General features: G+C 52.4%; 3 protein-coding genes across 11 annotated transcripts; 1 reads left to right on the top strand and 2 right to left on the bottom strand.

Moving 5' to 3' along the window:
* Window positions 1-4,709: 4,709 nt before the first annotated feature.
* Window positions 4,710-12,752, top strand: Slc48a1 (solute carrier family 48 member 1). Of its 2 annotated transcripts, none has more exons than XM_060388713.1 (3): window positions 4,710-4,968; window positions 10,911-11,025; window positions 11,586-11,798. In XM_060388713.1, the coding sequence occupies exons 1-3, from the start codon at window positions 4,833-4,835 to the stop codon at window positions 11,686-11,688; spliced, it is 354 nt and encodes a 117-aa protein (XP_060244696.1). In that variant the 5' UTR covers window positions 4,710-4,832; the 3' UTR covers window positions 11,689-11,798. The 2 variants fall into 2 exon arrangements, with proteins under 2 accessions (XP_060244696.1, XP_021488500.1); XM_021632825.2 differs by having other exon boundaries at window positions 4,725-4,968; window positions 10,911-11,078; window positions 11,586-12,752.
* Window positions 12,082-49,722, bottom strand: Hdac7 (histone deacetylase 7). Of its 8 annotated transcripts, none has more exons than XM_060388707.1 (25): window positions 49,703-49,722; window positions 30,649-30,839; window positions 30,463-30,553; window positions 30,042-30,153; window positions 29,427-29,542; window positions 28,912-29,037; window positions 28,474-28,565; window positions 28,175-28,285; window positions 27,863-28,043; window positions 27,490-27,686; window positions 27,100-27,294; window positions 26,267-26,468; window positions 23,774-23,907; window positions 23,518-23,638; window positions 23,328-23,377; window positions 21,981-22,088; window positions 20,931-20,986; window positions 20,735-20,822; window positions 19,482-19,601; window positions 19,197-19,294; window positions 17,760-17,878; window positions 16,982-17,115; window positions 16,680-16,764; window positions 14,839-14,974; window positions 12,082-14,654 (listed from the first exon to the last, which is right to left on the bottom strand). In XM_060388707.1, exons 2-25 carry the CDS (start codon window positions 30,790-30,792, stop codon window positions 14,609-14,611), a joined length of 2,862 nt encoding a protein of 953 aa, XP_060244690.1. In that variant the 5' UTR covers window positions 30,793-30,839; window positions 49,703-49,722; the 3' UTR covers window positions 12,082-14,608. The 8 variants fall into 8 exon arrangements, with proteins under 8 accessions (XP_060244690.1, XP_060244691.1, XP_021488491.2 ...); XM_060388708.1 differs by having other exon boundaries at window positions 27,100-27,273; window positions 49,703-49,721; XM_021632816.2 differs by lacking the exon at window positions 49,703-49,722 and adding an exon at window positions 49,234-49,416.
* Window positions 49,723-72,470: 22,748 nt separating this feature from the next.
* On the bottom strand, window positions 72,471-121,531 carry Vdr (vitamin D receptor). The gene is made up of 10 exons (XM_060388706.1): window positions 121,440-121,531; window positions 103,066-103,139; window positions 100,129-100,410; window positions 92,208-92,338; window positions 85,963-86,147; window positions 85,648-85,756; window positions 82,899-83,067; window positions 76,656-76,807; window positions 76,338-76,454; window positions 72,471-75,178 (listed from the first exon to the last, which is right to left on the bottom strand). The coding sequence occupies exons 3-10, from the start codon at window positions 100,344-100,346 to the stop codon at window positions 74,919-74,921; spliced, it is 1,341 nt and encodes a 446-aa protein (XP_060244689.1). The 5' UTR covers window positions 100,347-100,410; window positions 103,066-103,139; window positions 121,440-121,531; the 3' UTR covers window positions 72,471-74,918.
* Window positions 121,532-130,249: the final 8,718 nt, after the last annotated feature.

The following is a 130,249-nucleotide window of genomic DNA, read 5'->3' as shown; positions in this document are numbered from 1 at the left end:
ACACGAGGATCTTTTTATTACAAGCTATAGCTTGGGCTCGCACTCTCACCACCACAGCTGTTGAGAGTAGAGTGCCTCGTGCTCAGGGTAGGTGGTTGATTTAAAGATTCCAGTCCCTTCAAGCATGCCCAACGCAGGGGAATTCCTGCCTGGCAAGTGTCTATTGGTTGAAACATAAAAGGGGATGTTGCATTTTGATCTGATTGGCTGTAGGGAGGCCCCAAAACCATTAACAGCTTGGCTTCCCTTGTTAGGCTGTCCCAGGGGAGGGGGGTCATCTGGGCTGGTTCCTAGCAACTGTATCTCTAGTGGGCAGGAAAAGAATGCAGTATGGCTGGTTCCTCCCCCCAGGTGGCTGGACACGTCTCTACCTGTCTAGCCTTAGTTCAGATTATGCTTTAAACTTTAATTCAATAACCCAAAAAACTAATTTTTAATTCTTTGGTCTTTCAATAGGAGAGAATTCAGGACATGTAGGAGATTTTTATTATGAGTCTTACCTCAAAAAGGCATGTGCTGTTTCTGCCTGCAAGTCATTGCTCAAGAATCCATGGTATTGATTCAACTCAGGTGCATCTTCCCAGAGGGTCAGGATAGAAGAGCCTCAGTGGGCCTGGCAATATGCCTTTACCCAAGCCAGCTGCAATGATTGCCTTTATTTATAAAGGAAAACATTTAATTAGGGCTGGTTTACAGGTTCAGAGGTTCAGTCCATTAACATCACAGCGGGAAACATGGCGGCATGCAGGCAGACACAGTGCTGGAGATAGAGCTGAGCTCTACATCTTGATCCAGAGGAACAGAAGTCTAAGTGCCACCCAGGGCCTGGCTTGCTCATCATGGCTCACACTGATTTCTTACAGAACCCAGAACCACCAGTCCAGGTTCGGCCCCACCCACAATGGGCTGGGTCCTCTGTCATCAATCAAGAAAATGCCCTACACCTGGATCTTTTCTTTTTCCAAGACAGGGTGTCTTGGTGTAGTCCTGGATCTCGATCTGTACACAAGGCTGGTCTTGAACTTGGAGAGCTGCCTGCCTCTGCTTCCTGATTGCTGGGATTAAAGATGTGTGCCACCACTACCCAGCCTTATCTTTCAGAAACATTTTCTCAACTGAGTGTCCCTCTAGCTGTGACAAGTTGACATAAAACTAGCCAGCACACCACTAAAAATAGCCATGCAAGTATTTTCCCTCCACAACAAGTTTTTTGGGGGGCTGGAGAGATGGCTCAGGAGTTACGAGCACTCTCTGTTCTTCCTAAAGGTCTTGAGTTCAATTCTCAGCAACTGCATGGTGGCTCACTACCATCTATAATTAGATCTGGTGCCCTCTTCTGGTGTGCAGGCACACAATGCAGGCAGAATAACGTATAAATAATAAATAAATTAAATCTAAAAAAATTTTTATAATCTAGATATGACAGTCTAACTTATCTCTTCAAGTCACATATGGCTCATGTCATGTGGCCTTTTTTAACATTGACAATAGACAGTTCTGCCATAGCATTAATAACTTGCTGCATTACTGTACTGAGCTCCTTAACCTCTGAGTGTTTATGACAGGCCTGGGACGGGTCATCATTTCCTCTAGATGCATGGAACAACAGGAGTCCTGAGGGTTTCAAGCTGTGCTGTCTAAAATTGTGACCACTTACCCATATGAAGCTATTTTAATTAAAATGAGACATAAGTAAAAACTCAGCTCAGTGACCAAACTAGCCTTATACCCATCATGCAAAGGCCATGTGTGACTAGGGCCCACGTTGCATAGCACAGATAGAGACTGTTTTCTTAGTGGCTGAAAGTTTATTTTAGGTAGCCTTCAGCTGTTAGGAGGCTGGCCTGTGACCTGTGAGGTGTGACTCTACCAGCCTCCAGCCCTTTCAACAGCTCCCTGCTTTCCCCACGTTTTCCTGGATACACGTACATTTCAGCCAAGCCTTGTCTCCTTTGTATCGCTGGGGCCCTAGGAGGTTGTTACATCATCATCCTTGTCATTTTCCTGCACAACCCCACTCCCCACACAAGCTACTCAACATGCTCCGGGCCTTATGTGCTCTTCTTTTCCATCCACCATGTGAATGCAAGAACACCTAACTTTTTAGGTTAAAATGACTTAAAATCTCTAGAATCAGGTCCCTCTTTCCCTTCAGTCTCCGCCTGATCCAGCCCTTGCAAGGGCGGCATTCAGCTACCACTAATTACACTTTCTGGCTTTTACTGAGAACTCATGGTGTGCCAGGAAGTCGGCCAAACGTCCAACTGCTCCTCAGAATTTTTGGAAGTGGGCAAGGTGGCTGTCTCCATTTTACAGACACAGTAAGCACTGTGCTGAAGTGGGAAGGCCATGTCCCCTGATCTCTGTGCTTCTTGATTTCCCCAGGCAGTGCCCCCCATCACGACACCGCCAGGGGATATGTCTAGAACACAGTCACTCCGGGCTGTGAGGAAGAGGGAGGTAGGAGCTGCAAGGTCCTGCAGTATAGTCCTTCCAAGCTCAAAACCCACCACTCCCTCTCAAATCCAACAGTGCAGCTTAAAAACAAAAAATTGGTCACCAGTTCCAGAACATTCAGCTATGCATGATTCCCTCAAGTCTGGCTTCAAGCATATTGCTTCCAATGCCTAGGGTATTTGGCCTGAGGCTATCTACGGCAGTGCTCCGGACCTCAGGGTTCTTTTCCTCGGATGACTGGCATTTCAATCTCCACATGCCACCCAAAAGATGGTTGGAATGAACTTGTACATCAGAATCATCCCCTGTTAAAAATACACTCCAAGCCAGGTGTGGTGGTTCTTTAGCCCCGTCAAGGCCGGAGGATCTTGACTTTGAAGCCAGCCTCAGCTACAAAGCATTGCCAAACCCAGCCTCAGCTGCCCGGCGAGACCTTGTCTCAAAATTCAAAAGGAACCCAAACCAACCAACCAAAACACACAAAAACCACTTCAACATTAAAATTTGAAAAAGCAAGAGTGGCCCCAGGATTAATACGGATATTTGTAAAGATGTTCCCACTCCCCTCAGATTATTTCAAGGGCAGGTAACTGCTCTACACCCCTTAGACAGTTTGTGTCATCCTTGGTTGGTATTTAATGCTTGCCTCAGTCATCCACAGCCATCTGTCCAAGAGACGTTTACTAAGGGGGCTTGGGTTCCTGACTCGCAGCTAGGTGTCGGTGTTGGTGAAACCGGCACCCTCGATGCTCCCGGAGCTGATATTCTAGAAGGGTGAGTCGGGCAGAGCAACAGACCTCAAGATGTCTACATCTGGAGTCCCTGCAAGCTCCGAGTGCCTTACCTGATGAGTTTTGCTGAAGGAAGGGAGTTGAGGATCTTGAGGTGATGGTGGTGGTGGTGGGGTTATCCTGGATTACTGTGCTCCTTATGGGAGAAAGAGGGAGGAAGGGGCCTGGAGGGGTCTCAGCCTGTCTGGAAGCGGCAGTGGCAGGCAAACAGCTGCTCCTACAGCCTCCCTGCGGAGGCAGCCCTGGAGTCGCCTCGCTCTTTAGAGCAAGGACGCTTCTATTTGGATCCGGAAGCTTGACTCTTGGACTATAATACATTTCTGTTGCTTCAGACATTTGTAGCAGTTGTTACCCTAGCGAGGGGAAAGGAGTGCAAGGAACACACGGTACTTAGGCTGTGGTCGATGGCAGTGTGGCTGGCTCTGCCACAGGACTCTGGGTCCTGGAGTGCAGAAGCCGGCTTCTGCTTTGACTTCCCCTGTCAGCCCTCCAGACTTAGGGAGCTGAGCAAGTGGGAACACGGCACAGTTCTGCCGTGGATACACTGCAGAGGCTGGGACAAGCTCGCAAGGAATTGTGGGGTGAGGATAGTGAAAATGAGAGGGAAGCAGCCAGTGAGAAGAAGGTGTTGGGGGCTACAAGGTTGTGTGGGGTGTGGTGCGTATAACTCTTGAGAGGGAACCCAGTGGTTGGTAGTATGGGTAGAAAGAATCCTTTTCTTTATTGTTTTTGGAGACAGGGTTTCTCTGTGTAGCCCTGGCTGGCCTGGAACTCACAGCGATCCACCTGCCTCTGACTAGTGAGTGCTGGGATTTAAAGGCGAGCGCCACCAGTACCTGGCTCTGGCTGGTAGAAAGAATTAATATATTAATTGATTGTATGTTGTATTATTTTAGATTTTCAATTTTTTTTTCTTCTTTAATTTTGGAGGACTCAGGGAACCAAAGCAGTTCCCCAGGCTGTGTGTGTCCTGAAACAGTCTCTGTGTGCCTTAGCCACTTCCTAAGTGCCAGGATTACAGGTGGGTGCCATCAACCACACCTAGCTAGTTTCTATTATATTAATTAGAAATTTCATGTGCGTTTGAGTTTCTTTATTCAAAATTTAATCCCGGAACTCAGGAGGAAGAGCCAGGTGGGTCTCCACGAGTCCCAAGCCACCCTGGTCTACATATGGAATTCCAAGACAGCCAAGGCTACATAGAGAGACCCTATCTCTCTCGCTCTCTTTTTTTTTTTTTTTTTTTTTTTTAATTAAGAAGCAGTCCTTGCAGCTGGCTCGGGTAAAGACCTATTTCCAGGCCCGCCAAGGACCCGCCAGGTAGCTGGACGGAGTCTGGGGATGAGCTCAGAACCCTGCCGTTCCCCCAGGGGTCGCCGGCCTAGGCCAAGCCGCGGTTGTGCGGGTCACGTGTGCGTCCCGAGCGGCCTCCGGCCGGGGAGGGCGCTGTGCCGCCGGCACCGGGGGCGGGCTGGGGGCGGAGCGCCGGGCGCCAGCGGCTCAGGCTCCGGCTCGGGCTGGGGCTGGGGCTCCAGCTCGGGCCCTGCACCTGCGAGTCGGCGGCGCTGCTCCTCCGCTGCCCCCATGGCCCCGTCCCGGCGGCAGCTCGGCCTCCGCGCCGCCTACTCCGGCTTCGGTTCGGTGTCCGGCTTCTCCATCTTCTTCGTCTGGACGCTGGTCTACCGCCAGCCGGGCACTGCGGCAATGGGGGGTCTCGCAGGTATCCCGGGGGATCGCGGGGCGATCGGGGCGCGCGGGGATGGGGGACGCTGTCAGCTGCTGCGCGCGGCGGCTGGGGCGGCGCTGCCTCGGGGCGGGAAGGTTGTTTACCCCGAAGAGGACAGTGGCAGCGCAGGCCCGGGTTGCTGGGCATTGCCAGGGCCTCTGGGACCCGATGCCCAACGAACGCGGCGCGACCTAGGGGGCCTGCCGACAGCTCGGCTCTGTCGTTCGTTCGTCCAGCTCCGCCGCGCCGTGGCTGTCGCGTCCTAGCCCCCTGTTGATGTACCCTCCGCCCAGTGGCCACTACAGCGTCCTCTGCGCGCCCACCCCCCTGGCCACCCTCGCTCCTGCAACACACACGCTGTTCCTGCGGGATTCCCGCGTCTCTTACAATAAGTGGGGGTTCGTGGGGAAACCCATCAACCAGCCCCTTCCAGCCCCAGAGGCCCTCAGCGGAGACCAGGTCTGTGCCCTGGAGGCTCTGTTACTGGACAATTCCTTTGCACCCGCGTCCACCTGCTCTGGTTGGAACCAGTGTGGATCTGCTAATCACTGAGGTAACAGGAGGTGGTCACAGCGTACCTGTACCTTGGTCACGCTGTTTAATCTCTCCATGTGAAGGGCAAATGTAATTTTTGGCATAATTTAATACTTTATGCTGCGCTGAGCAATCTACTCCCTGATCTTTATTGTTGTCCTCTGAAGGAGGCATTATTGTGCCCATTTTACAGTTAGAAAAAAAAATCGAGGCTTAGGGTGCAAAAATAATTTGTCTGGGATTACAACAGCCAGGCTCCCAAAATGGCTCAGCCTTGAAAGCCTGGCCGACCTGATCTCCACAGAACTCAGAAGGATTCAGATTAAGCATACTAAAGATACTAAAAGTCTTACTAAGAAAATTAACCCGAGCTGGGCTCAGTGGCACACGCCTATAATCCCAGCACTTGGGAGGCAGGGGCAGGTGGATCTCTGTGAGTTCAAGGCCAGCCTGGTCTACAAATCAGGATAGCCAGGGCTACACAGAGAAACGCTGTCTCAGAAAAAAGAAGACGAAGAAGAAAAAAATTAAATTGTACACCTGAAATAATTTGTATGGGGACAGTGTGTGTAAAGATAACACTTTGATATACAGAGATCTTATTCTAGGACTGAAATCTTTGGCCAAAAGATGTACAAATGGAATAACTAAAAAGAATTCATGCGGTGAAGAGTGGCGGTGGTGCACGCCTTTAGTCCCAGTACTTGAGAGGCAGAGGCACGTGGATCTCTGAGTTCAAGGCCAGCCTGGTCTGCAGAGTGAGTTCCAGAATAGCCAAGGCTACACAGAGAAACCCTTTCTGGAAGACTAAAAACAACAACATAACTAATGCATGTTGCCACTGCCTGAGAGCCATCCTGGAGAGGGAGCCACAGGTGGGCCTCCTGCCTTATCAGCGGGCATGCCAGGCTCCTAAACCTAAGCCATGCCAAGCGAGGCACTGGGCTCACCAAGAACGTTCAGTTTGCCGCCCCGGCTGGGAGTTCTCCAGCCTGAATGGTGGCCCTCCTGGACAGCCAGCGCTGCTAGCCAGTTCGTGTATAGCGCCTTTCCCCTCTACTGGCCTCTTCCACACTTCCTATTGGAGGGCACTGCCAGGGCCTGTGGCTGGATGTTGAGGCTTGAGATGAACTCTCGGGTTGCAGGAAGAAGGAAGGGCTCCCTGGGATCAGCTGACTGTGTTGAGTAAGACATGGGACTGGAGGTTATCAGTCCCTAGCTGTGTGAGGCACAGCTCCAGCTTCCCTTCTGCGAGGAGACAAGGCTGACTCCCCTCCAGGTGGTCAGTGCTGTGTGCTACTCTCCCCAGCTTTGTGTCTAGCAGTTTATTGCCTGGAGGTGGTGGAGGCGCAAGCCTTTAATCCCAGCCCTCTGGAGGCAGAGGCTGGCTGATCGCTGAGTTTGAGGCCAGCCTAGTCTACAGAACAGCCACCAAACAAACAGACAGCAGAGAAAGGGTTCCAGCCCCCACTCCAGGAGGCCCCTCCCTCTGACCCATTCTATGCCTGTTCTTTCCTTGCCGGCCTGGCCTGGCCAGAGGCAGGCTGGCTGTGAAGCTGCCGTCAGGGATGGCGCTTACTTGGCAGCAGTTAGCTGGACCAGGAACGCAAATCTCCCAGCTAGCCTGGACTTTGGCAACCAGAGGTGGTTGTGGAGGAGCCAAAACTGCTTGGTGATAGTGGCTGGTAGGTGAAGAGTTACCAAGCCACGGTCACACTGGTCACACTCTCTCCCCACCCAGCACGGGTTGCAGCAGGGGGTCCGAGGCCAGTCACCCTTCTTCCTCTTCTGGGGTGGAATGTCAGCAGGTTTCTGACTTTTGAGCATTCCGCTTCTGACTCAGCATTTTGCAACCCAGAAATTGCTGAGTCACTGAGGTCCATCTCGGTGGGGTTCTTGCTGTGTTGGTCAGTTGTGGCCGTTGGGTACGCTGGCTGCTGGAGCACTTAGGGTGAGGACTCATGCTTATCCTGGCGGGAATCTGGGAGGAAGTGACTTTGCAAAAAGGCAGTAGTCCAAAAAAAAAATAAAAAATATGGGTTCACCGGAGAGGCCTCATTGGAACCCCACTCTGGCTCTCCACTGAGAGCCCCAGCTAACACACTTGCCCTGTGTCCAGAAAACCATGGAAGGTGGAACACTTGTTCCCTCACATCCAAACAACTGTATTCTTCACAGCTGAGCTTTGATCCAGAGGACTCTGGCCGCCCGCCCTGGGTCTCCTTTGTCCTCAGAGCAGAGCCACAGGTCTGCCTGTATTTACTCCATAGTCTCCCTTTGCTGTCTCCTAGCTCCTCATCTGGCCCAGTGGCTGGAAGTGCTTTCCCTAACCAAGCCTGTGAACCCAGAGGGTAGGCAGGTCTAGCCTCAGCGTAGGTAGAGTGGAGCCAGGCTAAGGTTAGCTTGCTCCTGTAGACAGGCAGGGCTGGGGACTTGTCCATACTGCCCGTGTTATTAGACCAGGCACCCTGGACCCTTGAGTATCCTAGGAAAGGGAACAGAAACATAGGGTAGAATTGCTTCCTACAGGAGTATAGGAGAGGGCCAGGAAGGGACCTCGGTGACCACTTGTGGATGAAGCATCTCTCCAAGGGGGACTAGGGTGGGAGGAGGCCTCCAGCCTTAGCATGTTTGCCTAGAGGAGGCTGGAGTACAGGGCTGGAGCTGGGTTCAGGGGAAGCACCTTGAGCCACCCTCTTCCTTCTCTTCCTGCTCAGCACTTCTGGGCTAATGGTGGGGGAGTGAGCATTTGGGGGAACCCCTAGGTCATGCTGGTGGTCTGAGACATCTTTATACTTCCTAGTTCAGCATTTTCTAACCCCGAAATTGCTTAGTCACAGAGGAGCTGCTCTGACTGTCTTTTCCCTCCTAAGCTGGCTTCCAGAATCTTCAAGTGGGACAGGAGCTCAGCACTCAGTTTCTGCACCCACTGTGTGAGGAGAGAGGACAAGTCACGGGAAGGAACTGGATTGTCCCCAAAATGCTCAGTGACAAAAGCCCTTTAAGAAACTGTGCAGCCCGCCTGCAATCCCAGCACTCAGGAGGCAGTGGCAGGCAGATCTCTGTGAGTTTGAGGCCAATCTGGTATACAAAGCAAGTCCAGGACATCCAGGACCACACAGAGAAACCCTAACTCAAAAACAAAAAGGAAAGAAAGGAAGGAAGGAAAGAAAGAAAGAAAAGGAAAGAAACCATGTGCATTTCCTTAGGGTAAAGCACGCCATGTTTGCAGTGCCCTGTGTTTAGGGGTGCCCTCAACACCTTAATAAGAGAAACCAGCTAAGTCTCTGCAGGTGGAAACTTGAAGAGGGACAGGGAAACATCCTTGGATGTTGCTGGAAAAAAAAAAAACAGCTCATGAAGGGTGAAGCCGAGATTAGTATTTGGGCTTCCTCTGGCTCTTGAGGCTTCCTACTGAGATCGAGATGGAGGCCTGTTTTCACCCACTCAGAACTCAGAGGTAATGGGAACCCATTCCAAGGAGGAAGCCTGAGGGCCAGCTCAGGCTGAACCGAAAGGATGGTGATGGCAGAAGGTGGGTGGGTGTCAGATTAGTAGGTGGGGAAAGCAGGGTAAGGTGGGTGGGTTGGTGGGCTCATGCCCACCCAAGAAGGAGCCCCGGATTTCTTGCTTGTCCAGACCGGCAGAACCTCAGGGCTCGTCCTTTTTCACATTTGGCAGCACCAAGGCACCAGGACACAACGGTGCCTTGTCCTAAGCCTCCTGGTTTGTGTTATCCCAGTTTGGTTTTTGCCCTGATTGTGATAATTAAGCTAGTCATCATAGCCCCGTGATAACTAGATTTCTCTGCTTGCCACCCCCACTCCATGCCTCATAACTTAAAAAAAAAAGTTTAAAACATTTCAGGCATGTCAAGAGGAGAAGCAATTTAAAAAACATCTGTACTCCTTTCCCAGCCTAAGAAATATGATGCCTGGAGGCTGTCTAAGGGTCCCTCTGCTTCTCTGTATCCCTGCTACAACCTCCTTCACAGCCAGACAGATGTCTGTCCCTCTGAGAGGTCACAGCACTTGTGCTGTATGCAGCTGATGGTTTGAAGGGGCTCTCATCTCCTGGATGCAGCAGTGTGAGAGGCCTGCCTGCAACCCATCCATGGCTGTCCTGAGAGCTTACAGCTGGCAGTCTTTCTGCCCTCATTCTTCCTTTGCCTGGGCCCACAGCCTTCTCTAGGTCCTTGCCAACGGCACTGGTATTTGTTCCTTTTTTTTTTTTTTTTGAACTGCACTAGCAGGCAGCGCCTGGCACTGAGGGTTGTATTGTATTCTATTGTATTGACTGAGAGCAGCTGGCATCCAAGGAGATGTGCCTGCCAGGCCCAGAGGGCATGCCCAGAAGGGTTTGGGATGCTAGCCTGCCCTTTGCCATACACTGGAAGAATGGTAGGAGGCCTAGACCAAAGCATGTAGGCCACGTGGGTGCCAGGTGGCCCTGGGGGCCTCATGACAGGGCTTCCTGTTTCTGCAAGACCAGTGCAGAGTTCAGAACAGCCCCTGATGCCGAAGAGCTCGGCTACAGGAGCCAGAGGGTGTGGTCCCGAGGACCAGACAGAGGAGGACTGTGGGAGTGGGCATTCTTTGCCACCTCTGTGGCACTAGGAAATGGACACTAGGAAATCTATATGTAAAATTCTCAGTCAAACAAATCCTTTTTACGTGGATTCTGTGTATGGACATGTGCCTCATTAGATACTGCAAATGAGAACATTTAACATAGTTGGGTTGTTTTTGTTGTTTTGTTTTCAAGACAGGGTCTCTCTGTGTAGCCCTGGCTGTCCTGGAACTTTCTCTGTAGGCCAGGCTGACCTCCAACTCAGAGATCCACCTGCCTTTAAGCCCAAGGGCTGGGATTAAAGTGTGTACCACCACAGCCTAGCTAACAGTATTTTCAACCTGGATGTGGTGGTGCTTGCCTTTAATCCCAGCCCTTGGGAGGCAGAGGCAGTTTGAGGCCAGCCTGGTCTGCAGAACTAGTTCCAGGACAGCCAAGGCTACACACAAAAAAATCCATTCTCAAAACACCAAAAGGAAAAAAACAAACAAAAAAAACAGCCCTTGTTTCTTGCAAAAGAAGTAGAAGAGGAGGAGGAAGAAGAAAGGAAAAGTTGGTGAAAATACAAATTACAAAGACCGGCGTGGTTTTGTTCTCCACAGATCGCTTTAATGCCTGGCTCTCTGGAGGGCAGCTACATTCTCATGCTTCCATGTTCAAGTGGTAACATAACATCTCATGGATAGCACGTCACTGTCATGAGGGCCAGTCTCAGGACAGTGTCATCATTAGGGTAGAGCTGGCCTAGTGGACTTCAAGGGCCCTAGTGTGGAGCCCCCGGGCTAGAGGCCAGGTGACGGGCCAGGCCCTGCTGACTGAGTCTGTCCCCGCAGGTGTCCTGGCTCTGTGGGTGTTGGTGACTCACGTGATGTACATGCAGGATTACTGGAGGACCTGGCTCAAAGGGCTGCGTGGCTTCTTCTTCGTGGGTGTTCTCTTCTCAGCCGGGTCCGTCTCTGCCTTCTGCACCTTCCTGACGCTGGCCATCACCCAGCACCAGAGTGAGGACCCTCCAGGGAGAGGAGGAAGGGAGAGGGCCTGGGGGTAGGGAGCCCCGGGGAATATACTTTCTGCAAGGGCTGCATGGATCACTTGACCTCCCCTGCTGGGGTTCCCTACTGTTCCTGCCTCCTCCAGGTATATGGATTCCAGGCTGTTCTGAAGTGTTGGGGGCAGCAACATCCAGAGTTGGGGGGTGGGGGGGAGTACTTTCACCTCTGCCTCACCCCAGGAGGGCAGCACCCCCTGGTGGTTGTGGTAAGAAATAGCCGAGGCTGTCCCCTGTCTGACGTAGCTTGGGAGTGAGTGGCCTGGTTGCATGACACAAAGCTGAGCGGGTGGCACAGACCTGCTGGCCAACTCTGACCTCCTTCCATGCCCCCAGCTTTGTGACTGCAGCTGCAGGGGTACCCTAAGCCTGTGCCACCTGCTGGTCCCGGCCTTGTGGCTGCTGTGGTGCTGTGGGCCAATCTCGCAAGTGACCACCTGGCTCCTCCTCTTCCTTGCAGGTCTCAAAGACCCGACCAGCTACTACCTCTCCTGCGTCTGGAGCTTCATCTCCTTCAAGTGGGCCTTCCTGCTCAGCCTCTACGCCCACCGCTACCGGGCTGACTTCGCGGACATCAGCATCCTCAGTGATTTCTGACCCCGGGGATGAGGTCACTATGGCCTGGGGGTCCTCAGGACCTGTCACCAAGTGAGCCTGCCCCAAACCCTGGGGCCTCCAGAACCTTGGCAGAGTATATACAGCAGGGCCAGTTCACTTTCCCAGAAAGCTGTCTGGTCCCCTTTTTGGGGGAGACATAAGGGTACTACCAGTCTGTCCATTAGCCTGACTAGAGGGCAGCTTAGAGCTTTCCAAATGGATCTATTTTCTTAGCACTCTGAGGAATCTTTGTAAGTAGGGTCATTACAATGAGCTCCAGGCATCAGGGGGCAGGATTGTGAGGTCTGGACCTGTGGCTAGTGGCAGAGGCTATGACAGGCTTCCTTTTTGCCCCAGACTTCATTGAAGCTGGGGGCGGAGCACCTGGGAAGGCTGGGTCAGGTAAGGAATCTCTCATAGAGATCTCCAAATCCCATCCCAGCTCTCCCACCCTATTGTCCTCAAGGGTCAGGTGGCCAAATTCATGAGTCCCTGGAGAATGGACAACTGGCTCTTTGCCCAAGCAGCAGAGCTGAGCAGAATCCAGTGTGTCATCCTACCTCCCCATGCAAAATCTGTTTCCCATGAGGGTGCTAGAGCCGGGCAACCATTCCTGTGTATCACACACACACATGTGACCACGTAGACCAGAGGCTAGACTTGAGGACCACAGGAAACACACCCTAGAAGGGCTTTGGGATGGGGGCAACCTGGTGGGGGCTAGAGGGAACTCTCCATCTGTACTCCTGAGTCTTTGCACTCCACTTGCCCCCTCACTGCACAAGACCTCCCTGACCACAAGGACCTTCTCCCTGCACCAGACCCCTGCTTTGACTTCTCACCGTCTCTCTCCTGAAGGAACTCTTTTGAGTGGACATGGGCCCAAGGCCTTACCTAAGCGGAGAGGGAGGGCAGGGGTTGCCACATTCAGCCTTTTAGGTTGTCATTTTGCACGTCTATTTCCCCACCTGGGTCCTGCCTTACCCGTGTCACTGTCACTTTAGCAGAAATACAGCGGCCATTTTTATCAGCCTCAGGGTGTTTCTCTGGGGGCGAGGGTCTTGGGGGGGGGACAAGAGTGGGCAAGGTGGGGTCTCCAGCCATCTGATTATCTCCTTAATGTAAGCTTGGGGCTAACAGGTAGTCCATTCCATCTCTGATTCCTCTTGAGCTAGTGGGAGACCACTATCTCAGGTCTCCTCTGCTCTCCCAGCCTTGTCCCAGCCAAGGCTGAAATGCCCACAGCCTCAGCATCCCCTACAGATCCCACCTCCCCCCGCCCCCAGGCCAAGGTCGATGGGAAAGGGAATCTTTTCTTCTACCCCAGCCAGACTGCACGGGGATCCAGGGTTCATGGTGACCAGGATAGGCAGACTCAGAACCAGAAAGGCAGGAACCGACACCTCCCTCTGCGCACGCTGGGTGCGACGTGTCCTGGCCTGTTGCCTCACCCGCCCTTCATGGCACATGCTTAAAACATCACGGTGCTTCCGAGCAGGGAAGGCCCAGACACCACGTCTACTTCTGGAGCCGTTTACTGAGAGATGCTCCTACCTATACAGGAGGCAATGACTTTACTGGCCTCCTAGGCAGTGCTTAAGCCCAGGCGCACCTGCTTCATGACCTTCTTGGCGAACTAAGTCCCTGAACCCCACAGGACCCGGTCTGTAGGACTCAGCCACATTCATCTCCTTTTTCACCTGGGTTGGTAAGCGTGAAAAAGAGTGGTTCCTTCCTGCATGCAGTAGCCACGAACGGGAAAGGGACCAGAGGGTCTGAGCTAGGCCCAAGCCTTTCCTCAGCCCATTGCAGGGTGTCCGGCGCACACACCACCCCAGATGTCCCACCAACATCCAGGAGGCGTTCTCACAAGGACTTTAAAGCAAATAAAACATATATTGTTCAGAAGGTTTTTTTTTTTCATTTTTTTTCTTTTTTATAAAAACATGCATACATACACAAGGTATGTTGGGTTCTGGAGAAGACACACACTCCCCCCCCACACACGCACACACACACCTGCGCACACACACATACACACAAATACTCTTCCTTGGACCCAGGCCAAGACCTCAGAAGCCTTGAGGACTTCTGGGGTGGCCTCCCCTTCTCCATGTCTGTCTACTCTCCCACCTTATCCTCCCTCAGTTAAGCTAGTCCTGCATGGGGCAGAGCTGAAGGTGGGGGAACCCCAGAAATAGAAGGCTCAAACTGGGGCCAGTGCCCAGGCATCCCTGGGACTGTGTTGTGCTTTTGAAGGGAGATGAAGGTTTGGCACCATTGGGACAGGAAGCACAGAGAGCATCTGTCTGCTGCACCAGGGCACTGAGATGGTTCCTCACAGGGTGGCCTCTGGTGGGACAGTGACCAGACGGGAGGCCTGCTCGTGCACAGGGAGAGCACAGCTCAGAGTGGCTCTCAGGGCCTAGTGCTACCACAAAGGCATCTGAGGAAGCAGGTGGGAGGAAACTCTCCTGATCTCAGGAATAGGGGGCCCTTGGCTCCTCCCACTCCTCTAGCCCTCCAGAACCCGGCAAGGGCCGCCCAGGCTGAGGCCAAGTTAGAAATAGTGGTTATGGGTGGGCCCACTTCAGCCAGTCCTCCTTTGTGCGGTCCTGAGGGATGGAGGCCACAGCTAGGGGCCTGGACAGCAGAGGGCCGGGTCTGCTCTAGAAGACCCCAGACCCAGCCTGCCTCCTCACAGAGTCCTCCCTGGTCCCCATCCCATGCCCGGTGGCCTTCTCAAGTTCCTTGGGGTAGCGGTCAGGGTAGGCTGCGTTCTGGACCTGACTACCTGCCCAGAGGATCTCTGCAGACCCAGGAGCAGGGCTGACAACAGAGGTGAGGAGAGCCATGTCTGATGGGCAGGTGATGTGTTCTGAAACCCTAGAGATTCATGGGTTCTTCCTCTTCTACCAGCTGTTCCGGTGGCCTGGGAGGGGAACAAAGGCAGGATGCTAGAAGGCTGTCGGGCCCTTCGGCTTGAGTGGAGTTTCCCTCACAGCTCCACTCTAAAGGCTTGAGGCACGTTAGTTGTGTGAGGGTCTGGGGTCTTCAAGTTGGGAGGATCCAAGGGGATTAGGAGGCCATGGGCCTCGCTGGGGCTCTGGCATTACCTGTCTTCAGCCAGGATGCCCACGGAGAGGGATGCCAGTGCCGTCACGGCTTCCACTTCTGCATCAGCCCCTGGCATCCTGGGCAGCCAAGAGTCTGGACAGGAGGCCAAGCGCTGCATGCAGCCCCAGTATTTCCCTAGGACAAGACCCTGGGTCAGTTGCAGGAAGACAAGCTGTTTGAGTTGTACTCTGGACCGATACCACGGCTGGGGGCTCTGGCGCAGAGCCCAAGAATAGCGTTCAGCTCCCCTTCCTGCCCTCACCTCTCAGTCAAACACCCTTCCTAGTCAACTCTTCCCTACAGCCCTGGGGAACACAGCAGATTCAACATGGCTCTGAGGCCATCTCCACAGATGACCAAACGTCTTTCCCATCCTCTCTGGCTAAAATTCCACTCGAGAGGGTTGGGGAGACGGAAGGGCCAACAGAACACTGGCTGCTCTTCCAGAGGACCTGGGCTTGACTCTCAGCTTCTACACGGTAGCTCACCACCATCGGAAACTTTGGATTCAGAGATCTGATGCCCCCTTCTGGCCTATATGGGTAGCGCATGTGCATGTTCCTGGACATACATGCACAAAATACCCCTATAACATAAAAAGATAATTAAGAAAGTAAATAAAACCGGGTTTGTTGGCACACACCTTTAATCCTAGCACTTGGGAGGCTGAGGCAGTTGGATTACTGAGTTCAAGACCAGCCTGGTCTAGTTAATGAGTTCCAGGGCAGCCAGGGCTACGAAGAAAGAGCTTGCCTCAAAAAAACCAAAAACAAACAAGTAAATAAGAGGCCACTCCACAGGTGTATGGATATCCCAAAAGCACCAGGAGGGTTCTCTTGTCCCACATCTGGCTTACCTCAAGGTTTGCTCACATAGCCCCATGCCTTGGCTTTCTGGGGCACAGGGTTCCCCTCATGTGGCCTCCACAGTGCTTGGTCTACCCCTAGGAGCCAGGCATGGAAATGAATGCCTGTAATTCCAGCTCACAGAGGTAGGGGGAGCACAAGCTGGAAAACAGCCTGAACCACACAGGAGATGCTGTATCAAACAAAACTAAACAACTGAAGAGCTAAGGCTGTAGGTCAGCAGTTGACTAAGTTCAATTACCGTACCGAGGAAAGGGGTGGGGTCATAGGAGGTAAGAAAACACAGCATCAAGAAGGGCCAAGCATCCCCACAGCTGCTCTGCACCGCCACCTCTGGTCTGTGGGAACACTCGCCATCCTGTTACTCTGAGACAGTGATGGGTATGGACCCGCTCAGGGCAGAACCTGGCCCATCAGCTCTATCTGTGGCTTGGTCTCTGTTTCCCAAACCACACCTGAATACCGGGAATCTACTTATTGCCATATCCTAGCAGAGATTCTGGACCCTCACAGGAAGTGCTCAGCAGATACCCAGTTGAAGCTCAATCTTTAACATGTTTTCCATCAGTGGGCTCTTCAAAATGGTTCTACTGTGAGACCCAGGCAGGCCCTCCCCACAGCTTTCCAGCTGCTGTGACCAGCACTGAAGAGTTTAAACCAGGCCTCTTTAGCAAACAAGGCCTGAGTGTTGTTGTCAGCCTGGCCCCTGGCCACTGGCCCCTGATCCAAGACTATAGCCAGAGATGGGAGGGCCTGCCCTGCCATAAGGAAGCCACTGTCTGTGCTGGGTCCACCACTCATGGGGGTATGGCCACCATTACCCCTAGCGTAGTTCCTGGGAATCCTATCTTAGACTGGCAGTGTGTCCCTGACCTAGCTGGCACTGGACTCTCTGAGACCCTTACCCCTGGGATGGTGGGCCCTTGAGGCTCTCCCAAGTTTGGACCCAGCAAGTGTCCTGGGGAAGAACTTACTTTGCACCCTGATCACAGCTTCCAGAGAGCGGATGGCATTGAGGTTGGGTTTCTGCTTCCAGCCTTCTTCCGAGAGGGGATCCACCTACAGAAACATTCCATCAGGGACCCCAGGGACCTGCACAAACACGGGCTGCCAGCTCTCTGAGGTCAGAAGACGATGGCCCTAGACCTGACCTGGGAAGGTGCCTACTATGCCATCCTGTTCCAGCCCTACCTCTTCCCATCTCATCTTTGTCCTGGAGCTGCAGGAGCCAGGCTCATTGGCCCCGTGGAAGAAGAGCTGCCCACAGGGGGCTTACCTTGTTGCCCAGAAGAGCTGCCACACAGGCCTCAGAGGCATCACAGATGGCTTTGAGGTCATGGCCACCCTCTAAGGCCAACACCACTGCGCCTCCTGCCAAGTTCATTAGCTGCTGTGTCATGTACCCAAAACCTAGATGGATGAGGTGAGAGAAAGAGGAGGGGGCTGGAGGAGAGGCAGACCATTCCCTACCTCTGTCACTTCCTTGCTTGCATCTTCCTGTACAGGCATTGTCTTAAAGACGAGAGCCCCATGCAAAGCCCATTCACATGCTTCTAAACTCTTGAGAACTTAAGGGTCTTCTTACATGCAAGGTCCCACAGCTAGCAGGTGGCCGGGACTGAGACTCGGACCCCAGCATCACCTCCAGCCCAAGTCTCTCTCACTGGGCCACAACTATCTCTTTGTCCCCAAACCTTGTGGCATAGTGACTACACTGACAGATTTGTTCTGGGAACTCTGATCTAACTTCCTCTCTCTGAGGCAGCGAACAGCCCAGACTGGAAGCCTGGATTTTACAACTGGGCTTCCATCTGGCAGATCTAAGTCTCCAGGGGTCTGACCTGTGGAGATCTGGCCTGGTCCTGAGGAGGAGGCCAGTGCTGGGCTGGGCTGGGCTGACCCAGGGGAGTCCAGGGCCTGAAGTTCTACTCCAGACCTTACATGTGGCCCTGGATGGTGGCCACTGCTTCCTGCCCCCCTCCCCTCATTTTGGCAGTGCATTCCTGTCCCCACAAAGCCTGGCTCTTGTTCCCCACATCTGGGGGGCCCCTTACATTTGGCAGAAACATGGTAGCCACCCAGTGGGGCTGGGTGACCCTCCGCAGCATCAAACCCAGCAGACACCAGGACCAGGTCTGGAGCAAACTCCCGGGCAATGGGCATCACCACTATCCTGAAGATGCAAGGAGAGGCATGGTCAACAAACGGAGTGGGCCAGCCCACACTAGCTCCCCCTGCCGACTTCGCTGAGGGCACCTGCCCCCAGGACACCAAGACACACTGTGTCCTAATGGGACTAGGAGAAGCTCTGCTCTCCTCACCCGGGCTGGGGCTTGGCTATGCCAGCCTCAGGATTCAGCCACGCAGAGAATTTAACCAGAGGCAGAACGGGGGCAAAGCTGACAGTGACGAGATGAATGAAGGATGTGCGTGAGAGTGGTCACGGTGTGTGACTCGCCAAGCCAGCTGCACGGGGCTTGCTCTGGTCACTAAGCCTCAGGGACTGAAAACACTCAGCACTCTGGCTGGAGATGAGCACGCTGTGTTTCTGCCTGAGAACAAACCAGCACGACTGGACCCTTTGAGGTCCCGGGTTGCCAATCTTCATCTTACCCCGCCTGCCCCTAACCCAGCATCGTTGGCTACTTTGACACTTAAGCTCGGCTCGGAACAGACACCGGAAGTCCCACTCAGGGCCCCTGCAGAACTCAATCTCATGGAGAAAAGGACTTCCAGATCTAACTCTAGGGTTCCGTTTTCCTAAACAGACCTAGGGGCCTGGAATGAAGGAGACAAGGACGGCTTACAACATCCGGAGGTCTTTCCACGGCAGTTTCTAAGGTAAACCCATCCCTCCATGAGGACAGCATTTAAGGACACCAAGCCTCTCGCCGGGGACCCGTCTCCTCCAGGAAGCCTTCTTTGACTAAATGTTTTTTTTTTTTTTGTTGTTGCTTTGTTTTGTTTTGACTAAATGTTTTGCTCTCCCCAAATATCCTTAGGATGTGCAACTCTGACTTTCTCATTCTTGCTCCCCCCCAACCCCCATGTTTGGTTTTTCAAGACAGAGTTTCTCTGGGTCACCCCAGCTGTCCTGGAACCCGCTTTGTGGCCTCGAACTCACAGAGATCAGCCTGCTTCTGTCTCCCTGGTGTGTGCCACCACATCCGGCTGTGTCTCATTTTTTTTTTAAGAATTTATTTAATTTTTATGTGCATTAATGTGAAGGTGTCAGATCCCCTGGAGTTGGCATTACAGACAGTTGTGAGTTGCCATGTGGGTGCTGGGAACTGAACCTGGGTCCTTTGGAAGAACAGACAGTGCTCTTAACCACTAAGCCATCTCTCCAGCCCCATTTTCAGCCTACAGTGTCTGGTAAACAAGTGGGAACAAACTAGCAACCCAACTGACAGCTGCCATCCCAGGGCTGTGGGAAAGGGAGGAGGGCACAGTCCTGGTGGACTGGCCCCTTGAGACTCTAGGGTACTTACCTGAAGGCAGCCAGGTACTCGGGGTCCCCCATGGGTGGATCCAGGCCCCCGGCCCAAGCCACATTGATGTTGAAGCCTTCACCACTGCCAGTGCCCACCTGAAAAACAAGATGCAAGGAAGACGTGAGGAGAACAGAGGCCCAATCCCCCCCAGCTTCTTCACTTCCAGGGTGGAAGCTGGAGCTCGGGAAGGGTGAGCCGTTTGCGCAGGATCACAGAAGAAGGGGTCAGAGAGAGTCCAAGAAAGCCAGCGGGCTGGAAGCCGCTGGCCCGGCATGTGGTTACCTCATCCACAGCCCCACTGCCCGGGAAGAAGTTTCCATCGTCATGGCGATGCAGCGAAATGTACAGCACACTGGGGTCCTGGTAGAACGTCTGCTGTGTGCCGTTGCCATGGTGAACATCCTGCACGACACAGCGAGCAGTTGATTAGGGAAAGTCCAGAAGCAGAAAGACGGAGGTTCTGGAGGGCACGCTTCAGGGTCAGTGGCTGCACTGAGCACCGGGACTCTAGAGCGCTGGGGTCAGGAAACTACAGTTTCTAGGGTCACAGGACTGAGTACCCCCAAGAAATCTGCTGTCTGGCAGTGATCCCCCAACTCCACATGGAAAGACTCTTCCTATCTGTGACAGGGTCTCACTATGTAGGCTTGGCTAGCCTGAGACTCACTATGTAGACCAGGCTGGCACTCATGGAGACTTACTTGCCTCTGCCACCCAAGTACTGAGATTAAAGGCTTGTGCCAGCACACCCAGCAAAGACCATCTTTATATAGGCGCAAGTGTGCACGTGTGTGTGTGTGTGTGTGTGTGAGTCCTGCATGAATCGACTCTTCCCACTGTGTCTTGCACAGCCATGAGGCAGTGTACGTGGTCAGTGAACAAGCTCAGACGGAGCCAGACCCAGTCCCGGTCCCAGTCCTCTAGGACGTGCTGGGCTCTGCCCTGGACTCACAAGACCACACATAGGTTCCACTGTGACAAACTCCCCCACTGTTCTCAATGTCTGCTTAGAAATGTCCCTTTCCCGTCTGTCCGTGCAGAGGAGACACGGCCCCGTGGTTAGACGCATGTACTTCAGAACTAACGGGCCCAGGACTCCAGTCTCGCTCTCACGTCCCATGAGGTGAGCATCAGATAATAATCTGTAGGCGCTTTCCTCGTCTGTGAAATGGGCTGTCGTCAGGAGCAGAGAACTGCCAGTGTCTAGAGGTGGCTAATGGCATACCAATGCCGTCAGACATAGTAACATAATGCCCTTACGTTACTATGTAGAGGGGAAATGGCTTGCTCTGCCGTAAAGAAGCCGATGGAGCTTAAAGACAGCACAGGAACTCCTGTCCCCCCGGAAGAAGCTTATGCAGAGGCCTCCCACCTCTTCTGGGCCTCTTGGGAGTTCTAATGTGGGTGCTGCATCCACCCAAATATTCTTAAGGTAGAGGTGAATGCCAAACCCAGACATGGAGGCGAATCTCAAGGGCAGGCTCAGGGTTCTGCCAGCAGGCCTGGGTCTGATGACCACAGGAACCAGGACCTACCCAGTCAACAATGAGGATCTTGCTGGCCTTGCCTTGCTGTTGGAGCTGTCGGCAGGCGATGGCCACGGAGTTGAAGAAGCAAAAGCCCCTGGAGGAGGGAGAAGAGGGTCCTGCCAGCCCATCCCCGTACTCCTCTGCCTACAGGAGGGCTCCGGAGGCCTGCCCCCACCATACCGCATGCCCCCCCATGCCTTACATGGCTGTAGAGTGGTCTGCATGGTGTCCCGGGGGCCGTACCACAGCAAAGCCGTTCTGCAAGGGGGGGAGAGCACTGCTCAGTCCAACAGCCATCTCTCAATCCACGTCTGCCTGAGCCTGCTTCTCACCCCCGTCCCTTCCTCTGAGGAGTAAAAGGCATGAGCGCCAGCACACCCCTCTGAGGGGTCCGGACCTCTGCCTCTATGTTGCTGCTATGGCTTTTAGCTGCACTTGAACGGAGTACCCCAACCTGGTAGGTGCTGGCTGTCATCACGTTGACAGCTATTGACGATTAGATAAAACTGCATGCCTGGCCCCGTGCCACGTACTTCCTACAGGCTGCATTTTCTCCTCCCACAAACATTATCATCACCCTCAGTGCGCAGATGAGGGGGCCAACCGAGGTGAACTAACCACCCAAGTCACGTGGCTGCCAACGGTAGAGCGGGGACTTTAAGGTCAGGGAGAATGGTGAGGGTGGCCGAGCCCTTCTGCTACCGAGGGCACAGTGCCTGCTTTGGGCTCTGAGCTCTCACACAATGGGGCTGGCTGCTTTAGGCAAATCATCACAAGGCACCTATGCTAGAGCACTGAGCACAACCCCAACTGAGCACTGGCTGCTCTTCCAGAGGCTCTGAGTTCAATTCCCAACAACCACATGGTGGCTCACTACCATCTGTAATGGATCTGTTTCCTCCTCCTGGCTGCATGAAGACAGGGCACTCATCTACATGACATAAATAAATAAATCTTTAAAAAGAGAAAAAGGCCGTGATGCACCTACAGCCACAAAACAGGTCTTAAGTGACCTCAGATGGTCAGGACCGTCAAAGACAACAGCACCCCAGTGCCCAGTGGCTTGATTTCCTAAGTGTCGTGAACCTAGGGGTCAAATCTCACCTTGCTTCCAGGCCTGATTTCCCTTTCAAAACCTTGTAGCCACATCCACAAGGAACGAGGTGTCTAAAGCTTGGCACCAGGAAGGAACCTCCTCCATCACCCCGGCACCACCTCTGTAGCTTACCAGCCTTTAATCTAAACTTCCTACCTTCAGCTCCCGGGAGGCTACTTTGAAGGCAAGGTCGGTGACACTGCCTGCTGCCCAGCGGGCTGCATTGGAGGAATGTAACTCGTTCCAGACGGTGTCGGTGTCTACCTGTAGGGGCCGGGGTCGGGGACCGCGTCATCCTTTGCTTCCCATAGGAGCCAGGGTTCCAGCGAGGCAGTACCCACCCCATGGCCAGGACCCCAGGGGCAGGGAGCTGGGCAGACAAAGCTGCCTCCCCAGTGCCCCACCGCCCAAAGGCAAGGCCTCCTGTGCCCCCAGTCCCAGCAGGACTTCTTCCCAGCGTAAGTCCCAGCACCAGCTCGTGTGTGGCCAGCACGCGGCCTCCCCAGTCAGGGGAGGGGGCATGGCGTTACCTGGGCGGGATTGGGGCATGGGCCGGGAGGGGTTTTAAGCCCCAGCTGCCTCTGCTCAGGCCCTGCGGGATGGTCGGAGCTGGAGGGGCCGTCTGCACCACTGTCTTCCACTCGGGCCCCCTAGCCCAGGCTGGGAGGCCCCCCAAACCCAGTCCCTGGGCCTCAAGGCTAGGGAGGGGCCGGGGGGGCAAGATGGGGAGATGGGAAGGGCGAGGCGGACCGAGAGAGGCGAGCAAGGCAGAAAGAGTCGCAAGAGGCTGGAGAGAGAGAGAGAGGACAGAGAGGGAGAGGAGGGAGGAGAAAACAGAAGCAACAACAGTTGGAAAAACTAGAAAGTGGCAAGAAATGGGGGAGTTGTGAACAGGGCATCGAATGGCTCCCCCAGCAGCCCCTGTGACAGCTCCCTCGTGCCCTCCTGTTCTCAGCCTCCATCTCACTCCCACACACCTTGCCTTACACCATAACGGGGACCTTTCTGAGGCAAGGAGGGCCATGCCAGAGGCAGCAGAAGACCCCACCAGCAGCTGAGTGAGAGAGGTGAGCAAAGCTGGAGGGCTGGAAGCCTGTGGCCCAGGTAGGGAAGTCCTAAATCTCTAAGGAGGGACCCCACAGCCCCACGCTAGGCAGTTCGTGGCCTGGAGGTCAAGGCGGGTACACCTCGAGTGCCTGAGAGAGGCCCACTCCTGGGCAGGCGGAGCTGCCAACTCGTGGGAATGGCCACACCTTGACCACCGGGGGGGTCGTGCAAAGGGGCACAGTCTCACGCCCCAATGTGACCCCACCTTGAGCCTCACTCAACACCTACTTATCAGGACAGGGAGACACCTATCGGCATAATGGGAAAGGCCCTGCCCTACCCAGAGTGGCAGAACCACAAGTCACAAGTGGCAGGGAGGTGGGAGTGGCCAAGAGAACCCAACGGAAGGCTGAAAGCCCTTGGCAGGGCCCGCTTGAGAGCTCTGCGCATACTTACCCCAACCCCGCCACAGGGTAGCATCACAAATGTCCGCTGCGCTAGAAGTCCTGTGGGGAGAGGCCAGGTCACGTGAGGGAGGAACACGGGAGTCGTAAGAGGAGTAAGTACGGAGGCAGAGGCAATAAAGGGAGATCCGGGCAAGCTCGGGGTGATTCAGGGCCGGACATCATCTGTCTCCCTCCCCTACCTGTCAGCTTCCCGTTATCCAGTTTGAGTCGGCTGAGTGGGTTGGTGCCATAGAGAAGCACATGCCTTTCACAGTGGACTGATTGCAGCTCCTCTAGGGAAGCCTTTCGGCCTCGGAGACACTGAGGAAGGGCACACGGAGCTCCTAAACTTTCCTCCCCCCCCACCCCTCTGCCACCACCAGACTGCCCACTCTGTCATCTCTTGTTGACCCTAAGGCCTCTCAGAACTTCCCTTGCACAGCCCCACCTCCTCACCTCACACTGGCTGCGGAGACCCCGCTCCTGCAGGCGGGACCAGATGCTCTGGATGCGGCCTGCATGCTCAGGGTGCTTGCTGTTGTCTCCACAGGAACACTGGTGCTTCAGCATCACGGAGTCATAGACCAGCCCTGCAAGAAGCAGAGGTCAGGGCTGGGATGCCAGGGAGACTGCCGCCATGGCTACAGATGGAGAAGAGCCCACACCTCCAGAGCCAGGCCTGCACATGTCCCCGGCTGCATTCCCTTTGCAGCTCTTCTGTGGAGAGCTAGCCCTGCTTCCCTCTGCACATGCCTAAATGTCTCAGACTGCCTGATGTACACACCAGGGCAGCACCCCCCTACTCACACCTACTGTGCATGGCCTTGTTGGTACTCTTACTCCTCACAAGGCCCTACGCATCTCCTATGCCCTTGAGAGTTCATGCCCTAAACCTAGAGAGAGTTAACACAGGACATCTCCCTCTGGGTGTCACAAACTCAGAAGCTCCAACACAGAGAGGAAAAAACAATTCCAGGGAAACGTAAAGACTGAGAGAGTTGGGACTGGAGAGATGGCTCAGAGGTTAAGAGCACTGACTGCTCTTCCAGAGGTCCTGAGCTCAGTTCCCAGCAACCACACAGTGGCTCACAACCATCTATACTGAGATCTGGTGCCCTCTTCTGGCATACAGGTGTACATACAGACAAAACATTGTATACATAATAAATAAATAAACCTAAAAAAGAAAAAAGACTGGGAGAGGGATACCCAGAGTCACTGGCCTCCCAACCGCACATGGGAAACACTCAGAAAACTATTTTACCTTGTAAATAATAAGCAAATAGCATGAAACTATTTACATAGTACCTACATTGTATTAGATATCAAAATCCAAATAGAAGTGATTTAAATATATGGAAAGATGTGCATAGGTTAAACAAAAACATCATGCCTTTTTCACATGAAGAACTGGAGCATCTGTGGCTTTGGTACCTTTATAAGGTGAGCTTGGGGTACCAGAAGCAACCCTCTAAGGTATTAAGGAACTGCCTGTCAGCCTGCCCCAAGGGAAGTCTCCAGAAACAGGCCCTGTACACACACTCAGTGTCTACACATCTCAGGACACCAAGGACTTTCAAAATGCCATTTTGCCCAGGAATGCCACTCCTGAAGAGTGACCCTACAGAGATAATCCCAGATAGAAGTAAAGACTTAAACATAAGAAAATTAAGGACCAGGTATGGTGGTGCACACTTTTAACCCCAGTGCTTGAGAGGCAGAGACAGGTGGATTTCTGTGAGTTCCACGCCAGCCAGAACTTCCTAGTGAGTCTATCTCAAAAACAAACAAACAAACAAAGTTAGCACTAAAGCTTGGTGATGGTGGTGTGTGCCTTTGATCCCAGTACTTGGGAGGCAGAGGCAGGTAGATCTCTGTGAGTTTGGGGCCAGCTTAGTCTACAGAGGGAGTTTCAGTACAGTCAGGGCTACACAGAAAAACCCTGTCTTGAAGGGGGGGGGGAGTTTGGGGAGAACAAAAATTAAAACTAAAAATGTTCAAATGTCCAACTAATAATTAAAATTGACATTGAGCTGGGCATGGTGATTTACACCTGAAATCTTAGCACTTGGGAATCTAAGAGAAAAACTGCTACCAGTTCAAAGCTAGCCTCAGAGGGACAACCTGTCTCAAAAGCTAAAAAGAAATAAAACTATGATAAAATATAAGAATCTCAGTTTTAGGGATTCGTGGTAAGATTTTTTTATAATATGCTGGCTGAGAAAGCAGAATGCAGAGCTGGTAGTAGCTTGGAAACAAAACAGCTGCCTATCACAAGCAGGAATCTAAGTTCAAGCCTAGCACCATTTAAAAAAAAATTAAAAGGGACTCGCCAGGCATGGCGGCACATGCCTTTAACAGCACTCGGGAGGCAGAGGCAGCAGATCGCTGTGAGTTTGAGGCCAGCCTGGTCTACAAAGAGAGTCCAGGACAGCCAAGGCTACACAGAGAAACCCTGTCTCCAAAAACAAAAAACAAAACAAAAAATTAAAAAGGACTCAGTTAAGCTGACACGTTTGTGACATCAGACAGGTACGATGGCTGACTGAAACCTGGAACGAGGTACAGCAGAGTTTAGGGCAGTAAGATAACTTAGTGACTTCTTATTATTATTACTATATTTTTCCTGCATGTCTCAAAATGTGCAAAATACTTTTCTATGAGCACAGCAATCATGAGTAATGTTCTTGTTTTTAAAGGGCTGGTCATGTTAGGAGACTGAAATTCCTGTCCTGGCCTGACTGCCAGTTTTGTCGATTAACCGTAAACCAGTCCCTGTCAGCTTAGGTTTCCTGAGTCCTCATGTTCTCGCCTGCTTCGTGGGTACCATGGAGCTCACAGGAGATTAAGGTGTGGCCTCCGGAACTCTCTTGAAAGGCATTTCACAGACACGGACTCATGCCCTAGCCACTTCCTCATGCCTCCCCGCCAGTCCCTCGCTGATCTTACCTGTGGCAGGCGTCTCTGAGCTGTTGAGAACTTGGGTCTGAGAGGTGGGCTCTGGGCTCAGCAGGGAGATGGGGGCCGCTGGGGAAGACTGAGTTCTGGACAGGGGCCGGTGTCCAACCTGGGCCAGAGGTAGCAGCACAGAGTCCCTGGGGCTTCCCTGGGAGAGCCGCCCAGCGAGACGCTGCTGCTCCCAGAGGGACACCTGCGAGAAAACACGGACACAGCCTCCGGTTTCTTAGACTGGCCACTTGCTCTTACCCGAGGTCTAGGGACCCTCCGGGTAGGCTCCTTTTCCAGGGCTATTCCAGATGTGAGCCTGGCTTATCTAGTCTCTGAGCTCCCTGAAAACCAGCACCCAGCCTAGTGACCGGATTTCGCAAGAACGCCTTAGGCCTCGAGCCTGCTCTGACTGGGATCGCCTCTCCCAGGACTGCCGGAGACACTAAACACAAGTGGACTGCCACCACCAAGCGCTGCCGGTGGAATCCCGTTTCCCAGTTCGTAAGGTCCCGAGCCCATGACTTTGGAGAAAGGGTCTCTGCTGGGGCTATCTTTACCAAGGGGATGTGATTAGGTAAGCTCTTCCCTGGAAAGGTTTGCTGCCCTCATAAAAAGGACCTATGAGCACAGGCCTGCAGACACGCCTTCCTTCACAGCTCTCAGGACACACCCCGCCCAGCCTCACCCAACACACACACACACACAAACACAAACGCACTAATGCACACTCAAGGTGTGGACCTTGACTTCCTATCTCCTTCCCTTCCCCATCCTATGCCAAGCCCTGAGCCTTCTGACTAAACTCTCTTCAGCATCCTCGGGCACAGCCATACCTGTTGGTGCTGCTGCAGAGAAACGGGGCCTCTGCCCTCAGAAGGCACGTGGCCTGACTCCCTGCGTTCCAGGCCGTCATTCACCACAGGGGCCGCTCCCCCGCCATCTGTCTCGAGGTCCTCAGCCGAGGGTATCTGCCGCAGTCGAGGCTTTTCACTGGGCTTGGCAGGCCTCTGGGGAGGGGAGATGGCTGGCTGAGAAGTGGGACAGAGAGAAGGGCAGGTGGCAGGCAATGGGTTGGATAAGGCTGCATTCATCCTGCTGGCTCTCCAGCAGCCACTTGTCTTGCCCTTCAGGCCTCTCCTCCTCGTTCGTGTCCTTCCTTCAGTCCACTGGGGCTCAGTCAGTCAGGCATGCCCTCAGCACCTCCCCCGTCTGGTTCCCCTCACCTTGATCAGCTGGACATGAGGTTTGAGCCGATCCTGGCGTGGCTGCAGGGGGCCCAGCAGAGGGGAGGCGGTGGCGCTGGGGGGCAGGGGTTCTGAGCGGGTCCGGTTAAGTGGCCGGTGGAGGCCTGACCCGGAGAGCCGATCGGTGGTCAGTAAGGGCTGGGCAAAGTGGAAGGGCAAGGGCCCAAGCCCAGGCACTGGAAAACATAGGATGATGTAAGGAAGGAAGGAACCCTGGGAGCCATAGAGAGGAGGCAGGGCTTGGTGAGGAGTTACAGACAGTGAGGGACTGGAGGGTGGGTCGTTCCCAGGGCTTGGCCCCTTGGCAAGGTGCAGAAATCCCAGCCATCCTGGGAAAAGTATCAAGACTCACCAGTCCACAGTGGGGCATGAGAGACCGAGGGATCCAGCAGGAGAATGGGCTGCAGGCGAGAGGGTAAGGTGCCAGCAGCCTCTGGCTCTAGGCCATGGTGCAGGAAGAGGGGAGTATGGGGGTTCCCCAGGACTGGACCCCGGGGGCCCAAGGTTGAATGGGTCCTGCGGTCACCATCAGCCTGAAAGAAAGGCAGAAACTCAGAGCTTGAGAGGATCCCAGGCGAGAAAGGAAAAAAAGTGAGGCAATAGTCACAGGCAGAAAAGAGGCTGGAGAAGCTCGGAGCGGGGGCAGGGTGCCCCAGCCACTCACCCTGGCAGGGGCAGGCAGCCCCAGCGTGATTGCGGGCAGCAAGGACACTGTCGGCAAAGCGAACGGGGCCAGAGAGGTCTCCTGCAGCCGCAGCCGCTGGCCCAAGAGCGCCTGCCATGGGGAGCGGGGTGACGGGTCACCAGTCCTGGAACTCTACCTCCGGTATGCCGTCCCCAGAACACCCAACAGGCCCTGCTAGGGACTGCCCAGACCCTGAAGCCTCAGGCCAGGCCACTCACTGGGAAAAGACCGAGACTCAGAACTGACCCAGGAGAGAACAGTCCCCAGCAAGGCCTTACCTCCGAGCCCAGGGCAGGGTTGGGGCCATGCTCGCTGTCATTGGGGGAGCTGCACCCCGACGCAGGCGTGCTGCTGCTACTGGGGGAGGAATCTGAGGGGAGAGGAAAAAGGAAGGCACAGTCAGGTCAGGAGTGGGTGGTCCTGGGCAAGATCCCCAGTCACGGCTCCTTCCCCGCTGGCATGTATTTCTGCTTTCTCCCCAGAGGGACAGAAAGCTGGTGGACCAGCGCTGGCCCACAGAAGCTGATTTTCATGGTAAATGTTAACCCAGCAGGCTGAGGTTTCAGTCTCAGCTCGACCTCTGGCAGGCAGGTGTGTGGGGCACTCAGCAGTCCCGCGTGGGAACTTCCACCTGGGTGGAAGGTGGCCTGAAGGAGGGGCAACACCGTGGATGGGGACAGCGACTCCCAGGCCCATCTGGTCCATCTGGCTCCTACCTCCAAGAGTCTCTGCAGGCCTCCTCCGAAGGCTGGGCGGGGCACTCTCCTTCCTGAGCAGGGGATTCTTGCGCCTCTCCAGGGATTTCTTGGGCTTATAGCGCAGCTTCAGGTTGGGCTCAGACACTGCGGAGGAGCTGGGGTCACTCCACCCCTATGCCAGCGACCCCTCCCTTCTCCACCTTTTTTTCTTTTTGATACAGGGTCTCAGTATGTGGACCAAGATGGTCTCGATCTCACAGAGTTCCACCTGTCTTTGCCTACTGAGTGCTGGGACTAACGGCATGCACTACCAAGCCGGACCTCTTCCCTCCCAACCACCTCTAGGTTACAGAGGGAAAAGGCAAAACCGAAACCAAAAAACAACAAAACCCCCCTAAAAGCTAGTGTGCCAACTGTCCCAGCTTTCCCTCACCCCCACACTCCTGAACTAGATCTAAGGACCTTTACCTAATCTAATGCCCTCAGAGTTACCTAATTTAACCCCCTCAGAGGTCTCCATGTGCCTGGCTCACCTGTTTTACGCAGGGGAAAGTGCTCCGGGGGTTCAGGGGGCAGGCTGGGAACAGGAGGCAGAAAGCTGCTAAGCACGGTGCGGGCAGCGCCTTCGGTGTCCAGGGGCTCAAGAGCTCTGCAAGGCGAGCGTCAAGGCTACTTCAGGGGCCCAGGGTGCCCAAAGGCCCTGAAATCTCACTCTGCACAGGTGCCTCCCTGAGCACACCTGCCAGGAAAGCAGCCACCCACAGAGCTGGGCAGTGTGGAGCCGGCATGACAGGAGCCATCTCCAGGTGGCAGTAGTGGGTCACCCATGCTAAGGAAGATGTTTGCTCTGAGCATAAAACTCAGGCCTTGGAGCCTAGGACGCCCTGCAGACTCAGTGTAGGAGCCTTTTCTAGGAACCAGGACTTCTGGGTATGTGAGGGGCCTCAGATGAGATGTAGGGAGAAAACCGAAGGGGAGAGGAAGGCAGGTACTGGTTGAGGGGGACTTCGGGAACTATGTTTAAGCACAAAGTAAGAAGCAGGTGATCGGTGCAGGGGAGGAGAGGGGCCGTACGCACATACGCTCACTCACAGATGAGCATGTAGAGAAGAGGGGGCACAGAGAGGACCCAAGGGGTGGTGAGCTACCTGTAGGGGATACTGGGGCTGCTGGGATGGACCATCCTCTCAAGGGCCGCCTGCTGTTTCTTCAGGATCACCTCAGCCAGCTTTTGTTTGACCACACTGCTGGCTACAGCACCTGCAGAGGCAGAGAACCAGGAAGGCTGGTGGCAACGGGTGAAGAGGAAGCCTCCTGGGCACATTCGCTGCCCACTGCCCAGGCCACACTTTCAGTACAGGGTGTCTCAGGGACCCCTTGGGCAAGAGAGCTAGCCAAGCCTGAGGCCCCGCCCCTCCTGTGCATCCTCTAGGCACTCCCATACCCACCTCTGCTCACATGCAGAACCAGGTAAGCAGAGGGCATCCTCCACTCCTCCCCCCACAGACCTACGGTAGACTGACCCTGTACACCCAGGCAGAAACGAGGGGAGACAAGCCCCACCCTTACTTCGCTTGCTCTTGTCTTTATTGAGGAGTTGCCGAAGCTCTTGTTCCTGCTGTCCCCCCTGCAGCTCCGGCACTGGTGGGTCCATGGAGAGCTGTGGACAGAGCTGGCAGCTCAGGAAGGGCAGGAGCAAAGGACGGAGCTATGGTCTAGGGAGGCTGGGGTGTGCCCGGGGAGTTCTGTTTTTACCCTCATGGGCTCAGCTGAGTGCTGCTGCTGTTGGAGGCCTGCTAGGAAGAGGTGGCGGTGCAGGCGCTGGGGGTTCGGCAGGGCCAGCAGCGCAGGCTCCGGTGGGGGCTCCACGGGGGGCCGCTGGCCCACTCGCAGGTCCATGGGCTGGGGCTGAGAGCCTGGTGTGTCTGGCTGGAGGGCAGGGCAGCCTGGGGACACACAGCAGAGTCAGCTGGAAGACTAGCCTGCAGGAACTTCGTCACAGACTACTGAACCCTCTGGGGCTGATTCACATCAGTCAAAACACCCTCAGGGGGGCCTTTTCCTCGTAAGCCAAACGGAGAGCTACAGGTGGACACTGGCCTGTGTTCCACCTGTGGGAAAGGAGGTCCACAGAGTACAGACGCAGTCCCTTCCGACTGCCGATCGCTAGAGCCGAGCCATCTGACAGTAAAGCACGGTGTCTCCCCTCTACGGCGCATCTCCACTGGCTTGGGGCTAAGGTCATAGGGTTTCACGACAGTGACACCCATAGTGATGCAGTTCTAGGCTCTATATCCCGCTGGCCTTTGTCCTTCTGGGATGAGGTCGGCCTGCCTCAGGGTGGTAAACAGGCCCACTCTGCTCAGCCGCTAATCCCACAGCCCTCCCTGACCCTCAGCTGCCACTCTCTTGTTCCCATGTCTGTACCATTCTGGTCCTGGGATCCAGAAATAGTGCTAGAGCTCACTATCAGCCCTGGTTAGGCACCTAGGGCCTACTGAACCCCGTTCTCAGGGCAGGCCCCTCAGCTCACCAGGCCCATGAGCTTGTGGTACAGACCCCTGCTTCCCATTCGGGCCAGCTGTAGGCCTGGTTGGCGGGGGCAGCAGGCTCAGCTGCCTCTTCTCCAGTGTCCTCTGCACCCACGCCAGGAGCACCTTGCCAAGGCCGTGGGTGCAGGAGCTATTTATAGCTCACCAGCAGACCAGCGAGTGTGCCAGCACAGCCAGCTGGCCAGGATGGGCTGAGCAGCCGGGAGGGGGAGCTGTTGGGGGGGGTCCTAGGGAAGGGGAGGGATGAGAATGCGAGAGAGGGGGAGACTCCCCACAGAGGCCTTCTTCAGGCACCTCCTCCTCACAGAGTAGCCACACCTATCCCTGGGATCTGGCCCTGATGAGAAGATCCCCTGCAAAGCACCAATGGGAAAGTTCAGAAATGTAGCCTGTGGCCTGATGCAACCATAGGAGCCATAACCTTAACTTCTGTGGTGCGTGCGTGAGTGTGATAAAACTTACTCAACTCCCAGTCCACCTGCCCTGGATGATAATTATTGCTACCTGTTGCCCTAGATGAGGTGAGTGAGGCCCCAGTGTGAGGGGGACTGCCTAGAGCCACCCAGCAAGGCGCAGAGAGGGGGGGATGGGGTCCTGAGCTGTTAAGGCCACGGCTCTATTCTCCCGCCAACCCTCAGGAAATCACCTCCCTTGGAATGAGCTCCCAGCGGGCAAGAAAAGAGCTTGTGGGACGCTGTCCCTGAGGGGTGTCACTCCAATCCTGCCTGTGAAATGGGCATGAGAGAGGAGTCCAGCCAGGCCTGCTGTGGCCCTCCCCGGCATTTGAGAGAATGACTGCATCCAGACGCCACCCACAGTAAACGGTGCCTAGATCCCAGGCCCTCAGCCCGGGTCACGTGGCTACCCAAGAAATCATTCCAGTAGAGAATGGGCCTCCAACGGCAACATATTCCCAACCCATGGGAGGTTTCAGTCTTCCCTAGCTCTGGTGTCCTGGCTGCCTGAGGTCACTCCCTTGACGACGCAGGGCTTTGAAGAAGTGAGGCCTGTACCTTCATACCGGAGGCCTGTAGCTTCAGTCACAACAAGCTGGGAGCGGCCGCCTAACAGCCACCACCAGCCTTCCCTCAGCATTACCACCACCGGTGCAAAGGGACGCCGGGAACAGAGGAGGGACTCTGTTCAGAACTTCAGGAATGCCTGTTTAGGGTTTCATAGGGCAGCCCCCCAACAAGGTACAGGTCCGGCAGAAGTTCTCTGGAGAAGCCTCCTTCAGACACTTGCCCGTGAACACCCACCTCAACTTGGTCTCCATCTGAACAGAGACCCACTCAGACAGTGCCTTCATCCCATAGCAAACCCCGCATATTTCATCTCCCTGGTCTTCGGCTCACTATGTCTCCGGTCAGGACAGTCCTCACCTCTCCATTCCCACACTCTACCTACTGCTCAAAGCCCAGCCTGACGAAGGCCAGGCTGCAGCACGCCTTTCCTCCTCAACTCCACATCGGCTGCTCACAGCATTGCAAGCAGTCCAATAACAGTACCAGGCCTGGGTTAAGCTCCAAAGGCTGGGCTTAGGTTTGCCTTTGCTCGTCATCCCAGGACCTAGAACACTACCTGGTATAAGGTAGTCACTCAATAAACTCGGAACCATGGGGGGGAATCTTGCTATCTCTGCTCAGTGGCCTAGGCTGGAGCTTCACGGGGATGAGGTTCATTGAGGATTTAGGGTGATACAATAAAGTCACAAGCCAGGTTTCTCTTATTTAGCGGAGGCCCCGTGTTGCTACCATCCCCTCACCCCCTGCTTTGTGTGTCCTGTCTCCCCCAAGCTTTGGGACAGCTGAACCAAGACAAAGATTCCCTGACTTTCTGGTTCCCTCTGCTATGTGGAATGTCTCCACACTCAGCAAGTCCTCAGTATCCACTGGGAGCTGAGGCCAGGGATGCCTCCGGCCTCCATCCTAGACCCGGCTCCATGGATACATTCTAAATCTGCGCAGCAACAGGAAGTCAGTCCTCCGCTGCAGCCCAGTCTCCAGGAAGAGTGTGTGACAGTGGAGAAGGCCCAGGCCACTGGGAGGGCCCAGGAGAAAGTTATCTCACCAATGAGAGACTTTTCCTCCCTGCAGGGCTCATGAGGAGTGAGGACAGAGTGAGAAGAACACAGCTTACCTGGTATCTGACTAGGGCCTGAGGATAAAGGATAAACACTAGATTCCTCCTTTTCCTTGTGCTATACCCTACTCCGCATCCTGGCTTTCCCTTCCCTGCTGTACTTCCCAGCAATGTGCCTTCCCTGGAACCCCCATCTTCCAACTCTCTGGCCCAGCTCACTCCCTATTTCTTCAAACTCTCAGGCCTCAGCTTTCTCAGGTTGTTTCTATCCCTTATGCCCCACCAACCAGTCTCTCCCAGGCCTGATGTTTACCTGTGCCAGGGAGACTGGGGCAGTGGACACCCAGGCTTACCTGGGTTCCATCTGCAGAAAGAAGAGAGGTGAAGGTGTGTCGGGGGGGGGGGGGCTACTGGCCCTGCCACTCCAGGCTGGTGGAGTGGGATCTCCAGCTCCCTCTTCTGCAGCCAGCTACCGAGTGACTCAGCTACTCAAGCGACCGACGACGAGGACTTAAGGAGGCCCCAGCTCACCCGACAATGCCCTCAGCCCTCCCTGATGTGGTCAGATACCATCTTCCCTGGGCAGCCAAAGCATGCTCCCAACAGCCTGAGGGGGAAAAATCAGGCTGGGAGGCGTGGTGGGGCCAGCAGGGGACGGGGGCGGGGGGGGGGGGACAGGCCTAGAGAAGCATACAGGAAATGTCAGGGAACAGGAATGGTCTGCACAGTGGGAAGGAGCTGGGCTGTGGCTGCAGGTCGGGAGAGATCTGGTAAGAGCTCTGAAATGGTGAAGATACACACTCCAAGGACCTCAGTGTAGGGCCCTCTCCTCCCCATTCTGTGTCCTGACACCTTGATTGTCCAAGAAAAGAAACCCACTAAGAGGCCTCAAGCCTCTTTCTGAGGTAACCAGAGCTAGAAATCTTTTCCATGGAAAATAGTCCACAAAACTACCATAGGACCCCAGGCTGGTTGGCAGCAGAAAGAGCAAGGCAAGTGTGGAAGGGGGAGTAGCTGTGCGTTCTCACAATACCTGTCCACAGTGAACACACCCTCCAGCCATTCCAGCTCAGGAACGAGGGACAGAAGGCCCTCCCAGGAAGGTCAAGGAACCTTCGGTCTTTCTGCAGGCAGCGGTTAGTGGATATGCTTCCTCAGACCAGACCACGTGCAGAAGGTTGCCCCAGGGGCCTGTGGGACACTGGCGCCCATGGCTCAGTACCAGTCCTGGGTGGACACGCTGCCCTACCTATTAGTTCAACCAGCGTTGGCAGTCTGCCCAAGGCCACACTGGCACGGTGTTCATCTGAGCTGCTCTCCTCACCTCTCATGTACTCACAGTGTCCCCACACCTCTGCATATCATTAATTATGGTATGGGTGGCAGTGTTTACCAGCCATTATCATCTGCAGTAACACTTTCTAAGGCACACGGTCGATCCTTTCGGTAACTGATGAATCACACACAATGATCTCACGACTTCCTGCCTAAGACACGAATATTTCTCAAGGTTTGTGATCCCCAGGGAATACCTACTCCAGAAACAGCCTCCTCTTCTCAGGAACATTCACATTCTGGACCCCTTCTTCTGTGGGCCCTGACCCTGAGAGGTTTCTGGACTGACTCTTTCTTTTTTTTTTTTTTTTTTTTTGAGACAAGGTTTCTCTGTACAACAGCCCTGGCTGTCCTGGAACCAGCTTTGTAGACCAGGCTGACCTCGAGACCTACCTCCTCCTGCCTCCTGAGTGCTGTGATCAAAGGCGTGCCCCACACCTGGACTGACTCTTAGTAAGCTGCCTGTATAACAGTTAATTTTGGTTGTCAATCTGACCCAACCCAGGAAGAGGTCACCTCAAACGAAGAACTACCGCGGTCAGGCAGGCCCATGGACCTGTGTGGCAGGTGGTTCCCTGCCTTCCCTCAAGGATGGACGAACTCTGACATGGAAGTGTGAGCCTAATAAACCCTTTCCTCCCCGAAAGCTGCTTTCGGTCCTGGTGTTTATCAGAGCAGCAGAAACCAAACTTGGATACTCTGCCAGGCCCAGAGCTCCCAGCATCCTGGCAATCTGCGTGCACTTCCCCTCTGACCTTGCCTTCACAGTAAGACCCTCCCTGCCTCATACCCCTGCTAACCACAGGTCTGGGCACCACGCACTGAGGACAGGAGAAAAATAACCTCGGGCCTTGTGGTTTGTTGCGCCGGCTGGAAGGGGTGGTTTGTGGCGGTGACCTATGACATAAACTCTGTTCAGACAGCCACATGGATGTGTGTGCATGCATACTGCCAAAGAGGCCAAATCCAGAAGCACTTTCTCGATAGAGCCCTTTACTCCCTCGCTCCCTGCGAATAGTTCTCTGCGTGAAGAGGGACGGTACCTCATGGTGCCTTGAGGAGGAGGGTTGAGCTGAAAAGAATATCCTGTATCTCCATTCCGGCCTGAATTTGGGGATCCCTCCTTCTCAGTGACCTCACTACCTTTCTCAGAGGGTGGCAATCATGTGGGTCAAACCACATGAAAAACAAGGGAGAATTGACCTGCAGGACTGACACCACTATCCAGGACTGAACCTCTTCACACGGCTCTTGGTTGGGTTTGGGTGCTTTCCTCAGGAGCCTGGATAAACCCCCCCCCCCCCCCCTTTACACCTATTTTGGAAGCAACTGCAGTCAGGCTTAAGCAATTCAGTCAGTGGGAGGATGTACCAAGCTTCCCTTCTGAACCAGAGCATCTAATTCCACAGGGAACCAAGAGCCTCAGATCTCCTGCTTCTGTAGGTACATCACAGCTCTTACCAAATCTCAGACTAGACCTGAACACCGTGGGGGCCCACCCTGGGGGCCCTGGACAAGCTGAGTTTCTGGGCTTGCCATCACTGCCCCAGGCCCCAGCTTTGACCTCATCTTTCCCACAAGGTGATGAGAAACCTGAGCCCAGGTTACTCCCAGCTCCCTGGTCCCCAGATTTAAGCTAGAAAGAAAGCTCCAGGAAGGCTCAGGTGCAAGGGGAAAGCAGATGGCTGTACGAGGCCAAGGTCTTGGGCTCCAGGCTGAGCCCTCTCCACCCCAGGTTGCAGCCTCAGAGTCTCTAGCTGCGATACAGGAGGAAAGCAAAGCCCGACTCCTTGTGAGGACTGGCAGAGGAGAGAAGAGGGTCCCAGGAGAGTCCAAGAATAAAACAAGGAGAAGGAACATCACGGCTGTCAGGCCTCTAAGGCCTGTGAGAGCCATGGAAAGAGGCCTCTTCTTCCAGGTATCTGACTGAGCTCCTGGAGGATCAGAAGCCACTCAGGCCAGTCCCCTCACGGCAGAGGGAGGTGTGAGGAGGTGCTAGCTCATAACCAGCAGGAGTCTAAGCAGACCACTGTGAGTGGTGATTCCAAATGCAGGTGCTGACACCTCCAGAGGCCACCCAGCTGGAGGCTGAAGAGCCTGACAGATAATGAGGCCTGTTTCCTGCTTCAAACAGCCCTCACCTGTAATCCGAGGCTGAGGCACGGGGATCAATCCTCTGAGGTCTGACTGGGCCCCTAGCTAGCCTCAAACTAAAAGAATATACACTTCTAGGAGTAAAGTGTGCCTGGCTTTGAAATACCTTTTAGGGGCTCGGGGACTAGCTCGGCTGGCAATGTGCTTGCAGTGTAAGCATGATGATCCAAGCTGAATTTCCAGCACCCACATAAAAACTTGGGAAAAGGGGCTGATGGAAAGGCTCCATGTATAAGAGCACTGGCTGCTCTTCCAGAGGACCTGGGTTCAAATCTCAGCACCCACATGGCAGCTTACAACTGCCTGTAACTGTTATGGGGGATCAAAACCGTCTTCTGACCTCTGCAGACATTGTATGCACATGGTACACAGACATACGTGCAAGCCAAACATTCATACGCATAAAATAGAACAAAAAAGAAATTTAAAAGCCAGCTGGATATACTGGTACAAGTTAGCAATTCAGCACTAGGGAGGCAGAGATAAGCGTCACTGGCCAGACAGTTTGGACTAACTGCCGCCCCAAGTCCTAGCGAGAGACCCTGTCTCAAAACAACAAGATGGATGTCTTTTGAGAAATGACACCCGAGGTTGGCCTCTGGCCTCCACACACATAAACACTCACATGCCCACATATGTACACACACGAGTACATACGCACCAACATATACACCCGTGTACACACAATTTAAAAAATGTGCTCCTACTTTATGTTATAACCTAAACAATTTTTCATAAATACATACTACCTGTAGTTACTAAAAAAATTCAGTGTGGGCTGGAGTGGTGGCTCAGCTGTCAAGAGCACTAGCTGCTCCTCTAGAGGACCTGGGTTCAATTCCCAGCAACCACATGGCAGCTCACAACTGGCGGTAACTCTGGTTCTAAGGAATATGCATAAGCATGCACGCAAAACACCCATACATAAAATAAAATAAATAAATCTTTAAAAAATCCAAAGAGCCGAAAAAAAAGTATGACAGAGCATAAGTTTCTCACCCACTCACTCCAGACTCCTTAAAATTGTTCCTGGAATCAGACCTTTTGAACAGTTCCTCGAACCCCCGCCCCCTCCAAAACTTCATGTTCTTAGCTTTGAACTGTTTCTTGCTCAGGCTTATGCAGAGCCCAGGGGACAGAGAGCGGGCTCCCAAAAGAAGCCTGTGAAGGGAGTGAGGATCTGTAGCCTTAAGGACTTTGGCTAGGTCACGTGGGGAGAGCATGATCCACGGTGGTACCCAGTAGGGCTTCAATGGGAAGAGAGGCCAGCTGCCATCAACCATGCACCATCACAGCTTCCTAATATTCCTGTGTGCCCCGAACCCGGAAGAACCTCATTCTGACACTAGGAATCCGGACCTGGTCCTAGCACACCCTCCCTCCTCGACCACGAGCATCCACCTTTGTATGTCCCCAGCTCCATCACTCCTCCCCACCCTTCCCAACAGCACAGGCTTCCTGTTCCCGTCCACCCAAACTACTGTGCGCTAGGAGTACTTGCTCCAAGCGCCTGTCACATGCTCATGTACCCAATGCTTGTAACAAGCCCCAGGAGGCTACTGTTTTTATCTCTATATGGACACATAGACTAAGACCCAGCAGCACAAATAACCCGAGGTCAGGGGCTGGAGAGATGGCTCAGCAGTTAAGAACACTTACTGCTCTTGCAGAGGACACAGGTTCGGTTCCCAGCACCCACACGGCAGCTCACCACCATCTATAACACCAGTTCCAGGGGATCCCATGCCTCCTCTGACCTCCCTGGTTCCTGTACACACACTGTGCACATACATACACTCAGGCACATACATGTAGCATAAGATTAATAATAAAAAAAAACAAAAAAAAAAAAAACAACCGCTTGAGGTCACACAGCATGATGGCTCTAGAATCCTGCTCTCAGCTAACACACACCTTGAGGCCAGCCAGCACGCAGCAAACCTACAGTAAAGAAAGCTCTTCAGAGCAGGCCAGAGGCTATCCTGACCCTATGCAGCAGGCCGGAGGCCAGAGGCAGTCTCATTTACCCGTGGATACCCATGAAAGACAGCCCAAAAAGTCTCCTGCAGTAACTGGACTTGGTAAACAATAAGACTGTTTGCCACAGGTTTAGGGGCTCAGAGGGGCATCTGCTCAGTGGCAGATGGGACCCTGGGGGGGGGTCTTGACCCACAGGTTGAGAACCACTGATCTAGATGCTCTCTCAAGCCCTCCCCTAGACTCTCTTTCACAGGAGCCCCCAAACAAGCTGCACAGGTTCTCTGCAGGTGCAGGCTCAGCGGGCAGGTAGACAGCTTGGGATGTGCGCCTACACCGTTAAAGGGCTGGGGTCGGCTGCAAAGGGACAAGAGACAGAGCTCGCTGGCAAGGCAGCTGGACACCCAGAGGTAAGAGGTTTGGAAGTGCAGGCTTCAGGCCGCCTCCTGCCCGAAGGCCCCTTCCCCTCCACCTCTGGGTGGCTGAAGCTCTAGGGCAGTTATTTTTAGCTCTTGACACCTGGGTATTTTGCAGCCACAGGATGTCCGGTTTGGAGTCTCTTTCTGGGAATCCCACATGCCGCTGTTGTAAACAGCCCCACACAGTGGTAACCCGAGCCAGGACCCAGCCTTCCCCAACTCCCCCCAACCCCCCGTTTAAAATTAATCAAACAGGAAGTAGATGTAACCATGGCAGTAGCGGATCAAGCTTCTCAAGAGTGGCAAAGTGTCCCCTCTGGCTCTCTGTCACTTACCCAGCTCCTCTGGTGGCCTCACGGATTTTGAGGCGGGGGTCCCAGGTCATTCATGCAAGAGCATGGCTCTTGCCTCTCTCTGCTAAAGAACAGCCGGACCCTGTGGCCTCTGTCACCTCCTGCGGCCTCTCCAACTGCTCCTTAGCCTTTCTGAACTCGCTTCTGTGGAAAAAGCTACCTCCCCCAGGTGACTCCCTGGGCCTGCCATCACTCCCTGGCCTGCTCTGCACTGCCCTGTCCACCTAAAGAATTCCTGAGCAGACAGGCTTTAAAGGCTGTCCAAATGGCCCTGGCATTTCTAAACATTGACAGCCCAGAGGCACTTAAAGTCTATATTCACCCATAACTCCCTTGTTCCAGCAGCTCTGATCTTACTGGAAGTTCACTACAAACCTAGCCACTATCCTTTTCTATCACAGGGAAAACATCCTAAGCAGGCAAGATCTGAGGCCCCATCTGTAATGTGGGGGCTACGAGCTTAGGGCTTGTCTCTCTCCTTCCTGGTGCCCACTTGGCCCAGCAGCCAATCCCAGCCAGCCTTTCTCAACTGCTTGCCCCAACAGGAAGCAGAGTCACCACCCCAATGCTGCTTCTGGGGGCGGTGTCTTCACCCCCTTGAGGGTTGCTACTGGGTTGGGCCTACCTGTGCACCCCACTCTTCCTAGCTCGGAAGCTCTGCCTCTCCCAGGGGCTGGTGTATCTGGGGAGGTAAGTCCCTTCCTTCGCAGCTTCCACCTGATCCACCCCAAGGTCTCCCGGCCTGTTCCTGAGGTGGCGGGGAAAGCTCCCAGCTACGTACAGTGTTATTCTAAACATTAGTGAATAACATTAATAACGTCCAGCAAGCGTGCGCTAATGCTGACCATGTAGTCCTCTACAGCCTTATGAAGCTGGTGCTGCTACAAAGGAAACCGGGGCCTGACGAGGTTAAGAAACACGCAAAAGGGCAGTGTGGCTTGGCCTTAGACCGTTTGTCTAACACGAGAGAGGCCCTCGGCTTATCCCCAGTGCCACAAGAGAGGAGAAAAGAGAAAGGAGAAAGAGCAAGAGCGAGGGGACGGGAGGGCAAAGGAGGAGAGGGGGAAGGAGGGAGCGAGGGAGGGAGAAAAGAAACTTGCCTAAGCTCATGATCAGTACATTGGCATGGGCACCTCCTAATAGGTGAAGTGAGGCCACCAACAACACACAGAACAGTAGAGTGACCCCCAGCACTGGCACGCTTCCACAAAGCATGAGCTACTCCGTCCAAAACACACCAAATAACAAAACACGCTGAGTCCCTTGCATGCCTCTGTCTCCAGGAGGCTCGTCTCCACTTCCTTATCCATCTTATATTTCCCCAGTTTCTTGATTGTGCATTTCATCGTTTTATTGGCTCCTTCCAGCAGGGTATAACTAAATAAGCAGACCTCCCAGGGCTGCCTTGGAGGCTCGCAGGCTGTGAGAGCACTCTGGAATTGTCAAGCCCCATAGAGAACGCCAGTTGCATAACCAGAGCAAGTCACCCTCAGACTGGTACTCAGAATAAACTCCCTTGGAAGGACACAGCCTCTCCCCTGGGTAGACCTTGGGCAGGTGGAAGAGCAGAGGCACCCACCAGTGCAGAGAGGGGCACCCACATTCAGAACAGCCAAGAAGCCCTAAGTTTGGGGAAGGAGGAAGGCACTGGCCACAGACCCCATCCACTCCCTACCCTAGGGGTGGGCGCCCAGTACAGACCAAGCAAATGGGAGGCATCTGGAGTCTTTGAATAGCAACAAGCTATGAATGCTGGCACTGAGATACCACATTAATATTAATGACAGCAGATACCCCAAACGTCCCCAGATCCAGTCATGCCATCGTAGCCTCCTCTTTGCCTGTTATTTCTGGGGAAATGGCAGAAGTCTATCAGGCAGAATCTCTCTGGGTGATTCCATCCCCTTCTGCAGCCAGGGCCGCCCTGGACACTTACCAAGGATCTCCCCAGACCACAAATCCAGCTACGGTGCTCACACAGCCTTCAGGGAATTCAACGGCCAGATGCAAGGTCCTGAGCAACTGGTTTGAACAAAGCAACAGCAAGGATGATTTCTAGCCAAATGGGGACTGGATAAGATGATTGTCCTGCACAGGAAGGTAGAGGCCGCTGACTGAAAGAGACAGCGTGCGTACTGCAATTTCATTTTAGCAAAAAAAAAAAAGAAAAAAAAAAAAAGACAGCCCTTTTAAGGGGCACAAGGGAAACTGGGACGGCATGTGCCCGAGGGTCCAGGGTCCCTCTCATGGTAGGACTCTGCAGAGCATGCTACTTTCCACTAATGCTACTGCCCTGTACTGTCTGCTTCTGCTGTTACCTTTGCAGTAACAATTCACTGTACAGACAAGACGCAAGTGCGTACCCCAGGAGCAAAGTCAACACATGAGAACTAGGCCACAGGGCTTTCAAGGACTCCACATCTTCCTGGACCCCAGCATCCTGAGGGAGCCCATGTTATCTGCATGCTAGGGCCTTCTGCCTCTTGTGACTCAGAGTGAGAGCCTAGCCCAGGCTAGGCAGAGCCAGGCCTTACTTAATGAATGCCTGTCAGCTGAATAATGATATTTCCTGAAAGCAATGCCTCATGTCTCTTCCAGGCCCAGGGCACTGGGAATACTGCTGATGTCACCGACCTGCCCACCCCTCCTCTGCTTCACCCTCCTCTTCAGGGCTGCCAGGGAGGAGCTAAAAGAAAGGTCACCAGCAGCAGATGTTGGCAAGGTATTCCACATAGGAAGCCATCAGGGGCCATCTATCCAGGATGGCACGGCAGTCTCTTTGACAAACCAGCTGGCTATGAGGCCTGGGGTTCCCCTCACCCCGCTTCTCTGGGAAGGGAGTGAACAAGAGAAGCGGGGGTCCCACCCTGTGACTGCTGGCTACAGACTTCTGCTGTTCCAGGCCCACAGGGGTGGAGGAATCTAGAGCAGGGAATTTGGCCTGTTTTTTTCTGTGAACTGGGGCTGGGCCCGGTTCTGTCATGTCTCCAACATTCTCCATTCCTGACCTTCAAAAATATGAACAATAATATCAATAATAAGGATGAGTATTCAGTGCTCACTGGTTTCCTACTAGGCATGACATAAGTCACTCACACCATCTCCTCTAATCCCTATAGCAACCCTGCGAAATTGAAAATATTATTATTTCCACATTAGTGAGGAAGAAACTGCGTCCCAGGGAAGAAAGTGCCCAGGCTCGGCTTGTTGTTGAAGAAGAGAGATTAAGCCCAGATCAACCATTCTCTCCTCTTGTCCCTATCGGAACTGGCCCTTGCTGGGTTCTGCCACCGGCACTGGGCATGTGAACTAACATCTGGAGGATGCTTTAGACTCCAACGAGAGAGTTTACACTCCCCGATGAGGATGACGCTGGAAAAGCCAGGAGAAAACAAACTTTGAGGCCTCACACCAGTCCCCACGGCTACTCCACTAGCGTTCAAACCCTGGTCTTCCCCATTTTACACAGCCTTTCTGGCCCAGAGCCGTATCTCTTTGAGCCCTGGGCTCCCTGCGTGCAGCCCTGCAGAGTGGCGGAGTGAGGGTGCTGCCTCACCAACTCTTCATGGTGACTCACTCCGGGACCCAGGGGAAGCACAGCCCCGTTTGCCGCGCCTCCAGCTCCCCGCCTCCACATTTGCTAACCGAAACCCGAGCAGCTATTTTTAACCCTCCAGCTCCCCCTTGCCTGGGGCTCCCCCCTTCGCCCCCACCCCCCTTGCCCCAACCCGGTGGCACCAGTCTGTCATTCTGAGAGCACTTCTACAACCTGAAGGCCCCGGAGGGCGCAGCGGATGCCCCGGACGTGCAGGTTTGTGGGGCAAGCAAAACAAGTCGGTTACAGCCCAAGTCTCCGAATTCCCCCACCCCGACTCTTTCCGAACCTGTACCTCCCAGCCTGCCCCGCTCCTGCCTGCCATCCCGAAGGCTGCAGAAGGGGAATCCGACTTCTGGGCCGAGGGCTACCGGAGGAAAGAGGAGTGGGCGCCTTGGACCCAGCTCCGCAGGGAGCCAAGCGGAAGGCAAGGGCAATGGGAGCTCTCTGGTTATTTCCAGCTTATGAAGCTGAGGGTTTCGGACCGCCACGGTTTCCCATCCCAGCATGGCAATATGAGAAGAGAAGTGGCCTGGGGATAGTGTGGGAACACCGAGTCCCATCTGCCTCCTGCACTTTCCGACCCCCAATAAGAGCCTGCCACTGAGGCAGGGAAAGGCTAGCAGGCAGGGGCCTAGAGATGAAAGCACTGGAGGGGCCTGCAGGGAGGGAGAGGGAAGCAGTTCTCCTCTCTTCCTTCAAGGCTCCTCCGGTCCTCAGGGGCTGCACTGTCTTGTGCCAGCTGCCAGTGGGAAACTCTGGGTCTCCCAGGAAAAACCCTCTACTGAGGAGAGGAAGAAGAAGTCTGAAGGCTGCTGGCAGAGAGCAGGGAAGTTATGCCCAAATTGCTGGGGTGAAGGTTAACCTCCTTAGAGGGGGGTGTAGGGGCAGGCCTGCAGGTGGACCCAAGAGGGAACTTCCTTCAGACGGAAGTAGAGCAGGTGGCTTGAGCCAGACCCCTCTGCCCCTCTGGTCTGAGAGACATTCAGCTTGGGGAGCAAATATAAGGGCACAGAAAGAGAGCCCCGAAGCTCTCTGGCCTGAGCCCCGCTGGGCAGCTTCTTATGAGCCCTGCCCACCTCAGGCCCCTACCCTTATTTCTGGTTCTGTTATCTCCCAGGACCCCAGTGTTCTCGGAGCCTCGATCCACTCTCTCTCCCTGGTGACCCTGAGTTAGATAAATAAATCCCAGTGGCCACAGAGGCAGCCAGCTACACCCAGAGGGGAGGGACCTGGCACAGTGGTTCCCCCAGGTTGAAAAGGTAGGAAGGGAAAGAGCCAGGAAGGAAGTAGAGCAGGAGGGTTAGGAATGGGCGGTGCTTGGGAGCGCCTGACAGAGCCTGCCATGTTCTTAACTTTAATCTGAGCCCTATTTGGCCGTCCCTGCTTCTCTGTCCCTCGGGTCAACCCGTGGTGGCAGTGGTAGGGGTGGGGGTGGGTGTGCATGAGGGAATAAGATTCTGCAGTCCCCCAGACTGGCAGTCCAGTTCCAACCCTCAGTGAGAGCTCAGTCCAGATCGCATCCGTCACCTGTATCCGGGGACTCACTTCTAGTCTGGGGAGAAAAGGTGTCGGTGTCCCTCAGACCTCCTGTGGCCACTCTGTCTAAGGAAGTCCCACTATGCTGCTAACCCAGTTCGTGTCCTTCGGAGAACTAATCACCAGGTATAAAATTATTCATCTCCTCATTCCTGCCCATGCTTTCTTGTTCTCCAGGAGAGCAGGAGCACCCTGAGGTCAAGCGTGTACCTCTGTGCCCACCGCACATCTGTATCTAATGCATGCCACAGAGCTCGGCACGTCTGTAACAAACGGATGAACTGCTTGCTGAGTGACCAGCTTGGCAAACGGGGTTCCCTGGCTGCCAGTGTGGTTCTTGAGGGTTCCGAGGTCTTCCCACACAGAAGAAAGGAAGGTAACAAGAACAAAGCCAGAAAGGTTGGAACGCCAAAGGATAAGTCAGTGCCACTCTGAGGCAGCATCTACGGCAGCCGGCCCTACAGGGTCCCCTTCACCACACCCACCGGGTGTGAGTGTACACACAGGTACCCACACCGAATCCTGGACCTGTCTTGGAAGCGTGCATTGTGTCTGAATTCTTTCTCTACATAGCCCCGTGACCTCAGACCACACACCTTCTGCAGGTCTGTCTCCTCCACAGAAATAAACAAAGAGGTTGACACAGGTTTGGGCACCAGAATCAGTCACCATGCAAGTGAGAAGGCAGGTTCCTCTCCTGACTCCAGCCACCATGCAAGTGAGAAGGCAGGTCCCTCTCCTGACTCCCGCAGACTCCGACAGGCAGTGGGAATGGGGCCTGATAATATTCTTTGTACTTTCCTCACAGGGTCCTGAAGCAACTGGGCCAGTAACTAGCATTTAAAGATGATGGACAGGATGCCAGACATGGCAGCACATGCCTGAGGCAGAGGCAGGCTGATCTCTGTAAGTTCGAGACCAACCTGCTCTACAGACTGAGTTCCAGGACAGCCAGGGCTAGACAGAGAAACCCTGTCTTGAAAAAAAAAAGGACAATGCACTTTACACACATCTGGACACCTGTGAAAAGCAGCTCCTACATAGGTACACTTGCTCTGAAACTATCCGTAGGCTCTATACACCTCACACAGAACCATAACTTACAAAGGTGCCCATGACACAGAAGACACACATCTGTGCCACATGTGTGCACAGCCCCAAACACTCTACAGGGCCAGCACATGGATCACAGATTGCCACAGAACCACCACATCGATATACACAGCCCTGGGCAAACACAAGACGCCCACCACATACCCAGTGCGCACACACATATCGCATGGAGGCGCACGCTAAACAGATGCTAGCCTGAATTTATTTTGCCTCTGGGAACAAGCCCAGAACCAAGGGAGCTACGCTGTGCTGATGAAAACATCCCTCCTGCCTCTGCCCCCACCCCAACCCCTGTCCTCCACTACCCCTTGAATAACTGGAGGAGAGCAGTGGAGAAAAAGATGGGATACGAGGAAGCAGAGGCAGAGGAAGGGGCTACACTTGGTGTCTAAATCTGCTTGGAGCCTTCCCCAAGCCCAGCCTACCCCTCTCCCCCTGCCCCTTGCGCACCAGGAGATAGTATGGGGCTTCCACTCAGCCCGCTAGTCAGTGCTTGGTCAGGCCACTTGTCTGGATTCCCAGGCCCTGGTCCTACAGAGCTGAAAGGGTTGGGGAGTAGCGAGATGTGGGGGCTCCCAGCGTGCGGGCCACTAAGGAAAGGGCTGTCTGGAGCACCTTCCTGCAGCCTAAGGCCTAAGGCCCCCATGGAACGTTACCACAGAAACAGGGAAAATATTGTAAGTAAGACAATACCCGGCGGGGTCACCTGCTCCCCAGGCTTCCTGCTGTGTTACCCACCCCCCATCTCATGGCACTCACAGCCTTCTCCAGCCTCAACCTGGGCCTCCCGGTCCAGCCGGCGCTCTCCTTCCTGCCTCCCTTGGATTAGGGAAGCAGCCTCAAGCAAAAGCTCTGCCCTTCTGTGATTCCAAACAACATCAGGGATGGCCCGGTGGGCCCCCCACTCCTAGTCCCTGCCACCACCCCCCAACACAGGAAATCAAGGCTTCCTGCCCCAGAGGAAGCGCCACATCTAATGAACAAATCCAACATATACAAGTGCACAGTCGTGGAGCTGGTGGGGCCTCCGGGGGGGATGCCTTGGAGTCATGCATACCCTGCGCTCCTCTGGAGGCTCCAGACCACAGCTGATGAAGAAAGAGCTTGGGCAGGGATAGGCACTGGCAGAGGCACAGGGTCTGGCTGGAGCCATTCCCTGGCTGGGTGACCCTGGGCCCTGCATTAGTAGCTTACCTTCCTCTCTGGGCTCGGTGAACTTTAAAACTACCAGTTCTTAAAGAAAGGCCAGGGGGAAAGAAGGCAAAAGAGACGTGATGGCTTTCAAAGGTTGCCATCTTCCCGGTCCTAGGAAGCATGCCTACAGCTGCAAAAGGGTCCTCGTTCCCCATCACTGAGCCACCAGGCGTTCTAGGTGAGATCCATTATCCCGGAGGCAAGGACCTAGTATTCTCTACCTGTCCCTGCTTCCTACTGAACACTGGTTATTTGTGGTCAGTCCATCCGGTTCTGAGCTCTGCAAAGCGGACTCAGAGTCCCTCCACGCCACCTCCTGCGATGTCAACTGTGGGAAAAGCGAGCTTAAGTGAGGTGACCAGCGTCAAAGAGAAACCTTCTCTGCTGCAAAGCTCAGCTTCTGCCCCTCATAGGAAGAGAGAAGAGAGAGACCCAGCCATGGGGCTGAACTGAGCGACGGGGTTCAGGTGCACACGGTTTCCAACCTTCCCGAAGCCCAGCTCTGAGCTCCTAGCTTGGGACTACAGAGAGGGGGACAAGGATCAGCCCCGGCGGGTTCTGGACCTGGTCCAATCTCAGTTATCTGGATACCACACAGTGGAACTGCTCTGTGCCTCAGTTTCCCTCAGGAGGGACTGTAAAGATGAAAATTACTTAGTTACTGAGGGGAGATGTCAGGGAAATAGAGAGCAAGGAGGTGGGAGTGAATGGATGGTTTGCAGCAGCTGGAGAAGACGTTGGGAAGACTTGTGAGGGTTGGCAGGGAGGGGAGGGGAGTGTGGCAGCCTACTGGGTCCTCTTGGGAAGAAATGGGTCACCTAAGTACAAGTTAGAGGGTAGAAACCAACCAAAGTCACGGTCTCCAATGGCTGGGCAAAGAATCTGAGCGAAGTCTCCTAAGACTAGGTAAGTCTGGAGCACGGGTTCCTGATTCCAGATGTTGAGCTCCCATCAGGGCCACCGAGGGCCAATGTCCTATTATCACCCTAAAAATTTGGCAGGCAGAGCTGGGCCTCAGGCAGATGCTGAGTTGGGATGTGGGAAGGGATAGTTTGCAGCAAGCCAACCAGCGCCAGATGCAGGAGGCTTTTGGAAATGCTGGACAGCCAGCAAGGACAGTTCAGGGCTCAATGGCCAGCCCCAGGTCGGCCCCAAACCGGCAGCCAGCGGGAAGGAAGTGGGCCGCATTCGGTGACCTGCAGGACCCAGTTTTCTCTTCCAATTTACTGGCGGAGTAATTGTAGTGGAAAGACAGCTCAGCTGCCAGATTTGCCCGGGTTCTCATACGTCTCAGCACTAACAGACCTGGGGCTGGGGGGCGGGGGGCGAACACACATTCAGCTCCCTACAGCTCAGTACTCAGCCTGCAACCCCCAATTTCCCATACCCTTAAGGGCACTAGCCCTCACAGTTCAACTGGGCACAGGTGTCTGTCTCTCCCCTCTGATGGGTGATCAAGGATAAGGGGGTGATGCTCAGAGCAATCTCCCAGCCCAGTGTCCCTCGAGGGGACGTTTGCCCCAGCCACGGGATCTGAGTAGGGCCCTGCCCGGCTCCACGAGATGGGGGCGCTGATGTCCAGCCCCACAAGTCCGGCCTCAGTTCAGTGGGTCCTACCCTTTACCCTCCCGCTTCCAAACCTTCCGCCCCGGAGCACCGCCCCCTCCCCGGGCCTCGGCGGCCGGCCGTGCCTCCGGGATCTCGGGCAGGAGGGTGACGGGACGCCCAGCCCTTGCACAGGCGGCCCCGGGCCTCCCGCTGCCTCCCCGGGGCCTGTCGCTGCCCGGGAGCGGGCGGATGTGGGCGCCCCGCAGGAGGCCGGAGTCGTCCGGCCCCGGAACCAGCCCGGGCGGCGAGAGGGCTACAGCTGGGCCGAGCGGGCGCGGTCGAGGACGCACGGAGGACCCGGCCAGCCGGACCGGCCGGAGACCCAGCCGCATCCGCAGCAGCCGGAGCCCGGGCGGGCGGCGCAGGGTGCCGCGCGCAGGGCGGGGCGGGCGGGGCGGGGGTGGCCGCCCGGTACTCACCCGCGCCGGGGCTGTGCATCCAGGGGCCGGGGCCCTCAGAGCCGGGGGCTCATGGCGGGCGGGGGGCCGGGGCGCCGGCCTCACATCCCCCCCGGTCGCCGGAGGCTGCAGAGCGACTGTGAGACGGCGAGAGGAAGGGAGGGGGCCGGGAGGGGGAGGGCCCTGGCAGCCTGGCCGGCCGGGTAGGATGACAATGGAAGGAAATGCTTTATCTGAGTCTGAGAGCGGGCCAAGGGGGAGGGGAGGGAGGGGGCCGGCGCTCGCGGCCCTGGGACACACCACCCCGGCAGGCTTTGCTCAGCCGCACTCGGGCTGGCGGCAGGCACCGATCGCGGAGGGGCGCGGCGCACCGCCCCGGAGGCAGCGCCGAACCCGGAACGCGGGACGCGGCCGGACCCGCGCGCGGCCGCCGAGCCCCAGCCGCGGCGCGGCGCTGCACCCCGCGCACAATTCCCGGAAACCCAGATACCTGAGAGCGTGCACCCGTGCCTACACAGCGTACACGAGCTTGCATCCATGTTTACACAGGCCGGGGTGATTTACACCTCAGGGGAGGACTCCCGAGCACACATCTACGCACATAGGAAGTCCACGCGGAGAGAGCCTACACGTAGGGAGAGCAGGACACGCTTGGAGTCCCGAGCAGGGAATCCCAGACGGACACCCCCGCCCCATCCTAACCCTCACACACACAAGCGGGACTCGCTTCAGGAAAACTTCAGGATCTGATTTGAATCACTGCCCAGTCCAACCCCAGTGGCACCCCCCGCCCCCCAATGTCTGCTGAGGGGAGCAGAAGGGTCCAGCCTGTTCCTATTAAAAGGAAAAAAAAAGGGGGGGTGGTGGTGCAGTTTTTGGAACTTTTCTTTTTTAAAAAGAAATTCCTCAAGGGATTTCCTTCCATCCTCTCCTCTTCCTCTTCCACTCCTCTCCCTCCACAATGACCCTCCTTTGCACCCCCCCCACGCTGGTCCCTATGAGTCAAACTTCAGCAATGTGCCCAGTGTCCCCCCAGTGCATTACAGCGGATCACAGAAATGTTCCAGTCTGTGAGTCGGAATGCAGACGCCTCCAGCCCTCCCTCAGCTAATAAACTCAGCCGAGGACTGGCTTTGCACGGTAGCCCTCCCTGCCTCTCCCCCAGTCTCCTCTTAGATGGTGGTGGTGGCGAGGTCAGATTCAAGGGTCAGGGGCTGAGGACCCTCCCACTGTGCTTCCTGGCCTGGCCTATCAGCCCTGTTGCCTCCAGCAATCTGCAAGGTCAGAAAACTGGGAAGGGAAGAGGTCATCCACCAGGAACGCTGGGCTCCACTGCTGGTGGGGTGCTGGCCGCTGAAAAGCAGCTTCCTTCTGACCCCAGTCTACTCCCTGAGTCCTAGGAACGCCAAGAATCTTTAGAAAGGGAAACTGAGGCAGACCTAGAGATGTGCTATCATGGAAGCCAGAGTCTTGGGTGGCCTAGAGGGACGGTCAGTCACCAGGCTGCTGATGAGCAGCCTCAGTCACAGGTTTGGTCTCTTGATCCTCCCTTGATTTTCAGCCGCTAAGTTTAACCCCTTTGTACCCGTTAATGTGTGCCACAGCACCCACGGCCTGGTTCAGTGGGTACCACTCACATCCCTGCCCATCGCTTCCTGGCACCTTGCTCAGCGGTAGTTACTGTTCCTACTACTTCAGCCAGCTCTGTCTGCTAATTGTTCCCCATCATACTTACCCACTTCCCTGCCTTGGCCCAAGATGCCCTCTACAAGGTAAGTGCCCTCTGTGCCCTTTCTCCTGTTGTTGAAATCCCTTCGCTTCTCAATACCGCCTCCTTTGAAGTGTTTGAGATTCCCTCAGCCCGAAGGATTTTCCTCTTCCTTGAAGGACTCCTCCACAGCCGCCCTGAGGTTCTTCTCCACACACTGGCCCACCTAGTCTATCAGTCTTGATCTCTTCTTTCTCACAAGCATTCAAGAAGAGAGACCTAGCTTGAGTGCAGCACCTCCGCCATGGCTGCGTTTCCCACAGTGCTTTGCACAGAATTCAGACTCTGTGAGTTCTTCTTTGAATCCTGACAGATAGTCACCGCCTTCGGGGATGGTCCCGAATACAACTTCTGTCCAAGGATTTACCCGCTCTGAGTCTGCAAGACACCTGCTCATCTCCTGAGCCGTCTTAACAAACAAGATCACCAATTTCCAGATCCTTCTTTGGGGCCTGTAGCTTCAGAGAAACCATTGTTTACACAAGACCCCCAATCTCTCTCGTTATTTCTCTCCTCCTGTAACTGTACACTGACCCCGCATACCTGTCTTCCTTTCCTACAGCTGTTTCTGTGCTGAATTTGAGCCTTTGCTCATTTCCACAGGCGTAGCATTCATGTATTTCTTTTTAATCCAGCCACGGATTTCTGAATGAGTGGAATAAAGATGTGTAACCACTTCTCCATGCTCACAGCACCCAACCTGTGGCTTTCTGCGCACACCAGGACTCGCTACCCCTAAATCATAAGCAGAGAGGAAGACACCTGTGCATCATCTGTCTGGGAGGCTGAACCAGACCTCTCCTTCTGCTGACAGATAGACCTCTGACTCCAATAGCCCGGCCTCACCCACAGTGGATTCCCAAGCCAGTTTCTAAGCCCTGTGTTCCCTAATGGCATCTGTTAGCCTCCAGGAACCCCTAGAGATAAAAGAAAAATGCAGGCTACCTCCTTCTTGCTATGGTGGTTACCATGGGAGGTTTCTAAAGAGCTCTTGAGTCCAGACTTCTCCCAGCCTGCTGAGCTGAACACGAGCTATAAGAGCCTGGCCCTGAGCCTAGCGGTGGAGGAGCACGCCTTTAATTCCAGCAGAGATAGGTGGACACCTGTGAGTTCAACATCAGCCTGGTCTACACAGCTAGTTTCAGGACAGCCAGGGTAACACTGAGAAACTCTTGTCTCGAAAAAAAAAAAATCCCCCCAAATCAAACAAACAAAAAAACAAAGGGAGGGGGAGAGAAGGTAGGGAGACTGGTTCCAAAGGCTCTGCCTTAGGTTCTTCGAAGTTTTACCGGGGTCTCTGGACAACCAACATCCTGCAGACATCCCTTTCTGTTTTTACCTAGGGCCTACAGTCCTTTTCTTCCTCCCTTTCCTGCCTCGGAAAGCTACCTTTTACCAAGTATTTACCAAATAACCCGATTCTAGCCTTTGGACAAATACCAGATTATTTTTCTTTTTTCAATTTTTTTAAAGATTTGTTTATTTTATATTATGCATGTGAGTGTTTGGTCTGCATGCATAAATGCATACTACATGCATGCTTGGTGTTCAAAGAGGGCAGCAGAGGTTGTCTGCTGTCCTAGAACTGGGGGGGGGGGAGGGATGTCAGAGCTGCAGGATCTACCAGTGGTTGTGAGCTGCCATGTGGGTGTCGGGAACTGAACCCAGGCCCTCCGAGAGGACAGCAAGCGCTCTTAACCACTGAGCCATCTCTCCAGCTGCCAGATCGTAACAATCCTTGTTATGCTCATAAACGGAGTATAGCCCATTAGGGTGAAGAAACCTGACCAAAGCTGCTCAAAGTCACAGGCCATTTGCTGATTCAATAAATACTACTGCGAGCCTCCTTAAGGCCGGGGGTTCAAAGCTGCAGAAAGGTATGGAGTCTATTGGGGCGTTAGGGACCACCCTCTATGCTGACTGGAGCTACAAGTCTTCCCCTAATCAGCACTTACTCTCAGGCATGCCTCACAAAGCCCACCGGAGTGTGCTCATTCTCCAAGGCCCCCAGGGGACCTCAGGGGACAGCACTGCATGGAATTGGGTTGAGCCTAGGATCAAATACCAACTATTTTTAGACTTTCAGATTAACAGGGGAGATTAAGTCCTCAACTCCAAATAAAGGGTTTCCTGGTACGAGAAATAAGAAGTAGAAGGAACAGGTGGATGACTTGATGTGCAGGCACAAGGACGAGAGTTCGAATCCCCACAACCCATGTAAAAGCTGGCAGGTGTGGCTGCCTGTAATCCTAGCACTCTGGAAGCAGAGACAGGATTCTGGGAGGGGGGGCATTTAGCTAGCTAGCTAGCTCTGGGTTCAACAAGGGTCTCTGCCTCAGTAAATACAAGTAAAAAGCAATTAAGGAAGAGATTCATGGCAACTTCAGACCAACACATGCACCTACACACATATGCAAACACCAAACACACACACAAACACCAAGCAGATACACACATACACATGTGCACACCCAAAATAGAATAAAAGTAATAAGGGGCCAGAGATTCAGTAGCTAAGAGTGCTCAGTGTTCTTGCAGAGGTTCAGTCCCCAGAACCCGCTCAGGTGGAGCACAACTATCTGTAAGTGCAGGTCGAGGGGTTCAGACACCCTCTTTTGGCCTCTGCAGGTACTCTACACAAATCATACACACACACACACACACACACACACACACACACACACGCATGTAAATAAAAACAAATCTCAAAGAAAATAAATAAATAAAAATAAGTAATTATTTAAATAAATAATTCTCAAAGGGAAAACGCCCAGTACAGTGGCTCACACCTTTGATTCCAGCACTAGGGAGGCAGAGGCAGACGGATCAACGAATCGAGTTCCGGGACAGCCACGGCCACACAGAGAAACCCTGTCTTCAAAACCAAACAAGAAAAAAAAATAGACAGGAAGGAAGGAAGGAAGGAAGGAAGGAAGGAAGGAAGGAAGGAAAGAAAGGGAAGGAGGAAAGCGGGGAGAAAGGAGACTAATTTAGGTTTTACTGAGCAACTTCTTGGGTGTACCCTGAGTTGTTCAGGGCCTTTTCACTTATATCTCACGATCACACCATTGTTTAGTGAGCAAACTATAGTTCAGAAAGAGGGAACGATTTGCTCAGCACCACAGAGCCCGCGAGTGACAGGATCCCAGCACATCTGGTACAGAGCCTGTGTAATTTCCCCAGCAGGCCCGAACAGCAGAGAAGCCATGGCAGGGTCTCACGCGCTGGTGTGGCGTGGGTACCTGAGGTTTCTGGCGCTCACTGTACCTCACTCCAGATAACCAGCTTCCCGCCTCAGTGAAGCCAGCCACGTGGACTCATCTTTGTCCTCCATCTTTCTTTCTCTGCTACATTGCACAGGGAGGATCAACAGGCTGTGTGAATATTCTGGGTAAAGCTGGGCTTGTGGCTTTGGGGTGCAAGCACGCAGGCAGACCCCACTCTATGAGTTCAAGGTCAGAGACAAGAAGTGTTACATGTTTCTAGGCTAGAGTTGAGTGGGTGGATTAGACACTGAAGCCACAGCTACCAGTCCAGATAGCTCAGGCTGGGAGGGCTAAGGACCGTGGGGAATGGGACAGGCTGAGAGCTACCCAGGTCTCTTCCCTCATCCCCTTCACCCCCTCCAGAATCAACAAAGGTGATGTGGTTTCTCTTGTGGTCTGTTGCCCTAGACACCTGCAGCTCTGAACATGTGTGTGTGTGTGTGTGTGTGTGTGTGTGTGCCAGCAATGTGGTGGGGAGACACAGGGAGAAAGCGCTGGGACAGGATGGGGAGGGGCAGGAAGCCAGGGACAGTCTCTTCAGCCCCTGATGTGAAGACAAAATGAATGCAAACGTTGGCAGAGGCCACCCCTTGACAACCCCAACAAGGAGCATAAGGAAAGAGGGAAACACTGTGCATATTACAATCCTAGGCCGAGAGGGGGGGAATTTAAGTTCCAGGTCAGCTCAGCCATGAACTTCTTGGGTGCTGTCTAAGTCTCAATTTCCTGCTCTACAAAACAGCTAGATCTTGGCTACCCACTTCACACAGCTTGTCAGAAATCACATGAATAATGTATGCAAACGTTCATACCACTGACTTGTAATTTGTGTCTTTGGGTGGCTGGACAGTACCAGCATAAGCTTTAGAATCTGTGTTGCCATAGTGTATGAGCTAGTATAATTGTTTACTGTAGTTCCTGGATAAATCACACACACACACACACACACACACACACACACACACTGGAATGTGGACAGAAAGAACATTAAATATAAAAACAAAAACACAATGTGTTGAGGAAACCAAACAAACATCGCATGCTTGAGAACCTCTCACAAAGCCAGCTATTTGAAATCGCTCTTGGTCTACATGATCTTGGTTCAGTCACAGCCTTTTTGGCCTCAGTTTCCCCCTCTCCAGGATGAGTGGGTTGCTTTGGATCATTGTTCCTTTTCTCTGGATCTGAAGTCATTTTCAGATCCTATTATCCCAAGTGTTAATGAGTGCGTGGCAGAAAGGAGAGGCTTCAGGCATGAGGAGATCAGAACTGAAAGCAGCCTGGATAAAGGAAGCAAGTCCTGAGCCGTGCTGGGTTTTGACAGAGCCCAGAAGTGTGAATCAGTGCAGGAGAGCAGGGAGGAGGGGGGAGGGGACATTCCAGGTAGGGAGAATGGCATGTGCAAGGGCGAGGCTAGGAAGCTGAGGGTGGCAAACAGATTAGTGAGGCTCAAGAATGAGGTTGGCAAGGGCTGGAGGGAGCCTGGGGAGGAAGTCGGGAAGGGGCAGTCCCCGGGCCGAGCAGCTAAGCTGGGAAAGTGGGGGAGGAAGGTGGGTGGGGGAAGAGACTCGCAGCCCAGAAATTGGTGCCAAAGAGCATCTAGCCAAACTCCAGTCACCCCTGCCAAGAGGACCCACCCACCAAGAAGGCCCTTCCCACCCCTCCCTGCTCTGCTCTCCCAACCCCACCCCTGGCACCCCCAAGGTGAGCCAGGACCCCTGAAGCCAGGGCCTCCTTCACCAAGAAACAGATGGGGCACCACCCCACCCTCAGGACAATAATGCGGCAATAAAATAATAATCATGGCTAAGAATGATGACAAAATAAATTGTCTCCTGCCCGCCCTCTGATCAAATAAGTCCCAGAACAACAAAACTTCATGGTATGACTATTCTACTTACTAGAATCTGCTTCTTTGAACTACACGAGATTTATAAGGTCACCTAATATACAAAGTCCTCTGACCGGACGACCTCAAAGCTATGGAATACTCCTAGTCCCCCTTGTATACTCTGAAACTCTCAGGCCTTTGGAAGGTATGCTTCCCTTTGGGGTTCCTTGCAGACAAGGAAACTGAGGCCCGAGGGGATACACCTTGCCAGCGGCGACATGGTTAAGGAGCAGTGGGGCAGGCAGCTCCTCCTGCTCCTCCTGCTCCTCCTGCCTTCTAGGTCAGTACTCCTTCCCCAGGGCAGCGGCCCAGTGCCAGCGGTGATTACGGTCAGGGAGGCAGCCACTGGGCCATACTCTAATCAGGAGAAGAAATTCATCTGAGTTGCAAAATGCCTTTCTGCATCCAGTTTGCAATTACTCGCTCCAATGGGCCCCTACAGGGACACTGCGGTCCACCCACCAGCCGGCTTGACACTGGCCTTGCGGTATCTCCCGGTATGACCCTCTGCTCTCATGGCTGCATTAGCTGGAGAAGGAGCCCGTTCTGGACAGATGTCCTTTTTGTGGGTCATGGCCTCAGAATGGTCAGAGGAGAGGAGAGAAGGTCTTGGCCAGTTGGGGCCCTCTCTTTCCTCCCCTAGAAGTGTCTTCTAAATTGAATCTGAGTTGCGTTTGGATGCGTCAGTGGAGCGAAGGCAGCAAGGAGACCATGGAGTTAAAGGTCAGAGGGAAATGGAGTTGATGATGACCAAGCTGGGATGAAAATAAAGGTGTCCATGCTAAGCTCTTATGACACCTCATCCAAGCAGAGCCCCCCCCCCACTCCTCTTCATCTCTTTACAGAAAAACCTACCGCTGCATACTTCAGGATACCCCTCGTAGAGGCAGGATAAGCTACCGTGGAGGAAGCCACCATAACCTGGAGAGAACACAGTACGGTCTAGGACAAGAACCTGGAGCTCAGAGGAATGCCCAACAAGGGACACCAACAGCATGGGCTCTAGAGCAGGTGGTGACTTACAGAGACCTCAGCTCTCCCAGGGGAAAGGGCTCCACCAGGAGATCATCAGGCCATTGTGGGTTGGATCAGAGCAAGGATTCTGTTTTCACTTGCTCCTGGGGCCTTGGTTATTGGAGGGAGGCTTCACAGTGAGTCCCTGCCCTGCCAGATCCCCTTCTGCTGGGCCCAGGGGTCAGGGTAAGAGAACAGCAGGAGAGGCTTCATATTGGCAGAACCTCTCCCCTTTAGGAGCCCTGTGGCCACAGCTCCAGAGTGTTCCCTGAGCGTTTGAAGACATGTCGAGGGATGCAAGGACTAGAGGTATTTCAGTGTGGCTAAGAGTAAAGATTTGGAGTCTGTCTCTTCCCCTATGTAAGGCATATTGTTTAACCTGGAGGAGGCTTGGCTCCCTGTCTGCAGACCGGGGCCAACAGTGCTGCCATATTAGGGCTGCGGGGAGGCCTTGGAGATCAGGACGTGCAGTGCTGAGCGCAGTGCCTGGTGCATGTTGTGTTCTGCTAGGGCTGGAGTGTGGGTGCCAGCACCAGGAACAGAAGACAGCCTCCTGTCTCTTCTGTCTCCCTCCTCTGTGTCTCCCCACAAACCCTGTCTCAGATGAGGACTGACCTAATTTTTGCAAGTGAATCAAGTTGGGTGTGTAGGGTCCTTACTCCAACACCCTTCTGAGGCACACAGGGTTCCCTAGCAGGGTTAGGGAAACAGAAAAATGGGTGTAGCATTTCTGACCCTCCTGAGATACTCAGGGATTCTCTTGGCCTTGAGGGGAGAGCCTGGGACAAACTCAGGGGACACCACGTGAACCACAGAAGGGGCCTGGTCTCTTGTCCAAAATGTGGCACTGCACATCTGGAGTGGCACTGCACATCTGGAGTGATCTGCACATCTGCACATCTGGGTGTATCCCTGGGGCAATGGCCACAGCTGCTGACATTTGAGGGAGGAGAGGGCCGGTTCCTCAGCAGGGCCTAGGGGGCTATAAATAACCAGCTCAGAGGGCCAAGGGAACCAGGTTGACCTTTGGGGGGCAGGAGCTACAGGCAGTGTCCCCCTCCCACTTGGGTCTAGAGCCAGAGTTTTAGCAAAACAGGAAGAGGCAGTGGCAGTTGCTGGGAAAGGAGGAGTGGCGTCCCTTCCCCCACTTGCCTGGAGCCTTAGGATCCCAGCCAGGACCTGGGAGAGGTGGAGTCAGCTAAACTGGAGGGAGGGGCAGGCGTCGCAGGCCATGGGCCTAGTCCCTGCCCTCCTCAGCTGGGCACAGGAATGAGGAGAACTGGCAGAGAAGGGCAGCCTGTGCCCTGCCCCGCCTCCTTCTCTTCCCTATCTCTTCCCCACCAGCGGATGAGAAGGTTAGGCACGGAGCACAAAATGTGCCTAAGACCCAAGTCATGTGCTAGGAGGCCCAGGGTTAAGGTGAGCTCTCTTGCATCTCCATCCTCAACCAGCTTGTAGGAAGGCTGAGCCTGAGTCCCAGTGGGTGAGAAGGGGCACTCCAGACAGGAAGAAAGACAACCTCTTTCTGTTGTAGAAAGGAGGCTGATGAGGGGCAGAGGCTGGTCCGAGAGGAATGGCGGAAAACTGACCTGAGAGCTGTGAGGTCCTTTGAGCTATACACAGCACAGACTCCGGGAGGCTAGGCCCCTGCTCTGAAGCAAGAGGGGCTTGAAGCACTTTTCCAGGAAATGTGTCGCTCTGCTTTGTGTAGGGGAGAGTCTGCAGGCATCTCTCCTGCAGTGGCTGCTTCGCCTGGACCTTGGTACCCACATCTACTGGGGTTGTCACTGGCTCCTCGGCCTTTAGCCGAGGTGTTCCCCCTGCTGGACAGTCTAGACCAGGACCATCCAACGGAAGCTGAGTAAGGGCAGCACATGCAACTTTACATATCCCAGTTGCCATGTCAACAAATTCAGAAGTAGATGATTACTTAAATAGTATATTTACTTAATACCTGGGGAACATCATTTCAGGTAACCAGAAGGGGAAATTGTTGTCCTCTTTTGTTCATACCAAGTCCTTGAAATCCCCCGGTATGTGTTTCACTTGCAGCACATTTCCGTTCTGACTGGCCGCTGTGGCCGCAGCTCCTGTAAGGATAGCACAGGTTCATGACTGTGAGCTAAGCCCTTTGTCCCTTTTTAGTAGAAAGCCAGGAGTAGCCAGCAAGGTCTGTGTCACAGGTGGATTTGCCTCAGGAGAGTGGGTGCTCATCTGGCTTTCAAGCGTGTGTCTCTAGACCCAAAATTGGTTCTAACAGATAGGTAGGCAGGGAGACTGAGTCACACAGAAGCTGGCATTCTCCTCCCCTTCCCAGGCCTCTTCCTCTGGGCTGAAGATTGGTAGGATCTCACTTCCTCTTTAAGAACACTAGCCTGGGGCTGGAGAGATGGCTCATCCATTAAGAGCTCTCACTGCACCTGCTGCTTTTCCAGAAGACCCTGGTTTGGTTTTCAGCACCCACAGGACAGCTAGCAACCACCTTAACTCTAGGTCCGGGGAACCCAATGTCCTTTTCCTAACCTCACATGCACCAGGCACTTACTTATACACAGGAAAACTAATTTTAAAGAATCTTTAAAGAGGAATAGTAGCCTCTACTTCCTTTTCCCCCATCTCCAAACAATCCAAAGCCAAAGGCATTCAGGGGAATTAGGGAAGGGGGGTGGGTGGAAGGCAAATTTGTAGGGAAATGAAGAATCAAGCTAAGGACAGGTTTGAGGTGCTGGCAAGGCAACCAGAAGACATGGAGGGGACAGTCATTCTCTGGAGCTCAGAAGGAGAGAGTGAATAAAGCAGTGGGCCGAAGAATGGCAGCTGGGGGAGGCTGAGAGGAACAGGCAGAAACAGGAATAAAGCAAGTAGTGCCTGGTCAGCATCCCGGGGAGGGTGTGTGTGGGGGAGAATGCACATGAGAGATTTGCAGTCACTCAGCTGACAGCTTTTAAAACCTTTCCCACAGAGAGAGTGCCCACATTGATAGGCAGCCCCAAAGCACTAGCAGACTGAAGTTCAAAGCACAGAAAGTAGACTCCCCAGGCAAAGAGGAAACACAAAGTTAGGGGGATGCTCAGCTCAAGGGCGCACAAAATAGTGCCAACCAAGCGGAGAAGGCAGGTGCCGTTTCAAACACCGAGAAAGGTGGCAGGCGCCCGCTGTCAGCGGTGGCAGAGTGCTTTTGAAGTCAGCTTGGCAGTAGAGGGTGAGATCTAGGAGATGTTTTTACCCCTTTGCTGAGCTACCCCACCCAAGCGTACTCTAAACCAAACATGTATACTCAAAAGCTAGGGATGGAGGCAGAATTTGAGCACAGTGACGTTCCCTGTCAAACTGTAACACGGAAAAATCAGAGAATTTTTGAATTTGAATACACAATTGGAAAATGATGAAGTAAAGCGTGGTATTTCCACTCAGTAGAAAATTATGAAGCTGTTAAAAAAAAAAAAAAAGACGTTCATGAATGTGATATGGCATCATGGGAGAATAAGGGGCTGTGCGTGGCCTGTGATGGAAACTGTGTAAGAACATAGGAGCAGAGGGAGGGGTGAAGAGGACATATTCTGAGCTGGACATGGTTGGTGGAGACCTGTAATGTTAGCACTGAGGAGGCTGTGTCAGGACAGTTCCACATTCAAGGCCAGCCTTGGTTACATGGAGAGACTGTCTGAAATGGAGAAAGAGAATAAATGTTAATTAACTAATAGGAAACATTCACAGTAGTTAATGGCTGTGGGGAAATCTGAGTGTGCATGGTTTTCTTATCAGTTAATGCCTGAAGGGCTGTGGAAGCAGGATGAAAGCCCGAACGAGAGGTTATGGGTTCATTCATCCAGAAAGTCTGTTTCTTCAGCCGAATCCTCATGTCCTAGCACTGTGGATGCCAGCTTCACTCTCCTGATGGCAGAAAGCCCACAGCAAGGGGGACCGGGCCAGGACTCACCCAGATTCCCTGCCTGGGTGCTCTGACCATAGGCAGAAAATGGACCGCCACTGTCCCCTCTACTGCTACTGAGGACAAGACCGTGGACTGAGCTGAGAGGAACAGGGCAGAGGGCCCCCAGAGCAGGTCCTGAGGAAGGGTGTGTCATGTGTCCGCAGTAGTAGCGGCAGCAAGATGAGGGAAGGGTTGGGGGATTCACAGGGAGAGGAGGGGGTGTGAGGGCTGCAGTGGAGGGGAGGGGCGGGCGGGCTGGTTGTGGTTGACCACCTGCTGTTTCACCTCACCCTGAAGGTGACAGGAGATGTGTGTGAGCCATCCCCTCACTCTTCCCCACAGGAACCCTACCTGGGCCCCCACCTACAGACACCATCCGGCCTGAGAAACCCTGGGTTCCTCCCTGTTCACCCGCCTTCTTACGACAGACACGTTGGGGCCTTGAAATAACACATCTTCATTTTCGCCATTATTTCCACATCATTTGCCTATGATTCATTTGTTGTCAAGAGGCATTCAAACCTCCAACCTCCAGCTCCCAGGCACCCACTAGTCCCTGTCCCCTCTCGCTATGTCCCAGTGCTCTCCTCCCTGCAGTGTCTTGCCAGTGCCAACACTCCCACGGAAGCCCCTCTTCCCGCATGCAGGCAAGGTCTGCACTGCGGGACAGGCTGAAGAGGCTGAGGCCGCTCCAGGTTGCAGTCACCTAACTTCCCTGCCCAAGGCTCTGGCCTCCACCCGGGTCTCAGGTACCTCCAGCCTTTGAGCTTGAGACGGCCTCACGGATGCAGGAAGTTCTGGGAAAGGGACAAAACATGGCTTTCCTTAGAAGCAGAAACCCCAGGCCCCCTCCCAGCTCCAGAGGCTGAGGTGTCTGAGAGTCCCCGCCCCCTCACTTTATCTGGCTGCTTTTCCTTCATACTTCAAGGCCCGGGCTGAGGCCCCTTCCCCATCATTGTTTCCAGTGTACGCAGGGCACTCATTTCCCTGCCCTGTGCACATGCTGAGCACGCCGAGTCTCACACACCGTCCTTTCCCGCCAGGGCTTTGAGCCTCCTGGATCCTCTCTAGGGCTATGGAAGCATGAGAAGCTAGAAGGGGTAGAACAGCCAGGGGAGGAGGAGGGTGAGGGGTGAGGAGAGGTGGGGGAGCGGGTCGGCTGAGGGGAGAGAGTGTGGTTGGGTTATCTGATGTGGGAGCCAGGTGTTCAGGGTTCCAGGGTGGAGGAAGAGCCTCCTGAGACCCTGCAGGAGCAACTGAAGGAGGCAGAGGCGAGGACGCTGGAGTGCAGAAGAGGACAGCTCTTGGATAACTCCTGTCAGGGACCCCTGCCATCCTGGTCCTTGGTCTCCCAGACACCGAGATGCCCCCTTCCTCCCCAGCTTCTTCACCTCCCAGAGAGACAGTCAGCCTGTTCTCACTAAATGCGGCCAAGGGAGGGGGTGACCGTGGAGCGTGTGGCAGTGGGGACAGGGTCTAGCCTTATCCTGAATCAGAGCAGTTGGAGACAGTTGCCCGTCTGTCATCTCAGTCGGGGGTTATGGGTGGAGAAGGCTTTGCGGGAGGAGATAATGGCCCTGAGATAACAGTGCCCAGGGTTACATCCCTCTCTGCTGAGCCCTCTACCACCGGGTCCTCTGGCCTCTGTGGAGGCTGTTCCTGCTCAGCCCTGATTCTGGGGGGCACGTGGCATGGCACTGGCTGGGTCCAGCTTCCAGGTCTGATAGAGTATCCACCTAGGGTGTTAGAGGGTGGAACTTGGGAGCTTCAGCTCCTGCCTCCTCCAAGCCTGGTTTGGGGGAGGCGCTTGTGGGAGCTGGTTGGAAGGAAGACACAACTGCTCAGAGAGGAGCAAGCGTCCCTGGAGAGCGAGGAAAACAGCACAATAAAGGCTGACCTTTCTCAAGCACGTACTGACAGACCAGGCACAGCTCTCAGCCATTTAGTCATCGCAGAACCTTTCTTCAGAGAACAATCACTCTTTACAGAGGAGACAGAGACCGTGCCCTGAGTACAGGTGGGGCTGTATGCTTTTCTGCTGCCGTAGACAAAGCCCGACCAGGCATCATGCCACAATGCTTCCCTATGGTGTCTTTATAAACACTCTGTGTTGCCATTCGCAGGTGAGGAAACTCAGGCGCAGACAGCCCAGGCCATTTCCCCCCCAGGTTACTTAGATGCTACCAAGATAACCACCTCTTTTATTTTTTTAATTGTTATTATCATTGTTATTGTTCTGGTGTATTTGAGACAGGGTCTCATTGTAGCCTTGGCTGTCCTGAGGCTCAATATGTAGACACCTTGGCTGGGAACTCACAGTGATCCACCTGCCTCTGCCTCTCTGGTTCTGGGATTTATTTGTGTTGGGGTGGAAGAGAGTGGTTGGCCGCAGGTGTGTGTATGTGTGTGTGTGCATGCGTGAGCAGGCGTGTGCAAGTATGGCAGCATACAACTTATGAGAGTCTGTTCTCTCTTCTTCTACCATGTAGGTCCCAGGGACATGGAGGTCACCAGTCTTCATGGCCATTTTGCTGGCCTAGCCAGGAAGACCAACTCTTGCAGCCTATGCCCTTATTCACGAATTGGCTTTTCTGACCCAGCCTGGGGAGACAGGTGGAGAGGGGGGTGATAAGAAAACAGTGCTCATCTGCCTAAGTGGTCCGCATGGCCCAGTACCATGCTGAGTCTACTGCAGGAAGAGCTGTAGTGGGAATTTACCAAGTAAACCAGCGAACAACCAAATGAACAATGACTGCCGATCTTCCAGGGCAAAGGATTGCACAGGTGTTGTACATCCGTGTCCTCCAAGATTAAAACATTCCATCCTGCAGGGAGTTTCTCAAGCAGAAAAGTAAACAACAACAGCAACCACAAAGTAGCTTCAGGAAGTCCCTGAAACTGACTAGACTCACTAGGCCCCTCCCTGCCAGGGCACAAAGATGACTCTCGGACAAGAAAGGCTATCAGGAAGAGTCAGTAACCGTCAAGAGCTGCTTGGAAAAGATTAGACCAACTGAGGCACCTTTAAAGGACCCTCTCTAACTTGTAAGACAGCCTGTAGGCTGTACCACGCGCCCCAGATTCCCAGCTTTGTGAGCTGTCACCCACGCTAGGGTGGGCTTTGGTGATATGGTTGTCTTTGAGCTGTTTCTGCTCCTGCAAGTAAATCCCTCACTCATATTCCTGTGAGTAACTCCAATAAAACTCATTGGTTCACCAAGCTGGACTTTGATGGGATCTGTACTTTTGTCTGTTGTGGGCTGAGTAGACGGTGTGAGGCATCTGCCAAGAAAAGTTCTGTGACACAACAGTAGGGGTCACTAACACCCTGACTGCCACCCTCTTCAGTTTCTGCTCCAGCGCCTCAAGCCCTTCTCTGTAGACACAGCAGAAAGCAGGGAGTCCCTCAGGGTGGGGTTCCTATCAGGGAGGAAGTGGAGCTGGCTTCTCCCCATCTCTCTCTCTCTCTTTTTTTTATCATTTCCCCTCACTCCCTTTTTATCACCCAGGGCTGATTCAGAATCCACTCCCTTGTGCCGCTATGACTCCTGGGTGAGAGAGGGCACTTGCACTGATGTCTGCAGGACGGGGGTGGGGCAAACACAAAGGACACCGGCCTCTCATGCTGGCCCAGTGGCCTTCAGCGCCCAGACCTCGGCAGAACAGGCGCTGGGGTCTCCGATCAGGATCTCTTGTGTAGCTATGCTAGAAGACAGTGGGAGAAATGGCAGCCAGGGCAGAGCACCACTGCTCCTCCGCCCAGTCACCTTAGGTGTTCCCAGATGGCTGCAGGAATTTCAGTGACGTGGGTTTGGGTAAGGGCGGTGTGGGCCCTGCAGAGTCCTGGGAGTGAGTACCAGTGAAGAGGGAAGAAAGGAGAAATCTTTTCCTCCAAAGAGGAAGTAAGGGCTGTCCAGATGGCCATTCCCCTCTGGAATATGGATGGCGAATAAAAGCACTGCCCAGAGCTGCGGGGGCTCCCTGGATTACCCTCCGTCTTCCTTTGCTCAGTTTAGGACCTAGGAGGCTGTGCCTGTCTTCCTGGAGTCCAGCTCAGAGGCAATTTGCAGCTTGGAAGTTGATACTTGATTTTCCCCTTCTTCAGGGTCCTGACCCTGGACTCAGATCTGGTCTAATTCTGCCGGTATCTGTATAGACTTGGGGTGTAGCGGTGGGGCCCAGAGAGCAGTGACAAGCTCCCCACATTCCTGCAGAGGATCTAACCTTTCCAAACATTCTCCTTACCCACTCTTTCCTCACCAGTGCTGTCTTCAACACTGAACCAAAGGAGTTCCCAACGAGCATACCAGGGCTGACCTGCAGGAGGGTTAGCCTTGGCTCCTTCGACATCCACCTAAGTTTTGGAAGATTCGAGGCCTGGAAAGGTATCATGAATATTAGATGGGGCTGGAGAGCTAGCTTAGGCTTTATGGAGAGGCAGCTGGCCTGTGGGCTTTCAAGCCACATGGTCTTAACTCTTCAGTTTCCAAGTTCAAGGGAAGGACTTATGTTCCATGAACATTTTCATTTCATTTTCTTGCAGGAACCCCAGTAAAATGTTTGTTTGTTGGTCGGTTGGTTGGTTGGTTGTTTTGAGAAAGTCTCTTCATTCAAAGCTCTGGCTGGCCTAGTCCTTGGAGTACTCCTGCCCTTGCTCCTGGAACACTGGAATTACAGACCTGTGGCATGAAATTATTTTTATTTTGTAATTTCTGGCTGAGGACCAAACTCAAGACCTCTACCATGGAGCCAAATACAGCTTTTTAAACTTCATGTTTATTGTGAGAAATAGCTGTTCCCAAGAAGTGGGCGGCTCTTGTGTTACATCCATCCGTCTGCTGGATCCATTCAGCTGGATCTATGGAAGCCCCGCCTTGTTCCAGTCTGGAAAGCAAGCTTGAAGCAGCCACCATACTTTCTTCTATAGTGCAGTGAAAGTGTGATTTTACCCAAATGGGCAGGTGGGTCAAGGCAGGAGCACTGGATAGCAAGGGTCAGAGGAGAATCTGGAAAAGCTGTGAAGTCTGAGCTGGAGATTCAAAGGCAAAAGGAGGTTTGTTTGTGTTTAAGATTTATTGATTATGTATACAGCATTCTGCCTGCATGTACGCCCGCAGGCCAGAAGAGAGAGCCAGACCTCACTGTAGATGGTTATGAGCCACCATGTGGTTGCTAGGAATTGAACTCAGGACCTCTGGAAGAATAGACCATGCTCTTAACCTCTGAGCCAACTCTCCACACTAAAAGGAACTTGTCTTATTGGGAAACCATAAGGGTAAAGAACAAGAAGGGCTCTTTGGGTGGGGGGTCAGGGTGAAGAAGGCATACAGCACGGGCCCCAAAGTCTAGTCTCAGGGCCTTTGTGGGTCTTGGAGAGTCTGCAACCACAACTGATTTTGTAATAACACTTCCAAAACACTATTTGCCTTTTTATTCCTATTCCTAAATATACAACGCCTCCCCTCCCCCAGAGAGGCTTCCATGATGACGTGGATTCATACTAGGTTGAAAACAGAAGCTGACAAAGGGTCCTGCTGCTTCGGTTAGGTCCAGCATTAAAGAGCTTTGGAAAACAGTGTTCTTTGTCACTTAACTTGTGCTGCTCGGAAGAACGGTCATTTAAATAACAATTGCTTAATATTGCTGTCCAATAGATTCACTTTATTGTATTTAGAAAGTTAATGATATGTACTTTAAATTTCTCAGTTTTGATTTCTAATGTCATAAATATTGGTAGATTTTTATTTTTTGAGACAGCCTCTCACATAGCTCAGGTTGGCCTTGAACTCCTGATTCTTCTGCTTCCATCTCCTAAGAATCCCAGCCCTAAACCATCACACCGGCAGCTAGATATAATGGATATAAGTGAAAGTCCTTAGGGCTCCTTCTTATGAGGCAAGGGAGTCCTCTGGCTAAGCAGCCCAGACCTGCTGGACTGCTGGACCGGCAGGCTCTGCCAGGCACACGTAGAGAAGCTGCGACCTGTGGGACCAAGCGGTGCTTCAAATTTCAACACTGCACAGGGACACAAGGACCCTGGAGAGGTGGAGGTGGGGTTCACACCATACTCTGAGATATGTGAGTGTGAAAAAGTGGTGCAACCATAGCCAACCAGCCAGATCCGATTCTTGAATCCTGCGCCAGTCTCCTCTCTCTGAGCATGTGCTCCTGTTCACCTCAGTCATGGGTGAACGTGTCATGAAGTCAGGAAATAGGGGATGCTGGTTTTTTTTTTTTTTTTTTTCTTTTTTCTTTTTTCTTTTTTGTTGGGGGGATGAAGTTGGAAAAGAAAGGCCGCAGCTGGAAGAGGTTGGGGACTTAGATTCCTTCTCCAGACCCCAACAGCCTGGCTTGGTTGGGTTCAATTTAGCTCATTAAGTGGCTCACCTGCCCTCTGGTGGCCAGATGGCCCAATGTCACCTTCTTCAGATGCTGCTAATTAAGGCTGAGCTCTGATGAGGCCACAATCATCAGTCTGGGGACAATCAAGTGACCAAAGAAGAACCAGTGATCAGAGCATGGGAGCATTGTCACCTAGTTGGTGCACATTTGTTTGACCACCCTGTGGCCCACCAGTGATGCTGGCAGGCCTTTATGCTTGATGGCTTCATGCCAGGCACTGTGGCGAATTCTCTCTCTCTCTTTTTTGGATGAATTCTTTACACAGGTTGCAGCATCTCAACAGTAACCTGTCAAGGTCGGTACTGTTACTGTTGCCAGTTTATAGAGGAAGAAGCCAAGGCTCAACCTCAGGACTGGGTGTAGTTTCCACCCTGAACTGTTACACTGTGGCTTCCACTGCTACTGTCTTCAGTGGTCTGTGGGTCTGTGCTTATAAACTTTAGAAAAAAACATGCAGTGAATCCTACCTGTGGCCCCGAGCTTCTCTCATTCTCATCACAGGCGGGTTCAGAGGTTACAAGTACAAGATCTTGACCTTAGGAGGCTCCAGTTTGAGGTGTCCAGTGTGCTGGGGTAAGGGGATGGGGATACTATTAGGTGTCCTTAGTAGCCGGACCTTGGGGCCTTGCTATAGGGTAGTGACGCCCCCTAGTGGTGGAGCTCAGGCTGAGTCTCCGCTGAGATTTCTCTGCTGAGAAGAGGCTGAAGGAGGTATCTCCTTCCCTGGGACCACAAGGAAGCAGCCGGGATACTTCTGTCTTCTCTTCAAGCCCCAGAAGCCCTACGGGAAAAGGTCCTGTCTGGGAAAGATAAAACGAAAAGAAATATACTCTACTCCTACCAGCCTTTGGCATATCTCAAGGTCGTGTCAAGGTCAGCCCTGATTCTGGGGACAGCCCTTACCTAATGGCTCATTGGTGTAAAAGCAGAAAATCCACCTTTCTTAATTTGAGGTCAAAGGCCAGCCCAACCCCAGGCTCCCCTCGAGAGGCGTTGGGACCTTCACGGGGATGTTTTTCAGCCCAGCTTCTCCCTCTGTCTCGTGCTACACCAACAAGCTACCTTTTAGGGTCTGGCCTTCAAGCTACCTTTTAGGGTCTATATCCCTTGAACCTCACTCAGAGTGCGACCCTGTATCTGACATGCATGTGTACGGAGACTCGGAGCAGCTGTCTGGAGCAGCGCGCCCCATGCCTCTCTCCCACTACACTGAGTTTGACATTAGTCTGTACCGTATAGTAAGGTCCAGCCTGTGCGAGATGGCAGGACTCCATCTCTAATAAGACACTAGGGGAGACTGCTTGCGGTAGACCATCCCTGCCCAGTGGGACACTGTCCCTAATGGTAGCTCTGAGGCCGCTGAGCACTGGAGACTCTGAGAGCTGCAGTTTTTCAAGTTGGAGGGTGGAATATTTTGGTTTTCTTTTCTTTTCTTTTTTTTTTTTTTTCATAGTTATGAGACTGTTTTTTGAAATGTATACTAGAAATGCCTTTGTTTGGTTGTTTTGTTTGTCTGTTTTGCTGTGTGTGTCAGGGTCTCACTTTGTAGAACAGGCTGGCCTTGAACCCACAGAGATCTTCTTGCTTCTGCCTTCCGAGTACTGGGGTTAAAAGCATGCACCACCACACGTGGCCTTTGGTTTGATTTTTGTGTGTATGTGTGAATTTCTTGATTTTTTTTTTTAAAATTAACTTTTTGTTTGTTTGGTTTGGTTTTTGGTTTTACAAGACAGAGTGTTTCTGTGTAGCCTTGACTGTCCTGGAGCTTGCTCTGTAGACCAGGCTGGCTTCAAACTCCTACTTCTTCCCAAGTGCTGGGATTAAAGGCATGCACTACCACCACCCACCTTAGTTTAACCTTCTGTTGATTCTTCATGAATTTCATATCATACACTCCAATCCCACTCATCATCTGATCCTTCATATCCACCCTCCATGCTTGCAACCTCCCCAGCCAAAGAAAACAAACAAACAAAACACTAGAACAAACAAAATCTCACCGTGGAAGCTTCAGTGTGTCACGGTATATCCTACAGTCTACCCTTCTGTCTACACAACTTTACTTGCAAATGTTCATTGGTGTGGTTCAAGGCCTTTGGCTTCTACTACACCATCAATGCTGGATTCTCACCGGATCTCCTCTTGGATACCCTGCTGTTGCCCTGGGTCATGGAGATCCTGCAGCTTTGGATCTACAGAGATGGTGGTTCCTTCATGAACTCCAGCATTTCATATATGAGGTAGACGTTGGGGCGGGTGTTGGTGTAATGCTCTTGTGAAATGTACACAATTTACCCTTGTTCATTCAAATGCTGATTTCTCTACCCCACTCTCTGGTTTCAATCCGGACATTGCATTGTGATACTTTTTCTAAGCATCACCTGTCTCAACTTTGTATAAACATGCCAAAATAAAACAACCAGCCACAATGGTGAGCAGTAGAGAGGAAGGAGTAGGTGGGAGAGGAGAGGAGCCAGAGGACGGGAAAGAGAGGGGAGAAAGGCAGAAGAGAGCTGGGAGAGAGGAGCTAGTGGAGATCTTGGAACGACATAGAGAGATGGACTGGACCTAATATATCACTAAAAGCAAGCATAATGTGGGAAATCTAAATGTTAGGAAACTATGAGGGCTTGGAGGTTTAGGATGGACTAACTATTGGCCAGCATTGTGATATAGGTTAAGTAAATAAATCCCAGTCTCTCTGTGGTGTTTTGGGTATATAGCTGTTTAGGACTAACAGCAGCATTACTAAAAGATAATTAATAGTAAATTTTAACAGCAACCTACAACAGGTAGGTCCAGAGCCCTGGATCTGGGCCTGGGTGGAAGCTGAGTTTGTCAGCCTACTGACAAACTGCACCCACACCTCCAGGGCCAACTCTCTGCTTTGCCCAGGCGAGGGGTGAGGACAGCTCTCTCGCTCTCATGACCTGGGTGGAAGGGCCAGCTCCACTGTGCTGCCCAGGTAAGGTGTGGGACCGCTCTCCTGAGTGCTGCTCAGGCTGCTGAGGTGAGGGGCGGGGTCAGCTGACACAGGCATCGAGGGGAGGGGCCAGCTCAGCACTGTGCTGGAACATCAACAAGGCCTTAGGTGGCAGCCCAGACTAGAAACATCTTCATGGCCTTTGGTGGCAACAAGGGCCTGGGACATCAACACAGACCCTAGCAGTAGGACCACGGACTTGGATATGGCCGCTGGTGGCAGCATGGGCCTAGCTGTCACCATGGCTTCAGGTGGCAGCATGGGATACTCAGATCAGTATGTCTCCTTGCGTCAGCATGGTCCTCAGACATCCACATGGTCTCAGGGGGCAGCCCAGACCGCAGACATCCACATGGCCTTTGGTGGTAACTCAGACCACGGACATCAACACATACCTCAGCTGCAGAAGGACCATGGACCCAGCCATGCCCCTCAGTGGCAGCCCAGGCTAGAATATCACCATGGCCTCAGATGGCAGCACAGGCCCTTCAGATCAATTTGGCCCCTGGTGCAGGTAAGGCCTCCGGCCATCAACATGGCAGCCCAGACCACTGACATCTGCATGGCCCTTGGTGGCAGCTTGGGCGACAGACATTCAGTATAGAACCCAGCTTCTGCTGCGGTAGGGCCACAGACCCAGACAGGGCCCTTGCTGGCAGCAGGGGCCTGGACCTCACCACAGCTTCTGGTGGTTGAGCAGGCTCCTAATCTCCACCTGTTCCTAATCACCATTGCATCTCCAGTTCTGCCTCTCTCCACAGCACAGAAACCACTGGGCTTCACTCTCTCCTCCCTCTTTCCATTGTGTATTCCATCTTCCCCTTCTTTCCCTCACATACTCGCTCATCGCAGTGGTACCCACATGCAGCCAGGATGGGTGCTTTGGTGTCTTCCTTTAATTTGATTTTAATGATTTTAAGTTTAAATGATTCATAGGGGCGGATAGGGATGCATGGCTTTAATCCCAGCACTCAGGAGGCAGAGGCAGGCAGATTTCTGAGTTCAAGAACAGCCTGTTCCACCGAGTGAGTTCCAGGACGGCCAGGGCTACACAGAGAAACCCTGTCTTGAAAAACCAAAGCAACAACAAGATTATGTGGTTCAACAGTGCAGGTAGAGAACAAAAGAAAGGTTTGGTGTGTGAAAACTCAGAATCGCTTTGCTCTGGTTTTCATATGCTCCCTAGATGGTGTGTGTTCCTGCATCATGTGTGAAGCCACTAAGCACCTGTGGAGTCGCTTCCCACTTTCACATCCCACAGTGACGGGCCTGACTCAGGCAGCTCTGGGTTTCTGTCTCTAAGTCGGCTTGTTTTTAATGCCGAAGCCCCCAGCCTGGTCTCCAGTTCCTCTACAGACATCTCATTCCACCGGGACATCTTAGCTTGTTGCCTGAAAACTTCTCAGACGTTTCTGCAAATTAAAGTAAGTCACATCCCCAGGTTTCTGAACCAACTTTAAAAAAAAATACACAAGCGGGGCGTGACAGTGCTCTTTGCAATTCTCAGTCCTGAGTCTTTGGTTGGGAATTCTTGCTTGCTATGTCTATCTTACTCCTCTGGGCCCTTAGGGAGTCATATTTGTGCACAGGGGTCACTGTTGGCCTAGCAGATGTCTCTAGTGAAAGAGGAGTCACCTGGTTTCCAGTCTTGATGTTCATTGGCAAGTGCCACACCTGATGAAGCCCGACGCATTAGGCCAAATACTTTTCGCTGGCAGAACACTCTGTGGTCCAGCACCTCCACTCTCCCCATCGCGGAACGGAAACCTCCCTCCTTAGGGGGGTAGCAAGACTGCCTATCATTTGTCACACCTCTTAGCTCTCTAGGGGGCAGTAGAACATTACAATTAATTAAAGACTTCCGGAAAGACAGCTGTCCAGGTCTAAAGGAAGGCCACCTCTCACTCACCACCAGTGTAGCTTTGGGCAACTAGGCCCCTCCACCACATGGGGACAGCAATGGCGCATCCTTCACGGGAACCTTATAAAGATCAAGCAAGTGGTTTTCATGAGGAGTTTATTTACAGCGGTATTTGTCACAGAGTAAGTGCTGTGTAAGTATGAGCTGCTTTATTACCATAGGCAAAGCTTTTTCATTGGTTTATTTGACAAGCTCCTGGAAAAACATTTTTTTTTTCTCTTTGGAAATCTCTTGGGAAGCTCATCAGAGCCTTCTACTGATGCTTGATGTCCAACCTCACCAGATTTCTCTCTCCCCACCACCTTAGTTGGCCTAGTTTGGACCAGGCTTTCTTCCACTTGGCAGCAGGGGGAGTCTCCTATCTCATGAAATCCTGCTGGCTTTTCATGGTGGTGTCCGTTTCCCTTCTGGTCTAATAATACGCCTCAGAAGTGTGAGCTCTTTCAAGGCCCACCTTTGTACATCCAGAATAAACAAACGAGACAACGCCCTTCCCTCTCAGTTCAGCTTCTTGGATGCAATTGGCCCCGTTGTCTTTTTCTCCCAGCTTCTGACCCCCTCTGGGCTCTGCCTCAGTGGTGGTGGGCCCTTGGGCTAAGTAAACTGATAGTCTCTGGAGGCACTGATATCCAGGGCCTCCTTACATCCTGGCTCAGCTACCAGAGCAGTGGAAACAGGCCCAAGACCGTAAGCTGAAATTTTCTCCAGGCCTGGGGCTATTTCTCATTGTAAGAGCCTGGGTAATCCACGCTCTCCTCTAATGTCAGGTTCTCATTATCAGGGGGTTGAACTAGCTTAGCAGTTCAAACGTTCCCTTCCGTTGAATAATAAGCTGGATCAATGTGTCCTGCAGTTGAAATCAAAGGTCTCTCTCTATTTCTTTGTGCAGTAACAATAGTCATCAATGTATAGTGTTTACACACACACACACACACACACACACACCAATTCTGAATCAGGCACTACCACCCTCAGCGTTAGAACACAGTACAAGGTGCGGTCTAATTCTGAAAACAACTCTGATCTAATGAATTTAAAACGAAGCCTTCTGTAGGCCATTCTGCAATACGGGAATGAGGCTTTCAGATGTTTTTCCATTTGAATTCTGGGAAACATGGGGCCAGGTGGACGCCAATGGTCCTTGCAAGGTTACATCTGTTTTCAGGGGATGAAAAATGTGGATAGAAGGACACAGCTGGGGCTCACAGGGCCATGTTCCCACTGACCTCAGCACGCTATTGGTGCATGCAATAAGGCTGTGTCCCCCAAATTAAGCATTCATTTGAAGGACATTCTGTGAGTCCCCCTATGAAAAAACCCTTTCTGTAAGGGTCCCCCACACCCACAACCCATAATCAGCAAGGGGTTTATCTGGGGTAAGTGAGATTGTGGTTTCAAGGCCCTGGGCTGGGCTGCTACAGAGGAAGAGATGGAGTTTGAAGCTATGTACCTAGCATCACCTGCCCACTTCACAGGCCTCTGTTGACAGGTGGGGGTGGTGGAGAAGCTGAGATGGCTTCTGACCAAATTGTGAGGCCCTGGGAGGCCAAAGCAAAAGGGCTTTCCAGGATAGGTGGTAAGGCACTGGCAGGGTAAGGGGTGAAGACAGAGCTGGGGGTGTTCTGAAAGTTGGGGACAATTTGGTCCTGACACATCTGCGGGTGAGGGGAGAGGTCCCAATAGCTACAGGCTTCGGAACCCTCGGCTAGGCGGCAAGGACAGATGGGCCTCCGTTCACTGCCCTGCTGGGAGGCTGGCTTTCTCCGTTCTTCATTGCTTGGGCCCTGGATTCCCTGGTTCTGGGGACAGGAAAGAAACCCAGTGTGCCAGCGGTACTGGCCCTGTGGATGACCATGGCAGAATCTCAGGGAACTGCAGGGCTAGGCGAGTTCTTCTTGGTTAGTGTGGTAGTGTATTTGGTCATCTTGGCAGTGAATGAGTTTAGAGTATAATAGCAAAGGAAGGAGACCCCACAGCGACCTCTACCCTGGGACAGAATAGCACAGACTGGTGGCAGGATGAGATGGGGCCCAGGGTGTGTGTGGGGGGGATTGTGGGTAGGTTGTGTACCCTTTGTAGGCGGGGGTAGGATTTCCCAGCAGGCTCTGGGCAGGTAGGGCTAGAATTGGGGGAGGTACAGGTACCTATCCCTGAGGAATGGGCACATCTCTCCTGCCTGCCTCCCTTGACACAAGCAGCAGCCCCTTGTGGTGGGGGCATCCCTGGACCCGTCTCTGCCTTCAGCCTCTGCCCTCTACCCCCACTTGAGTTTCTTTGTCAAATAAGCAGCAGGGCTCTCATAGCAGAGGTCTCAAGGGACAGGCAGGACCTGTGGTCTGCAGGAGAGGGAGAGCTGGTGTCAGGCTGGGCAGGAGAAAGGATGGGCCAGACAGACACGGGCAACGGCAGAGGGAGGACTGAACTCCGGAAGGGGAAGGAGGCACTGCTGAGCTGCAATCAGCCCAGGGCCTGGGCACAGGGCCCTGGAGGAGAGGCCCCACCCAGGCACCACCTCGGGCCACCCTGGTCAGGAGATCTCATTGCCGAACACCTCCAGCACGAGGGGCGTGAGCTTCATGCTATTCTCCGGCTGGAAGGAGAGGGAGCGGTACTGTTTGGAGTGTTCCTCGTTGAGGCTTCGAAGGTCAGCCAGCTTCTGGATCATCTTGGCGTAGAGCTGGTGGCTGCCTGGCGGTGGGTGGCGGCAGCGGATATAGGTCTGCAGAGTGTTGGATAGGCGGTCCTGGATGGCTTCCACCAGCTTGGGGTCCTGTACCCCAGGCCGGTCTGCGTCACGGGAGATGGAGGAAGACACAGGAATGCTGTTTCACACTATCCATCCACACAGGCACCCCAAGTCAGCATCCCCCCCCGATGACACCCCTGCATTTGGGACCAAGTCCTTTCATGGGCTCGTCTGGTCCAGTCTCCCCTCGCCTCCCTCCTTCTGTCTCTAGGTTCTGTCCTCGCTTTGCTATTCAGGTCCTTCGTACTCAGCAGATCTCCCTGTTGCCTGGACATCAGCTCTTGTCTCTTTCGCTGCCTGACTGATTACCAGGGAACAGACTCAGAGCCCTTCCTGAAGAGGGCAGCTCCTGACATCCTCCATGCCCCAGGGCGACATCAGGATGGCTCCTGTATTATCCTGCCATCTTCACACTCAATTCTCTCGTCACACTGCAAATGACTTGATACCAGCATTCGTCTCCCCACTAACCTTCATGGGAGAGAAATCTGTCCCATGTTCTGTGACTCCCTCTCCCCACTGTCCGGCCATAGTAGCTGCTCAGTAAATCATTCCTGAGTGTGTGACTGAGTGAGGGCATGCCAGCCGGGCAGCAGGAGGGAAACTTATGCCTACCCTTTGGGCCTTCCACCTTGGCACCCCTGGGCACAGGCCCACTAGTTTGTCCCCTGTAGACATATGGTCCAGGCTGAGTTAGGGCCAAGTCCTTTGGGGTTTATCACCAATATAGCATCTCCAAGACTACAACAACTTCCTTCCCAGTCTCTTCCCCCCATTGGGTCACAGCCCACAGCCTCCAAAGTCAACCCAAGCAGAAGCAGCCATTATTCTCCAGGGGTTTGTGGCCTGCCTCCGAAGAACCTCAGATGACTGGGAAGTTCACCTGAGGCCACACGAGAATCTAAGACTGGCAGCACCCAAGTTCTATATATGGTTTGTGGAACCCTGTTCGTCTGGTTTCTCAAAGTGCTATGATGAATCACCTCGGCCTCCGTGAGACAAAGCCACATGTGTTGAGTGACCCCTCCACACGCCACACGGCCTGTGCAAGCCCAGCAAAGTGAGCACTTCCTTATCGGCCTCTCTTGTTCGTTCGCTTCTCTCCCAGAAAATCCTGCTGTCTCTGAACAGGCCTTTGTCTCGTATGGTCAGTCCCCGGCATGTCCCAGGTTTCCCACTCCCTCCCTCTAGGCTCCGTACCTGGAGAGACGATGCAGATGGCCATGAGCAGGACGTGTTCTTCCTCATGGAGGTCCAGCTTTTTCAGCCCCACCTGGAACTTTATGAGGGGCTCAATCAGCTCCAGGGTGTGCCCAGCTGTGAGAGAGAAGAGCCAGGGTGAGGGCCGAGGCATCCACCCTACCTGAAACCACCCCTGGGCACTACCCCTTCCCTTCTCTGTCTTTGCTGTTGCCCAGGTCCCCCGCCCAAGTGCCTGGTCACAGCCCCAGGAGTCCAGAAGCAGGAGAGAGCCAGAGTCTGGGAGCTGGGGAAAGGAGAGGTGAAGCCCAGCCGCACCTTTGGTGACATCGGTGACATCATACTTGTAGTCCTGGCTGCCACAGTCCCAGGACATGTCATCCATGGTGAAGGACTGATTGGAGCGTAGCATGATAACCTCGATGGCGCTTGACTTAAGCAGCACAATCTGGTCGTCAGACGTGAGGTCCCTGGTGGGGAAGGCAGGGAGGGAGAGGTCGGTCAGGGAACTGGTAAAAACCTTCAAGTCACAGGCACCTGTGACCTGTCATCAAGGCATTCCAGCCTGGCTGGAAGGTAAAAGAGTGTGTCTGGATAGGGGAGAACTCAAGGCGGGTCCAGTGGCTCTATGGCTGATAGCTGAAGCTACGGTGGACAGGGAGGGGCAGCCAAAGGAAGCTCCGTCAACGCCTCCTGTGTGGGCTTCTCCTCCTCCAGGTGTCCAGCCCTCCTCAGCAGCAGCCTTAGCCAACTCTGTCTCCAGGACACATCAAGCCCTTGACCTCACTCCTGCTCCCGCTAAGGCTGCTCCGGCCAAGAGCTCCATCGTTTTGTTTTGGTTGTATGTGTAGGTGTGGAGGCCAGAGGTGGATGTCCAGTTTTTCTACTGAAGGTCTTGTTTGGAGGCAGGGTCTCTTGCTGAATCCAGAGCTGGCTGCTGAGCTGGCACTGGGGTTATACATGTGTCCTACCACATGTGACTTTTGGGTGGGCGCTGTGGACTCAGATGGGTGTCTGAGCTCAGTCCCTCACGCTTGCACATCATGCACTCGATCTACTGAGCCGGCTCCACAGCTGCGGAGGTTTGAATGAGAACCCGTAGGCTCATATATTTGAATGCTTAGACACTAGGGAGTGGAGTTGTTTGGGAAGGATTAGGGGGTGTGGCCTTGCCGGAGAAAGTGTGGTCTTGTTGGAGAAAGTGTGTCACTGGGGGTGGACTTTGAGGTCTTAAAGAGCCCAAACCAGGCTCAGTGGTTCACTGGCTGCCTGCTGCTTGTGGATCAGGATGCAAAGCTCTCAGTTACTGCTGCAGCGCCATGCTTGTCTGCTTCCTGTCATGGTGATCATTGACTCATGCCCTGAAACTGTAAGCAAGTCACAGTTAAACGCAAGAGTTGCCTTGACCACGGAGTCTGTTCATAGCAAGAGAAACACTAAGACAATGTCCCTCTCCATGGTTTGTGCAACAGCCTCCTACTTGGAAACCCGGAGACTCAAGCCTCTCATTCATCTTCCCTGTTGCTGCTACAGGGCAATGTTATTCTTGTGCCCAAGATCCTCCTTGGGATCAAACACTGCAGGATCAAGCCCAGACTCCACAGTTTGGCTCTGGTTGGTCTTTCCAGGCCTCTTTCCCATTACAAAGGCCACCACGCCTCCATGGTTGCAACACAGGGCCACTCTGCATCCAAATGCTCTGCACTCCCACACACCAGGCCTTTGAAGACGCACAGTTTCAGTGAGGAACAGCTCTTTCTTTTAACCTTATTTTTACATTATTTCTCTTGTGTGCACGTGGAGGTGTGCATGAGCCGTGGTGGTCAAAGGGCAACTTGGGAGTCTCTTCCCTCCTTTTACCATGTGGGTCCCCTCCGGGGTTGAACTGAGGTTTCTCTTTTGTACCATCTCACCAGGTTCAGAAACACCTTCTTTGAATGCTGCATGACACCTTTCTGGTCCTCAAACCACTGTGATCTCCTGTGGAGTTCTCTGCCCCCAGCAGCCTGGCTGAATCGGCAGGCTCCGTTCTCTCTCCGGCACCAGGGTATCTCGATGGTGCTCAGCTTTGACTCTTCCCTTCTTGTACCTGCCTCTGCGTCTGCTGGTTTTGTGCTCTGGATCCTGGGGTTCTCTGCAGCCCAGGGTGGCTGGAGTTCCCGCTGCCTTCTGGGAGCTGGGATTACCACTCCCAGCTCCAGCTTCTGTTTGTAAGCTACCTGGGAGCCAACACCACCTCTTAATTGCCTTATTGTTTCCCAGAGAATGATCACTGAGCCCCAGGTACAAGAGGATCAATAAACATGTTGATGTGACTTGCGCTGTTCTGAGCAAGAGAAGGGCTTGTCTGAGCAATGGCAGGGAAAAGCAGGTTGATAGGCCAGCTTGCTTCTGGCTTTCCCTCCTTTTCCTTTCCTGACTGTCTAGACTCCCCTGTAGGAGTCTTCCGCAGACAGGCTAAAATGCTTTCTGCAGCACTCTCAGTACGTAGACGCAGGAAACAGTTGATAGATGGTGGGAGGGAGAAGGCTTCCATGGGTAGACGGCTGGCCAAGGATCAGGACGGAGAAATTCCACAGGTACCATGGTTGCAGGACTTGCATTGGAGACTGCAGGGCCAGCTCCACTTCTGCATGCTTGATGAATGACTGGGATGTGGCCTCTGGAGATTTCTCCAAGAGCCACGCTCACAGCCTCTGGGTCCAGCTGTGAGGCCGTTGGCCAGCTCCTGTGTCACTAGCTTCTTCTCCTGAGCTACAGCCAACTGGGCCATACACTTGTGCCTGTCCTAGCAGCACACGGAGCCACAGGATTCCTCCATTGTCTGTGAGAACTCCCAACTGTGTGGTTTTTTTTTTTTTTAATTATTTATCGTTACTATTACTTTTGTATGTGAGAGAGGGGAGGTGCTCATGGCATACTTGTGGAGGTCAGAGGGACACTTTTAGAGAATCGGTTTTCTCTTCTTTCCTTTCACTGCGGATTCTGGGAAACTGACCTCAGGGTATCAGGCTTGGGCTGGCAAACACTTTCATCAGTCTTGGATTTTTATTTTATTTTTTAAGAGAACTACTGTGTCCTTCTTTCATCTTTTTAATCTTTGACAAACAGATTAACAATATGGCATCTAAATGCTCCAAATACTCACTGTACATTCAAAAGTAAAAACTAACGAGGTACAGTGAGTGATAGCGCTCAGGAGGCTGAAAGAGGGGCATCGTCATGAGTTTGGATCCAGCTTGGCCTACACAGGAAGTTTCCGACTAGCCTAAGCATGGTGAGCCCCCCTGTCAGACACAAACAAATGCTAATAACCATCTCCATTTTAGCTCACTCTTAAATCTTTGTAAGTTAAGAAAAAGTATAAAAGCGAGTAGAGAAACCCAGCTCATTTCTTAACAGGCTGTATAATGTCGATCACAGCAGCATGCAGGCGTCTTAGTCACTCCTCATTTCTGCTGGAACTCATTTCTCACATGTAACTGTGAGGACGGTCTTCACTCAGAACTGAGCAGGAATGCCTGCTGTCTGGAAAGCTGGATTTCAGTAGGATCGGGGTTTCTTGTGATCCGAGCACGCTACTGCTGTGAGGGAAGTGACGGTGACCCAGCGTTACACTGGGAAACGCAGGGGCTTTCTAAGCAGGCATCGGTCCCAGAAAACTGGAAAGGGAGCCTGTTCTCCTGAGACGAGTACCAGCTCCGGGTCTGGCCAAGCGCTGTGTCTCCCAGCCTACCCTCAGTCTCTACTCACAGCTGTGGCCACTTCCGGGCCCCTGAGGTGTTCCCTGGAACTATGTTGCTGTCTGGCCCCTCCCTGCCCGTCTTCCCACGGTGCTGTACCTCCAGCAGGTTTCCAGCCGAGTCCTTATCTGTTGGCAGCCATTGTTTACATGTCTATCTCTCCCATCAGACACTGAATCCCTGGAGGCCAGAGATGGTGTTCTAATCGACTCCTGTCCCTCACGGTTTATACAAGAGAGTGGCTGGATGGAAGGATGAACAATTGTGTGGGGAAGAGCAGAGGGCAGGTAGGGCATTGGGACCTCCAGGCCTGTGACTGGATAAGGAGCCCCCGGAAACGGAAGCGGCAGTGAGGCCCCTGAAGCTGGGCTGGAGCAATGGCCGTATCCATGGCTGCTCCTGGCTGACACCACCTCCTCCATGCATTTCATTCGCACAAGCAGAGAGGCTTGTGGGTGAGCCGGAGCAGACTGAAGAATGGGAGGTATGAGGGAGCAGGGCCAAGGGTGCACTACTGTGCACGCCCAGATCAGCCTATCACGTCCTGCCCTAGGTTGGACCCGTGCCCACGCTGGAGTCCCATCCCATCCCTACTCCCCTCACCCACACAGAAGTCTCACCCTGCCTCTCCCCACCTGTCTCCCTCACCTTCGGGCAACAAGATCAAAGCTGCCACTCAGAAAAGCACAGCCCCGTAGTGTGGAAACCGCAGACAGACCCAGAGAGCTGCCGGGCTGGCTGCTGTCCAGGCACAGCATCCCTTCTGTCTAGTCAGGGTATCCACGCTGGGTGTCCCCCAGCCAGGGCCTGGTCCGTTTTCTGTTATAAGGCACTGTGCTCTGAGACTTCTCAGGCCGCCACGAGGAAAGAGAAGCCGACCGGCCCTCTCCCACACTATTGTGAGGAAAGATGACCCTAACAGAGGAGAGTGCCCCTCAGAATCCGGTGGAAGGCAGCTGCTGCCGGAGGACTTCAGTACCTCAGGAGTGTTTTGTTTTATTTCTAGTTATTTACACAAAACAAGACTTTGGAAGGCATGGAGTTTGCAAACAGCAACACGAAGCATGATAGACAGAAGGAGTCGGAACTTGTGCTCAACAAAACGTATTTGCCAGATCCATGTCACGGCTCTGTGGGTGAACCAGGCCTTATCCCGCACGGGATGCTTGGTTGTGCCCACCCGGCTGACGGAGAGGCCCTTGCCCCCATTGCCACAGCTGAAAGCCCAGTGTAGTTGGTAAGTGTGTGTGTGTGTGTGTCTCAATACTGCTTGTTGTGTTTCTCTTCTGCATGTGAGACTCACTGATCCAGTCTGAGTTGGTGAGAGGTATAAAGCAACACACAGCCAGTCGCTTCCTGGCAGAAACCAACTGGGAGGGGCTGCCTGAGCCCTGTGAACCACCATTGTCGAGAGGTAGTGTGGTGATTTAGACAGGGACTAACTGAGTGCTTTCCCTCACAGTGAAAGGTTGACAAGACCAGGAGAGGCACCTGTGTTAGCTTCTAGCTAAAGGTGGCCAACGCCGAATCACTTCCGGCTGCGGGGACTCAGAACTGGACTTGAGTTTCAGTGTCTAGGAAGCAGTCTGGCCTCAGCTGTTGCCACCTGGGGAGTGATGACGCATCGCTGTGCATTGACAGGGCTCTTCCTGTTTCTTGGCCACGTGATGCACGGGTTTTATGGAAGTGTTCCCAATGATCTTTTGGAAACTATGAAGGTATCAAATATACATAAATGTAGATCTAACCATACTTCAATATATATATTAAAAGTGACAGTGCTGTACTGTTTTAAGACTATTTAACACTGGATGGATATTCAAATATAAGCAACAAACATGGCAGAATTTTATTTTTATGCATGTGTGTAATGTAAATATATATTTTCATATATGTGTGTATATATATGTGTGTATGTGGTGTGTGTGTGTATTCAAGTGTGTACATATATGTGTGGGCATGTGTGAAGGTCAGAGGTTGATGGCACTAAATATCCTTCTCTATCTCTCATCATTTTATATATTGAGGCAAGGTCTCTCTGAGCCCTAGGGCCAGCTGCTATGGCTAGTCCAGGTAGGCAGCTTGCCCTGGGGATCCTATCCATCTATGAATGCTGGGATTACAGGACTACCTCACTTACCTGGGTGTTTTTTTTTAACCTTTATTTTTATGTTTTGCCTGTGTGTATGTTTGTGTATGTTTGTATATCACGTGCATACAGTACTTGTGGGGCCAGAGTAGGGTATTAGATATCCTGAAACTGGAGTTACAGATAGTTGTAAGCTACCACGTAGGTGCTGGGAATTGAACTTTGGTCCTTTGGAAGAGCATTAACCGTTGATCCAGCTCTCCAGTCCTGGCCTGGATCTCTTAAGTGGGTACTAAGGATCTGAATTCTGGTCTTCACGTTTGTACAACAGGTGTTCTTAACCACTGGGCCATCTCCCCAGCTCCGTATGCAATCATTATTAAAACAAATGCTGGCAAGAGTGAGCAAAATCTGTATGAATGAATCTTTAAGGCAAAATGCCTACTGTAGTAGAACTCTTTGTGCCTACCTATGCTGGTAAGAAGGGCTTGGTGTGATTAGGAGGGGGCATTTCAATGCAGATTTGAGTGAAGCATGGTCAGGTCATGCTCTCAGCACAGTGCTGGAGAGCTAAGTGTGCTAACGTATGGTCCTGGCCTGGTCCAGAGGTTCTTGTGTGGGGGTGAGGGGGCCTGAGGCTGTGTCTGGGGAAGCAGCAGAGGGCTGCAAGCATCTTCTAGGTCCATGTGGGACTGTGACAGTTTCCCACACCTTTCTGGAGTCTCTTACCTGAATCCTGGGATCATCTTGGCAAACCCGATGACCTTCTGGATGCTGTAACTGACGAGGTCAGCCAGGTGAGGCAACATGGAGAGCTGGGACAGATCCAGAGTCACAGAAGGGTCGTCAGCGTCCTCTTCATTCAGATCCAGGTTGAAGTTGGATGGTTCCATCATGTCTGGGGAAGATGGGGAAAGAGAGGGAACTACTGGATGACACGCACAGGCCAGGCTCTCCCGTGAGGACCTTGTGTGCCGTGGAAGCAGAGTCAGCTGATTGTCCAGCAGCGACTGCCTTTTCCCAGGGTCACTGTTCCTCCTCAGGCGCCCCCTGGGTCTCTCCCCATCTCCTATCTTAGCTATTTAAGACGGTAAAACCAAGGAGCCAGACATAATCAGGAAAAAATACTTCTCAGCTATAATTTCACAAAGCATGCAATTTTCCCAATAATCTCAATTAAAAAAAATGTGTTTGGGACCCCTCAGCCCACGGGGCAAAAAGCTCCCTTTGTTATGGTCAAGTAACTACAAGATAGAGAATATCTACATTTTCCAACGATACATTGGAATCAAGTAAAAAGCAGATGCTGGTATTTGTAAAGACGGAAGCATCCAAGACACTTAAGCACTGATGGGCGCTGCAGAAGATGTATAGCTATGTGTATGATCTAAGAAACTACTTGAGCAGAGCACGGTGGCGCATGCCTGTAATCCCAGCACTCGGAAGGCAGAGGCAGGCAGATCTCTGTGAGTTCGAGGCCAGCCTGGTCTGCTGAGTCCAGGACAGCCAAGGCTACACAGACCCCCCCCCCAACACACAACAAAACAAAACAAAACAAACAAACAACCAAAACTATTTGAAACTCAGAGTGAAAAGCCTCCAGTTGCTGCATGAGGTCATGTTCTGTAATACCAGCTCTCAAGAGGTGGAGACAAGAGGGGGATGGATATTTAGATTTTTTTTTTTTGAGACAGGGTCTCACTTTATAGCCCTGGCTGTCCTGGAACTCACAGAAATCTGCCTCCTGCTAGAGTTCAGTGACTGAGGGTGTGCCCTACATCTACACAGACACAGGGAGAGAGAGAATACAGTTATGTGCAGAGTAATCCCACTTCCATGCATTCCTTATAGAAAAACAATTGGAATATATATATATTTAAATTCATATACATATATATGTGTGTGTGTGTGTGTATGTATATGAATTTGTATTCAGAACATGGCTGTTCTGACAAGAGATCACATCCAAAGACCTTCTAGGTCCGTGTGATCCAGCTGTAATACAAACACACCTTTAATCTAGGTGACAGAGACAAGCAGATCTAAGTTCAAGGCCAGCCTGGTAAAGAACAAGTTTCAGGTAAAAAAAGAGAAAGCTTAGGTCCAGGCATGGTGATACACATCTTTATCCCAAACAATGAAGGTAAAGTTAGTTTGTAGAAGGAAGCACCCATGTTTGAAAGTGATGTCTAATTGAGTGGCAGAAACAGTGACTTGACAGAATAGGATATGCCCAACTCTTAGGAGAAGAGAGAAGAAAGAGAAGCTGCTTAAAGGGGCAATGAGAGAGAGAGGAGACAGCTTTACCGGGAGAGTTTTACAGAGAGAGATTGACAGTAGAATGAGCCAGAGAATGAGAAGGAGCCAGGAGATTAGAACAGATTGCTGGAATTAGTTTGAGGCCAGGAAGAGCAAATTCAGAGGCCAAGAGAATAGCCAGACTGAATAAGTCAGTTGGGAGAGAAGTTTGAGCCAGAACAGCTGAATTGAACCAAGCAGCCCAGAGCTCAGTAAGAACAAGAAAGGGCGAGATTATTCAGCAGTAAGTCTCAGAGGCTGAAAACATTCTAGGCCTAGGTTAGATGGTACAGAGGCTGGAAGCTTCCAGGACTAGGCCTAGGTTAGCAGACAGAGGCAGTGAGCCTCCAAAAAAACCCAACTGAAATGGGCAAATAAAAGTTCCTTTTACAAGTATAAATATTTACCCAGGAGAAGAACTAAAAGACTAGGAAACAACATAGATATACAGAAGAAGGAAATTTTTATTTGTTATTATAGTTCACAATACTATTCAGTCTTTAAAAACTTTAATCTTAAGTTTAAAATTTTTTATTTTGTGTCGTGTGTGTGTGTGTGTGTGTGTGTGTGTGTGTGTGTGTCTGGAGGTCTATTATCTGAAGGCTACAATCAACCAGAGTGGGGGTTCCAGCTCCCCCTTTTCCCAGTCCCCAAGAGGAGAATACTGGGACTGGGTGAAAAGCAGAGGAAGAAAGGACAGGGCAGAAAGAGGAAGGATGGATGACACAGGATGATGAAGATGAATGTAAAGAGGACCAAAAGCAGAAGAAAAGCACAATGTGCCATGCTCTCAGGAGGAGAAGGCGACAGGCTGTACAAGGCCATAGTGCCCAGATGCCCCAGTGCTCAGGTCATAAGGTCCTTCCCACCATATAGGTAATCTTTCCATCACCTTTACCTTCCAAAGAGTCCAGGACCAAAAACATTGACTAGTGACTTCCAGGTCATTCCAGGGAGGAAGTCAAGGATAGAGTCTGGCTCAAAGGCTGAGCCTGGATCTAGAAGGCCTATCTGTACAGCTTGGTCTCTTCCTGGCATGCATGTTGCACAAGTCAGCCCTCTTTCTGTGCAAGAAGGGCTGTACTGAGGAGCCTGCGCCACACGCAGCACGCACGTGGGAGATTTCTGTCCCTTCCCCCGTAGTCCACGGGCGACTGGGCCTGGACGCTGTTCCCCTTACCCAGCGAGGTGGTGTACAGGTCAGGGCTGGAGGAGGAGGAGTCCCCGGAGAAGCTGAGTGTGGGCCTTTGAGTGTAGCTCCTTGCACTCCCATCTATACGAATTGGAGGCTGTAAGGCAAAGACGGGTTTTCAGAGGTCCCTGTGTAGGGGCCATTTTCCTGCTCCTGAGAGAAAAGGCTTCAGGGAAGGTCTGCAAGGGGAAAGGCTCACAGCTCAGTCTCTCTCCTGGTTCCCGTCTTTATCCCTGCTCCCCATGCCTAGGCTCTACCTGATTCCCCACTGGCCTGCCTCAAGACCTGGGCTAGCAGACATACCCGGAAATCCCTGAAGTCGGCATAGGTGGGGTCGTAGGTCTTGTGGTGGGCATCCAGCAGGATAGTGATGATGCGCTGCTGCTCCTCGGAGAGCTTGGGCCTCAGGCTGTCCTTCAAGGCTTCTTCCTCCTTCCTCTTCAAGATCATCTCCCTCTTACGCTGCACCTCCTCGTCTGTTAGGATGACTGTGGGAGCAAGAACGGGCATCCAGACGGTTGGCCCCAAACTCCCCCAAGAACCCTTCCTCTGCTACAAAAGGACTGGGACCCAGCTGCCGTGCTAGCTCCAGTGCCATACCAGGAGAAAACGGCGGTTTCTGCAGTGAAAAGGCAGGTGGGTGTGGGAGGAGGAGAGGTTTGAGAGGCGTGCTGTCTGGCAATCAGAAGTCCAGATTCTCAAGGACAAGTTGAGGGACCTTGGGAGGACAGCAGACTTCGATCTTTTGTTTGTTTGTTTGTTTTTCTTGCTCATAAAAAAGGTGAGCAGTTTGGAGCATATGGTGGCTTCTACGGTCTCTTTATTGGAGAGGAGGGGAAGAGAGGGAGAAAAGGATGAGGAGGAGAAGAAGGAAAACACCCCAAAAGATCACCTGTTGGGGAACTGGATGAGTGCCTGGCACAATGTTAAAGGTTAGTCCTTGCCCAAGTCTCACAACCCAGGATTGTGTAGGTTTTTTCAGTGTTGGAAGCAGGGAGATGCGGAGAAGATCCCCTTGAACTGGCCATTTCCATGAGTAAATCAGCGATCTGCTCTACTTTAAACAACATTAAAAAACAAAAAAACAAAACAAAACAAAACAAAAAAACAAAAAACAAAACCTTTTGTTTCTTTGATTCTCTGCAAAAGAACGTGTCTGCCTTCCAGCCTGGACATACTTGGAACTTCTGCTCATGAGAAGCCTTTGGAATCCCTGAAGCCTGCAGCCTCCTAGCCAAGTTGCTCGACTTGGCAGCAGAGCGGGGAAGATCCCCTGTCACCTGCAGGCTGGTACAGGGGCACCTGCAATGGTGCCTGCCACCCTTTGTTGGGGAGGCTGCGTGCAAGGGCAGGTGGGAGCAGGGACTCCTGGCACAGACCGCCCGCCTGGCCAGGGCTCACAGAGCCTGATGCTGCAAGTGGGCACTAGGGCCCTCAGCCTGTACCTGCTTGTTCTGAGCGCAAGCAGCCAGGGCATCGGCCCACAGACCTGTGGCGTTTCACAAGAGCAGAAGGAACCTGATCTACAGAGTATGTGGATTCTGGGCTTCAAGAAACATCCACTGACCCCAGCCACTCATGGAGGAAGGGTGTGAGAGAAGTCAATGGGGAGCTGGAGAGATACCTGTGGTAGGCGGGAGTGGACAATTAAAGCCACAGGCATAGCAGGAAAGGGAAGCCTTTGGGAAACATGGAGTCCTCTTTCCACGACCAAGGCACACAGTCCAGAGAACAGCCCTGAGAGAAAGCCACGCCCTGTTGTCTGACTCATCTACCCAAAGAGCTGCCAACCCTCCTCCCATAGAAGGTGTCTGCTCAGGCCCCAGGAGGTCAGGCAGGGTTGGGGGGAAAGGAGCTTGGAGGCTCGGAGCATCCCAAGGAACAGGAGGGCCAAAGGTCGAGTCCTGCGGAAGCGTGATCAGGTGTCCTGTCCCCCCTGGTCATGTGGGCTGGGCGAGAGATGGTGCTCTGGAGGCAGGGTTCTTCCTGTCCCAGTGTGGGCGTCCACAGGCATGTGGATCAGCCAAACAGAGTTCGGTAACCCTCCCAGGACTCTGTGATGTTATTCTCCTTAGAGACTTCAGCAACTTCACCGCTTGCCAGGATCAAACCAAAGCTCAAGCGTTTCGTGCTCTGGCTTCTTCTTAACTCATTCTAACCTCGTTTCTCGGCATCCTTGGACGCAGCTTCTGTTCTAGGCATGTCGGCAGCGTTGCTGGGCTATAAACACGACCTGCTTACACTTGTGCAGGATGCCCATCCCCCAGGCCTGCTCTGCACAACAGCTCTGCTGTTTCAATCTTCCTCCAGGGGCCAGCTTTTTAGCCCTTTCATCCAGGAAGCCTTTCTTGGTTGTCCTTTCTGCTCTGAGTTCCCATCCTTGTTCTTCCTGCTGAATTAGTGTTTTCCACATGCACTGGCACCTGAATCTCCCACTCTTTTAAGATTTGTGGCCAGGACAGGTTTTAATAACGCTGACAGAGAAAACTTAAGAAATTCACGGCTTCCTTTCCTAGAGCACAGGATGTTTAAGGACAGGGGTTGCGGGCTACAATTCTTGTGTCCTCTTACAGAGCTTAGAAGGGGGGATTCCTGCCATGGGGCTTGCCAAATGGTCTGACACCAACTGTCAAGTACAGCAGCGCGGAGTGTGCCTCTGCCAGTGACTATGTGAGTCATTCTGTGGCATAGAGAAGGTCGTCGGAAGGATTGACTAGGCCGTCTGTACTCTGCAGCGTCAGAAGTAGCACCGGCAGCTCGCGGGGTCCCTGGGTAACCTACCAAAGCCGACTTCTCTTTGTTTGTTTGTTTGTTGTTGTTTTGTTTTTTCGAGACAGGGTTTCTCTATGTAGCCCTGGCTATCCTGGAACTTGCTCTGTAGACCAGGCTGGCCTTGAACTCAGAGATCCATCTGCCTTTCTTTAGTGCCAGGACTAAAGACATGTGCCACCACTGCCCAGCCAAAGCCGACCTCTTCGGTTTAAGCAATTGTGACTGAAGTGCTCTCAAGACATGCTGATCTGTAGGGGACCACCCAAACAACCATTGGGTTTTCTCAGATGTCACCTTCAAACTCTGCAGGCCCAGGGATAACACCAGAATTGTGCGCTTTGGGGTCTCTGTGTCACTTGGCAGGCCCTCTCTCGATACCAGCTAAGGTTCATGTTGCCTCTGTTTATTGGTGCTCGTCTCTGGAAGTATGGCTTTCTTTCTTTAAAAAAAAATTACTTAAAAACACTTAGGAGTGATCTGCGGGCATTGTGCATTAAATGCATGCCTGGTGCCTACAGAGGCCCGGAGAACAGTTACGGCAGGAGGTCCTGAGCTGCATGGGTCCTCTGCAGAACAGCCAGTACTCTTATCCACTAAGCCATCGCCGCAGCCCCATGACCTTCTTCCTCCTTCTCCTCCTCCTCTTCTTCTTCTTCTCTCACTACATAGGTCTTGGCTATCCTCTGCTTACTGTGTAGACCAGGCTGGCCTCAAAATCACAGAGATCCACCTGCCTCTACATCCTAAGTGCTGGGTGAGTGCCACCAGACCTGGTTTTAAGATTACTTTTGATCTTCTGGGACCTAGAATTTACGTTGATCAAGATTGGCATAATAAAAACATAAAAATAGCGGGTGACTTTTTGTTTTTTAGTGTACTAAGAACTGTTATAAGTACGTTTTGCACATTCGCTTACATATAACGGTCTTTTAGGTAAGTATCATCATGTCCTTGTTTTGTGGCAGAGGAAACTGAGTCCCGGAACGGGGGTGTAGCTTGCTCAGGGTAACACCATGAGCAATGGTCGAGCCAGCATTCCCACTGAGGCAGTCCAGTCCTGGAATGCATAGTCGTGCCCACAAGCCCAAGTGAAGAGTGTGAATGATTGAAGGGACAGAGTCTGTTGGTGATCTACCTGAAGGAGACGAAGAAGACTTAAGCAGCTTTCAGGGGCACGCGGCACGTTTCTGTGGGAAAAGCCAATCCATAAAGCGCTGGCTTGCCAGGCCTGAGGACTCGCGCTCAGTTCTTGGGACCCACACGATGGAAAGAGAGAACTGACTTCCGCAAGTTGTCCTCTGACCACCACACATGTGTTGTGGCACACGCTCCCGCTTAATTAAATAAATATTCAAGTTCAAAGTCAACCTCTCTTCCAAACTGCCTTGACTGGCAGCCACATGCCTGTGTGCTCAGGGATGGCTGCGGAAATCTGAGATTCCTGTGTAGCGCCTACGAGCAAGCAACTCTGACTCGGGACAAGCACACGCCATTCGCATACTCACGAATACTGTTGCCGATTTGTGAAATAAGTTGCTTGGAGGGCTTATCAATCTCTTAGGGATTTCAAAAGCAATTTTCTTGGTGACTTGATACTTTCTTCCCAACACGGATAATATCAGATCTACACCGCTGCGGGCCAGGAGAACGAGCGAGCATAGCGGAGGGCTGATGGGTATTCATCTGACACATTCACCAAGCACCTGTGCTGTGTCCGCATGAGGGGACACATGGGGAGGAAATGTACCCATCCATGAAAACATTAAAGTTGGACAGACGTAGCAAGCTGCGGGAACTCAACTCCACAGCGAAGACCCTGCGGCAGAGGGTTAAGGCCAGCCTGAGCTTGCATAGCAAGACCAAGAATAAGAAACAGACTTCAAATAGGAAACATCTTGGATTCTAAGGAAACCATCTAGGACTTGAAGACAGAGGAAAGGGATCGTTAGAGGGATGAAGCTCTCTTTAGTCTGTTCCTTAGGGCTCCAGGCAACAGCACGGGGGATGAAATGAGCTCTGAGGCACTGAGGGTGCCTAAGGGGTTTCCCGAGGATGGAGCCCTAGGCCAGACCTAGGGCAGAATAGATGCTGATGTCACATTAGCCCAGAGGCTTTTCTTAGCTGTTAAAAAAAAAAAAAGTAATATTTACATGCTTAGGGGTGGTTGTGAGAATTTAAGAAAATGCGTGTTCCCGATGCGGTATTTGGCACACAGCAAGTTGCCAATAAGCTTTCCTGCCTTTTCAGCTTTCTAGCTACTTCCTCTTCCCATGATTTCCTGTGAAAAGTCAGCTCCCTGCTCAGCTAGAAGGAAGGCTGAGTATACAGCGCCCTTCCTGGTGTTTGAAAATAGCGAGATACTTGATTTTTTTTTTTTTTCTGGGAGGACAGGCAAAACCTCAGGGGACAAAAACCAGTGCAGGGGTCGGCTCTAGGGGGTTCTAAGCCGGGGGCTTCAAGCCCATATGTGCAAAGCTGGGCCACCCAGGACAGGACCTGCGTCCCTGGGAACAAGTTCCCTCCAAAGTAGTGAGAGATGGCTCCGTTGCAGCTGGAGCTCTGGCCTCTCCACCTTCCCGTCAACAGCTCGGCACATTTCCCCGCTGGGATCACCAGACTGAGGGCAAGACAGGGCATGTGAGACTCCATGGAGGATCAAGAGGAGACCCAGGGCTGCTTTGGAGGAGGCATCTACTTCTGACTGGCTGGCACCAGTGTGTAATATCACGTGTCTGCGACAGGGGCTCTTGTTTTGGCACTTGAGGTCTGGGGTGCTCCTTGTGGACTCCCTGAGGACTTTAGGACCTGAGTTGGGTTGCAGCTTGCTTTCAGAGCTCAGTCCTGAGCACAGTCAAGAGTAAGTAACAGCATCCTCCTGAGCCCCAACGGTGGAGCCCAGAGGCATTCTTGGATGGCAGGGACTTTCGATCACTAAGTAATCTCCTCCAAAGGGGTAGCCTGTTCTCCAGAGGCAGGGTACTTCTCTGCACTCACCCAAGCAAAAGGCACAGAGCAGGCCCCACTAAGAATGTGTGAGAGCACTAGCTAGCCTTGGGCCTCCTTTGTCTCTCGCTCTCCAGTATAAACACGGGGGCTGGGGTGGGGCAGTGACTAGGTAGCAGCAGAGACATGTTCAGACCTGCATGCTTCTGTGGTACGAGCAGCAACCACGGTCTGGAAACTCCAGGGCTGCCAGTGTTGGCCGGGAGCTGGGATCAGAGCTGAGGAGCCTTAGTGATGGGCCCAGGAGGAGGGCCGAGGTTATTCTGCTGTGCCCCAGCAAAAGTGCATTTTGTTTCCCTCTTGAAAGAACCTCTCTCACCTCTGTCTCCACCCCCCAAGTCCTTTTCTGTGACTTGTCTGCTCCTGACTAGTCTTCTTGATCTTTGCCATCTTCCTCCCTCCTCACATCCCGTAGCCTAGAGGGCATCGCAGGGTAACTGCAGGCCCACAGCTTGGCGAGGCACGGGCTATGTCCTAGAGCCAGGCTGTGACAGCATTGTGCGAAGGCTGGGGCCTTCTGTAGGGAGCCAGAGTCTGGCTCCAGCCCAGGAGGCCTAGGCGAGCCCCTCCCAGCACCTGCTGAATTATAGGGGTTCTTCCTTTACCCACCGCCCCTCGATACATTCCAAACGGCAGCTTCTTCAGCCTCACACACACCCTGCTCCTGCTCCAGGATCTTTGGGGCTACACAGTAGGTACAGGCAGACTCTACGGAGAAACCTGGGTGACGTTCGCCACAGCCATCTTGCGGCTGCGGCTCAACAAACACTCACACTCCTTCATCATGCCGATGTCCACACAGCGTTTGAGCCGGCAGGCCTGGCAGTGTCTCCGGTTGTCCTTGGTGATGCGGCAGTCCCCATTGAAGGGGCAGGTGAACAGTGCCTTCCGCTTCATGCTCCGCCTGCCGAGAGAACACAGTTCTGTCCTGAGCCGCTGACCTCCGGCTCCTGAGCCCCCGGGCTGAGAACAGCCTTCAGGGGCTGTCACTATGGGGACCTGGCTACGAGGCCCCAGATGTCCACTTTCTATTCTCTTGGGCCACTCTCAGTGACCCTAAGCCCTGCCCTGGGCTAGGTATACCAACCAAAGACTAAGCAGCTCACAGTCTTTGGAACATATAGGATTAAGACGACCACGGTCCTCAGACAGCTGGACCGACTCAGTCCACGGATGGGAAAAGACAGCAGAGAGGGGCAGCGACCACCAACGGTCACAGACCCTTGGGTCCACCCAAAAGACCATTGGTGTGACCGCCTCACTTAATAGATGAGGTTAAGAAACTCTTCAGGAAGAAATTAAGGCTTTGGATCTGAGAGTCTTAGGGATCCAGGCTCAGCTTCCAGCTTCTTGGACTGCTTCCAAGCCTAGAAACTCCAGGTGCTCAACAGAGCTGAGCCCCCAACCAAGCAGCCCCAGACGACTGGTCCTTGAGCACAGCTCAAGGCCAAGTGGGCCCAGGATGAAGGAAGAACTTTCTGTTGGCTTTGGACTTCGGGTCTGGTACTCTCCACTGACGACACCTCTTACCCATGGGTGATAGCGGAGCTAGGGTTATACTGAAAGTAGATAGTGCCACGCTGTTAGGGGTGGTTCAGCTCCCAAGTGGAGGTCACCCCACTCAGGGGGAGACTGAGTATTTACAGGTGAGCCAATGTCCACCTTTGTGGGGAAAAGAAGCTTTCAAATCTTGAGTTTATACCTCTGCTACAAGTACAGTGCTTTCCTAGAGGACAGTAGAAATACAAAAGCAACTCAGGCACCATCAGGGCTACCCAGGAATGAGGTCATCATTGCCACACTGGTCTATTCTAGGATATGAGCCACATGTTCCTCCCTCCCTCCTTCCTCTCTTTCCCGCTGTGGTCCCTGAGGTTTCACCTGTTACCACAAATGCCCTACTTGAAGACCAGATGTTTCTAATTCTGAGTGAGAGCAAATTCTCACTTCCTTTTTGCTCACAAGTAGGCATTTTGCCCCTGGTTGCCGTGGTGCGGCTCTGTTCTCCACCCACCGTCCTGTCTACCTAGTTCCTTGCTGCGAACTCTCCCAGACCCTGGGTGCCAAGAAGCACCCCAATGTGTGCCCTTCACAGCAGCATGGCAAAGCCTCAACCGGTCTCAGGTACCAGATGGAGTACCCAGAGCCCTGCAGAGGCTCGTCTGTAACTCCTCAGGCTCTAGAGGTCTTGCCTACGACCCTCGCTGAGGGGCTATCACTGTGATGGAATACGGGACAGAAACAGCTTCAGAGAGAAAGGGTTTGTTCCTGCTCGCGGTTCCAGATCACAGTTCATCATTGCAGAGGCAGGAACAAGAAGGAACTGGTCACATCACATCCATCATAATTCTCAAAATGCAAGAAACAGCTTGTAACTACTCCATGGAGCTTTTAAATTATAATTATTATTTCAAAATATGTTAACCAGCTCTTCCCAAGTTCTTGTAAATATGGAACCTGGGAAAAGGTAATGGTGTCTGGGAAGACAAAGTTTTGACTTCATGCTCCAGGAGTCACAGAAAGTTCGCTGGCTTCTTCATTTTCAGAACCAGAACCAGGTCCAGAGCCAGCCTTTTAGGTCCGTCTTCTTTAATACGGGTTTGCTGGGTCATAGGCTCTTCCTGGCTTGAAGGCCAGGTTAGTCTCTTAGTTTATTATTCTCCCTCTTTCTGAGAGCACTTTGACACGTGGCTGTCATCTAGCCTCTGCCCAGAAGGAGTCAAGGCAGCCAGACCACCAAGCCTTGGCTCTGTGCTTTGTCCTAAATACCCTGTCTTCCTCCCAAAGCTAACTGCCTATGAGCTAGTTTGGTTTTGAGAAACAAGAGCCTTCTCTCATCCACGGGAGCCCAGTGCCTCTGCTGCTTCTGAATCTGAACCCTGTCATTCTCTGGCTGGCAGGCAATTATACCCTGCTTCAGGAAGGGGCCCAGGGGTGGTGCAACCAGGCTAAATATAGAGGCAGTTTCTAGAAAGCCAGGGGTTAGAGAGGACATTGACCAGTTCTCATGCCAGAGGCCAATTCATCAAAACATAGAAGACAAGGAGTTCACAAAAACATCAAGTGCCAGGGGAGAGGGCCTCAGGCTGACAAGAGGGTGGATTCTGCCAGCAGCATGGTGTCAAGTTCCTCTGTGTGTGTGTGTGGAGAAAGAGAGAACATTGTATTGTGTACCTTAAATACAGACCAGTTCTCTTTGGCACATACAGCCTAGTAAAGCTGGAGCAAAGAAGGCGGTGTCACCTGACACAGATGTCTGTAGCATTACTAACAGGTTCTCAGAAGATGCTCTTCAGAACTTTAAGGAAGGTTAACCCTGGTCAAGACCATAGCACTGCTTTCCGGAGGACTTGAACCCTTAAATGCCCATCCTGAGGGGAGATCAGGAGTGTGAAGAAGACTGAAGACTGTCAATTTCATCTGTTCGCTTGTGTCCCTGAGACCCTGGATGCTGAGAGCCCACACTCATGATTTGGCGCCAAGCCTAGGACTCAACACGTGGCAGAGAGACAAAGCATTATGGCCATATCCTTAGCTCCTGATGTCCAGAGCCACAGCCATGGCAGTGATGTCTGTCCAGTCCCAGGGTCTTTGACTGACAGGAAATTCCCTCAGAGTCCATTGGCCCAGCCTTCCATTTTCATCTGCTGTTTAATTCTTTCTACCCTGAGCCTCCCACCCCCAGATCCTGGCTAACCCATATTCACACACATCCAAGTCAACGTAAGTAAAGACAGGAACAGGTTTCCTGACCTCAGAAAGTGAGATACTACCAAGGATGGGCTGTTACCCACAAGCATCTTCCGTATCAGCATTTTGCATCTATCCCCAACACCCATAGTACTTCCGAGGAATACTTACTTTCTTTATTCTATAAGCAAGGTCAGGAGGCACAGTGAAGACAGATAGCTTGCTCAGTGCCCCATAGTTAGTGTAGACAACTTAATATAGTCAGGATCTGTAGGCTCCAGGGCTTACACTCTAAGCTCTTCACCAGGAATCTATTATTTCTCAACCCCAAATGGAGCAACAATCAAATCTGTGCCTTCCCCACATGGGAGCAGAAGTGGAGGCTGTCTGAAGGACTCCTCTTGGGGTGACTGGCAGTCCCCAGCGGGATGGACTGGAAGTCTGGGGTAGCATCTACCCAGGTGATCCTCCCACTCTATTTGCCTGGGCACAGAGAGAAGCCCCAGGGGATGCCGAGAGTGAATTCATGCAAAAAGCCCAGATTAGAGCACAGATTCCCAAAGACATTAAATAACGCTGACCAAAAGGAAATGGAAGTGTCTCTCTGTCTTCGCAGCTGTCTCTCTAGTCAACCCTACTGACCTTCCTTTCCATGTTCTGGCCTCTCTGAATATGTGACTCTTGGGACTATCTGTCAACAACCACACAGACTCTTTCGTCCATACCCGGCATCATGGGTAGAGGGACAGCTGACCTGGACAAAGATCTCTTTGGCTGCAATGGCCTCCTAGTGAGCCATCTACTTGTGTCCGTAGAAGGCCCCACTTGGCCTTTCCTCTCATCTTTCTATTTACTCGCCTTCATTTACGTACTTTGTGTTTGAATCAGTGGGGCAGGTCCCCATTTCTCTGCTTCCTTTACAACACATTCTTAGAAGACCTACAAATAGCAGACGAGCAATCTTCCTGAAAGCAGAAAATTTCCCATGTTCCTGGATCCTTGCTAACTTGCCTTTTACCCCCTGCACTCTGGAAGACCCATAATTAACAAGGGCCTCTAAAGGCCTTGGGCCTAGCAAATGAAAACACTTTTTTTTTCTATCTTGGAGCTCACAACATTCAGCTTCACAATGTTTTTGCTTGTTTGTTTGATTGCAGTACCAGGGTTCAGTCTAGGGCTTCATACAGGATGAGTAGGCACTCTACCACTGAGCTACACCCTCAGCTTGCAAGGTTTTTGTCAACAGATATTAATAGTGTGGGGGAAGGCAAAAAAGAGACAAACAATGAACTGTTTCTCAATCTAGTTTTCAGGGAGCCCTCATAAATTTCCTCATTAACCTCGATCTCTTCCTTCATCAGAGGGTCCCTGGGACATTCTTCTCTGTCTTTTATGCCTTTTCTTTTACAACAGGCTTTAGAAAGAGCCATTTAGGACCAGAAATTTATCCATATCCACCTATAGATGGCCCATTATAATTATTTTCCTATATGGTAGACCTACATATTTTCTCCTTCAGACTCTTTCTTAGGCTCTGCTTGTTGACATATAGTCGAGAAGCTTTGAGAACCCACAGGCTTACATTTACAGGCCTTTTATTTGTGCTGCAAATACCATGTTTGGTGTTCAGGTGCTCCAGAAGAACATGGAACAGACAACAGGACCAGCATCGGCCTCTAACTCCTGACAACAGGTCAACTAAACCGTGACCCAGATGTCAAACTTCATAATCACTCTTGGGCTTGATTGAGCCTTGGACTTCCTTGGTTCACCATAATTAGTACCTCAGCAGTCAGAAGCCAAACCAAACACTAACGGCTGAAGGGGACAGCCAATCCTTGGGCTTGGGGAGTAGCCTGTGAGGCAAGACCAGGGCAAAAGTCTTCCCCATAGCTGCCATGATGGGCTATAGAGAGATCCTGAAGAGCTTCAACTTGGTCTCACACATCTCTGTAGTCCCAAGGAGGTGGTGTCTGACACAGAAGAGGTACCAGCTGTCTCTTGGGGTAAAACAGGTATGTGTCTACAAAGTACTCAAACAAGTATTTGAACTGGACTGAGTTGGGAAAAAAAAAATCCCACATGAAATATAGACATGTCAAAGAGAGGAAAGACAGTGTCGGGAGGACAAGGAGAGGGGAGAGGATGTAGCTGCAGCTGATTCCTGTCACTACAGGAAGGGTGATCTGCCTCCTGGGAGAAACATGGAGTCAGGTTTCTGTGAGCGTTGGCTTACAACGTTGTTCATCACCTTGTTTTATGTATGCTCTCTGTCTAAAGTCTTCTCGTTTGAAATAAGTGTTGTTTTATTAGCAATGAGCCACCAAAAGACGGCTCCTCTCACTGAGGGGATTCGGCTTTTCTCACACGTGTGGTTTCTCCACGAGGCACACCATGGCTTCTTGAAGTTTAACAGCATCTCAATACGAAACCTAGGAGCCATTTTAGGTAACAAATCCACCAATAACTATAAAAGACAACATGGCGGTAAGTCAGCAGACGGCTAAGAGGGCACTCTGACCGGATACGCAGCATGGTGGCAGAGCACTGGCCAAGCAGGCTCTCAGGTCTAAGGTTCTTCATCACGGGGGACAGTGGCAAAAACACAAAGACGCCCGTTTCGAGTGAGAGCTAGAACGGAAGGCAGCGTGGTGTCCTCGCACAGCCTCTCCCGGGAGGGTGTGTGGCAGGTGACTCAGCTTGGCACAGCTCTTCACCGGGCATAAATGACAACCAAGGTGTGGCAAGGACTGATTCCGGTAAATTTTAGTAGCTGGGAACATGTTCAAATATGGAATCATACGCAATGGTACCAACAGTATGTATACGAGTTTGTTTACTTTTTATTTATAGATCAAACGCGACTCAGGGGAAACCACAGGGGCCTCCCTGGGGGCGTCAGTCGTAAACACGTCAGAGTTAGTGTTTGTCTAGTGAGAAACTGACCTTCACTGTATCCCATATTTTATATCCTGTATCACTAAATCGATCAAGCAGCTACTTAAGGGTCCCGTTTTCCACCATTGGGTCCTAGGGCAAAGGCACACAGGAAGAGCAAGGGAATTTGGGGTGGGGCTCCATCAATGAATGAAACAGAGCTGTTGAAACATCGTGTTTATAGAGGGGAGGCGTGTGGTCTTTAGTGAGAGTCCCAAGTTTGGCTCTGTGGAAAACTGATGAGGACAGAATGCCACCAAGGGCATCAGCATTGGCCTGTGTGGCCAAAAGGTGACGTGCCACATTGTACTCTACACTCTCTAAAGCTCTTCCCTGCACATCATCTCGTTAGAGCTCAGGTTAACGAGGCAAAGCAGAGGATCCAGATGTCAACACACGTGTAGAGTTGGTAAGCTGAGACACAGGGGCACTCAGAATGACCGAGCCAGGGTGGGCATTAAGTTGATGGCATGGACAATGCTCAGTGTACTTCTGGCCAGTTTTACGACAGTGTTGGCCTCGCTGTGCACCCAGACTCTCCTTGACCTCTCTGAAGGTGGCTGCCACACCTGCCCTAGCAGGAGAGAGTCCAGGTGGCATCTGGCACAAAGGATTTGAACTCTGGAAGGCAGCAGTGTGGGCTTCATGCAGCCGCGAGGACTGATGGATGTGACTACAAGACAATAACCGGGGACACGTTGGTCTGGTTCCCCAACTAGGGAGCAGCTTTCCGGGAAGCCGAGAGGGCAGCCTGTGCCAGGCCAAACAGACAATTAGCACCAACAGAAACCCTAGTGCCCAGAGATCAGAATTGCTTCAGGCCATGGAACACTGGCTAGAGGCTCCCAAGTAGAGGGCTGGTGAGTCAGAAGCCTCTGTGATGGAGGACTGTCCCACACCAGGGACCTGCCCCTAAGTTCAAGTTCACGTATTCCCGGAGCCAGGTGAGCTTTCCGCTTCATCCCACTTCATCCTGTCAGGCAGGCCTCGTCCTCCGTTCTGAGCTTGATTTGCTCTTGCCTTTCCTAACAGTGCCCTGGTCTTCCATCTACCCACCTGCAGTCACTATTCTTTTCTAGAGTTACTTCCAGGCTATTAGCTTTCCAGTGGATGCCGAATGCTAGCCCTTCAAACTTCCTACCTCCCGAATCCTCTCCTCCCCTCTAACCCTTTCCAGTCCTCCATCTCCGGCTTTGGGTAGAAGGTCTTCGGACCTTCCCAGTATTGTCCCCATGCTGTCTGTGCCCGCCATCTTGGGCTCACATAAGAAGAGTACCGGAGCTTGTTCTTGCCATATTTGGTTGATGTACCTGGCTGATATCAGCCTGCCCTTTTCTGAAGGGAAACAGAGGAGGAGTGGATCTGGGGGAGAGGGGAGGTCAGGGGGAAAGGAGTTGGGAGGAGAGAAGGGAGGATAAACTGCAAGCAGGATGTAATTTATGAAAGAATAAATAAAAGAAGAAGAAGAGGAGGAGGAGGAGGAGGAGGAGGAGGAGGAGGAGGAGGAGGAGGAGGAGGAGGAGGAGGAGGAGGAGTGCTGGAGGAGACACCGGCCTTGGCTGACCTAACAGGAATGGTTTAACCCCCTCACTATGGCTGCCTCTGGCTCAGGGTAGAGCAGGCAGTGGATGAAGAGCCCAGCACAGATCAGGTTTGGTAACCTGTCGAGGGTTACCAAAGTCTCTCTTGTTCCACGGAAGAGTTTAGATTGGATAAAGAGGCAAACAGAAAGGCCAGTCTCTGGGGTTTCCCCAAAGACATGCCTGGCTTTTAAATGAGGAAGCTTCAGGCCTCAGCATGGAGGAGTTTCACTCTAAAGGGCAGATCTGTGGCTCAGCACCGTGGGTCAAGGGCAAGTGAGAAGACACAACCACCTTAGGAAGACAATTTCTGAGGGATCAGAGGACACAGGGGGAGCTGAGAGGATGCAAGGAGGAAACAGCCATCACCAAGACCCTGTTGCTTGAAGTCACTGGGAGAGCCGCCATGTTCCGAGGGAAGCATAGGGGCTCCTGTGAGGGAAGGGCTTGCTTCTCTCCTTCTCTACCCTCTGGAGAGGGGACTCACCTGAAGAAACCTTTGCAGCCTTCGCAGGTCATAGCATTGAAGTGGAAGCCAGTGGCTCGGTCCCCACACACCCCACAGATCCGAGGCACATTCCGATCAAAGTCACCAGGGTCAGGCAGGGAAGTGCTGGCTGCCATCGCCTCCATCCCAGTAAGGGCAGCAGGCAGGCCACAGTCAGAGTGAGAGTCACTGCTGGAGGCAGCTGGCGCCCTCAGCATCGCCGTCAGCCACCTTTCCCTTCCTGGGGGAGAGCTGGCGGGCGTTCTTTGGTGGAGAACCTTCCTGGAGACAGAGCAGAGCGTTAGTTCTTTGGAGCCCTGGCTGCATGGCTGTCTTCACCAAAACAGCAAGAACAAGGCCCAGGATCACACCACATTCAAATCCTACACCTGCCAGCTCCTCCGGAGAGGCACTGGGCATCTCTGTGCCTCACTGCCCTCATCCGAAGAGATGTTCTACTTTTGAGGGTGATCTGAAGAAGTGTGTGCACACACCGCCTGGCACAGGCTCCAGCCCAGCCGACTTGAACATGTCAGAGCCAGTATCTCACCCCTTGTGGCCTTGTAAAGGAAAACGGGGAGCACAGTGGTGTGCAAACCAAGCTCTTGTCACTCTCGGGCCCGGTCCTTGCAGCCAGGCAGCTCAGGGTCCCATGTCCTTCGTGGTATCGTTTCTATTCTTGTTCCAGATACATTTGTACGATTTTGGATGTCCCTCTGAGTACTGTGAGTCATAGTCAATCAGCTAATTTTGTTTTCAGAGATGGTTTTTGTAAGTGGGCATTCTCATCTAGACATGGATTTCACACTTGAGGAAACGGGACAGACTGGGAACAAAGAGTGACGGTGCCACTGTGTCCTTTTCAAGAAACGGCTGACCTTTCTCTTCCATTAGATAAATTTGGCCCTTGGCTTTGCTTGCTGCCTCCTGACTGTCGTCAGGCTTGGAGCTGACTCCAGGACACCTCGGGTCTCCCTTAAATCCTCTTGGACTCAATCTCCCAGTTGTCAAGAACCCTCTCAGAGCCAGTGTATATCTGAGTGGCCTCTTTGACCCAAGGCAAGTGGATCATCTGTGTCAGGAGGAAAGTAGCAGACAGATGGGAATGAGGGGATGGGTACCTGCTTCTGCCCCAGGCTCAGGTGCAGGAGGTGAGGGAGGTACGTTCTGGGGTCTGTGGACTCTCAAAGCTCATTAGTTTGATTTTATTGCATCTTAACCCCCCCCCCAAAAAAAAGAAAGCAGCCTTGCTGCAGTGTGGATGTGACAGCTCTCCCAAGGGAAGCCGAGAGAAGCCCCACCCCCGAGCACTCTGCCAGCTACTACGCCTGGCAAATGTATGAGGCAAATGCTTTACTTTTGCTCTTAATCTCACAAAGAGCCTTGTGACAGAGATGGGGAGCAGGCAAGCAAAGCCATGACACTGTCAGCCCCCAAAGAAAATCACACAGATGCTTCCTCGTCGGCTCCCTGTCCCTTTATATACCAAAGGTGACATCGCCGATCTTCCCTTTGCAGCTAGTGTTAGACTTGTGAATTATGATTCAGCAGGCATATGCACACATACATGAATACACCATATGAACATACTTCGATTTAAAGAGAGAAGAAAGAAAAGCCCTGAAGGGATGAAGCTGCCGAGGGACAGGAAGGCACAGCATTAGGTAGGAGCAGTGTTCTTTCTTTGAGTGGCAGGGATCTATCTCATTTCTATTCAGACACAGTGTCCGTGCACTTCTATACATGTCTGAAAGCTCTCTTTCAAGTTTTAAATATTACATTTACTCGTTTATCTCACGTGTCTCTGCGGGGAGGTTACGTGCAGTGCACACATGCCATGGTACACTTGCAGAGGTCAGAGGGCATCTCCAGGGGTGGGTTGCCTTTCTCTTCGCACCATGTGGGTCCCAGAGAGTGAACTCAGATCATCAGGCTTTACCTGCTGAGCCATCCCAGCAGCCTCTGAAATTCTTGCTAATCTCTAAACAATTATGAATAAAGTGAAGAGTGACTCGTGTCTGGCAATATTACCTCTATGCAGATGTGTCCAACCTGTTGCCTCGTGCACCTTATGTAGCCAAAGATATAGATGAATGAAGCTCAACACAAAATTGTTAGCTTACTTAAAATGTAAGATTTGTGTGTGTGTTTGCACGTGCGCGTGTTTAATTTTCTGTCTTAATTGAACATCTCTCAAGCATGAACGCGGCTGGTAATGTTGCGTGGCAATGTCAGAGGTCTGAACACACGTGTGGGACAACCCCACATCTGAGGTGACTGACCAGTTTCTAGAACGTGGCAGGCATCTAAGGTACGGGCAAGATCTCAGCGCCCAGTATCGCTACGGGGCGACAGGAGAAGCTGTTTGCCATGTCTGTGGCTTCAACCCAGGTCATCGAGTCATCACGGTGCGATGCACAGGAGAAGCATAACCTTCCCGTCAGGTCTCCTGGCTCGGGGCTGGGAGCCATTGCACTAGGCTGAACAGAAAGGCTAGAGCTGGCAGCAAGAGAGCCAGAGCCGACAGGATCCTTGCAGGAGGGTAGCGAGAACACCCAGCTTTGCTTGGGGTCATTAGTGCAACTAGAGAGCAAGGCTTCTCTAGAGGCAGAGGAAGGCTCGGGACTCGAGGGCCTAGAAGCTGAAAGTTCCGGGAGGCACAGGAAGAGAGCACGGTGGGCAGAAGGGAGAGAGAGAAGATGGGACACACATCGAGGAAAGATCAGACGCACTGGAGGACCCGGCTGACAGGGCGCTCTTTCTCCCACCCTACGCCACGCACCAGAGAGTCACAGCCACGGACGCTGATGCTGTGGGACCCACGTGCGTCAGTGCTGAGCACCACTCCCGCCCGTCCTTCTGCCTTAGACTATTTGGCGGTGACTTCCCTCAAGCACGCGGAGCGAGCTAGGGAGCCTGTAGCTGTTGAGGACGTACCTGAGGAGCAGGGGCGACTAGGCCCTCAGGATGCTGTCCCGGGAAGTCTCCCAGATACGTCTGACCGAAAGAATCTGAAAGGAACGAGGGGAGACGTTTTACGTGAAGTGCCTTCCGTCTCCCAGCCAGTCCTTTAAGGAGCCCAACACACCATACAAGACTTGCTAGGGGACTTAGGTCCTAAGGTAAAAACAGGAAAGGCGTGATTTTGGGGGCATTGGGGCTGTTGCGGCCAGGGGTGGGGAGGAGGGGCTGGGCAGCAGTCAGAATGGCTGTCCCTCAAGGCGCGACACGGTGGGAAGAGGTGAGGGTGGCAACTAGTGAAAACTGCGGCCTCCTGCAAAGCTCCGTCTGAGGGAGACCTCGTACTGGCTCTCCACTTCCAGGTCTGGGGAGCACTCTGGGAAGGATAGCACAGGGCAGTGATGTGGCCGAGCACAGGACTGCAAAGGAGACTTCCGGCACTGCGGCCTACGAAGGCTGTGACCGCAGCTGGGGCCCTGGCCTCTTGGGTACCTTCAGAGGCAGGAGGCCGTGATCTGTTTGTGGAGAGTGGGAGTAGGTGCTGGGGGGCGGGGGTTAAAAATACAGCAGCACACAGCTTTCAAACAGGATGTTTTTTGCTACTTTTAGCTCTTTCCCCGACACGCAAAGCCTGAGGCGGGACTGAGCCAGGTTCTGGACTCTGGGTCTTGTTGCAGAACTGGCTACCAGGGTGGGGCTGGGAAAATTTCCCTCTTCCCACATCTGTCCACAAGACAGACAGAGACAGACAGACCCACACACAAAATACTTTCTCCCTGATACCAATAGGATGTGGTGTGGAAATATAGAGACAAGAGGGCACTAGAACCTGGACCCCGAAAAAGAGACTTTAAGCCAAACCCCAAGTGGAGAGGGTCTATCCCCCTCTTGGTGGTTGCTCTTCAGAGATCTCTGTTTCATATTGGCCTGACTAGGTAGGGGAGGAAACTGCCCAGGGGACCCCTCAGATCTGGGTCCAACCCTAGAATCGCCAGCCCCCAATCCCTTTGCCAGCCCTTGGGGACCCCCAGCTCTTTAGGAACAACAGAGGCAGTAGATGTGAGGCTGAGACAGCACGGTCTGAGCGAGGCTGTGGGAGGTGTGTCTGGTGGGGAAAAACAGGCCGCTTGGCCCCAGACAGGTTCCCCTGTTTCCATGGCTTTGACCCTGCTGACCACACTGCCCCGCAGTATATGGATTGGCTAGGCTCCCTTTCTGCTTCTTAGGAAGTCTAGGATGAGAATAACGGGTAAGAAAAGGCCATTGCTTTCCTGTCTTCAAGCCCTAGGCTTTCAGAGGTCAGAGTTCATCCAGGTAGACCATTACCTTGGAACTTAAAAGAAAGGGGGGGGGGCTGGAGACCATCTAACATGCTCTAGGCCTGCTAAGCAGTACAGTTTATTTTATTCAGCCCTCACGATGGTCTTGAGATGGGCGGGGGGCATGGAGAGACCAAAACCAAAGTTCAGAGCATCTTGAGGGATTTGCCAGGCGGTGGGCGGTACCAGGCAAGGGCAAACGAGGGCAGGCTGGTTCTAGTGCCCAAGTTGCCTTCTGCAGACTCCGCCCTTTCCCAGCGACAGTCATCAGAGCAGACACCTATCGCTCTGTCCTGGGCTCTGCTCCAGGGGCCTTTGCAGTACTCACTCATTTAAGCCTCACCCTCATTAGCAGGCACTGTCATTATCCCTCTGAGGGGTGGGAAAACCGAGGGAAGCTGATTGTGTTTGGAGCTCGGCTGAGTCTCTGTCCACCCTGCCACACTCCCAGTGGGAAATCTCTCAGGCATTTCCCCGACCTTAAGCCCTGCACAAGCTTCATGTCTCCTGAGTCAGGAGACAATAGAGAAGACAAGCCCTGGGTCATAATGGAAGAATGATGTTGATGCCAGCCCCCTCATCTGGGAAATCCTGTCTGCTGCCACATAGTCATCTATTGCCCAATCACTGCATGGTCTTTTCAGGAGAAATTATGTTAGCATCAGCTTCTGGGTCCAAGTGTGAATTGATAGGAAAGTGGGTCAAAGGCACGGGCTTAAAATGGGGACCAGTGGAAAAACACACTTCATGCTCTCTTTCCCATAGATCTCCACACACCCACCAGCAATCACATTCTGAGCACAGAGAACATTTACTGCTTTTGTTGGGGCTGTCCCAGAGCAACCTGCTCCTAACCCTGACCTAGCCCTGACCTTGTCTTAGCAAGAAATGAGATCACACAGTTCCTGCCAGACACCGACGTCACAACCAATGCCTCCCCTATGCCCCCACTCACTAGTTCAAACCACAGGTGCCATGCTCCTGCAGCAAAGACCCTGAGCTCAGATAAAGTCCTGTACACACGCTAGATCATCCTCAGGGTCCTGAGGGTGACTGAGCTGGCCACTGAAGCCTTCCCCAGCTCTGGGAAAGTCCCGTCATGATGAGGATGTCACTGAAACTGACCCCTGATCCCCAACGTTCTTGGGAGGCACACACATCTTCGGATGCTAACGGACAGGAAGAGCCTATTGTCCAGTGAACAGTATGACCCCCATGCGCCTCCAAATGGAGAAAGAGTGCTCAGGAGAGGGGTCTTGAACAGCTTGGGACTGCACTGATCAAAACTCGGCTTTTTAGCACTTGACACTGGCTCAAAGCTCCTGCTCTTTCTAGAAGAAAAAGGGAAACCAAATCATTTCCCTACCGAGGAGAGAATCCTTCCTGATACAGATACCTACACATTGGTCTGTATTCACATGCCCATCTCTTGCTTTTTTTTTTTTTTTTAATTTTTACCATCTTTCTGTGCCCAGGATGAGCTCTGTATGACCCTTCCATCTTTTCAGTTCTTGTCTCTTCATTTTAGGGTGTTGCTTAAGCATAGTGATATCAGGGCCAGCCCACAGTGACACGCTTTCTTCCTCCTGCCCCATTCCTGCTCACTGCCTTAGCAGAGAACTCTCTCAGCATTAGCTGGGGCAGGAGGCAGGCAGCATGCATCATGAAAATGAAGGAGGGGAGAAGGGGTACTGTACAAGCAGACCACACCTAAATTACCTCTTGTCTCAATGTCTCCCAGCCTTCACATAGATTAAACATGGCTGAGAAGCACTGGGGAAATTCTTATGCACACTGCAGTGAAACCAATAGATACCATTCATGCCAGAAAAATCTCAGCATTGAAAGGTAAGTTACTAGCACCTGACCCAACCATCTTAGTTCCTTTCTAGAACATTCTGGTCAGTTTTCCCAAGAAAGGACCATCTCTCATGTCAATCTACTCTCTTTGGATGGACGCTTTTTAGAGGGTTCATTACGCACAGAAGCCCCGTAGCCTCCAATTGCTGTGCTGGGCCAGCTCCCCTCAGACGAGCCTGGTAAGCTATTCCCTCAGTGTCTTTTGGGGGTGGCTTGGAGGGGCCACCATATGGATCATTGCTCAACTAGAAAAGGGGGTTCATTCCTCAAGAGACTCTTTTGCCACCAGTCAGCAGATTGTCATAAAGTAAAAAGACCTACAGTGTTAGGGTGTGTGGGGGTGGCAGGGGGACACTGGAGATGCATTTAAGTTTTACCCGTCCCAGATAGGTTCATGATTTGTACAAGGGCAGGAAGGAAGAGGGCAAGCGCAGGCGGTGTCTACCTCCGGGCCTTCCCAAGCGGGGAAAGGGCTGGTGGCAGCCTGCGTGTGGCGGCCCGTGTTCCAGCCAGGACGGCCCTGCCGCCTCTGCCCTCAGCACCGCAGCACTGCGCACATTTGTTATGTTCGCACGCATATTTAACCCGGAGCTGAATAATAACAAATTCAGTGGCTGATGATGCACATAGTTGACAGGAAGTTTACCCTCCGAGCTGATTCTTAATCAGCCATTTGGAGAATATATAGCTCTGAGAACCTATAAAAGTCATGGATTGTACCCCAAAGCATCAAGGGTTAGAGAGTCATGACAAAGAAATGGGGGGGGCTACAAATTCCCATTTTCCAAGAGTGTCTAGGCTGATGGTCCTGCCGCCTCTGGGTGTACAAGCAGAGTCTTAGGACTTGGCAAAACTCAGAGCTGGGAGGGCCTAGGTGATGGGGAAGGAGAGACGTGGCTTGCTTAGGTGGATTTTCACTTCTTATCAGCAACAATTATTCCTGCAAGCTGTTTTTTTCCAGTGGAAACTCTGCCCTCCGCTCTGTCAACAAGATTTCTGGGATGATTACTGCTCTCCAGGTAACAGGCAGGAGGCCGAATCTTTGCTGGAAAGTGTGGGCAGCCCCAGGGGCTGGTGGAGCACCCAAGGAGCCAGCCCTATCACAAGACACAAAGCCAATATCTCTGGCGTGACATCTGGGGAAACTGAGGCCCTCAGAAGGAAAGGGACTTATCTAAGGCTACAGAACAAGAATCCGTGTTCACTCACCACCACCCTGCCCAAGCCCTAAGAAATCTAATTGCCAGCCTGAGCAACTCCGGAAGAGACTGTTGGGTGGGGAGAGATGAGCCATAGAGGTTTTCATTTCTTGAAGGCAGTTGTGGAAAGGCCCCTGTAAAAGCCCTGATAACAGCGCTGTGACCTTTCAATGTTAATCCCACTCCTACAACAAACACAGAGAAACAGAAGGGCAGAAGACGTGTCCTCACTCCTTGCTGCCTCCACACGTCCAGCTCTTGGTTTCAACCTTCACAGCCCATGGGCAGGGAGCCAATATAGCTAGAAGCCATGTAGGTGGAAGTGGGGTACCCTTGGCCCGATCTTACTCCAAGTGGGCCTTCCCAGAATACCAGGATGGGAATATTGCTCAGGGGTATCGGGTATAGGGAAAAGTTGGTGGAAGGAGGGTTTTGTTTGTTTGTTTGGGTTTCCCCCACTGATTTGGAGACCAAGAAATTAAAATTGGGGCAACCCCAAGAATACCGACTCCTCTGAGTATCCAACCCTGCTATTGCTGATTTAGCCGCAAGCTAAAAGGGGCTTTGTTTTTTGAAAGTTCCCTGGGGACAGGAGATAGAATGTTTCCTCTTCTTCTTCTTCTTCTTCTTCTTCTTCTTCTTCTTCTTCTTCTTCTTCTTCTTCTTCTCCTTCCTTCCTTCCTTCCTTCCTTCCTTCCTTCCTTCCTTCCTTCCTTTCTTTCTTTCTTTCTTTCTTTCTTTCTTTCTTTCTTTCTTTCTTTCTTTCTTTCTTTCTTTCTTTCTTTCTTTCTTCTTCTTCCTCTTTTAGGATTTATTTATTATATATACATTGTTCTGCTTGCATGCTAAAAGAGAGCACCAGACCTTATTATAGATGGTTGTGAGCCACCATGTGGTTGCTGGGAATTGAACTCAGGACCTCTGGAAGAGCAGCCAGTGCTTGTAACTTCTGAGTCATCTCTCCAGACCATGTTTCTTTTTCTTCTTTTCCTCCTGAGAATAATAGCATTTCTGTCACCCAGATTCTCCTTGTGTGAGGTGACAGGAAGTGACAGGGCAACACTCCGGGTGATGTGAGCTCTGAGACACTGGTGGTCCCTGGCATTAGATCTTATTTACATCCAGCCTCGACAGCTGGCTGGACACTTCACTGCCTAACGCCATTCCCTCTTTCCCTGGTTCCTCATTCGAGTGACAGGGCAGTACTCCAATGTTGGCGCTGCTGTGATGACCAAAAGAGATCCCCAAGAAGCCACCACCACAAGCTGCATTTGTCACATCAGCCAGAAGAATGAGCTACAGGTTCTAGACAGAGTCTGGGGAGGGCGGAAGCCTGCACTCCATCCTAAGACCTCCACCCCAAGTACTTCCCGGGTATTGCTGAGAAAGTCACACATTTGCTGGGCTGCAAAAACCACTACCCGGCCCGGCCCGGCCACTCGCCGTGGCTGGATGCTCAGAGCGGAGGAAAATGGATCATCTCCATAGAAGCAGAGCAACTGGCCTACATATCTAGACTTTCTCCACAAGGAAGATAAAGTCTGTGGTTTCCCAGTTGTCACTAATCACTAAGCCAAACCTGTAATCTATCCATCTGTCGCCTCTCATGCCTCTGCCCTCACCACAGAGGGACTGAACCCATGTCTCCCAGTTGTCCCTCTGCCTGTTATCGGGACACAGGCGGCCTTCACCCTACTCCTGCACACCGCCGTGTGTAGCAACACAGGGAAAGGCAGGTGCAGGGGCTGCGGCTGGGTGGCGACAGCGAGGGGCGTGGAACCCTGAAACCCTGGCTGCCTCTGCTCCTGGAAGGTCCTATGAGGGGACCCGATTCAGGCTTTCCTGTTCATCCTAGGTGGGATAGGTTCCGAGGCCTGGGCTGGAATCAGTGAAGGGCAGGCTTGGCAAGGTACAGTTCCATCAAGGGACCAGCTTACCATAAGTGTCTTCTCTACCTTCTGGGCCCTTCCTGAGGAGAGATGTCCCCTGTGTCCATGAAGCTCATCAAGGCCCAGGTCAAGCAGGAGGACCTCACTCAGCCTAAGCAGGCACCAGCAGTCACCCCAAGCAATACCAGCTCCTCCCCAGTTTTCAGTTAGAGTGATGTCTCCCTAGAAAACCTCCCCAGATCTTTGATTTGCTCAGGCTTTTGTCATTCATCTGTGTAGACCCCTCTGAGGTACCCATTAGAGGGCATGAGGGCGGGGGCTTGGGGAGAGTGGGGAGGAGCGTTAACATTTCTTCTTGGTCTCACAGTGGTGGACATTGGTTTTGGCTTCTGTAACCCGATGTTTGTGCTGAGGGCTGAATGCAGAGCCTTGAGCACGCCAGGCAAGCGCTCACTCTACTACTGAGCTATTTCCCCAGCCGCTACTTGATCTTCGGTGGTGACCTCTGCCTAGCCTTAAACACTGACTGCAGGGCAAAGCTCCACCCGCAAGCTGCAGGTACACGACAAGCGAGATGTAGTGGCTCTCACGTTCTCAAAGCCACAGGGGATGACAAACAGGACCCCTTGGCTCAGTGTGACCCAGGCCTCAGTGCAAGCAAGCACAAGAAAGGACAAAAACATGCTGGGGAGTCCCTGGCCGCCTCCTCGCGGGATGTGGTATAGGCCCAGAGCCCTAGGGGGATTCTCAGAGAGCCATTAGTCACTGAGCTACGAGGGTGACTTAGAGAAGAGAGAGTTCTAGAACATTTCCACCCAGCTCCAGGCCAAAAAAAAAAAAAAAAAAGTTTCCTGAGTGAAGATCGAAAGAACAAATGGTTTAACAAGGGCGGAGGGAAGCTGGTGAACAAGGAAGCTCTCACATTACCAATCAATCCTTCTTCCGTCCATCAAGTTGCCCAGAGTGGCAAGATATGGTTGCTGGGTACAGGGAGAGCAGATGCCACCCAGTTTCCACATCTCCAAATCTGCCAGGCCGCTCAGCTTACCCTCCCTTCTTGGCCAACAAGTCGCTTCCTTGTTGCCAGGAATCACTTTAAGGAAGGGGATCGGGTGCAAAAACACACAACGTTCACAAACAACGTACAAGGGTGGCGAGCCCTGTCTGTAGGCCTGTGCCGACCCAGATTGAGGCCAGATGCCCAAACTCACCGGTGGCCCTTACCCAGGTCCCCCCTTTCCCTTGCCGCACCAACAGAAAATAATGCTTGAATTCAAATCGTCAGACCAAATGCTGTTGGAGGGTTCTTCCCCAGGGCCATGGGGTGGTAGGAAAGACCATCCTTCCCAAGCCTCTGCCCGCCTTGCCCAGCTCCTGCCTATTGGCTATCACCCTCTTCTTTGGTTTTTTTTTTTGGCACCTCCAGCAGAGGGAGATGGAGGAGACTGAACGCACAGTACAGCTTTTAATAAATGCCGCCTCAGGACAGAGGAGGGGTTAACCCCTGGCTCTCTAGAGGGATGGCTTTTCTCTCTTCCCTCAGCAACCTGTAGCCCACAAGCAGGGACCTGAGCAGGGGTGGCTCACAGCCAGCTTCCCCCCTAAGCTCTAGGCCCCAGGTACAAGGCGGAAACCCCCCTGTCTTCCACTTTGCCAGCAGAAGTAGACATCATAGAGGAGGGACTGAAAAGGCAGCTCATAGCCTGGCTCCATGTACGGCTTTCAGGGAAAGCCTGCTGCGCTTAGGGCTCTCCCCATGCCTGCTGTCACCCGGAGCCAGGCTCTGCGGGAACGGTGATCAATGGTGCTCACTCACTCTGTCTTCCCTATCCAGTCGAGGCCAGTGGCCATGGCCTTCCCATCCCCAGGGAGGAGAGGTGATCTCCCCTCCGCCCTCTGCTTCCCCTTCTGTCCCCGAACTCCTCTTGACCTGAAAAACAGCTCTGCAGCCGGGTCCTGGATTGAAGTTTAACAGAGACAAAAATAATTCCCTTGAGTGAGCTATTTTCTGCCCAGCTTTTGGAATAATAGCTCAGGGCAACAGGCAGTGGGGGTGGAAACTGGCCACGGGCCACCATCCTCTGGGGTTCTTTCCGTGTACCCCCTGCCTGCCGTCCCTGGAGCCAGGTTTCGAAGAGAGGTAGCAGCTCTGTCATCAACAGTACTCGGTCACAACTGTCTATCGGCACCTGCTGCCACCTGCCACCACCGGTGACCCAGGATGGGAAGTGAAGGTCAGGCTCTGTGGGAGCCAGGGATGGTTAAGGCTCCATGCACTGCTCTTGGTCTCTTCCGAATGGAAAGAGGGGGGGATAAAAACCCTGCTCTTTCATTGAGGCCCAAGTAAACTACACAAATCTCACAAGCCCATGGGATCAGCTGAGCTAAACCATTTCCAAATGTGTTATAAACATCGCCACACTCCACAGAAACGTTAGCTGTTACTTTACTATGATTCTGCCAGGTACTGAAGAGGAGGGATAAATTTCAGGAAGAAGGCAGAAGCTAAGAAAGACACATTTAAGGATCTGAGAAGCATGCTTGACTCTGTGCAGACACCTAGGAGCACCAAGTCCAGCCCAGGAGAACCATGTGCTGAGCAGGAGTCGGGCGTGTAGCTCAGTGCTGGGCCACCGAGGCCGGGGGTTCAATTCCCGGCCTTCCACATTGGCATGGAGCGTGCTTATAGAGAAGGCCGAGCACCAGGTTCATAACAAAGCCCCACTGTTTGCATGCTTTTGCTTGCCTACCTACCCTTCTGTTTTGCCTGTCGGACCCTCTCGTTAACTGTTAGCTCCTTGTGATTTTGTTTGCTTTCTTGTTTTATTTGTTTGTTTGAGACAGTGTCTTATATAGCCTGGCTTCAAAGTCCCTACACAACCAAGGATGACCTTGAACTTCTGATCCCTTTGCTTTCCTTTCCCAAGTGTTGGTATTACAGGTGTGTGCTACCAAGCCCAGTTCATGCCATGACGGGGAGTCAAACCCAAACTGAACCACAGCCCTAGCCTCGTTAGCCTTTCTAAGAGTTTCTCTTAATGACTTTCTCTCTAATGCTCACGGTGTGTGTGTGTGTGTGTGTGTGTGTGTGTGTGTGTGTGCATTATTGAGATGGGAGGTTGAAAGAGAGGGAGGTTGAAAGAAATGGAGGAATGGAGGAACTTCAGGTGGCAGCAGACAGGAGTTCTATCCCTTACTCTTCTGGTGAGAAGCTTTCTCCATCTAGCGGAAGATGCCCTGAGGGCCTCAGAAAGCCGCCCACCCCCACCCCCAACAGAGATTGCAAGTTTTAAAAATTCATTATTAGCTGGGCATCGGTGGCACACCGCTGTAATCCCAAGAGCAGGAGGATCTCTGTGAGTTCAAGTCCAGCCTGGTACAGAGAGCATTCTAGGACAGCCAGGGCTACACAGAGAAGCCCCGCTCTGCACACCAGCCAGCCAGCCAGCAGGAAGTCCTTCTCACCCCTTCAGCACCGGAGGGGGGGGGGGTCGGGTTCCTCCCCGTCCTTGCTGCACTCACAATTGCCTGCACTCTCCCAGCTTCCCTTTCCTCCTCTGTGAAAGGAGAGAAATAACAGTACACACATGCTAAGCCTAGGAGGAGCCCATGAGGCGATTCGTGCCAACGTCTTAGTTCTGTGCCTGGCACACAGCACCTGCACAGTCACTTCTGTTGCCGGTCACTGTACCCGACTGGTTTAATCACTGCGGTGGGGTTCCCCCAAACCTCACTCCAGCTTTTAAAGATAACTTAACTGTGCCAACGACTACCCTTCACTGGCCCTTTTTACCCCAGCACACTCAATCTATCTACATACAAAGGTGTTTGTATCCAGTAAGGGTTCTCGGATGACCCTGCCATACACTGGGATCCTGGGTTGAGCCAGGAACCTTCTGTGATGGGATTCTGTTCTTTGGGGCTCACAGTAGAGTGGGGATAGTGGGCAGCTGAACGCGCAGTCACGGCATTGTCAGGTCCAAGGTCTCCTCACCCAGGCCTGCCCTCAACTACTCAGGCATTTGGTATTCACGGGGCTTCTGCTGTGGATATGACCCTCTCTCTCTTCCCAGAATCAACATCGGGGGGCCTCATTAGGAGACACCTAACTTTGAATTATCTCCCTTCACCTCCGGCTTCCCAGGCCGCACAGGAGATTGTAACAAAGGCGTCAGATCTCAACTGGAGTTCATTAAGATGGAATTTTACCTGAGGCGGCCCCTCCTCCACTTCTTAACATCATGGCACCCAAGATGTGCAGGTGCTTGCCAAATAGGCTGGGCAGAGGTAACTTCCCATCCCTGGCACGAGGCTGGAAATTCAGAGCCATTTGGAACAGAGAACTCTGCCCCGAAGGTGTTTTCCAGCACCTCCTGGCCAGCTTGAAGCTGCCCCGCTCACCCTGGCCAGTCCCCACTGGCCATCTCTGAGGGTTTCCAAGTCTCAGAACAAGAAAGGGAGTGAGGGGCTGAGCTGAGTGACCTCCAGTACAGAAGAGAAGAGGGCTCCTCTCGGGTTTAGAGAGACCATAATTGAGGTACTGGTTCTTTCATAGCAATTTAATGACTTTGGGCAGGAAAGCCAACCTCTTAATCCCTTAGAATCTCCATTTCCTCTTCATAAATCAGGGAGAGGCATAAATGAGAAAACGTATAAGAACCTTTTGATATAGTTCCCAGAACATGTTAGGTTTTACTAACCTTCGGTTACCATGACTTTCAGCTATTATATAACATGGTAACCTTGGAAGGGTCAAAGGTTGCTGTAGGGAGAGAGAGCCAGTGGAGTTGGGGGTGTGGGCAGCATTTGGGGAAGACAGGCTGGGCCAGGCTGTTAACCTGGGCTTGGGCCTCCCAGCCAAGGTGAGTGAGGCTCAAGGCAGAGGTGCTTGTCAGCCCTGGAAGCTGACAGGCACAGACTGGCTGGGGTAATTATAGCATTGACTGACAGCTAGGGTGGCCCATGCAACTGCCCAGCCAGCCACATTCTTTAGTCGGGTGGGTGGGTGGCTAGGTGGGCAGCTGACTGTTTATATGTCTACCAGGATGCTGGGCAGTTAATGACTCCTTTCCCTAGCATCCCCCGGCAGGCTGTCCAATGCTGAAAGCATCTGGCTCCTTTCCCCGGGGCAACTTCTCTGTTCCCCCATCTTAGCCCTCCAGCTACTCCTGGCTTCCCAGACAAGGCAAGTTCAAGAGCCAAAGAAACAAGGTCAGACTCTCAACAATTGACCAGTGTAGAATCTCTCTTGCCTGGAACCTTAACTACCCTAGAAGCCCTGGAGGAATCCATTCATGGCCCCTGCCCCAGGGCTGTGACTAGCTAAAGCACATGGTTCTCCTAGTCTGTGAAAATGTGTACTTCTCCCAAACCATTTGACAAAAGCACAACTCAGTCTGTTGACTGAGCATCTAGCATTTGCTCAGTGCTGACGGTAGGCTCGGGGGTGAAATGAAGACATTTTGGCAAGTATCTGTGCTTGGCATCCTCATCCGCTGCTGGTGGAAGGCCAGAAAGATAAGGCTTCAGCCATATTTAGAGGTCAGGCGTAGACGTCTCAGAACGCCGGATCTAGCCATCCCTAGTGCCTTAGGCAAGCATACCTACCAGCCGGAAACAGGGTCCCTGGGCTGTGACAATAACATGGTCGCAAAAAGTGGCTGCATAAACTTGTCTAGGACAATTCTGCCATTTTAGAGATGAAGTCAATACAGAGTGTTTAAAAGCATGCAGAAGAATGAGACCTTCCATTCACAGCCAAAGGGAGAATTTTGAGTTCTGTGGGGTCTTTGTTTGTTTGTTTTTTGTTTTGTTTTGTTTTAACATTAACACCAAATTCCATGAGAACCAGCAATGCCATTCCCAGATGAACTAGGAGCAAGCATACTATCATTCCATAGTAACTCTAAACTGGAAACAACCAGACGGCTGACCTAGAGGAAGGACACACAACATGGGACATTTTCACAATGGAATACTCAACTACAGCATTAACTAAGGTGGGAGTGACATGTGAAAACCTCAGGGCCGTGTAACCCTTCACGGCACACTGTTTCAAAACTACACTTAAATGCTAATTTATAAAGGAAAGCAAGAAAGGATAAGCCCAAGTTTACCTTGTGCTGGGGAATGGGGAGAGGGATATTGGTAAGCAGGGCAAGGCCAAGGGGTGTTTAAGACACTGTGTGGACTGGGGAGAAGGCACAGTTGGTAAAGCGCTTGCCACCTCTCCCCAAAGCACGAGGGCCCCAGTTTTATCTCTGAGTGGCAGGGAGTTGAAATCCCAAACTGGGAGACGAAAGCAGGCAGACCCCAGGCTCACTGTCATGCTAGCCTAACCGATGAGCTCCAGGCCAGTGAGAGGTGGACAGTGTCCTCAAGTTTGACAGCTGAGGTTGTCCTATGGCCTATGTGCTGTGCCTGCCTACAACACACACACACACACACACACACACACACATACACACACACGCACACTTTAATTTTTGTTACAGTTATTTGTTTATTTATTGTGTGTGCGCTGTAACAGAGATGTGGATATCAGGGGGCAAGCTGTGGGAACCAGTTCCCTCCTTCTTCCATGTGGGCCCTGGGGACTGAACTCAGCTTGTCAGTCCTGGCAGCAAGCACCTTTTCCCACAGAGCCTCCTTGGCAGCCCAGGCACACATACACTTTAAAACTTTAATTAATTACTGTGAATGCTCTACTCCTAACTCGGGTGGTTGGTACGGCTGTGTAACATCGGCGAGCATGTCATATACTTTTGCATGATATATTATTTCTCAATTGAAAAACGAAGAGCAAAAGAACAATTGAAAGAACCTGGGCTCAGCAATGCTTCCGGCTTCCTTGTCTAACGAGTGACAGAATGAGAAATCAGTTTACCAAATCTGTATAATTCTGAGTTCCCACAGGACCTTTCATAGTGGGTCCCTGTGCTATCAATGTTTTTATAATACCCCGAATGACCGCGTGAGCCTTTCAAGAGGTGTGCCAAGTACTTGACTTTCGTCAGCTAATCCTCAACAATCCCGAAGCAGGGCTGTGCTTATCCCCAGTTTAAAGATAAGAAAACGGGCGTTTGGAAGGATTAAGAAACTTGCCCAAGGTCACTAACAAGAAAGTGACAAATACAGAAACTCTGACTCTATCTCCCCTGCTCTTCCCAGCTGCTAGCAGACCTCCAACCCTCCACTGCCTGCTAAAGGACCACGTAGCATGTTAGTGTCAAGGGGAAGCGTGGAAGTGAAAGGATCCAGGTGCTCCATCAGCACAGGGCCTGACGGGGAGCCATTGGACCAGGCTAGAGTCCCTTTTTCCTGGTAAGAGAGCTAGCTGGGGTCAGGAACCTCAAAGGGGCAGTCGGGCAGGGTGGGGTAGATAATGGAAGGGACCTCGGATGGGCTGGTGACCTCTTTAACCCGAACTGCGTCAGTTAGTTTGGAACGGAAGAGGCTTCCTTATTTGCCCTCCAGGTCATGCAAGTCTTGCTGGATTCTGCACCATGCTGTGTTCTTCAGGTTCTCTGATCCCTCTGACATGGAGTGAGTGTGTATCTAAGACCACAACAGAGGCACGGAAGTCTAAAGGAGCCTTTTGAGACACTGCCATCCCCAGAGCAACCTTTGGCCAAAGGGAACTTACTCTCGGGTCAGCTTGTTCAAACTAGTTGGCAAATCTAAGCCTACAGCTCACAAACATCTATTACGAGCCTATAACTCGCAAGCCATGGCACTAGGTGTCTGCCACTGCCCTGGCAGTGCAGAGGTATAGAGTTCCTGGGGGCTGCTTGTCTGGTTTCAGCATCTTGCAGACTTGGGTATCAGTCCTGAGTCTTCTTTGCATATTGCAACCCCAGTAAGCCTCACTTTTGCCATTTATAGGGTGGGGACAAGAGTCCTTCTTAACCCAGCAGAGTGATCTGGCCAGGAGGCCGTGACTGTTAACTACACAGAATAGCATCTGGTATCTAGTGCTCTCTGAGCCACTGTTCCTAGAATTACGACCCTGGGGCCAGCAGGTGGCACACACTAGACCTGTCACCCGCAGAGGCCTGAGAGCCCTGCAGTGCCTGCAGGGCCACGCCATGCAGAAAACCTCAAAGCCTCGGCTTGGCAGGCTTGGCATCGAAGGCCAGTGAGAGGCAGTAGCTTCCCAGGAACCGGTGCTGGGTCCTGCCCAAACTCCCCTTTCCCGCTGGTACAGCTGCCTACACCCTGCTAACGACCAGGACTCTCCCCTGTGCAGAATGAAGACTTTGTGTGGCATCTGGTTCTGGGAACACTGCGTAGTCTATTCTTTGGCACGAGACCTGCAGGGCAGGTTTGCAGGAGCGCGGCACACAGACTCCCAGCTTCCTCTGCTTCTCCCTCAAGCCTCTGCCGTTTGCCCACTAGCCACCCTGCCCTCCCCCACACAGCTTGAGGGGGGCGCTTCTCACCACCTCCCAGCTCTGTACAAGCGGGTGGGATTCCCCAAGAGCTCTCCCTCGCTCTTTCTTTACATCTGTGGTGATGAGGAAGAATGACTCCCTGCTTGCCAGAGTAGACAGTCACTCTGCAGTCATCAAGGCTCCACTCCTCCGTGTCTTACGCCCGAATCACTCACACACTCGGCCTCTTGGGACTCTCCAGAGAGGCCGCCCTGAGAATCTGGACCACAAGCCCCAGGACTCAGAAGGGAGGCTAGTTTCTCTTCCACATGTCACTACCACCGGATGCTGCTGCTGCCACCAACGCCTATAGCTTACATTGAGCAAGAAGTGTCTGTCTCCACCCTGGACCATTTCTCCACGTCAGAGATAGAAAACTCAAAAGCTAGAGTCCAAGAACATCAGTTTCGTGTCCTACTTAGTAACATCTCCCCAGCTCTGTTTCCTATCTTGGGTGTCATTTTCCTGGATCGTGACTCCAAGTGACCCATGCCCTTTATCTACCACGTGGATAAGATTTGAATACCCTTCCCTTCCTGGCTGTTTACTCACTTTAGAGTGGGACATTTTTTTTGTGGCATGTGAGGGTCCCCAGAGGTCTGGGAAGCCAGAGGGCCAACAAAGAAGCTGTAGGAAATGGGGAAGATGAAGCATGAGGCTGAGTCTTGGCTTAACTCTATTGCAGTTCCCCTGGGGGAGCTGAAGAAGAGTTGACAGGTCTTCCTGTCCCTTTCTGAGGTAGGGGTGGTACAAGAAAAGCCAAAGGCAAGGACAGTCACAGCTGAGAAGCCAAAGGAAGTCACTCCAGTGATGAGCTGGGTCTTGGGACAAGATGGAGTAATTCTACCCTTCAGGAAAGGACTGGCCCTGTCTGAGCAGGCCAGACTGCATGCTGGGGTGTTGGGGCTTCCCTCAGGATCGTGATGCCCCACCCTCACCCAGGCATTAAGTCGATCCCAACCCCCTTGTCCCTTTGTCACTCTGGGTGACCTCTCCTGGACTTGGATGATTAGATGTCCAGCTTCTGCTGGTCTGGGTTTATGTCTTGGCATGGCCACACACAAACCCCCTTCACTCCTGAGAATCACAGGTTGGATAAGAAATCATAGTCACTCTTCTTTGTATATCCATCGGGGCACTGACATGGGGGAAGGTTAAGGACAGAGGGAGGCAAAATTGAAAGTGAGGTCCTGGTGGTCTAGAGCTGCTGTCGGGCTGGCTTCAGCCCAGTAGGAGCCTTCCAACTGGAGAGCAGTGAGGTGGTGCCAGGGCTGCCGCTCCTCCTGGAGCTCGCTTTGGAGGCTGAGGCCTGGTCTGCTTTGCTGGCATCCCTTGGGGGCCTGGCACCGTGCTGGGATACACACAGGAGGCTCTTAGTGTATCTGGCCACATCCTCATCCCTGTACCTGCATCCCAAATGGACTCACAGCAGCGACAAGCGGAAGCCTGAGCCCTCTCATCCACCATCCAACTACGAATTAGAATGTGATGCAGCTGCCCTGGCCTTGCCTCTCTGCTGCACAGGCAACAGCAGCCAAGAGGCTGATCTCAGCCAGTTCCTGGGATGTAGGGTAAAGAACTGAACAGTGACATTCTCCTGTCTTGGGTAACTTTTGGTCTAGTCATTCAGATCCTAGGCCTTCCTCTATTGAAAGCCCAGGCTTTGGACACCTGCAGTCCAGGCTGAAGGCAGAGGTCCAGGGGTCTTTGAGAGCTTCCCAAGGGACTCAGTTTCTCAAAGAGATCAATTCAAAGGTAGATGGGGGGTGGGGTTGGGGGGGAGACTGAGGAACCCTGTTACAAATAAGTAGAGTGTCCTGAAGCACCAGCGCCTCCAGAATAGACACAGTCTTATGATTGTATCTGGAGAAGAGTGGGGGATGGGTCAGCTAGACTCTTCCTTTCTCCCATTTTCCAGTCCCTCCTCTGCCTTGGTCTGAAACGAAGTCACAGCTGATCAGGAGCAGCCAAACCTAAAGCCATGGGACTCAGCCAGAGCACTGAACGGAGATCCCTACTTTTTGCAGCTTGAGGCAATGTCACAACGTTAGCCTCCCTGGGTTCTTCTCATAAAAGCTAGAAAAAGTCTACTGTGTGGGGCCCCAGGTCACCTATTTCTGCTCAAGGGTCTCTAGTACCTGAAACAAAACCAGACAGAAACTTTTACTCTTGCTGGCTCCTGTTATGGCTGTATGCCAGAACTGAGAAGTGTTTCAGAAAGGTCTACACAGTTCTCTTCAGTCTTCAGCTGGGGGAAGAAATAGAGATGGTCCCTCAAATGGAAAATATACCCTCAGTTCACAGAGTTGAAGATCCTAGGTCCGGAGAACCCCTCTCTGCCTCTCAAAAATCCACTCTTACTCCCTAGTGTGGGGAGAGCATTCCTTGCACTTTCTGATCCCTGAACCTTCTGATTCCTCCTGCATGCCTGCCTCACTAGGAGAGATGGGTGGCTGACAAGGTGGAAATGGAACCAGAAGCTGGTAAGCCCCCAGTATTGAGATGTACCTCCAGTTCTAAAGAATAGGAAGAGGCACCACAAAGCCATTGTCTCTTCATGGGCATCTCCTGGGATCATACCATGCCCACCAAACAGACATTGCTGACACCCCACTCCCTGCTGTCATGAAGAAGATGGCCTTCCTCAGGGCACTGGGGACAGAGCTGAATTCTATCCAAGGGAACTTCTGCAATGCTCAGAAAAATGCCTGCCCAACTGCTTGCCTGGGCTCTGGCCCCTCTGGCTGCTGTTGAACTCAGACAGGAGGCTGACTCACTCACCACAAGGAGGAGGAGGAGGAGGAGGACGAGGACGAGGACGAGGACGAGGAAGAGCAGCAGCAACAGAAGCAGGAGCGTGGTTTAGGTTCAGAAAGCCAAGGCTCTCTCCAAGCAGGCAGATTCAGCCTCGAGTGGGCGACAGTGGTAGTGGAGAGAGTGGAACTGGATATCACACGAAGTTCCCGCCCTAGATCCTCCCTCGGAATAACACTCACCGTTGGATTCAAATCACTCTCCAAACAGAAACTATTCCTTAAAACCCCTTCCTTAATTTCTATGCTCGCCCCTGAGTCCCTCTGGACATCTGTGGACCGGCTCCCCTGAAAAAGAAATCCCAGTACACTAGTCTCAAAGCACGGGCGGTTTTAGAAAGTCAAGAAAAACTCCATTTAAAAGATTCCACTCCACTCCACTCTCACAGGTGACGATACACGGGCCCTACAGGGTAATAAACAGGCTACACACTCGCCACCTCCGGAGATCTCAGCAGCATCGACAGCCAATCACTCCCTTTCTTACTCCCCCACTCCAAGCCAAAGCTCCCGTCCGCGGAAAGAAACAAACGCTTCTTGTTGTCCAGCGCTGAGCACCGTCCTAGCGAAGGACTCCTACACCGAGCCTCCTGAGCATCGCGGAGGTGGCTGCCCCCTCGCCAGCCTCCCACGAACCTCGGCTTTCTCAGACCCGGGTGCCCTCTCGGAGTCCCAACCTCATGGCACCACAGCCTGGATCTCGGTCGCCAACTTTGCTCCCAAGACTTGGACTCTAGTGCTCGCACCTGGGCGCTCAGTCCTCTAGAACCCGGACGCCCGCCCCCCGGGTCTAACCCCTCACCCTGGACCCCCTTCCCGTGGGCTCCCCGATCCGCACCTGGTCTGGCGAGTGGACACGCTGCTGGGCGCAACCGGGGCTTCGGGCTCGGCAGCTGCCTTTTGACAAGCAGAGACGGCTCAGCACCTGGCCCCGCCCCCGAAAGGCCCCGCCCCTGACCGCCCCTTTAGCCACGCCCACCAGCTCCAGTCCTCTCCAGCCCTGAAACTTTCTTGACTTTGGAGTCAACCACTGCGTCGTCGCCTTGGCGATCCTGCCCCGGGACGGGGTCCACGATCACGGCCAGCGCGCAGCGCAGGCGTCTGCCCCCCGCGGGAGAGTCTTTCATGATACCGCGTGTGCAGATCCACGTTCTGCCTGCGGTGATGTGTCCGCCACCCCCCACCTCCCCCGTGTCGCCGTGGTTCTACCCGGTCTACTGGCAGACGCTTGCGCCAGGTGCGTCACCCGCACCTGAGTTGACCCAGGACCCGGACGCCCGCGGCGCGCTTCAGGGAGCCGTTTTCCGCGCAGCGGTGGGAAAGCTGGACTCCACCGGTTAGGAGAAGCACCGGGGCCCGCAGTGGAGTCTGGAGCTGCGTGCTCGCTCCCACCCGACGGTCCTCTGTTGACCACACACAGCAACAGAGCATGTTCCTGGCTAATTGCGATCTCATTAGCTCCTGAGGTCTCTGCACCCCGGATCCTCACTCGCCACCGAAAACTTGGTGTGAGGGAATGAAACAGGCACAAAGTAGGCCCCAAGACCTGGAACTGTGGTTGGCTACTGAGAACTCGCTGAAGAAAAATCTGGATAAAAATTACTCTCTGCTCATACCCGGTATGAGGTCTGCCGGGCATCTGTACCGCACCGCACCGGATGCTGGAGGAGAGATGGTCGATGAGGGTCCCTCCTTCCAGAAGGAGGGTGCATGAAGAAATAAGCGTCAGAGTGCTCTAGAACAGATACCCACAAGATCACCCGACAATTGGTGACCTCCTTCAGTCAGAAGATAATGCTGAGGAGAGGTTCAGAGGGGACAGGGAGGAGGGGGAACAGAGACTCAGGAGTTTGCTTAGAATGACCTGGTCGGCCAGTGAAGGGAGAGAGCCCAGCAAGGCGGCAAGTGCAGTCGCCATTCCTCAAACAGATGCCTTAGAGTGGAAGAAATCAAGCTGCTCTCAGCTCTCTTTTGTTGTTGTTGTTTGTTTTGAGACAGGGTTTCTCTGTATAACCTTGGTTGTCCTGAACTCTCTTTGTAGATCAGGCTGGCCTCGAACTCACAGAGTTCGGCCTGCCTCTGCCTCCAGAGTGCTGGAATTATAGGTGTGCACCTCCACGCACCACTACTTTTTCAGCTCTTGAAGTCTGGCCCCAAGAAATCGACAGAGGCTAATCAGAAGGAAGCGCTTTCAGATACCGGGGTTCTGAAGGGAAGCCATAAAGCAGCTCATTAAAAGGCACTGTCAAGCAGGGCATGGTGGCACAGCCTTTAATCCCAGCCCTTGGGAGGCAGAGGCAGGCAGATCTCTGAGTTTGAGACCAGCCTGGTCCACAGAGTGAGTTCCTGGACAGCCAGAACTACACAGAGAAACCCTGGTTCAAAAAACAAAAACCAATCAACCAACCAACCAACCAAACAAACAAAGACACCGTCATTGAAACATTCTGGAAAGGCTTTAACAATGTCAGAAAACATGAGACACGCTGTGTTTGAACCCAAAGATGGACCATCTATGTCAAATGATGAGTGGAAGGGGTCCTTTGGAAGCCCTATCTGTCTGGTGGAGGGTTCTTTATTCTAAATGAAAGATTCGCTTTCCGGAGCATCATGGGAAGGCTGACTCTCAGGAGAAGAAAAGCCTACTAGGAAATCTCAACACCCATCACCTTGGGGCTTTCTGAAGTCCCATGAACCTCTGCAAGAGGCAATGGAAGCTGAGCACCTATGGACTCCATAGCGATCAACTGTGAACTGGAAGTTAGCATATGTAACATGTTCTAGAGTATGAAAAGATTCTCTGGATGTTTTATTCAACCTTCACGTCAACCTTTCAAGACCGTATAGCAAAAACCCTCCCCATCTTAAAACTTGTTGACATTTTAGAGTCACTTGAGCCTTAGGTTTCTTTCTGACCCTTCATTGTTTCACGCTACCTCTGAAAAGAAAAATTCCCTGTACTTTTCACCTATTGGATCACAGTCTGGAAAAAGCAGCCATGAAGAACTCGGAGGGTCTAGGTTTGGCAAATTTTCAAGGTTATAGATGTCATGGCGGTGTTTAACACAGTCTGTGACACAGACCTAGTCATGTCCTCCTCCTCCTCCCCCAGTTCCTGGACCACCACCTCTCATCTGGCTCTCCAGACTCCTCGCTCCTTCATATCTCTATCCGTTCCATCAAACCATTCCAGGCAACGGCACCCACTGCAGTCTGTGTTACTCTATCATACTGTATGACCTTATAACACAACATTTTGTATTTATATTGAACAAGAATTTTTTCCCACCCCAGCTTTATTCTCAGGAAGATTGTCTCATAATAGGGGAAAATGCATTTCCCTTGTCTTTTCTGTAAAGATAACATGTCCTGAATTCTCTGTTGTCCCTAGGAAGGGTGGTATTGGTCACTTGGTCAGATTGCCACTGCTCAGTGTTCCTCTCTGGCCACTTTTACCAGGGACTGTCTGTGCCTTTGTTCTACACAAGACTCTACATTAGGGCTCTGAAACTCAGCCATTTGAATACTAATGAAAGGTCCCTGCCAGGTGCACACCTTGTTCTCTCCATCAGGCAAAGCCTGGCCTCTGGGTATCTCTCCCAGGCCCTGGGTGCCTGTGGGAATCCTGGGCAGTCATGGCCTGTCCTCACCTACGAACTCCTTTTTTCTGCATCCTGGGCAATGTCTCTGAGATTGGCTGGCCCTGGCTGAGCCTCTGGCCATGAAGTAAGATTGAAATGGATCACTTTGTCTCCTTGATGTTCCCGCAGACCTTGTGTGACAGAAGGCCTCCTGGTAAAAGGTGCCCTTTGCACTCTCACTGGAACATGTCCCTCTGTTTGTTTTCTCCATTTTTAGGTCTCTTTCCCCTCCACAATATTTTATTGTTACGGGCGTGTGGGAAGACTGACAGTAAACCTCTCACCCAGCAGACGCCTGGAGAGCGACGCCCTGAGAGCTGCAGAGAGCAGAGTCAGGGAGGCAAAAGGGACCAGACCCTCTTCTCACTTAGCTCCTCTTTTAGATGCTTTTATGAAATTAAGTTTGAAAAGGTTAACTCATCCATCGTTTAGGACAAAAAGAGCCTGGGACTGTTTTTGCATGCGTTCAGATGTGAAAATGAAATGAATACATGTAGGAGCTGTGAGCAATGAAAACAAATCAATTGAAAGGGGCCTTCCAGGGCAACGGCTTTCAAGTTTTCACTGCCAGCCAGTTAAAATGCATATTCGTCATGACCCAGAATACATACAGATAAGTCCTCATGAAACAAGAGAGGCTCTGAAATGTGAATGAAAAAAAATAAAAAAAAAAAAGAAAGGACACACCTGCTCCTAGGAGAAAGAGAAAGGTTGCTGCAGATAAAAGCGAGAGCGTAGCCAGAGGCAGGGACATCAGGGAGAGTCCAGGGTGAACATGACCACACTGAGCTGGACCATGTGAGGAGAGGGATGGGGGAGAGAGGAGAGAAGCCACTCACCAAGAAGGAGCGGCCTGAGCTAAGAGACTAGCCAAGACTCTAGGAGGGTAAAGATAAACCAGAAGGACCAGGAAACCAAAATGGCTCCATTACATAGGGAAGGACACCTGGGGGAGGACAGCCCAGCCACTGGGCAGAAAAGGTTTAGGGTAGGGGGCAGGGCATGCCTGCCTTACCCTGTAATAGGCAAGGACTGAAGGATGCTGGGAGAACCTGGTGGCCAGGTCTGCTTTGATATGTTAGTGGACACCTCAGTTGCTGGTACCAGGTTTCAGACCTAACGCCCACCCTCCCTCCTCTTTCCCTCCCTCCACTCTCTCAGACACCAGCACACGCCCCCCCACCCCCACCCCCCATACACTACACTCTGGAACCATCAATGGATTGTAGATTCCAATCAGGATGTGTTTGAGTCTTGACTTTCTGAGTTCAGCACACCATGCGACATCTTATTCAGAGCCTGAAAGCCAAGATGAGAGACTGGCACAGAATACAGACAGCACCATCAGGAACCCCACAGGGGTTCCATGGTGGCATCAGGACCTTGGCGATTTCCCCCAGAGTTCTATGGTGAGCATGCGACCCCTGAGACACCTGTGTCTACCAAGGTTTGTTATCTTACCACTGTCCTGCCTTTTCTAGCTCTGGGCCTTCCAGCCCCAGGAAGCCTGTGGCATCTCAGACATCCTGGCTTGTCCAGAATAGGGAAGCTCTGAGAAAGGTCATGAGTGACAGCTGCAGGCTTGGCTGGTTCCTGAAAGAGTCGGGCACTGCCAGGTACCCACTCTAACTCCTCCGGCTCACTGCTCCATTCCCACCAGCCCGGCTCATGTCTCTATCCTTGGGGGGTTTGGGGTATTTGTTTCCCATTTACTCCCGCCCCCTCAAGTCCAGGTTGCCAGTCCACTGGCCCACACGCAGTGTCTGTCGGTTGGCATGGTGATGCCGAGCCTGGGGGGCCAGGTGGAGAGATGCAGACTTCCACCTGTGCCTCCAAGCAGAGGCAGCCCAGCCCTGTTCCATCTCTCAGGTGTTCACCAGGCTCCTGTCCAAGTCTGCAGCAGACAATGAAGACTCTTCTCCAACCCCCTATCCAACCTTTAACACCGCTGGAGCAACCCCTATGCTCAGATTCCTCTCCTATTCGGTACTGTGTGAGGGTTTTGCAAGGATCATGAATAGTCTTGCAGGAAGTGAAGAGAATGGCGTTTACAGTCCATCTGGGAATCTGTAGTTTGTTCCTCTGAAGGAGGGTGGGTATCTTGTGGAAGAGCCTGGTGATAGAGGTATGTGGAGAGGCTCTGTGGTTTAGGAATGAGCCAGCGGGAAGAAATGACAGCGGACTTACGGTCATGTGCCCCTAGAGAAGTCAGCGGGAGAAAGCTGGCTGCTTTCAGACATCCCTCCTCCTGTAGAAGAGTGTCTCCAGGGAGGGTGGTTGAGCAACCATCTCCCTTTCTTCATACCGCTGAGCAAAAGCCCGGGTCGTGGGCACTCCTACGTGTTTCTCCGGAACAGGAAGGACATTCCGTCAGCAGTTCAGGAACGTGTTCAACATCTCTCCCCTGGGGCCGCAACTCCAGAAAGATGTGGCCGTTGACAGCTCTCGTCTTTCACCTTTGGCCTTTAGCCTGGGATAAGCACACCACAAGGGCTGGCTGCCCCATTCTGTAGCATTCATTTTATTGTCCTTAGCTGTCAAAGACGTCAGTATGGTTGAAGCTTGTGTTTCTGCTCCCCCGCCCCTGCCCCATTCCAGCTGGAGTTACCATGGACAGGGCAGCTGTGGTGTCTTGTGCCATGCACTGTCAAATGTCCTACAACCAAGAAGTGACCTCAAGACGCTTTTATTGTGAAAATCTACTGGCAAAAGAGAAACTGTGATGCCTGAATGAAAAAAAAAAAAAGAATATAAGAGGAAAGAGCGTTCTTTCTCGTAGGTATGGTGGAGGAGAAAGTTTATTATAGATATATGGGAGGGCATAGCCAGAGGCAGGGGCATCTTGGAGAGGTGGACAAGACCTCCGAGCCACGTGAGGAGAGGGGGGAGGGCAAGAAAGAAGGGAGAGAGAGAAGCCAGGTGGGTGCATCAGCCTTAAGGCCCAAAGAGAGCAGATGAAAAAGACCAGGTAACCAAAATGGTTGGATTACATAGGAAAGGGCAGACCAGCCCCTGGGCAGGAGAACTTTTGGGCAGTGGATACGCCAGCCAGGAGGACCCTGTAACTGATAGGGACTGAGAGGTGCTTTGGGAGCCTGGCTGCCAGATGGCCAGATCTGATCTGGTATGCTAAATAGGCACCTCAGCCATTTGTTCTGGGTGTGAGACCTTAAAGTGCCCATGTATAGAAATCATTTTAAAACTATTACCAGCAGCTAATATCTCTAGTCATGATGTAACTCTGGATGGGACTCATCATCAGTTGTGACTATCAGCTCTGATTTCAAATGGTAGTCTTGGTACTCTCTGAAATGTTGGTCCTGACTCCCCTGGTGCCTGTTCTTTGCAGTCAGATACTTCAGCTGTGAACAGATGTGACACTTCTCTCGTGGGTAAGAGGGCCAGAAGGTGGCATTGATGTCCCTCTAATGTAATCATTGTATTAAAACTTTATTTATTCATTTATTTATTTTTGGTGATTTAAAAAAAAATTGAAGCCGGGCTTGGTGGTACAAACCTGTAATTACAGGAACTCAGAGTGTGGGAGAAGAAGCTTTAGGAGTTCAAGGCCATTTCCAAAGAGAGCTGAAAGCCAGCTTGGGCTACACGAACCCCGTCCTAAACAAACCAGCAAGCAAAACTCAAACAAAATTAAAAAAATAAAATTGCCTTCCTGTACACAGGGGACCACACAAAACATTCTCTCTTAGAGGCCACTGCTTTAGAAGAGAGGTCACCACCCTCATTTCTCTCTGCCCTTCCTTTCCCACCTTGTACCCTCTCTTCATCTACCTCTGCTGTCTATCTCTCCTTCTGAGTGAGATTCAAGCATCTTTCCTTGAATCCTCATTGTTACTTATTTTCTTTGGGTCTGTGAATTGTAGTATGCTTATCCTGTACTATATAGCTAAATTCCACTTCTAACTGAGTACATACCACGTGTGTCTTTCTGGGTCTGTGTTACCTCACTCAGGATCCATCTCACTAGCCCTTTGGTCTTTCTTATCTCACAGATTAAAAATAAAGGGAGGGAGGAAAGAAAACATGAGATAGAGAAGGAGTTGAAATACTTAACCTTGTACATAATTTAAGTATCTGTAGCTTTATTATCAACAGTACTACCTAATCTCAAAACCAAAGATATATTACTAAGACTACATGTATGGCTTTAACAATGTGTCATATTCCCCAGATACATAGTTCTAGTTTATTTTAACTTTTTTACCAAATACGTTTTAAAGCTAGACTAACTGAGAGAGAGATCTTTGGTTTGAGGCATTCCGTTCTGATCAGCTGAGAACCAGTGGACACCAGATGGTGGGGTTTGGGGTGACATTGAATTAAGAGGCCTCTGCTGGTCACCTCCAACAGGCAGCTTCTCCTTTGTGTGATATGGGTGTCGGCTGAGTGCTGTCCATGTGTGTCTTAGGGGCAGTGCAATCTGACCCTCCAAGACTTGGGCTGCCCAGTGCTGTTGCAGGAGTGAAAACTAAACCCAAAAATGGAAGCTGCTCAGAGTAGCACAGAAGCAAGAACATTTGGGATCTTCAGAGTAAATCATGTCAGTCATAACTGCTTTTGCTTTTATGCCAACTGTACTCTTTGTTCAGAAAGACCTAGCCCTTTTGGATTGGGGGTTGTCTCTTGGTTTTGAGAAGAAAATGGAGTTTTTAGTCTGTTTTTCGCAGGTGAAGATGAAGTTAATGTAAAAGATGAAGGGTGATTTGAAGAAAAACTTTCGGATCTGTTAGAGACTGCTCTGATTGCTTTGTGACAGTAGTTTACAAGTACCCGCCAAGACTTCATAAGGCAAAAGCCAAGCCGAGGCTACCAACCTCTCCCAGTCAGCATCAGGGCTTAGGCTGCTTTCTTTCCCAAAATGGCCTCACTCTGTGGGAGACCTTCTGTCGGACACCAGGGCCAGCTTTCAAAGCCTGGATCTAGCATACTGCAGACTATTAAGCATCTGTTGCCCAGTCCCATCAGAAGATAGATTTACTCTCTAAGTGTCTGTAGGCGGCACGCTGATGGACCCAGCAGCCTCAGAAGGAGCCCTTGACGGTGTGGTGCAGGGCCCAGGCAGACTGTGGATCCTGGTGGAAGGCAGGACTCCGACATCCATGGTGCTGAAGACCCAGATGGACTTTCCTTCCTACGTGACAGCCCTCAGGGTCTTAGGATAAATGCTCAAAATATTTGGAAGGATGCCTAATAAATTCCCAGAGTACCCAGAAACATCTACTTCAAGCTTTAACCCCAGAAAAGGGATCTCACCAGGTGAGAACTGTGGTACCTTAGATTCTGTGCGTTGTGCCAACCCAAACTGTTGGGTAGGTTCAGCTGGAAGCATGGGATGTGTCTCACTGGCTTAGAGGCTAGAACGAAAGACACGTTGGGGAGGAGGTTGGAGGTCATGACTAGCTAGGAGAGGATAGGAGGGGGCTTCCATGGGATAGGCCCTGGCTATTTATCGGCCTGGGTAGCAGTTAATTGCATGCTCATTTACTTTATGAGGATTTACCACATTCTTCACTTGAGATCTGTGGTCTTGCCTCTATGCATGTTATAACTCATACAAAGTTCACTTAAAACCTAGGTCCTGTGTCATCTCAAGAGACCCTCTCTGCAGTGTTCTTTACCGTGCTCCTTTACAAATGGGAAACTGACGCTCAGGGTCTCAGCGCGCCCCTCTTCCCAGAGGCAGTATGAAGAGCTGAGATCCCTCCATAAACACAAACAGTAGGCAACGGACAGAGCGGCATTGCTGGAACCGGAAGTTCCTCTGTGTGCTCCAGAACCTAGAGCAAGGCTGGGTGTGCAGTGAGGGCTCCACACGTGACCAGCAATCTAGAGTCCCTCGGGGACAGCTCTTCCGGAGCTGCCAAATTCTCTGACATGGTTGGCTCCATTGAGGAGAGCCTAAGGAAGGATCCAGATAGAAGGCAACATGTAGCCTGTGTCTGGGATTGCAGCTGCCAACAGTCTAGATTAGACTAAACCGGAGGTG

Source organism: Meriones unguiculatus, chromosome 8, assembly GCF_030254825.1.
Source record: "Meriones unguiculatus strain TT.TT164.6M chromosome 8, Bangor_MerUng_6.1, whole genome shotgun sequence".
NCBI lineage: Eukaryota > Metazoa > Chordata > Mammalia > Rodentia > Muridae > Meriones > Meriones unguiculatus.
This window is presented reverse-complemented; position numbering and strand designations above follow the sequence as displayed.

Excerpts from the sequence above, each read along its gene's own strand:
- Slc48a1 (XM_021632825.2), top strand. The coding sequence starts at position 4,833 with ATGGCCCCGTCCCGGCGGCAGCTCGGCCTCCGCGCCGCCTACTCCGGC. Across the intron at positions 4,969-10,910 it reads GGCAATGGGGGGTCTCGCAG|GTGTCCTGGCTCTGTGGGTG; the intron begins GTATCCCGGGGG and ends CTGTCCCCGCAG. Across the intron at positions 11,079-11,585 it reads GGCCATCACCCAGCACCAGA|GTCTCAAAGACCCGACCAGC; the intron begins GTGAGGACCCTC and ends TCTTCCTTGCAG.
- Hdac7 (XM_021632816.2), bottom strand. Across the intron at positions 23,639-23,773 it reads GTCTCCGCAGCCAGTGTGAG|TGTCTCCGAGGCCGAAAGGC; the intron begins GTGAGGAGGTGG and ends GCCCTTCCTCAG. Across the intron at positions 19,295-19,481 it reads GCAGTGGGGCTGTGGATGAG|GTGGGCACTGGCAGTGGTGA; the intron begins GTAACCACATGC and ends CTTGTTTTTCAG.
- Vdr (XM_060388706.1), bottom strand. The coding sequence starts at position 100,346 with ATGCTGAGGGCGCCAGCTGCCTCCAGCAGTGACTCTCACTCTGACTGT. Across the intron at positions 83,068-85,647 it reads CCTGTACACCACCTCGCTGG|ACATGATGGAACCATCCAAC; the intron begins GTAAGGGGAACA and ends CATCTTCCCCAG. Across the intron at positions 76,808-82,898 it reads AAGATGATCCCAGGATTCAG|GGACCTCACGTCTGACGACC; the intron begins GTAAGAGACTCC and ends CTTCCCCACCAG.